The 144179-nt window shown below is 44.7% G+C and overlaps 1 protein-coding gene across 3 annotated transcripts; it reads left to right on the top strand.

Annotated features, from left to right (window-relative positions):
* The first annotated feature begins 41298 nt into the window (after nucleotides 1-41298).
* Nucleotides 41299-124347, top strand: NTNG2 (netrin G2). Of its 3 annotated transcripts, XM_077284718.1 has the most exons (13): nucleotides 41386-41528; nucleotides 41826-42274; nucleotides 50924-51776; nucleotides 66830-67473; nucleotides 82099-82271; nucleotides 84801-84824; nucleotides 87835-87894; nucleotides 93506-93580; nucleotides 96564-96620; nucleotides 96751-96822; nucleotides 98848-99015; nucleotides 103040-103174; nucleotides 123094-124347. In XM_077284718.1, the coding sequence occupies exons 3-13, from the start codon at nucleotides 51564-51566 to the stop codon at nucleotides 123306-123308; spliced, it is 1836 nt and encodes a 611-aa protein (XP_077140833.1). In that variant the 5' UTR covers nucleotides 41386-41528; nucleotides 41826-42274; nucleotides 50924-51563; the 3' UTR covers nucleotides 123309-124347. The 3 variants fall into 3 exon arrangements, with proteins under 3 accessions (XP_077140835.1, XP_077140833.1, XP_077140834.1); XM_077284720.1 differs by lacking the exons at nucleotides 87835-87894; nucleotides 93506-93580; nucleotides 96564-96620; nucleotides 96751-96822 and having other exon boundaries at nucleotides 41299-41528; XM_077284719.1 differs by lacking the exons at nucleotides 41386-41528; nucleotides 87835-87894; nucleotides 93506-93580; nucleotides 96564-96620; nucleotides 96751-96822 and having other exon boundaries at nucleotides 41701-42274.
* The last annotated feature ends 19832 nt before the right edge of the window (nucleotides 124348-144179 follow it).

The following is a 144179-nucleotide window of genomic DNA, read 5'->3' as shown; positions in this document are numbered from 1 at the left end:
AGTACATTTGCCACAAAATAGTGCAACCTTTTAGCCGCTGACATGTTAATTACAAACCAAACCAAACAACAAACCATGATACAATGGCGAACAGAGAGAATGACAAATAAGTAAAAACGGTGCACAGTAATAGAATTTGGCACCCAACAAAAAATGGCCTTAAACCAGTAAAACTTTGACAAAAATACTAATAAATAATGTATGGGACCCTGATAGTTGCTGTTTTTCCTGCTTTCTGTATAAACAAGTTCAATGTTGCTCTGATTTCCTGTAACATTCTGGCCCGGAATCCGCATTCCTTTCCCGCACTCCGTGTCCGCCAGACGCCATCTTGCACTGAATACACAGATTTGAGCAGGATGTGTGATATATTGTCACTAATTCATTTATCCTCCTGCTCTTTCCATTTTGTAATCATAATTTCACCAACCTTTTTCCCCAAATTTCCATATTCTTTGCTCGCGGATCTTCCACAGATGTGACATTTGTAGGACGATCAGATTTAGCTCTGCATTGGAAATTTCAGGTTTTGGTTTGCAGCAAAGACACAAGAAAAGATTCTAGAAATAGAGATATTGAAATAACTGATGACGCCGATCCTCAGGACCTGCCCCCTTTATTGTGACTCCTCTCCTTAATTGCTGGGGATTTTGTTGCTTGCATGATACAATCATTCCCCCATTATTATATTTGAGATCAGCTCTCCATGCACTGCCTTCCTACTGCTGATCTGAGCAAGAAGATCTGCAGTGCAAAGCATGAGGGACAGAGGAAAAATCTGAACCCTTAAAGATTATAGCTATCAGATTATTTCAGCTTTCATTTGGCCAGATAATTGTCATCAGGTATTGCTCAGTTTTAGCAATGGATAAGGATCTTTCACCTGAAATTTAAGGTACAATGGTAACCAAAAATGGGCCAAATCAGTCATTTTGGCTGATCATTATCTAAGGCGTATGCCAGATATACATGGCAGGAGGTAGATTTCAGACTACTGTAAACTTCAACAGACAATGTAACAAAAGCTGCAATTCAAGACATATTCTGGATTAATAAAGTTGAGCTGTAGTGTAAAGCATGGACACAACGACAATTTAAAACCATCAATGGGAAGCTTATAAATGTAAGATGTGACTAGAAATGCACTCACTCAATAGACTACCAACAAAAGAACAATGTGGTGCATTAAAGTCTCATAAAACATACCGTATATACTCGAGTATAAGCCGACCCCCCTAATTTTGCCACAAAAACTGGGAAAACTTAATGACTCGAGTATAAGCCTAGGGTGGGAAATGCAGCAGCTACCGGTAAATGTCAAAAGTAAAAATAGATACCAATAAAAGTAAAATTAATTGAGACATCAGTAGGTTAAGTGTTTTTGAATATTGATATTGAATCAAGAGCCCCATATAATGCTCCATAAAGTTTATGATGGGCCCCATAAGATGCTCCATATTAAAATAGCCCCATATAATCCTGCTGTCATGCCGTTATCGGCGATAAAGGGGCAGGATGGCATACTGGGACCCGCACCTGTCCCTGCCGCTATAAAGGGGCCCTGGCTTACCCTTATCTCAGGGGTACCTATAATGGTTAGGAGGCCTGAGCCGACAGCGTATCCCTGTCTCCTGTGCAGGCCCTATCAGTGGCCCCCTCTCCACCCCAGGGAGGAGGACTGCACCAGTGTATTAATATGACAAGTAAACAGGGTATGCAGACAAGGTAACTAAAATCTCAAACTCACCAAATGCTCACACAGACACAGAGGAAACACAGAGAAGGGAAGAGGGGGGGAAAAACTAGGAAGGAAAACAGGTTTAACATGAACCAAAACAGCAGACAACAATCTCTGTAGATAAACCTGTGTGACCCCTCTGGTTTTAGAATTAAGGGGATAGATCGATTGATCACCAATTTACGGGGGGGGTAATTTGACTAGACAACTGGCACAGAGAGAATCGAGGTGGATTTGGAGGCTTCAGACACTACAACCTCGTGGCTTAAATGAAATTTTGAGCTTTGCTCCCTTCCTGTGATTTTTGTTCCCATGCTTTTTAATGGCATTGTTTTAATGTTTTATCATTATTGTTTATCATGATGTGTTGTTGGTACTTATTTGTATGTCTTTTCCAGCATTTGGCGCTCATACTGTGCGGGTTCCTTTGACTATGGGGAGGCTTCCCATTCCGGGGATAACTATGGATCCTCTATGAAGACTAAATGCATTGGTTGCACATTCATTGGACACTTTTGGACATTTTTATGCAGTATTGATTATATTTAATGCACTAGTTTTGTGTTATCGTTGCCATGTTTTTATGGTTTTTCACCTATGTATTATTTGCACATATATGCATATATATGGCCCACTTCTTAAGTATATTTGCATTTAATCATTGCCCTTTGGTATGTTATTATTGCAATGTTCACATTTTTTACTTATATTTAGGTATTTTTATAAGTATATGTATTTTTCTACATGGACAGCACATATTAGCGTCACCTTACACTATGCATTGATTGCGTCATCCTTCTTAGTTAGGTTTTTTCTTCTTCAATTTTTGAAATGGGTTACTCTGTGTCTGTTGGATTATACGTACATCACTGCTACGCCATTAGATCTCTGCTGGATTGTTTTTATGATTGTACCTTATGCCGATCCCTTTGACATTTATGTTCACCATGTGCGCATGCGCGTCGGCGCGCTGTTGCCGGGCAACGTTGGCGGTGTCTTTTCGGGCTCGGGGGTTCCTGGCTTCGATCGCCTGATCCCGGTCACGTGTTTTCATGTGGGCGGGCCCTGGTGACGAGGACTTCCTCCTGGCTCTGACGCCCTCGGCGTTGCCCTGGCTCCAGGTGCGGTCCGACGGCGCATGCGCCGCATTGTGGTTTGCATTTTGTTAAACGCTAGGTGATTGGCTCTATCATTCCATAAATGACTCACTATATCCCATGATGCCATACCCCCGGAAGAAGGCACGGCGCCGAAACGCGCGTTGGGGTGAGTGGCATCGTGGTCCCCCAGGTAATTATATACATTATTCCCACTTGGGTTATGCTGCTATGGATGGATCTTGCTGTTGCAACCGTCTGATATGATTTTTCTGGTGTCTTATGCATCCCATACATATGGGTTATATTTAGACTTTCATGCATATTTGCACAATGCACTGACACTTTCTCCAGAGCTACCAATCTAATTAGTACTTGCCTGGTGGGTACTGCTTTGCCACTCCAATCGGTGAGTTCCTTGTCACCTCCCTGTTATCTCTCTTTTACTATTTGTGTATTTTGGATGTCAATAAAGTTGTTACTTTTATATGATTCATGTTCTCTTGGTGCTTTTTTCTATTTGGTTGACTCATGTGCATGCACTGAACCCTTTTCCTTTGATCCTGGCACTTTATAATTTGGTGTTTTAGTGCTGTTTTTTGGTTTGGTTTATATGATTTCAGTGTATTAATATGACAAGTAAACAGGGTATGCAGACAAGGTAACTAAAATCTCAAACTCACCAAATGCTCACACAGACACAGAGGAAACACAGAGAAGGGAAGAGGGGGGAAAAACTAGGAAGGAAAACAGGTTTAACATGAACCAAAACAGCAGACAACAATCTCTGTAGATAAACCTCCAAGCTCCTAACACCACGCTCCTTCCCACTTCAAGCCAGGCAGCAGAACTGATCACTGACAACAGTTGTAGTCAAAGCTGAGTCTATATAGGAGAGGCGATTACAAAAACCAATTCAGCTGAGAGACCAAGCTCTCAGCAACTTCAGCAACAAGGTTTAACTCCTGCCCTGCTGGCACAAGACCGCCAGGTCAGAATAATTCAGGAGAATAGCTTCTGTTCACCGTGTGTGAACGAGGCCCAGAGCGCTGCGGTTCTCTGGAACCTCTCTGTCATGGTAGCCCCGTGACACCTGCACTATAAGATGCTCCATAGACACATTTGCCCCATATAGTGCTGCACAAACGTTGATTATGGCCCCATAAGATGCTCCATACAGACACTTGCCCCATACAATGCTCCACAAACGTTAATTATGGCCCCATAAGATGCTCCATAAAGATACTTGCCCCATACAGTGCTGCACAAACGTTGATTATGGCCCCATAAGATGCTCCATACAGACATTTGCCCCATATAGTGCTCCACAAATGTTAATTATGGCCCCATAAGATGCTCCATAAAGATATTTGCCCCATACAGTGCTGCACAAACGTTAATTATGGCCCCATAAGATACTCCATATAGACACTTGCCCCATACAGTGCTGCACAAACGTTAATTATGGCCCGATAAGATGCTCCATATAGACACTTGCCCCATACAGTGCTGCACAAACATTGATTATGGCCCCATCAGATGCTCCATATAGACACTTGCCCCATATAATGCTGCACAAATGTTAATTATGGCCCCATAAGAAACTCCATATAGACACTTGCCCCATATAATGCTGCACAAACGTTAATTATGGCCCCATAAGATGCTCCATATAGACACTTGCCCCATATAATGCTGCAGAAACGTTAATTATGGCCCCATAAGATACTCTGTATAGACACTTGCCCCATATAATGCTGCACAAACGTTAATTATGGCCCCATAAGATACTCCGTATAGACACTTGCCCCATATAACGCTGCACAAACGTTAATTATGGCCCCATAAGATGCTCCATATAGACACTTGCCCCATACAGTGCTGCACAAACGTTGAATATGGCCCCATAAGATGCTCCATACAGACACTTGCCCCATTTGCTGTTGCTGCGATAAAAAAAATAAATAAATTACATACTCACCTCTCCGTCGCTCAGGCCCACGGCACTTGCTATATTCACCTGCTCCAAGTTCTGGTGCAGCTCCGTCTTCAGCGTCTTCTGCACTGACATTCAGGCAGAGGGCGAGCACTAACCACTAAAGCACGTCATCGCGCCCTCTGACCTGAGCGTCACTGCAGAAGACGCTGAAGATGGAGCGGCACCGGAACGAGGAAAGGTGACTATCGCTCAGCCCTCCCCCACCCCATTATACTCACCTGCTCCTGGCACGGTCCCTGCAGGTCCCTGGTTCCCCGACGCCGCAGCTTCTTCCTGTATTGAGCGGTCACCGTTACCGCTCATTACAGTAATGAATATGCGGCTCCACCCCTATGGGAGGAGGAGCCACATATTCATTACTTTAATGAGCGGTACCATGTGACCGCTCAGTACAGGAAAAAGTTGCGGCGCTGGGGAACCAGGGACCTGCAGGGACCGCGCCAGGAGAAGGTGAGTATAATTAGACAGCTGCCGCTTCCCCTCCCCTGCTGACTCCTGGGTATGACTCGAGTATAAGCTGAGAGGGGGACTTTCAGCCCAAGAAAATGGGCTGAAAATCTCGGCTTATATTCGTGTATATACGGTAACTTTTGTTGAGATTTAAAATATACATTAAAATCAATAATAAAACAACAGAGTAACCCGATGGAGGACCACATGCATATGATCTGAAATATATTTCAGTAGGTTAACCCCTTCCTGACATCAGACGTACTATCCCGTCGAGGTGGGGTGGGCCCGTATGACCACCGACGGGATAGTACGTCATACGTGATCGGCCGCGCTCACGGGGGGAGCGCGGCCGATCGCGGCCGGGTGTCAGCTGCATATCGCAGCTGACATCCGGCACTATGTGCCAGGAGCGGTCACGGACCGCCCCCGGCACATTAACCCCCGGTACACCGCGATCATGTTTGATCAAACATGATCGCGGTGTACCGGCGGTATAGGGAAGCATCGCGCAGGGAGGGGGCTCCCTGCGGGCTTCCCTGAGACCCCCGGAGCAACGCGATGTGATCGTGTTGCTCCGAGGGTCTCCTACCTCCCTCCTCGCCGCAGGTCCCGGATCCAAGATGGCCGCGGCATCCGGGTCCTGCAGGGAGGGAGGTGGCTTACCGAGTGCCTGCTCAGAGCAGACACTTGGTAAGCCTGCAGCCCTGCACAGCAGATCGTCGATCTGACAGAGTGCTGTGCACACTGTCAGATCAATGATCTGTAATGTCCCCCCCTGGGACAAAGTAAAAAAGTAAAAAAAAAATTCCCCACATGTGTGTAAAAAAAATAAATAAAAAAAATATCCTAAATAAAGAAAAAAAAAAATTATTCCCATAAATACATTTCTTTAGCTAAATAAAATAAAAAAAACAATAAAAGTACACATATTTAGTATCACCGCGTCCGTAATGACCCAACCTATAATACTGCCCCACTAGTTAACCCCTTCAGTAAACACCGTAAGAAAAAAAAAAAAAAAAACGAGGCAAAAAACAACGCTTTATTATCATACCGCCGAACAAAAAGTGGAATAACACGCGATCAAAAAGACGCATATAAATAACCATGGTACCGCTGAAAACGTCATCTTGTCCCGCAAAAAACGAGCCGCAATACAGCATCATCAGCAAAAAAATAAAAAAGTTATAGTCCTGAGAATAAAGCGATACCAAAATAATTATTTTTTCTATAAAATAATTTTTATCGTATAAAAGCGCCAAAACATAAAAAAAATGATATAAATGAGATATCGCTGTAATCGTACTGACTTGACGAATAAAACTGCTTTATGAATTTTACCAAACGCGGAACGGTATAAACGCCTCCCCCAAAAGAAATTAAGGAATAGCTGGTTTTTGATCACTCTGCCTCACAAAAATCGGAATAAAAAGCGATCAAAAAATGCCACGTGTCCAAAAATGTTACCAATAAAAACGTCCCGCAAAAAACAAGATCTCACATGACTCTGTGGACTCAAATATTGAAAAATTACAGCTCTCAAAATGTGGTAACGCAAAAAATATTTTTTGCAATGAAAAGCGTCTTTCAGTGTGTGACGGCTGCCAATCATAAAAATCCGCTAAAAAACCCGCTATAAAAGTAAATCAAACCCCCCTTCATCACCCCCTTAGTTTGGGAAAAATAAAAAAATAAAAAATGTATTTATTTCCATTTTCCCATTAGGGTTAGGGTTAGGGTTAGGGCTAGAGTTAGGACTAGAGTTAGGGCTAGGGTTAGGGCAAGGGTTGGGGCTAGGGTTGGGGCTAGGGTTAGGGCTAGGGCTAGAGTTGGGGCTAGGGTTAGGGTTGGGGCTAGGGTTAGGGTTAGGGCTAGGGCTAGAGTTGGGGCTAGGGTTAGGGCTAGGGTTAGGGTTAGTGTTACGGCTAGTGTTAGGGCTAGTGATAGGGCTAGGGTTATTGCTAGGGTTAGGGTTAGGGCTAGTGATAGGGCTAGGGTTATTGCTAGGGTTAGGGCTAGGGTTAGGGTTGGGGCTAGGGTTGGGGCTACAGTTAGGGTTGGGGCTAAAGATAGGGTTAGGGTTTGGATTACATTTACGGTTGGGAATAGGGTTGGGTGTGTCTGGGTTAGAGGAGTGGTTAGGGTTACTGTTGGGATTAGGGTAAGGGGTGTGTTTGGATTAGGGTTTCAGTTATAATTGGGGGGTTTCCACTGTTTAGGCACATCAGGGGCTCTCCAAACGGGACATGGCATTCGATCTGAATTCCAGCCAATTCTGCGTTGAAAAAGGAAAACAGTGCTCCTTCCCTTCAGAGCTCTCCCGTGTGCCCAAACAGGGGTTTACCCCAACATATGGGGTATCAGCGTACTCAGGACAAATTGGACATCATCTTTTGGGATCCAATTTCTCCTGCTACCCTTGGGAAAATACAAAACTGGGGGCCAAAAAATAAGTTTTGTGGGAAAAAAAGGATTTTTTATTTTCACGGCTCTGCGTTGTAAACTGTAGTGAAACACTTGGGGGTTCAAAGTTCTCACAACACATCTAGATAAGTTCCTTGGGGGGTCTAGTTTCCGATATGGGGTCACTTGTGGGGGGTTTGTACTGTTTGGGTACATCAGGGGCTCTGCAAATGCAACGTGACGCCTGCAGACCAATCCATTTAAGTCTGCATTCCAAATGGAGCTCCTTCCCTTCCAAGCTCTGTCATGCGCCCAAACAGTGGTTCCCCCCCACATATGGGGTATCAGCGTACTCAGGACAAATTGGACAACAATGTTTGGGGTCCAATTTATCCTGATACCCTTGTGAAAATACAAAACTGGGGGCTAAAAAATCATTTTTGTGAAAAAAAAAAGAATTTTTATTTTCACGACTCTGCGTTATAAACTGTAGTGAAACACTTGGGGGTTCAAAGCTCTCAAAACACATCTAGATAAGTTCCATAGGGGGTCTACTTTCCAAAATGGTGTCACTTGTGGGGGGTTTTAATGTTTAGACACATCAGGGGCTCTCCAAACGCAACATGGCATCCCATCTTAATTCCAGTCAATTTTGCATTGAAAAGTAAAATAGCGCTCCTTCCCTTCCGAGCTCTGCCCTGCGCCCAAACAATGGTTTACACCCACATATGGGGTATCAGCGTACTCAGGACAAATTGCACAACAATTTTTGGGGTCCAATTTCTTCTCTTACCCTTGGGAAAATAAAAAATTGGGGGCGAAAAGATCATTTTTGTGAAAAAATATGATTTTTTTCTTTTACGGCTCTGCATTATAAACTTCTGTGAAGCACTTGTTGGGTCAAAGTGCTCAACACACATCTAGATAAGTTCCTTAAGGGGTCTACGTTCCAAAATGGTGTCACTTGTGGGGGGTTTCAATGTTTAGGCACATCAGGGGCTCTCCAAATGCAACATGGCGTCCCATCTCAATTCCAGTCAATTTTGCATTGAAAAGTCAAATGGCGCTCCTTCCCTTCCGAGCTCTGCCCTGCACCCAAACAATGGTTTACACCCACATATGGGGTATCAGCGTACTCAGGACAAATTGCACAACAAATTTTGGGATCCAATTTCTTCTCTTACCCTTGGGAAAATAAAAAATTGGGGGCGAAAATATCATTTTTGTGAAAAAATATTATTTTTTATTTTTACGGCTCTGCATTATAAACTTCTGTGAAGCACTTGTTGGGTCAAAGTGCTCACCACACATCTAGATAAGATCCTTAGGGGGTCTACTTTCCAAAATAGTGTCACTTGTGGGGGATTTCAATGTTTAGGCACATCAGGGGCTCTCCAAATGCAACATGGCGTCCCATCTCAATTCCAGTCAATTTTGCATTGAAAAGTCAAATGGCGCTCCTTTCCTTCCGAGCTCTGCCATGCGCCCAAACAGTGGTTTACCCCCACATATGGGGTATCAGCGTACTCAGGACGAATTGTACAACAAATTTTGGGGTCTATTTTCTCCTGTTACCCTTGGTAAAATAAAACAAATTGGAGCTGAAATAAATTTTGTGTGAAAAAAAGTTAAATGTTCATTTTTATTTAAACATTCCAAAAATTCCTGTGAAACACCTAAAGGGTTAATAAACTTCTTGAAAGTGGTTTTGAGTACCTTGAGGGGTGCAGTTTTTAGAATGGTGTCACACTTGGGTATTTTCTATCATATAGACCCCTCAAAATGACTTCAAATGAGATGTGGTCCCTAAAAAAAAAATGGTGTTGTAAAAATGAGAAATTGCTGGTCAACTTTTAACCCTTATAACTCCGTCACAAAAAAAAAATTTGGTTCCAAAATTGTGCTGATGTAAAGTAGACATGTGGGAAATGTTACTTATTAAGTATTTTGTGTGACATATGTCTGTGATTTAAGGGCATAAAAATTCAAAGTTGGAAAATTGCGAAATTTTCAAAATTTTCGCCAAATATTCGTTTTTTTCACAAATAAACGCAAGTTATATCGAAGAAATTTTACCACTATCATGAAGTACAATATGTCATGAGAAAACAATGTCAGAATCGCCAAGATCCGTTGAAGCGTTCCAGAGTTATAACCTCATAAAGGGACAGTGGTCAGAATTGTAAAAATTGGCCCGGTCATTAACGAGCAAACCACCCTTGGGGGTGAAGGGGTTAAATAACCTTCCTGGAGCCAATGATGATGATATGTGAGGTAAACACTATATACTCTACCAAATAGAAAAACAGGCTTATCAAAAATATAATATTTATGACCAGCTAACAGGGGTGGGCAATTAATTTTCCCGAGGGCCCACCTGAGAGACTCTGACTGTTGTTGAGGGCCGAACAAATAGGCTGAAATTAATTCTACTCAATATTGATATATAATTACATTATTGCTAACTATATTAATATTAATTGTATCACTTAATATTCAGCCGAATTAAGTATGCTGACATCCCTCTATATATTGTTTGAACCCGAGTACAGCCCCTACTGTACATCGTATGAGCCCCTCACAGCCCCTTATATACAGCTCTGGCAAAAATTAAGAGACCACTGCAAAATGTTCAGTTTGTCTGATTTTTCTCTTTATAGGGATATTTTTGAGTATAATGTAAATTGTTCATTTATTCTATAAACTACTGACAACATGTCTCCGAAGTTCCAAGCAATAAATTTTGTATTTTTTTTCCTGAAAAGGAGAAATGGTCAAAATAAAAAAAAAACAAACAAACAAACAAACAGTGCTTTCAGACCTCAAATAATGCAAAGAAAACAAGTTCATCATCATTTAGAAACAACAATGCTAATGTGTTAACTCCGGAAGAGTTCAGAAATCAATATTTTGTGGAATAACTATGATTTTTAATCACAGCTTTCATGCGTCTTGGCATGCTTTCCACCAGTCTTTCACACTGCTTCTGGCACAATAATTTAAGCAGTTCTTTTTTGTTTGATACTTGTGACTATCCATCATCCATCATAACTTGATGTTAAATTCATCCATTGGTTGTATAAATTATTCTTTTGAAAGCTGAAACCCTCCGAAATGTGGTTTAGGTTAAGAAAATAAATTGGTATCAATGCAGAAATATTGATCAGTTAATGGACACAGAATGGTCAGATTTTGTCAAGACAAAAGTTTTGTCGCCCACAGAAAGTAATGTGATATTCAAACAAATAATTAACTTAAAATACAAATATATGTTGCATAACATTGGTGAATGAAGTTGTTGTGCTATTAGAGTCATATTTAATATTTTGTGTGACTTCCATGAGCTTGAAGGACTGCATCCATGCGGTTCAAGAATGATTCATACAATTTATTAATGAAGTCATCAGGTATAGCAAAGAATGCAGTCTTACATGCCTCCCAGAGTTCATCTAGATTCTTTGGTTTTGTCTTCCAAGCTTCCTCTTTCATCCTACCCCAAACATACTCAATGATGTTCATGTCTGGTGACTGAGCTGGCCAGTCCTTGAGCACCTTCATCTTTTTTTGCCTGGAGGAACTTTGTTGTAGAGATGGATGTATTAGATGGAGCACCATCCTGCTGCAGAATTTCACCCTTTTATGATTTGGAATATAAGAGGTAGCTAATACTTCTTGATATTTTAGGCTATTGATATTGCCTTCCACCTTGCAAATGTTTTGCACACCCCCATACTGAATGTAACCCCAGACCATGATCTTTCCACCACCAAATGTACCTGTTTTCTGGGTGTATTTTGGATCCATACGGGCTCCAGTAGGTCTCCTGCAGTATTTGCGGCGGCTGTAATGTAATTCTACTGAAGATTCATCAGAGAAATCCACCTTCTGCCACTTTTCCAGCATTTAGCAGGCTGTGGGACTTTGCAAATGCCACACGTTTTTTTATTTGCCTTTTGTTTATTGCTGGCTTCTGGGCACTGATTCGACTATGGAGGCCATTTCCAGACAGAATCCTACAAACTGTTCTAGCTGACACAGGGACTTAAGGTGACCAGGCCTGTTGGAGCTCTGCTGCAGTGGAAGAGGGGCTTGCTTTGGATTTCCTAACCAACAAACATTCCTCCTGAGCAGTTGTCTTGCAGGGTCTGCCGGACCTGGGTTTGTCAAACACATCTCCAGTCTCTTCAAATCTTTTTTTAAATATTTGTACTTGACGCTGAGACACATTTAAGGTGCCAGCCACCTCTGCAGTGGATCTGGTCTTCAACCTCTTGATAATCCAGGCTTTGGTCACAGGGTGGATTTTTGGCATGTTGTCAGAGCTCAAGTTGCAGTTGAAGTGAAGGTCTGGGGTGCTGGGTTTCTTTTTATACACACACACTAATTAACAGATCATTTACTGAGCACAGGTGAGGATGTAAACTAGGATTGGGTGCATTATATGACCAGGCGACAAAACTTCTGTCTTGCCAAAATCTGACCATTGTGTGTCCATTAACTGATCAATATTTCGGCATTGATGCCAATTTATTTTCTTAACCTAAACCACATTTCGGAGGGTTTCAGCTTTCAAAAGAATAATTTATACAACCAATAGATGAATTTAACATCAGGTTATAAGCTTTTATGTACATAACATGAATAAGCGACATAACTTCTGTCAGGGAGTGTAAGAGACCCCATATACAGCATGAGCCCTACACAGTCTCCCTGTATACAGCATGAACCCTACACAGTCTCCCTGTATACAGCATGAACCCTACACAGTCTCCCTGTATACAGCATGAGCCCTACAGTATATATATACTGCATGAGCCCTACAGTCCCTCCCTATATATGGCATAAGCCCTACACAGCCTCCCCATATATGACATGAGCCCCACACAGCCTCTTCAATATGCGGCATGAGCCCTACAAAGCCTCCCCATATGCGGCATGAGCCCCAGACAGCCTCCTCCATATCTGGCTTGAGCCCCAGACAGCCTCCCCCATATCCGGCATGAGCCCCACACAACCTCCCCCATATGCGGCATGAGCCCTACACAGTCTCCCTGCATACAGCATGAGCGCTACACAGCCTCCCCCATATCCGGCATGAGCCCCACACAACCTCCCCCATATGCGGCATGAGCCCTACACAGTCTCCCTGCATAGAGCATGAGCCCCACACAGCCTCCCTATATATGACATGAGCCCCACACAGCCTCCCCATATACGACATGAGCCCCATGCAGCCTCCCCAATATGTGGCATGAGCCCTACAAAGCCTCCCCATATGCGGCATGAGCCCCAGACAGCCTCCCCATATCTGGCATGAGCCCCACACAGCCTCCCCCATATCCGGCATGAGTCCCAGACAGCCTCCCCCATATCCGGCATGAGCCCCACACAACCTCCCCCATATGCGGCATGAGCCCTACACAGTCTCCCTGTTTACATCATGAGCCCCACACAGCCTCCCCTATATGCAGCATGAGCCTTACAGTCCCTCCCTATATACAGCATGAGCCCCACACAGCCTCCCCATATACGATATGAGCCCTACACAGCCTCGCCCATATGTGGCATGAACCCTACACAGCCTCCCCATGTGCGGTATGAGCCCCAGACAGCCTCCCCCATATCTGGCATGAGCCCCACACAGCCTCCCCCATATGCGACATGAGCCCCACACAGCCTCCCCCATATGCGACATGAGCCCCACACAACCTCCCCAATATGCGGCATGAGCCCTACACAGTCTCCCTGTATACAGCATGAGCCCTACACAGCCTCCCCCATATGCAGCATGAGCCCTAAAGTCCCTCCCTATATATGGCATGAGCCACACACAGCCTCCCCATATATGACATGAGCCCCACACAGCCTCCCCCATATGCGGCATGAGCCCCAGAAAGCCTCCCCCATATGCGGCATGAGCCCCACACAGCCTCCCCTATATACAACATGAGCCCCACACAGCCTCCCCTATATACAACATGAGCCCCACACAGCCTCCCCTATATACAACATGAGCCACACACAGTCTCCCCGTATTCAGCTTGAACCTTACAGAGCCTTCCCATATACTGCATGAGGCCTCCAAAGCCTCCCCTTGTCCTGAATGATGCCCCCTTAGCTTCCCCATGTGCAGCATGATGCCCCCATAGCCTCCCTATGTGCAGCATGTCGCCCCACAGCCTCCCATGTGCAGCATGACACCCCCATAGCCTCCTCATGTGCAGTATGACACCCCCATAGCCTCCCCTGTGCAGCATGACACCCCCATAGCCTCCCCTGTGCAGCATGACACCCCCATAGATTTCCCATGTGCAGCATGTCACCCCCATAGCCTCCCCATGTGCAACATGACACCCCCATAGCCTCCCCATGTGCAGCATGACACCCCTATAGCCTTTCCATGTGCAGCATGACCCCCCCATAGCCTTCTCATGTGTGGCATGACACTCCCATAGCCTCCCCATCTGCAGCATTACATCTCCATAGCTTCCCCGTGTGCAGCATGACACCCCCATAGCCTCCCCATGTGCAGCATGACACCCCCATAGTCTTCCCATCTGCAGCATTACATCTCCATAGCTTCCCCATGTGCAGCATGACACCCCATAGCCTCCCCATGTGCAGCATGACACTCCCATAGCCTCTCCATCTGCAGCATTACATCTCCATATTTTCCCCATGTGCAGCATGACACCCCCATAGCCTCCCCATGTGCAAAATGACACTCCCATAGCCTCCCCATGTGCAGCATGACTCTCCCATAGCCTCCCCATGGGCATCATGACACTCCCATAGCCTCCCCATGTTCAAAATGACACTCCCATAGCCTCCCCATGTGCAGCATGACACCCCCATAGCCTCCCCATGTGCAAAATGACACTCCCATAGCCTCCCCATGTGCAGCATGACACCCCCATAGCCTCCCCATGTGCAGCATGACACCCCCATAGCCTCCCCATGTGCAGCATGACTCTCCCATAGCCTCCCCATGTGCAGCATGACACTCCCATAGCTTCCCCATGTGCAGCATGACACTCCCATAGCCTCCCCATGTGCAGCATGACACACCCATAGCCTCCCCATGTGCAGCATGACACTCCCATAGCTTCCCCATGTGCAGCATGACACCCCCATAGCCTCCCCATGTGCAGCACGACACTCCCATAGCCTCTGTACGTCCACACAAACATCCCATATACATGAAAAAAACCACGTTCTCCCCTCGGTCATGTTCTCCGGCGCTCCGCTTCTGTCTCGTCTCCGGTGCGCTGACTGTCCACAGTGCACAGCTGACTTGATGAAATTATGTCATTGCGTCAGCTGTTTCACTCGCTGATTGGTGGAGGAAGTGTCCGGAGACCCCTCTTCCACCAATGAAGTCAGAGCAGATGGAGACAGGGAGCGGGTGGGCAATGAGTGGCCCGTGGCCTCTGTTTTCCAGCCCCTCGACTGTCTCGGTCCATGGGCTGGACTGAGACAGCCAGAGGGCCGGTGGTCCGCAGGGCCGCACTTTTCCCAGGTCTGAGAGAACATATTATAGTATATCTAATATATAAAACTGAATGTGTTTGTGTATGTATGTATGTGTGTATGTCCGGGATTGGCATCTGCACCGTCGCAGCTACAGCCACAAAATTTTGCACAGTCACACGTCTGGACCCCGAGAGCGTCATAGGCTGTGTTGTGAGGCAAAATTTTTACCCCATGCTTTCCAATTCACCAAACAATTTTGCCCCTCTCTACATAATGGGGAAAAAGTGAAAGGAAAAGTGTTGGAGGCAAATTGACAGCTGCCAGATGTGAACAAGGGGGACTTAGAATGAGCGCGATGGCGCCAAAGAGTATATACCGTACAGTTGCTAAGGTGGGGCCCCGACATGGGATACTCACCACACACGGGGATATGAACACACACAAAAAATGCGCCACACACTACCACGTGCTAGAACACATATACCAACCTCAGCACACATTTCACCACACATACACCAACCTCACCACATAAAAGTCGAAACACAAAAGTCATACAGGAGGAGATGACACACACACATATATACTACATACAGGAGGAGATGACATACAGGTACATACTATATACAGGGGAGATGACACACAGGTATATACTATATACAGGAGCAGATGACACACGTATATACTATATACAGGAGGAGATGACTTACAGGTATATACTATATACAGGAGGAGAGGACATACATGTATATACTATACACAGGAGCATATGACACATGTATATACTATATACAGGAGGAGATGACTTACAGGTATATACTATATACAGGAGGAGAGGACATACAGGTATATACTATATACAGGAGGAGATGACATACAGGTATATACTATATAAAAGAGATGACAGGTATATAGAGGAGGAGATGACATACAGGTATATACTATATACAGGAGGAGATGACAGGTATATACAATATACAGGAGGAGATGACATACAGCAGGTATATACTATTTACAGGGGAGATGACATACAGGTATATACTATATACAGGAGATGACATACAGGTGTTTACTATATATAAGGGAGATGACAAACATGTATATACTGAGGGGAAAATGAGAGGTGTGAGGTGAAAATGAGAGGTGTGAGGTGAAAATGAAAAGGTGTGAGTGCAAAATGAGAGGAGTGAGGGAAAATAGGGGCATGATCGGAAAATGACAGATGTGAGGTCGAAATGACAAGTGTTAGGGGGGAATGGGAGGAGTGAGGGGGAAAATGAGAGGTGTGAGGGGGAAAATGAGAGGCGTGATGGGAAAACAAGAAAAGTGAGGTGCTATAACTAACCACAGTTATTTACTATGCCCAGGCAACGCCGGGCTCTTCAGCTAGTCAGATAATAAAAACCTTCCTTGAGACAAGAAAAAATCAAGTGTAACACTGTACATTTTACCCCTAGTGGGAGGATAAGCCTGTCAAAATGTGATGGTAATAACACAGATGTCATATGGCAGGTACTGCTAGCATGTGGTCCTTGTGCCCCAACGTGCGTTTCACTCTTGGTTTGTCAGGGGGCATCAAACCCTCAGACGAAGCAATGGTGAAATGCATGTTGAGGCTCCTCCTCTTTGCACATGCTCCTCCCCTTTACACAGGCGCCTCACCTTTACTTAGGCCCCTCCACTGTGCAGAGGCTCCTCCCTCAGTGTATGACAGGCAGTTTCCTCACTGAGGTTTAAACTCTTGTAGTTTGTAGCCTTCTATTCTTCCTCTGGTGGAGATCATCTCTCCAGACACTAATTCCTGCAGAGCTTGTGCTTCTATACAGCTGCCAAGCAGAACAAGCCAAGCTGCAGTGTGTGGACCTTTGATGAGACAGGAGGTGATTCCAATGCAGATAAGGTGGAGTCACTGATCATAGCTGTGTTCTGAAGGCGCAAAGCTGCAGTGTAAAGTATGTTGAAACAACTAAATAATTGCAAGCATTTAACCTTGACTTGTCATTGATACCTTCGTTCCTATCTGTTATGCCTTGACCCTCCCGGTGCGGTAGATTGCCCATGGTATACACACTGAGCCAGAACTCTCTACTAGGATGCACGGGCTTATAAACGTATAGTAGAAGCATTGGTCACTCCGCATGTAGCCTGCGCCCCCTCCCCCACTGCATAACAAGCCACATGGCAAAGCTTTTAAAAAATTGGGTCATTGTGTCTTTAAATAACACTGATATTAGTGCAGTCCTAGCTAAGGTCCCTGTGTCTCCCAGCAAACAACAGGCTGCCAGCGAATGGTTAATGCTTTGCTTCCAGCACCGGCTCACCCACACAAGTCTCTGTATTAGCGAACTACTCTGGAAGCCAAAAGAAGCATTTGGAGATGTAGACCCTGAAAAACAGATCCATCAATACAGAATGATCCCCGGCACTGAGCGCAGCATCATTTATACTGCCCCTCACTAATCACCTAATGCTATATACAGGGGAGGCAGGGTACAGAGCTGACATAGGGGCTCCCCAATAGACACCCTCTGGGCACAGCACGTGGCAGGGGCTTGTGATCTGCCCTCTAGTATCAGTTCTCAGGACCTTGGTTAGTATGGTGTGACAACAGACGAGGGCAGGTGGGGTCTGTATGGCGCTATTATATATGTTACATACTTTCATAGGTTGAAAAGAGACCTAGGTCCATCACTTTCAACCTTTCTGCACCAATTTTACATTTTGTCACTAAATTAACTACCGTATATCCCACAATGTTATGTGTATAGAGGAAACAATCCAGCCCTTGTATAAAAGCTGTTATACAACCCCTGGCAAAAATTATGGAATCACCGGCCTTGGAGGATGTTCATTCAGTTGTTTAATTTTGTAGAAAAAAAGCAGATCACAGACATGGCAAAAAACTAAAGTCATTTCAAATGGCAACTTTCTGGCTTTAAGAAACACTAAAAGAAATCAAGATTTAAAAATGTGGGAGTCAGTAATGGTTACTTTTTTTTTTAACCAAGCATAGGGGAAAAATTATGTAATCACTCAATTCTGTGGAAAAAATTATGGAATCATCCTGTAAATTGTCATAACCAAAAATAACACCTGCATCAAATTAGATCTGTTCGTTAGTCTGCATCTAAAAATGAGTGATCACACCTTGGAGAGCTATTGCACGAAGTGGACTGACATGAATTATGGCTCCAACATGAGAGATGTCAATTGAAACAAAAGAGAGGATTAACAAACTCTTAAAAGAGGGTAAATCATCACGCAATGTTACAAAAGATGTTGGTTGTTCACAGTCAGCTGTGCCTAAAATCTGGACCAAATACAAACAACATGGGAAGGTTGTTAACCCCTTCCCGACCCATGACGCCACGTAGGCGTCATGAAAACCCGTGCCAATCCGACCCATGACGCCTATGTGGCGTCATGGAATGATCGCGTCCCTGCAGATCGGGTGAAGGGGTTAACTCCTATTTTACCCGATCTGCAGGGAGAGGGGGAGTGGTACTTCAGCCCAGGGGGGGTGGCTTCACCCCCCCGTGGCTACGATCGCTCTGATTGGCTGTTGAAAGTGAAACTGCCAATCAGAGCGATTTGTAATATTTCACCTAAAAAAATGGTGAAATATTACAATCCAGCCATGGCCGATGCTGCAATATCATCGGCCATGGCTGGAAATACTGAAGTACCCCCCCCCACGCCCACCGATCGCCCCCCCCGTCCTCTGTTATGGGGTCCGGTCCCCTCCGTCCGCCTGCCGGCTCCCCCGTCCTCCTGTCCGCTCCCTCCTTGCCCAGACCCACCCCCCCTGTGCTCCGTTCCCCCCCCCCGTGCTCCGATCCACCCCCCCACCACCCCTTCATACTTACCGATCCTCCCGGTGTCCGTCCGTCTCCTCGCTGGGCGCCGCCATGTTGGAAAATGGCGGGCGCATGCTCAGTGCGCCCGCCGAATCTGCCAGTCGGCAGATTCCTTACAAGTACATTTTGATCGCTGTGGTAGGTTCTATCACAGCGATCAAAATAAAAAAATAATAAATAACCCCCCCCCCCCTTTATCACCCCCATAGGGACAATAATAAAATAAAGAATTTTTTTTTTTTTTTTTTTTTTTCCTCTAGGGTTAGGATTAGAACTAGGGTTAGAACTAGGGGTAGGGTTAGGGGTAGGGTTAGGGTTACGGGTAGGGTAATTAGGGGTAGGGTTATGGCATGTGCACACAGAGCGGATCGGCCGTGGATCCGCAGCGGATCGGCCGCGGATCCGCAGCGGATCGGCAGCGGATCGGACGCGGATCCGCAGCGGATCGGCAGCGGATCCGCAGCGGATTGGCAGCGGATCCGCAGCGGATGGGCCGCGGATCCGCAGCGGATCCGCAGCGGATTGGCAGCGGATCCGCAGCGGATCGGCAGCGGATCGGCAGCGGATCCGCAGCGGATCGGCCGCGGATCCGCAGCGGATCGGCAGCGGATCGGCCGCGGATCCGCAGCGGATCGGCAGCGGATCCGCAGCGGATCCGCAGCGGATTGGCAGCGGATCCGCAGCGGATGGGCCGCGGATCGGCAGCGGATCCGCAGCTGATTGGCAGCGGATCCGCAGCGGATTGGCAGCGGATCCGCAGCGGATTGGCCGCGGATCCGCAGCGGATTGGCCGCGGATCCGCAGCGGATTGGCCGCGGATCCGCAGCGGATTGGCCGCTGCGAATTCGAAGCAGTTTTCCATCAGGTTTACAGTACCATGTACACCTAAGGAAAACCAAATCCGCTGTGCCCATGGTGCGGAAAATTCCGTGCAGAAACGCTGCGTTGTATTTTCCGCAGCATGTCAATTCTTTGTGCGGATTCCGCAACGTTTTACACCTGTTCCTCAATAGGAATCCGCAGGTGAAATCCGCACAAAAAAACACTGGAAATCTGCTGTAAATCCGCAGGTAAAACGCAGTGCCTTTTACCTGCAGATTTTTCAAAAATCGTGCGGAAAAATCTCACACGAATTCGCAACGTGGGCACATAGCCTTAGGGTTAGGGTTGGAATTAGAGTTAGGGTTGGAATTAGGGCTAGGGTTTGAAATAGGGTTAAGATTAGGCTTGTGGTTAGGGTTACGGATAGGGTTAGGGGTGTGTTGGGGTTACAGTTGTGGTTAGGGTTGGGATTAGGGCTACGGTTGGGATTAGGGTTAGGATTAGGGTTGGAATTAGGGTTACGGGTGTGTTGCGGTTAGGGTTGTGGTTAGGGGTGTGTTGGGGTTAGGTTTGTGATTAGGGTTATGGCTACAGTTGGGATTAGGATTAGGGGTGTGTTGGGGTTAGTGTTGAAGTTAGAATTGAGGGGTTTCCACTGTTTAGGCACATCAGGGGTCTCCAAACGCAACATGGCGCCACCATTGATTCCAGCCAATCTTGCATTCAAAAAGTCAAATGGTGCTCCCTCCCTTCCAAGCCCTGACGTGCGCCCAAACAGTGGTTTACCCCCACATTTGGGGTACCAGCGTACTCAGGACAAACTGGGCAACAACTGTTGGGGTCCAATTTCTCCTGTTACCCTTGCAAAAATAAAAAATTACTTGCTAAAACATAATTTTTGAGGAAAGAACAATAATTTTTTATTTTCACGGCTCTGCGTTATAAACTTCTGTGAAGCACTTGGGGGTTGAAAGTGCTCACCACACATCTAGATAAGTTCCTTCGGGGGTCTAGTTTCCAAAATGGGGTCACTTGTGGGGTGTTTCTACTGTTTAGGCACATCAGGGGCTCTGCAAATGCAATGTGACGCCCGCAGACCATTCCATCAAAGTCTGCATTTCAAATGTCACTACTTCCCTTCCGAGCCCTGACGTGCGCCCAAACAGTGGTTTACCCCCACATATGGGGTATCAGCATACTCACAACAAACTGGGCAACAAATATTGGGGTCCAAATTCTCCTGTTACCCTTGTGAAAATAAAAAATTGCTTGCTAAAACATCTTTTTTGAGGAAAGAAAAATGATTTTTTATTTTCACGGCTCTGCGTTGTAAACTTCTGTGAAGCACTTGGGGGTTGAACGTGCTCACCACACATCTAGATAAGTTCCTTCGGGGGTCTAGTTTCCAAAATGGGGTCACTTGTGGGGTGTTTCTACTGTTTAGGCACATCAGGGGCTCTGCAAATGCAATGTGACGCCCGCAGACCATTCCATCAAAGTCTGCATTTCAAATGTCACTACTTCCCTTCCGAGCCCTGACGTGCGCCCAAACAGTGGTTTACCCCCACATATGGGGTATCAGCATACTCACAACAAACTGGGCAACAAATATTGGGGTCCAAATTCTCCTGTTACCCTTGTGAAAATAAAAAATTGCTTGCTAAAACATCTTTTTTGAGGAAAGAAAAATGATTTTTTATTTTCACGGCTCTGCGTTGTAAACTTCTGTGAAGCACTTGGGGGTTGAACGTGCTCACCACACATCTAGATAAGTTCCTTGGGGCGTCTAGTTTCCAAAATGGGGTCACTTGTGGGGGGTTTCTACTGTTTAGGCATATCAGGGGCTCTGCAAACGTAACATGATGCCCGCAGACCATTCCATCAAAGTCTGCATTCCAAAACGTCACTACTTCCCTTCCGAGCCCCGGCATGTGCCCAAACAGTGGTTTACCCCCACATATGGGGTATCAGCGTACTCAGGAGAAACTGGACAACAACTTTTGGGGTCCAATTTCTCCTGTTAGTCTTGCAAAAATAAAAAATTCTGGGCTAAAAAAATATTTTTGAGGAAAGGAAACACATTTATTATTTTCACGGCTCTGCGTTATAAACTTCTGTGAAGCATTTGGGGGTTCAAAGTGCTCACCACACATCTAGATAAGTTCCCTTGGGGGTCTAGTTTCCAAAATGGAGTCACTTGTGGGGAGTTCCTACTGTTTAGGCACATCAGGGGCTCTGCAAACGCAACCTGATGCCCGCAGAGCATTCCATCAAAGTCTGCATTTCAAAACGTCACTACTTCCCTTCCGAACCCCGACGTGTGCCAAAACAGTGGTTTACCCCCACATATGGGGTATCAGCGTACTCAGGAGAAACTGGTCAACAACTTTTGGGGTCCAATTTCTCCTGTTACTCTTGCAAAAATAAAAAAATTCTGGGCTAAAAAATATTTTTGAGGAAAGGAAACACATTTTTTATTTTCACGGCTCTGCGTTATAAACTTCTGTGAAGCACTTGGGGGTTCAAAGTGCTCACCACACATGTAGATTAGTTCCTTGGGAGGTCTAGTTTCCAAAATGGGGTCACTTGTGCGGGAGCTCCAATGTTTAGGCACACAGGGGCTCTCCAAACGCGACATGGTGTCCGCTAATGATTGGAGCTAATTTTCCATTCAAAAAGCCAAATGGCGTGCCTTCCCTTCCGAGCCCTGCCGTGCGCCCAAACAGTGGTTTACCCCCACATATGGGGTATCACCGTACTCAGGACAAACTGGACAACAAAATTTGGGGTCCAATTTCTCCTATTACCCTTGGGAAAATAAAAAATTCTGGGCTAAAAATCATTTTTGAGGAAAGAAAAATTATTTTTTTATTTTCACGGCTCTGCGTTATAAACTTCTGTGAAGCACCTGGGGGTTCTAAGTGCTCACTATGCATCTAGATAAGTTCCTTGGGGGGTCTAGTTTCCAAAATGGGGTCACTTGTAGGGGAGCTCCAATGTTTAGGCACACAGGGGCTCTCCAAACGCGACATGGTGTCCGCTAACGATTGGAGCTAATTTTCCATTCAAAAAGTCAAATGGCACGCCTCCCCTTCCGAGCCTTGCCATGCACCCAAACAGTGGTTTACCCCCACATATGAGGTATCGGCATACTCAGGAGAAATTGCCCAACAAATTTTAGGATCCATTTTATCCTGTTGCCCATGTGAAAATGAAAGAATTGAGGCTAAAAGAAATTTTGTGTGAAAAAAAAGTACTTTTTCATTTTTGCGGATCAATTTGTGAAGCACCTGGGGGTTTAAAGTGCTCACTATGCCTCTAGATGAGTTCCTTGGGGGGTCTAGTTTCCAAAATGGGGTCACTTGTGGAGGAGCTCCAATGTTTAGGCACACAGGGGCTTTCCAAACGCGACATGGTGTCCGCTAACGATGGAGATAATTTTTCATTCAAAAAGTCAAATGGCGCTCCTTCCCTTCCGAGCCTTACCATGTGCCCAAACAGTGGTTTACCCCCACATGTGAGGTATTTGTGTACTCAGGAGAAATTGCCCAACAAAATTTAGGATCCATTTTATCCTGTTGCCCATGTGAAAATGAAAAAATTGAGGCTAAAATAATTTTTTTGTGAAAAAAAAGTACTTTTTCATTTTTACGGATCAATTTGTGAAGCACCTGGGGGTTTAAAGTGCTCACTATGCTTCTAGATAAGTTCCTTGGGGGGTCTAGTTTCCAAAATGGGGTCACTTGTGGGGGAGCTCCAATGTTTAGGCACACGGGGGCTCTCCAAACATGACATGGTGTCCGCTAAAGATTGGAGCCAATTTTTCATTCAAAAAGTCAAATGGCGCTCCTTCCCTTCCAAGCCCTGCCGTGCGCCCAAACAGTGGTTTACCCCCACATATGAGGTATCAGCGTACTCAGGACAAATTGGACAACAACGTTTGTGGTCCAGTTTCTCCTTTTACCGCTGGGAAAATAAAAAAATTGTTGCTAAAAGATCATTTTTGTGACTAAAAAGTTAAATGTTCATTTTTTACTTCCATGTTGCTTCTGCTGCTGTGAAACACCTGAAGGGTTAATAAACTTCTTGAATGTGGTTTTGAGCACCTTGAGGGGTGCAGTTTTTAGAATGGTGTCACTTTTGGGTATTTTCAGCCATATAGAACCCTCAAAATGACTTCAAATGTGAGGTGGTCCCTAAAAAAAATGGTTTTGTAAATTTTGTTGTAAAAATGAGAAATCACTGGTCAAATTTTAACCCTTATAACTTCCTAGCAAAAAAAAAAATTGTTTCCAAAATTGTGCTGATGTAAAGTAGACATGTGGGAAACGTTATTTATTAACTATTTTGTGTCACATAACTCTCTGGTTTAACAGAATAAAAATTCAAAATGTGAAAATTGCGAAATTTTCAAATTTTTTGCCAAATTTCCGTTTTTTTCACAAATAAACTCAGAAATTATCGACCTAAATTTACCACTAACATGAAGCCCAATATGTCACGAAAAAACAATCTCAGAATCGCTAGGATCCGTTGAAGCGTTCCTGAGTTATTACCTCATAAAGGGACACTGGTCAGAATTTCAAAAAACGGCAAGGTCATTAAGGCCAAAATAGGCTGGGTCATGAAGGGGTTAAAGGCAAACATACTGGTAGACCAAGGAAGACATCAAAGCGTCAAGACCAGAAACTTAAATCAATATGTCTCCAAAACAGGAAATGCACAACAAAACAAATGGGGAACGAATGGGTGGAAACTGGAGTCTATGTCTGTGACCGAACTGTAAGAAACCGCCTAAAGGAAATGGGATTTACATACAGAAAAGCTAAACGAAAGCCATCATTAACACCTAAACAGAAAAAAACAAGGTTGCAATGGGCTAAGGAATAGCAATCGTGGACTGTGGATGACTGGATGAAAGTCATATTCAGTGATGAATCGCGAATCTGCATTGGGCAAGGTGATGATGCTGGGACTTTTGTTTGGTGCCGTTCCAATGAGATTTATAAAGATGACTGCCTGAAGAGAACATGCAAATTTTCACAGTCATTGATGATATGGGGCTGCATGTCAGGTAAAGGCACTGGGAGATGGCTGTCATTACATCTTCAATAAATGTGCACAAGTTTATGTTTATATTTTGGACACTTTTCTTATCCCATCAATTGAAAGGATGTTTGGGGATGATAATGCATCCTGCCATAGAGCAAAAACTGTGAAAACATTCCTTGAAAAAAAGACACATAGGGTCAGTGTCATGGCCTGGAAATATTCCGGATGTCAATCCAATTGAAAATCTTTGGTGGAAGTTGAAGAAAATGGTCCACGAGAAGGCTCCAACCTGCAAAGCTGATCTGGCAACAGCCATCAGAGAAAGTTGGAGCCAGAGTGATGAAGAGTACTGTTTGACACTCATTAAGTCCATGCGTCACAGACTGCAAGCTGTTATAAAAGCCAGAGGTAGTGCAACAAAATACTAGCGATGTGTTGGAGTGTTTTTTTGTTTGTTTGTTTTTCATGATTCCATAATTTTTTCCTCAGAATTAAGTGATTCCATAATTTTTCCCCTATGCTTGGTTAAAAAAAGTTGTTCTTGATTTCTTTTAGTGCTTCTTAAAGCCAGAAAGTTGCCAGTTGAAATGACTTTACTTTTGTGCCATGTCTGTGATCTGTGTTTTTTTCTAAAAAATTAAACAACTGAATGAACATCCTCCAAGGCTGGTGATTTCATAATTTTTGCCAGGGGTTGTAGTGTCTGCCATTATTGCCTCTTGTGGTCGGCATTCCACAGTCTCACTGCTCTAACTGTAAAGAACCCTTTCCTTTTTAGCTGTCAGAATCGCCTTTCTTCCACCCGTAATGAGTGCTCTCTGGTCCTCAGTATGGTCTTTGGAAGGAACAAGTCTTGTGCCAGTGTTTTGTACTGACCATACATATATTTATACATATAAATGAGATCCCCTCTGAGGCATTTTATTTTCTAAGCTAAACAAGCCCAAATTTTGCAACCTCTCCTCATGTTTGAGGCCTCCATCCCTTGTAATAATCTAGTTGCCCGTCGTTGAACTGACTCTAACTTGTGAATATCCTTTTTAAAATGTGGAGCCCAAAACTGGATTCAATATTCTAGATATGGCCTCACCAGTTATTTATAAAGGGGTAACAATACAGTGAGATCACAGGATTTTATCTTTTAATACATCCTAAAACTTTGTTTGCTTTTGCGGCTGCTGCTTGACATTGAGTACTGCTGCTCAGCTTACTTGCAAGCAGAATTCCCCGTCCTTCTCCTGTTCTATAGCACCGAGTATGGTCCCATCTAATGTATATGCAGCCATAGGATTACTCGGTCCTAGGTGCATTACTCTACATTTATCTACTTTAAACCTCATTTGCCTAGTGTTTGCCCATTCAGACATCTTATCCAGATCATTTTGTAATATTGTAATGTCAAGGTCAGATTTTAGTATCCTACATAGTTTGGCGTTGTCAGAAAAGACTGATGCTTTACTCTCAATCCCATCCACTAGGTCATTAATAAAGAGGTTAATATGTTATATGTTAGTATAATATATTTACTATTAATGGTGACTGTGTAGGGCACTGAGCAGAGGTGTCTCTGTGGCACTGTATGGGACCATTATTTTTGGCCACTGCATAATACTGTTACTTTTGAGCACTGTGGTGCAGTATTGCTTTGTCACATTGTTTGATATGTTGCTGTGTTTCCACAGGAGACATTAGGAAACATTTGCCATTCTTTCACGCAGACTCGGAAGGTTGGAGGTCACAATGCTACACCAGAGGAAGTGATTAGATGCGATGTCACAATACGACAACACGATCTCAATGTCGCATGTCACAGATAGGAGTTAGATTCAAATATTTTACCTGCACTGATACATAGAGGCAAACACCCAGAGCTACAAAGCGATATGTGCAGCACAAACCTTCAGAATTAGGTGAGCAATGTACTGACACCATGGAAACATCTTTAAAACTGTAATCCGTAGTTTTCCGGATCCAATGTTGCTTTATTTCCATGAGTGTTAATGTATGTGAAGCGCTGCGGAACATGATAGCATTATATAAGTAAAGCCTAAATAATAATAAATAATGAGTGCCCCTGTAATAATCAAATGACTCCATTCACTGTCAGATCTCCCCTTTATGCCTGGTGAAGAGGTGCCCATTGTGGCTGTCTTGTGATTCGGTGGCAACAGCCCCTTTAACATCCGGATTCACAAGGCGAAATACACGCTAAAAACAACACATCCTTGAAAAGATCAAAATGTTTAAAAAAAAAAAGAGTTTTCCGCTTGTCAACCTTCAGCTGAAGTGACTATTATGTATGGTTTGGCGAATGTATCAGGAGTCATTTCCATTCATCCTTTGTGTCTAGCTCCTTCTGGCTGATTCCCCTTCACTCTCTATTGCAACCTCTTATTTTAGGTTCATTTTAGAAGCTGCAAGGAAAATGAGAGGCAGCAGATCGAGGGAAGAAACATGCATAATCTGGCTGACCAGCTATTATATTCCCATAACTCTCAACTTTCGAGGAAGGGAAAGAGGGACAAAGTTAGAGGCGCGTCAAATTTTAGGCCACACCTCTGACCACACCCATTTCACAACTAGTCACGCCCAACCACACCCATTTAGCACTTCTGATCACAATGTTTCGTAAACAATAATTATAAACAGAAAAAAATATGGCCACACATGATGCTCCATACTGTATAATGGCCACACATGATGCTCCATACTGTATAATGACCCCAAATGTTGCTGCGTACAGTGTACTGGCCCCACGTGATGCTCCATCTACTATATAATTGTCTAAGGGTCACTTCCGTCTGTCTGTCCTTCTTTCTGTCTTTCTTTCTGTCACGGATATTCATTGGTCACGGCCTCTGTCTGTCATGGAATTCAAGTCGCTGATTGGTCGTGGCAAAACAGCCATGACCAATCAGTGATGGGCACAGTCCGGCGGAAAAATGGCCGCTCCTTCCTCCCCACAGTCAGTGCCCGCTCCGTACTCCCCTCCAGTCTGCCCTCACACAGGGTTAATCGCAGCGGTAACGGACCGCGTTATGCCACGGTGTAATGCACTCCGTTACCGCTGCTATTAACCCTGTGTGACCTACTTTTTACTATTCATGCTGCCTATGCAGCATGAATAGTAAAATGATCTAATTTTAAAAATAATAAAAAAAATAAAAAATCATAATATACTTACCGTCCGTCGGCCCCCGGATCGACAACAGGCCTTTCCCGCTCGCGATGCTCCGGTAACCGGTCCATGCTGCGATCTCGGGAGATGATGACGTAGCAGGCTCGCGAGACCGCTACGTCATCATCTCGCGACACCGCAATGCACTCTTCATACCGGAACTACAAAATATAACTATTTTTTATTTTATTTCTTTATTTTAACAGGGATATGTGTCATGATTCTCAATGGCGAGAGAACATAGCCCAGCATATATGAGAACTAGCTCTTGGAAGATGGAAACTATACTGACCATGAACTAAACCTGCCGCACAACTAGAAGTGGCCGGGTAGCATGCCTACGTTTTTTAACCCTAGATGCCCAGCGCCAGCCGGAGAACTACCTAATCCTAGCAGAGGAAAAGACAGTCCTGGCTCACCTCTAGAGAAATTTTCCCAAAAGGCAGACAGAGGCCCCCACATATATTGGCGGTGATTTTAGATGAAATGACAAACGTAGTATGAAAATAGGTTTAGCAAAATCGAGGTCCGCTTTCTAGATAGCAGGAAGACAGAAAGGACACTTTCATGGTCAGCAGAAAACCCTATCAAAACACCATCCAGAAATTCCTTTAAGACTCTAGCATTAACTCATAACACCAGAGTGGCAATTTCCGATCACAAGAGCTTTCCAGACACAGTAACGAAACAGCAGCTGTGAACAGGAACAAAATGCAAAAACACAAAAGGACAAAAGTCCAACTTAGCTGGGAGTTGTCTAGTAGCAGGAACAAGCACAGAAGGCTTCTGATTACATTGTTGACCGGCAAGAAACTGACAGAGGAGCAAGGTTATATAGCGACTCCCACATCCTGATAGGAGCAGGTGAACAGAGGGGATGATGCACACAAGTTCAATTCCACAAGTGGCCACCGGGGGAGCCCAGAATCCAATTTCACAACAGTACCCCCCCCTCAAGGAGGGGGCACCGAACCCTCACCAGAACCACCAGGGCGATCAGGATGAGCCCTATGAAAGGCACGGACAAGATCGGAGGCATGAACATCAGAGGCAGTGACCCAAGAATTATCCTCCTGACCGTATCCCTTCCATTTGACCAGATACTGGAGTCTCCGTCTGGAAACACGAGAGTCTAAGATCTTTTCCACAACGTACTCCAACTCACCCTCAACCAACACCGGAGCAGGAGGCTCAACGGAAGGCACAACCGGTACCTCATACCTGCGCAACAATGACCGATGAAAAACATTATGAATCGAAAAGGATGCAGGGAGGTCCAAACGGAAGGACACAGGGTTAAGAATCTCCAATATCTTGTACGGGCCGATGAACCGAGGCTTAAACTTAGGAGAAGAAACCCTCATAGGGACAAAACGAGAAGACAACCACACCAAGTCCCCAACACAAAGCCGAGGACCAACACGACGACGGCGGTTGGCAAAAAGCTGAGTCTTCTCCTGGGACAACTTCAAATTGTCCACCACCTGCCCCCAAATCTGATGCAACCTCTCCACCACAGCATCCACTCCAGGACAATCCGAAGATTCCACTTGACCGGAGGAAAATCGAGGATGAAACCCCAAATTACAGAAAAACGGGGACACCAAGGTGGCAGAGCTGGCCCGATTATTGAGGGCGAACTCCGCCAAAGGCAAAAAAGCAACCCAATCATCCTGATCCGCAGACACAAAACACCTCAAATATGTCTCCAAGGTCTGATTAGTCCGCTCGGTCTGGCCATTAGTCTGAGGATGGAAAGCAGACGAAAAAGACAAATCTATGCCCATCCTAGCACAGAATGCCCGCCAAAATCTAGACACGAATTGGGTCCCTCTGTCAGAAACGATATTCTCAGGAATACCATGCAAACGAACAACATTTTGAAAAAACAGAGGAACCAACTCGGAAGAAGAAGGCAACTTAGGCAAGGGAACCAGATGGACCATCTTAGAGAAACGGTCACACACCACCCAGATGACAGACATCTTCTGAGAAACAGGCAGATCCGAAATAAAATCCATCGAGATGTGCGTCCAAGGCCTCTTCGGGATAGGCAAGGGCAACAACAATCCACTAGCCCGAGAACAACAAGGCTTGGCCCGAGCACAAACGTCACAAGACTGCACAAAGCCTCGCACATCTCGTGACAGGGAAGGCCACCAGAAGGACCTTGCCACCAAATCCCTGGTACCAAAGATTCCAGGATGACCTGCCAACGCAGAAGAATGAACCTCAGAGATGACTCTACTGGTCCAATCATCAGGAACAAACAGTCTACCAGGTGGGCAACGATCAGGTCTATCCGCCTGAAACTCCTGCAAGGCCCGCCGCAGGTCTGGAGAAACGGCAGACAATATCACTCCATCTTTAAGGATACCTGTGGGCTCAGAATTACCAGGGGAGTCAGGCTCAAAACTCCTAGAAAGGGCATCCGCCTTAACATTCTTAGAACCCGGTAGGTACGACACCACAAAATTAAACCGAGAGAAAAACAACGACCAGCGCGCCTGTCTAGGATTCAGGCGCCTGGCAGACTCAAGGTAAATTAAATTTTTGTGGTCAGTCAATACCACCACCTGATGTCTGGCCCCCTCAAGCCAGTGACGCCACTCCTCAAAAGCCCACTTCATGGCCAAAAGCTCCCGATTCCCAATATCATAATTCCGCTCGGCGGGCGAAAATTTACGGGAAAAAAAAGCACAAGGTCTCATCACGGAGCAGTCGGAACTTCTCTGCGACAACACCGCCCCAGCTCCGATTTCAGAAGCGTCGACCTCAACCTGAAAAGGAAGAGCAACATCAGGCTGACGCAACACTGGGGCGGAAGAAAAGCGGCGCTTGAGCTCCCGAAAGGCCTCCACAGCATCAGGGGACCAATCAGCAACATCAGCACCCTTCTTAGTCAAATCAGTCAATGGTTTTACAACATCAGAAAAACCAGCAATAAATCGACGATAAAAGTTAGCAAAGCCCAAAAATTTCTGAAGACTCTTAAGAGAAGAGGGTTGCGTCCAATCACCAATAGCCTGAACCTTGACAGGATCCATCTCGATGGAAGAGGGGGAAAAAATGTATCCCAAGAAAGAAATCTTTTGAACCCCAAAAACACACTTAGAACCCTTCACACACAAGGAATTAGACCGCAAAACCTGAAAAACCCTCCTGACCTGCTGGACATGAGAGTCCCAGTCATCCGAAAAAATCAGAATATCATCCAGATACACAATCATAAATTTATCCAAATAATCGCGGAAAATGTCATGCATAAAGGACTGGAAGACTGAAGGGGCATTTGAAAGACCAAAAGGCATCACCAAATACTCAAAATGGCCCTCGGGCGTATTAAATGCGGTTTTCCACTCATCCCCCTGCTTGATTCGCACCAAATTATACGCACCACGGAGATCAATCTTAGAGAACCACTTGGCCCCCTTTATACGAGCAAACAAATCAGTAAGCAGTGGTAACGGATATTGATATTTAACCGTGATTTTATTCAAAAGTCGATAATCAATACACGGCCTCAAAGAGCCGTCTTTCTTAGACACAAAGAAAAAACCGGCTCCTAAGGGAGATGACGAAGGACGAATATGTCCCTTTTCCAAGGACTCCTTTATATATTCTCGCATAGCAGCGTGTTCAGGCACAGACAGATTAAATAAACGACCCTTAGGGTATTTACTACCCGGAATCAAGTCTATGGCACAATCGCACTCCCAGTGCGGAGGTAGTGAACCAACCTTGGGTTCTTCAAAAACGTCACGAAAGTCAGACAAGAATTCAGGAATCTCAGAGGGAATAGATGATGAAATGGAAACCAAAGGTACGTCCCCATGAGTTCCTTTACATCCCCAGCTTAACACAGACATAGCTCTCCAGTCGAGGACTGGGTTATGAGATTGCAGCCATGGCAATCCCAGCACCAAAACATCATGTAGATTATACAGCACCAGAAAGCGAATAACCTCCTGGTGATCCGGATTAACACGCATAGTCACTTGTGTCCAGTATTGTGGTTTATTACTAGCCAATGGGGTGGAGTCAATCCCTTTCAGAGGTATCGGAGCCTCCAGTGGCTCCAAATCATACCCACAGCGTTTGGCAAAGGACCAATCCATAAGACTCAAAGCAGCGCCAGAGTCGACATAGGCGTCCGCGGTAATAGATGACAAAGAACAAATCAGGGTCACAGATAGAATAAACTTAGACTGTAAAGTGCTAATTGAAACAGACTTGTCAGGCTTCTTAGTACGCTTAAAGCATGCTGATATAACATGAGTTGAATCACCACAATAGAAGCACAACCCATTTTTTCGTCTAAAATTCTGCCGCTCGCTTCTGGACAGAATTCTATCACATTGCATATTTTCTGGTGTTTTCTCAGTAGACACCGCCAAATGGTGCACAGGTTTGCGCTCCCGCAGACGCCTATCGATCTGAATAGCCATCGTCATGGACTCATTCAGACTCGCAGGCACAGGGAACCCCACCATAACATCCTTAATGGCATCAGAGAGACCTTCTCTGAAAATCGCCGCCAGGGCGCACTCATTCCACTGAGTAAGCACAGACCATTTGCGGAATTTTTGGCAGTATATTTCAGCTTCATCTTGCCCCTGAGACAAGGACATCAAGGCCTTTTCCGCCTGAAGCTCTAAATGAGGTTCCTCATAAAGCAACCCCAAGGCCAGAAAAAACGCATCCACATTGAGCAACGCAGGATCCCCTGGTGCCAATGCAAAAGCCCAGTCTTGAGGGTCGCCCCGGAGCAAGGAAATTACAATCCTGACCTGCTGTGCAGGGTCTCCGGCAGAGCGAGACTTCAGGGACAAAAACAATTTGCAATTATTTTTAAAATTTTGAAAGTGAGATCTATTCCCCGAGAAGAATTCAGGCAAAGGAATTCTAGGCTCAGACATAGGTGCATGAACAACAAAATCTTGCAAATTTTGTACCTTTGTGGCGAGATTATTCAAACCTGTAGCTACACTCTGAAGATCCATTTGAAACAGGTGAACACAGAGCCATTCAAGGATTAGAAGGAGAGAAAGAGAGGAAGGCTGCAGTATAGGCAGACTAGCAAGTGATTCAATTAAGAGCACACTCAGAACTAGAGGAAAAAATAAATAAAAATTGTAGCAGACTTCTTTTTTCTCTCCTTTCTCAGCCAGTAATTTAACCCTTTTTTGGGCCGGTCAAACTGTCATGATTCTCAATGGCGAGAGAACATAGCCCAGCATATATGAGAACTAGCTCTTGGAAGATGGAAACTATACTGACCATGAACTAAACCTGCCGCACAACTAGAAGTGGCCGGGTAGCATGCCTACGTTTTTTAACCCTAGATGCCCAGCGCCAGCCGGAGAACTACCTAATCCTAGCAGAGGAAAAGACAGTCCTGGCTCACCTCTAGAGAAATTTTCCCAAAAGGCAGACAGAGGCCCCCACATATATTGGCGGTGATTTTAGATGAAATGACAAACGTAGTATGAAAATAGGTTTAGCAAAATCGAGGTCCGCTTTCTAGATAGCAGGAAGACAGAAAGGACACTTTCATGGTCAGCAGAAAACCCTATCAAAACACCATCCAGAAATTCCTTTAAGACTCTAGCATTAACTCATAACACCAGAGTGGCAATTTCCGATCACAAGAGCTTTCCAGACACAGTAACGAAACAGCAGCTGTGAACAGGAACAAAATGCAAAAACACAAAAGGACAAAAGTCCAACTTAGCTGGGAGTTGTCTAGTAGCAGGAACAAGCACAGAAGGCTTCTGATTACATTGTTGACCGGCAAGAAACTGACAGAGGAGCAAGGTTATATAGCGACTCCCACATCCTGATAGGAGCAGGTGAACAGAGGGGATGATGCACACAAGTTCAATTCCACAAGTGGCCACCGGGGGAGCCCAGAATCCAATTTCACAACAGATATGATGCCCACATTGCTATATACTACGTGGGCTTGGCAATATACTACATGGGCTGGGCAATATACTACGTGGCTGGGCAATATACTACATGGGCTGTGCTATATACTACGTGGCTGGGCAATATACTACATGGGCTGTGCTATATACTACGTGGACTGCGCAATATACAACGTGGGCTGCGTAATATACAACGTAGGCTGCGCAATATACAACGTGGGCTGCGCAATATACAATGTGGGCTGCGCAATATACAATGTGGGCTGTGCAATATACTACGTGGGCTGCGCAATGTACAATGTGGGCTGCGCAATGTACTGCGTGGGCTGCGCAATGTACTGCGTGGGCTGCGCAATGTACGGCGTGGCTGTGCAATATACTACGTGGGCTGTGCTATACACTACGCATACATATTGTAGAACACCCGATGCGTTAGAATCGGGCCACCATCTAGTACTGTATAATGGCCACACATGACGCTCCATACTGTATAATGGACACACATGATGCTCCATACTGTATAATGGCCACACATGATGCTCCATACTGTATAATGGCCCCAAATGATGCTGCGTACAGTGTACTGGCCCCACATGATGCTCCATACAGTATAATGGGCCCACATGATGCTGCATACTGTATAATGGCCACACATGATGCTCCATACTGTATAATGGCCTCACATGATGCTGCGTACAGTATACTTGCCCCACATGATGGTCCATACAGTATAATAGCCCCACATGATGCTTTGTACAGTATAATGGCCCCACACGATGCTGGGTACAGTATAATGGCCACACATAATGCTGGGTACAGTATATTGGCCCCACACGATGCTGGGTACAGTATAATGGCCACACATGGTTACCCCACCCCCATCATTGCCTTCTCCATCACTACACACACACCTTTCACCGTGCACCCTCGCAGCAGCCGGCAGCTTCCACTCCCACGGCGCTGAATGGTGTCATCCATCTGCGCCGCTGACTGCTCACGTCGCTGCAGCTGTGATACGCCATTGATAAAGACCTCTCCGTGTCTCCTGTGCCAATCAGTGTCAAAGCGAGGAGCAATATCTGCTCCGATCCAACACAGCCAGCGTCCGCTCCGTACACCTCGTGCACACACGGCTCCACTCCGTACACCTAATACACGGCTCCGCTCCGTACACCTCATACACACACGGCTCCACTCCGTACACCTCGTACACACACGGCTCCGCTCCGTACACCTCGTACACACATGGCTCCGCTCCATACACCTCGTACACACACGGCTCCACTCCGTACACCTCGTACACACACGGCTCCGCTCCGTATACCTCGTACACACACGGCTCTACTCCGTACACCTCGTACACACACGGGTCCACTCCGTACACCTCGTACACACACGGCTCCACTCCATACACATTGCACACGCTGCTCCGCTCCATATACCTTGTACACACATGGCTCTGCTCACCTCGTACACATGTGGCTCTGCTCTGTACACCTCGTACACATGTGGCTCTGCTCTGTACACCTCTTACACACGTGGCTCCGCTCCATACACCTCGTACACACACGACTCTGCTCCATACACCTTTCACACTCTGCTCCGATCCGCATACCTCTTACACACATGGCTCCGCTCCGTACACGTTTTACACACACGACTCTGCTCCATACACCTTTCACACGCTGCTCCGCTCCGTCCACCTCGTACACACACGGCTGTGCTCCGTACACCTCATACACACGGCTCCGTACACCTCTTACACACACGACTCCGCTCCATACACCTTTCACACGCTGCTCTGATCCATACACCTCATACACACACAGCTATGCTACATCCACACTGTAAACACCTCCTGACCTCACACATACGCTTACCCTCATCCAGCGCCATGACAACCAGCAGAGTCCTGTACACGGAGGTCCTCCCGATCATGTGACCCCCTGACTCCTCCCATCCTGTGACTTCATCACAGGTCCTGTGTGCACAGAGCAGCCAATATGTGGTGTGCTGCTCTGCGGGTGCAGGGGCTCAGGGAGCTGACCGGGTGATATTACACACCTCCCAACCAGTGCGGGACAACTAATGTCCCGCCCGGGATCGCAGGGCTGACTGATAAAATCGGGACAGTCCCGCTGGATCTGGGACGGTTGGGAGGTATGTTTCCATCCTGGCAATTGTCAGGGGAGAAGAAAGTGTTGGACATGTTGGATTTCTACATGCCCAGTCCTTTTGGTTTCAAGTGATAGCAGCAAACACCAGAGGAATGTGTCAGCAGCTTTCTCCCCTTTCCCCATTGAGAACACCTGCGGGAGTCCAGTGTGGATGTCTATGGAGGGTCAGAAGTAATGACTGTTTGACCAGCTATGGAAGGTGTCTGGCCTGCTGAACAATTAATATGTCTTCCATGGTCAGCTGCTAAGGCAGGGAACAGGTTTACAAATGTTGTACCTCCAGCTAATATAATTGTCCCTCAGTTAAGTTTGTGCTTCAGAGCTGCGCTTCCTACTGAAGACAGAGTGCTGCATCCATTGTAAAGGCCATGAAGAGCTGTCTGCAGCCCCCCAGCACAGGGGTACGTAGGTCATCTCTTCCTGATCGCTTGTGTTGGTGACTCCTACTATTCTAGGAGAAAGAAATGACCACATGGAGCCCAGGAGACTGTCTTCTCTTAAGGCTCTCAAACATTTTAATAAACGGAGGGTGCTGTAATGGGAAGGAAAGCGAGATTTACATGAAAATATATTATTCTTTCTCCAACTGTTTTTCTTTTTTTTTAAAGTTCATTGTGGTGTCTCCTGTCCTTGTACTGGGGTTGACTCCTGACAGTCATCACCTATATATTGGACACCATTATGGCAGTGGTAGTTTGAGACAATTACATTATTACGTTTCTAAAAACAGTGCCACCCATGTCCATGGCTGTTACTGCAGGCAGGTAATTGGGGCTGATGCAAAGTAACAGCCATGGATGAGGGTTGCGCCTTTTCTTGGGGTGCTAGTACTTTTACACCTCTTTGGAGAAGTTATTTTTTTATATACAGGGTGGTCCAAAAGTAGGTGGACAGAAAATAATAACATTTATTTTGATTTATTATTTATTTAGAATTTTTATTCTGTTAAACCAGAGAGTTATGTGACACAAAATAGTTAATAAATAACATTTCCCACATGTCTACTTTACATCAGCACAATTTTGGAAACAAATTTTTTTTTGTTAGGAAGTTATAAGGGTTAAAAGTTGACCAGCGATTTCTCATTTTTACAACAAAATTTACAAAACCATATTTTTAGGGACCACCTCACATTTGAAGTCAGTTTGAGGGGTCTATATGGCTGTAAATACCCAAAAGTGACACCATTCTAAAAACTGCACCCCTCAAGGTGCTCAAAACCCCATTCAAGACGTTTATTAACCCTTCAGGTGTTTCACAGCAGCAGAAGCAACATGGAAGAAAAAAATGAACACTTAACTTTTTAGTCACAAAAATGATCTTTTAGCAACAATTTTATTTATTTTCCCAAGGGTAAGAGGAGAAACTGGACCACGAACGTTGTTGTCCAATTTGTCCTGAGTACGCCGATACCCCATATGTGGGGGGGGGGGGGAACCACTGTTTGGGCGCATGGCAGAGCTTGGAAGAGAAGCAGTGACGTTTTGGAATGCTGCCCCTGGTGTACCTAAACAGTAGAAACCCCCCACAAGTGATCCCATTTTGGAAACTAGACCCCCCAAGAAACGTATCTAGATGTGTGGTGGGAACTTTGAACCCCAAAAACCATGTTTGATAAATCTCCCCCTTCATAACCCTATTACACATACTGTCCACCTACTTTTGGACCACCCTGTATATAACTTTTTGTAACTTTGTTACTTCTTCCTCTATATTCCTGACTGCAGCCTTGCTGTCTACTGCAGGGGCTGACTGATAAATAAGCCAGGCTCTTCCCTGCGCTCCCCAGTGGGTTGTGATGAGATCCTTGTGCACAAACATCCTTGGCAGATGAAGGAAGACAGAATTAATAGCTGCTTCTCCTCTCCCACATTAATTAAACAGCAGAGGTCATGTAGAGACAACGCCCTGAAGAGTCAAAGGAGCGCAGGACTGGTCAGAGTGCTGATCGGAGAGACTGGTCCATACAGGGTGGTGCTCAATCCCATCAGGCAGTGAGTTATTTACTGCCTGTGGTGGTTCCCCAATACAGCTTGTCTATACATGGTGGTGCCGAATACTGAGCGTGCAGGGACTGCCCATACAGGGGTGTTCTTAACTAGAGTTGAGCTAATTTGTTTGGAATCTGAATTTGCCATATTCGTGTCATATTGGTGCCTCATTTGTGCCGAATTTATGTTTGATGATCGGTTCGGAACATGTTCAGTAATTTCTACTCTCATTGACTCTAATGACGTTTGGCTGTGTTCAACAAATATTGCACAAACAATATTCACTGCCGATCATAATCGGAACCGAATTTTGAAAAATTCACTCAACTCTATTCTTAACCCAAGTGTGCAAGAAATATCCATGCAGAGGAGTGCTCAACTGTTCAGAGACTGTCCATGTTGGGTAGTACTAGTGCTCAACCCAAGTGTTCAGAAACAGTCCAAGTTGGGTAGTACTAGTGCTCAACCCAAGTGTCCAGAGACTGTCCATGTTGGGTAGTACTAGTGCTCAACCCAAGTGTTCAGAGACTGTCCATGTTGTGTAGTACTAGTGCTCAACCCAAGTGTTCAGAGACTGTCCATGTTGGGTAGTACTAGTGCTCAACCCAAGTGTCCAGAGACTGTCCATGTTGGGTAGTACTAGTGCTCAACCCAAGTGTTCAGAAACAGTCCAAGTTGGGTAGTACTAGTGCTCAACCCAAGTGTCCAGAGACTGTCCATGTTGGGTAGTACTAGTGCTCAACCCAAGTGTCCAGAGACTGTCCATGTTGGGTAGTACTAGTGCTCAACCCAAGTGTTCAGAGACTGTCCATGTTGTGTAGTACTAGTGCTCAACCCAAGTGTTCAGAGACTGTCCATGTTGTGTAGTACTAGTGCTCAACCCAAGTGTCCAGACACTGTCCATGTTGTGTAGTACTAGTGCTCAACCCAAGTGTTCAGAGACTGTCCATGTTGTGTAGTACTAGTGCTCAACCCAAGTGTTCACAGACTGTCCATGTTGTGTAGTACTAGTGCTCAACTCAACTGTTCAGAGACTGCCCATTTTGGATAGTACTAGTGCTCAACTCAACTGTTCAGAGACTGTCCATGTTGGATAGTACTAGTGCTCAACTCAACTGTTCAGAGACTGTCCATGTTGGGTAGTACTAGTGCTCAACCCAAGTGTTCAGAGACTGTCCATGTTGTTTAGTACTAGTGCTCAACTCAACTGTTCAGAGACTGCCCATGTTGGATAGTACTAGTGCTCAACTCAACTGTTCAGAGACTGCCCATGTTGAGTAGTACTAGTGCTCAACTCAACTGGTCAGAGACTGTCCATGTTGGGTAGTACTAGTGCTCAACCCAAGTGTGCAGAGACTGTCCATGTTGTGTAGTACTCGTGCTCAACTCAACTGTTCAGAGACTGTCCATGTTGGGTAGTACTAGTGCTCAACCCAAGTGTGCAGAGACTGTCCATGTTGGGTAGTGCTTATCCCAAGTGTGCAGAGATTGTCCATGTTGGGTAGTGTTTATCCCAAGTGTGCACAGACTGTCCATGCAAAGAAGTGCTTATCCCAAGTGTGCAGAGACTGTCCATGTTGGGTAGTGCTTATCCCAAGTGTGCAGAGATTGTCCATGTTGGGTAGTGCTTATCCCAAGTGTGCAGAGACTGTCCATGCAGAGGAGTGCTTATCCCAAGTGTGCAGAGACTGTCCATGAGCCTGTCCTGAACCTGTCATCAGAATTTTGCTTCGTTAACCACAGGCAGTGTCAGGTCGGCGCCGTTATACTGATTAAAATGATACCTTGACGAAATCTGTCTTGTTGTCGCTTAGTCTGTGTTTGCAGTTTTGCGTTGATGAGATTCTCGTGTTTCGGGTCGGCCTGGGGGGCTGTGGGCGGGGCTTTTTTTGGTTTTGTGGCCTCATCATCATTCTGGGCTTAAATGACAGGTCACTGAACCTTCAGTGACCTGACTCATATTTTAAATACTGCACTTTTGCAATTAATACTCTGGTCTCACAAAATACTTTGCTTCAACAAAATGCTGCAAGCGGCGGAAGATTAAGAGTATCGCTTGCCGATAGATGCTACTGCACATGCGCCGGCACAGTTTTGTTAAAGCAATTTTTTTGAAGACCTGAATATTAAATGCGCAGGCACAGTATTTAAAATAGGAGGCAGCTAATTGAAGGTTCAGTGACCTGTCATTTAAGACCAGAATGATGATGATAAGGCCAGAGCCCCAAAAAACCCTCCGATATTCCCGCTCCAGAGCATGAGCATCTCATTAACTCAAAACTACAAACACATATTAAACAACAACCACAAGATGGATTTCTTCAACCCAGGTATCATTTCAATCAGTGTAACCGTGCCAACTTGACAATGCCTGTAGTTTACGCAGCAAAATCCTGATGACAGGTTTGTTTTAACATAAGGGTGCGCAGACTGCCTATGTAGGAGAGTATTTAACCTAAGTGTGCAGAGACTATCCATGCAGGAGAGTGCTGAACCCAAGTATTCAGGGACTTTCCATGTAGGGGAGGGCTGAACCCAAGTATTCAGGGACTTTCCATGTAGGGGAGGGCTGAACCCAAGTATTCAGGGACTTTCCATGTAGGGGAGGGCTGAACCCAAGTATTCAGGGACTTTCCATGTAGGGAAGGGCTGAACCCAAGTATTCAGGGACTTTCCATGTAGGGGAGTGCTGAACCCAAGTATTCAGGGACTTTCCATGTAGGGGAGAGAATAACCCAAGTATTCAGGGACTTTCCATGTAGGGGAGAGAATAACCCAAGTATTCAGGGACTTTCCATGTAGGGGAGAGATTAACCCAAGTATTCAGGGACTTTCCATGTAGGGGAGTGCTGAACCCAAGTATTCAGGGACTTTCCATGTAGGGGAGAGATTAACCCAAGTATTCAGGGACTTTCCATGTAGGGGAGAGATTAACCCAAGTATTCAGGGACTTTCCACATAGGGGAGAGATTAACCTAAGTGTGCAGAGACTGTCCATCCAATAATTGCTAATTTCTTGCAAAGGGTGCTTAATTCTAGCATGCGAGGAGCTGTATATAGGATGATCCTGAGTAGTGAGCGTGCAGGAACTATCCATACAGGGTGGTGCTGATCAGATGAAGATCTCCATTCAGGGTGGTGCTGAATTGTCGGAGTTCAGGGAGTTGTTCTTGCAGGGTGGTGCTGAATCGATGGAGCTTTCTATACAGAGTGCTGCTGATTAGCAGGAAGAGTTCATACAGGGTGGTGCCGATCAGATCAGGCTCTCCATACAGGGTGGTGCCGATCAGATCAGGCTCTCCATACAGGGTGGTGCCGATCAGATCAGGCTCTCCATACAGGGTGGTGCCGATCAGATCAGGCTCTCCATACAGGGTGGTGCCGATCAGATCAGGCTCTCTATACAGGGTGGTGCCGATCAGATCAGGCTCTCCATACAGGGTGGTGCCGATCAGATCAGGCTCTCCATACAGGGTGGTGCCGATCAGATCAGGCTCTCCATACAGGGTGGTGCCGATCAGATCAGGCTCTCTATACAGGGTGGTGCCGATCAGATCAGGCTCTCCATACAGGGTGGTGCCGATCAGATCAGGCTCTCCATACAGGGTGGTGCCGATCAGATCAGGCTCTCCATACAGGGTGGTGCCGATCAGATCAGGCTATAGATACCGAGCTGTGTGAGGACCTGTCCACAGAGCTGGAGCTGCGCGCTGTGGTCCCTGCACACACAGTGAGGCGCCTTTAAGAAACACATTGCTCTGTGGTGGGATGGTGCACGGAGCTCTGGAGGAAGTTACGCAGCCTGGATCGTGCCCTGAGATAAAAAGCTGCGATTGAAAGTGATGGCTCAAGGATTTAGCCTCAGTAATAACTTGGAGAGGTAGGAAGCGGAGGGAGATTTCCTAAGCCGCTGCCATCTGCCTGTGTCTGGAAGGAGCGGAGCGTCCTGCGCCGGGGGCTGCAGACTGGACGGAGACCCGGGATAGAAAAAAGTTTGCAGGTGGTTTGTGCACCGGAATCTGGGGAGCGGCGACTGATCGCTGGATCATTACCGGAATGTAAAACTCGCGGAAATCTGGAAGTGGAAAGTGCGCGGACTGCGCAGCGGTAAGGAGAGCAGCCCTCAGCGGTACCGGGGGCAGCACACAGCTAAGGGGTCAGCGGGGGCTCATGCGGGACCACAAGCCTCAGAGGTACCGGGAGGGCGGAGGGGGTCGACAACCACCTGGACTGGGGGGCAGCACACACATCTATCTATGTATCTGTCACATGTATATCAATCTATCTCCTATCTGTCTCTCTTTCTACAGATCTATCTATCTATCATCTCATTCTATCTATCTATCTATCTATCTATCTATCATCTCATTCCTTCTATCTATCTATCTATCTATCTATCTATCTATCTATCTATCTATCTCATTCTATCTATCTATCTATCTATCTATCTATCTATCTCATTCCTTCTGTCTGTCTAACACATACAGTGTGTACTTAGTATTTCACAGTCTGTGGGAAGTTTATTAGTTACAAAGTTCCTTTCCTTCCTCTCGCCCGTCACCCAGTGGGTCCAGGGCTGTGAGTTACCTGGAGGGGCCCTTCTCCCAGCTGTGGATATGTATATATGTATACTCTTACTGGGCTGTGTGGAGGGCAGTGAGGTTTCCACATTAGTGCTTCAGGAGGATGTGATTGGAATAGAAGTTTGGCTATGAGCCCCCTCTCCTCGCCCCCTGGGTTGTTGGGTTTGCAGTCAGCACAATGGAGCTGTAATGTCACATTAGTTTGTGTGTGAGGCTCCTGCCTCTCTCTCTCATAGTTAGTGGATCAGTTCATGGAAACATTTGCAGTGCAAGCAGATTCTCCCCAGATTGACAAATAAACAGCAGCCCTGATACTTGATCTGCATATTAAGCCATTTTATGACATATTCAGATCTGCATTCATCACTCTATAGTACCCGCATTTCTGCTGCTCTCGGGGAGTTTTCTTAACTGTTAGCACACTCTGCACATAGAGAGAAACTACTCCAATTACTGGGCAGGCAATCTGTGTGTGTGCTGTGGAATACTGGGATAGATGGGTTTATTTATGTATTATTCTAGATAGATAGGAAAGCTACATTGATATACATAGATCATTCATAGATATGAGGGATAACTATAGCTAGGTAATGGGTAGTTTGGAGATAGATGGATATATATGTATATATATATATATATATATATATATATACATAACATAGATATGAGCAATAGATATATAGGAGAGCTACATAGAGATAGATACGAGAGATAACTTGATATAGATAATACATACATGTGAGCAATAACTGCAGCTGCATAGTTATACTAAGAAATATAGATATATATGTCTATATATATAATATACATAGATATGAGAGATAAATAACTGAGATAAATAGATACATTTGCAGTAAATTTCTAGATGGATAAATATGAGATAGATAATGTGAGATAGATTGACAGCTACATTCTGGATAAATATGGGATGGATACAAGATGAGTAGATAGTTCAGACATCAGCAGGACAGTCGGACATTATATCACATGACACCATAGATGATAAATCTCTTAGACACATGATCTCTTATCCGAAGGTTTCTTCCAGCCCTCGCACTTCGTCCTCCAGGACAGGAGTAAATGGCTTCTCTGAGAATGAACCTGTTTTTTTAGAATAATGATATGATGTTTCCCCTCCGGTGGTCCTATACTCCGTTTACACCTATAGTGCACCTAGTGTAGGGGTCCGGGATTAGTCCGACATGACCCTATATAAGCACAATCACTAATATCATTTATGTATGAAGCCTCGGCGCTCCCTGGTACAGGCTGCTGCAGAACATCCCATCTGTCGTTGCTTCTATGCCATGTCTGTGCGCTTCATTAACTCATTGGGGCACATGCATGGTGGCCGTGGTGAGCGCTGCTTTTTAGCCCTGTACCTAAGTACCATGGCCTATAGTTCCTTGTGGCACCTGCCTGTCCTTCCCTTTGGATGTATATGGACATCTGCTATGCCCTTATGCTGGGTGCTCATCCTAAAATTACCAGCAGAGGTTAATATAGCAATGATTGGCATCACAAGTCCCCCCGCTATCACTTTCTGCTCATCTCGGGCTCCAGGACCTGGGTGTGACTGCAGCCTCTGCCCTCCCTTTAATAACTGTTCTGAATTGTGATTAAGGGGATGGTTATGGGGTGCAATTAGTGGGGTCCAGTCCCAACAATAAGGTCCTGGAGTCTCAGTGTGTCCCTGCCAGGCTGCCCGCGCCATACACGGAAATAATGACACAATGGCGCTGATGATATTATAGCCAGGGCAAGATACACTGAAATGGGACACTAGTAATTGGAAAGTTAGCGCCATCCCATGACCCCATACTTGGCTTGTAGGCCTTGTTATTGGAAATGGCAAGAACGAGTAGAATGACAAAGCAAACAAAGGAGTCCGGATATAAAACTTCACCAATTTATTAGTGCAGCGAAAAAGGTTCCAGGTACATTAAAAATATTGCATCAAGGTAAAAGAAAGAAAGGGTTAATGTATCTCGCAAAATGTCGACTCAATAGAAAGAAAAAAAATAACAGAGAGAAAAGGGAAACTCAGGTTTATGTATCCAGCGACAATCTAATTTCATGTTCACAATACTCGGCTTATCAGTCCCCAGTGGTGAGTAAGTTCTTCTAAAAGGAGGGAAGAGTCATCGATCCTCAGCTCCGAGCCTGGATGTAATAATGTCTGCTGCTGTACAGGCCCGCCACATCCCGGGAACAAACTTCTATGGGGTCGTATTGACACCATGCCCCAGCGACCTTGGGGACGACTTGGAAGGTCGCCTTCACACACAGCGGCCGTGGCGCGGTTAGTACAAGGGCGGCTGAGGTTGTAGGGTGTAAATATCTACAGCCGGAAGGTGTAAATGTGAACGAGTGCGAGAATGTCCATTATTCCTGTAGAGTGGAAGTAATGAGAGCAAATATATTTCACAATTAAAGAAGTCTTCAAAGGATTAGTCTGTAAAATTAACTGGTAGCGTGCCAGCGGAGAGGATGGATCGATGAGAGATAGAAAAACATAGCGGGTAGATAGATAAATTGAAAGGTAAAATAAAATATATTTAATAATTTTTAAAAAGTCCTTAAAACCTCAGACTGCAATATGATTGTGCCAGAGGGGGGATAGATGGATGTGAGACAGACGCAGTTTAAAATAATATATTCAATTTTTTGCATATTTCTTTGCATACGGTGGCTGCTGTATTCTGTAGATGATATAAAGCAGTCACAGCAGCTTGTACCTGTTCACATTTGATTCATTCTGTAAAAAGATATTGGTCATGTTTTTAGACACTTAAATAGCTGATAGATAATAGATAAATAAATAGGACATAGATAACAGATAGATGATAGATAGGAGATATATAGTAGAGAAAGGTAATAGATATTAGATAGATAGATAATCGATATTAGATTCATAGATAGATATGGGATAGATGGATAATACAGAGAGATAATAGATGTTAGATAGATAATAGAGAGATAATAGATATTAGATATGTAGATAGATAATAGAGAGAGAGAGAAAGATAATAGATGTTAGATAGATGGATAAAGACAAGGCAAAATAGGAACACTCCAAACACACAAAATAAAAGTTTGTGCGGACTCTGGACCTGTGCAGCGGTTTCTACCTGTGATCACCCTGGATCGCGGCACATTATGTGCTAGAACGTATTATGGCTATTTCTCATTCAGCGCTGACACTTTGTAGCAATCTGTTGTACATAACGATGTTAATGAATGGATGATGTGTCCACACTTTGCACACAACTTTCCCATGCTTCTGAAAAGCTGATTGTATTTTTGGGAGCCGAAATCTTACCCAAGATATAGGTCAGTGGTGTTCTCCGCTGCGTTGCACACTTGGCACGCTGCCTAATTTGTCTTCTCTGTTATGTCATCACCCAGGCTTTACACCCCCGTTATACCAGGGTGATGCTTTTACTTTTCTCTCTTGATAGATACATAGATGTGAAATAAATAGGAGAGATTTTAGATAGATGTGAGATAGAATACCATATCTGTCTAATATCTCTAACACCACATTATCTGTGTTTTACATGGGACTGCACTGAGCCCAATTGTTTTATGTGTAGCCAGCTGTCAGGGGGCTAGTTCTAGCCTTTGGTCTCCTGTGCCCCTGTGGATGTAGTGGATGTCTCGCACATAGCCCTTTCTGTCTGTATAGTGAATGTAGCGGCGGTGGTATATCGGAGATACCAGATGCTTCACTTTGGTCGCCAATATATGGAAACACTTTAAATTACAGATTGTGCTCTGCTACATCACCGTACACACATATATACATGTCAAACGCGTGCGTATTTAATGAATGGGACACAGATGTAGCGGCACTATTAGTGGATGATTTCAGCACCTTGACTGCAGATAAATAATACATCGCCCATTCTGTTACCTTACAGATATCTACAGGCTCATTACATCAAATCCCCTCATTAAGGAGCCTGGTGGCTGGTGCATCTGCTCACCAACTCACTTTAAAGAGCCCAGCTGGGAGGGGGGCACAAAGTTTCCAGATTATCATCTCCCAGTTATGACTTTATTTCAGAAAATGTGCAGATGTAGCAGAGTGGAATCCATCGTACACACTTGTTAGGGCTGTATTGCTTGCAAATTGTAATTATTCACTGGGTTTTCATATTATGGTAGGCTTTACTGCAGTCCTATGTAAAACAGCATGTATCTGATCAATCTAGCGGCCAATGAATTGAGGATTGCTGCTCAGTTTCTTTTTTACAATGTTATACTATATGGCTCCAGCTTTGCTACATTTTCAGAGGCTGAAAACCACACCTGCCTTGATGGTTGCCTGCCCCTTTAAATCCTGGATTTTTCTGTATTCTGTGCATGGAAATTAGGGAACACGATTGTTCTCCATGTAACTTACAGTGTAATACTCTCCCTATCTAACAATATCTCTATTTAAAATGACACAAAACTCATATCTGTCCTCTCCCCATCTGCTGAGCAGGCGAATAAAATCTCTTGTACTCTGTTATCACCCTAGGGTGAAAATGTAGTTTCTTTTAATACGTTGAATGATAGGAGAGACAGAAAACCCCCTGTTCCCCATGACAGCTATTTTATGTCACATATCTCCGCCAGAGACATTTACATCCCTGCTTGTGACTGAAGTCAGCCGCTGCTCTTATAACGCTCCAGACTGTGGGCTTATCGGACCTTTGATCACTGACTGCACTCAGGTTCTCAAAAGTAAACCCTGACATCCTACATAAACCTGTTATCATCTTTTATTCATGATTTCTATCATAACACGTACTCATGGAAAAGTCTGGAACTACTATAATATCGCACAACATGTTCTGTATATTATAAAACACTACTGTTGTTGCATCCAAGAATATATTACTGTAACACTGACCCTGTATAAGAACATAACTACTATAATACTGCCCCTATGTGCAAGAATATAACTACTATAATACTGCTCCTATGTACAAAAATATAACTACTATAATACTTCCCCTATGTACAAGAATGTAACTACTATAATACTGCTCCAGTGTACAAGAATATACTATAATACTGCTCCTATGTACAAGAATATAACTACTATAATACTTCCCCTATATACAAGAATATAACTACTATAATACTGCTCTTATGTACAAGAATATAACTACTGTAATACTGCTGCTATATACAAGAACATAACTATAATACTGCCCCCTATGTACAAGAATATAACTACTATAATACTTCCCCTATGTACAAGAATATAACTGCTATAATACTGACCCTATGTACAAGAATATAACTACTATAATACTGCTCCTATGTAGAAGAATATAACTACTATAATACTTCCCCTATGTACAAGAATATAACTACTATAATACTGCTCCTATGTACAAGAATATAACTACTATAATACTGCCCCCTATGTACAAGAATATTACTGCTCCAATACCAGTTCAGTCGTTTAAATGATGATTTTCCGTCATAACCTCTTTTGCGCGCTCAGCACTGATTACAGACAGTATACTGTATATGCTGCCTCTTTGCTCCCACCTCCTTTTACTAAACCTAAAACTCCTAATATAATCATCCCTGGTCACCATCTTGGGTGTCTATAAAGTTCCGAATTTGTCATATATTTCTTTTAACCTTTAATAATCGGATCGTTATTAATTATCCCCAAAGCTTTTGTGCAATGTTCAAGTGTCTTAGAATAATATTGGCTCCAATAATAAGCGCTGTCTCTTTAATGCATTCCATCCCTATTTGTTCCCTTTTAAGGGTTAATTATTCTATTATCGGAGATTTAATGAGGTTTTTTTTTTTTTGGGCCGCACAGTTTCCCTCCTGCACTAGTAACACTTGTGGCTGAAAAGTCTCTGGCATTAATTGGGAACCGCATGAGACGTGAGGTTGTGTAGTTGAGATGGCGGACAGGAGCCGCCATGTAATAATCCTCCGCAGGCATTAATGGCGGGGCGGGGGTGAAGATGAGGTGCCCTGCTCCGTGCAATCTCAATAACGTTCGGATCTGGGGGATGAGAGATGGATTTTTGGCCGCTCTAGTCATTTGTCTCAATCAGGTGGTCTTCACATTTGGGAGGGGGACGAAAGAGACCTTAACGCAGATATATGAATGCTATAACTCAGATCAATGTGTGCATACTATTCCCGCAGCACCCGGCCTGCAAAACCTAATATTTGCTCTTGATTTTCTCCCAGATTTCATCTCTGACCCTTACTGCATGAGCATGCTTGGTCACTGTGTCATAATAAAGTCCTAAATCCTCTTAAAGGGGCAGGACGCCATTTTCTGTGAACACTGCGAATATGCAGACAAGAGAAAAACTCATTTAATTAGTAAAATCCCTTCAATCTGGTCTACAAATTCCTTTAATGTGTCATCTGATGGTCTATAAAGTCTGATAATCCAGGAGTAAACCAAAGAAAATTGAATCAAAGGCTACAGTTTTTTCTTAGAATTTTGATTTTCTGCATGTTTTTGTTTAAATAAAAAATATCAGTTTGATACTCAATGTTCTAATCTGACACATCCCTTTAATTTCAGAATAAAGGAATTTACTTCAAATGATGGTTTTGAAATTCTGATAATCCAGGAGTGGACTGAACATAATACACTCGGCAATTTTTATTATTAGCATTTTGATTTGGGGCTTTTTTAAATGTTTGAGTTACCCCTGTAGATACAATGTGGCCCTTGGAGAGACTGGGCCCAGCCCCGGGAGCTGCCATCTCTGACTGATGGAAACATGTGCAGAACTCTGTGCAGAGCAGAAGGAAGTGGGAAGGGTCTCATGCTGGGGGCGCTGTGTCATTTTTGCCGGTACGCCCCCTTTTTCCGCGTCTGCCTTAGGCCACGCCTCCCCTTCCCGTCGCCCTCGTTACACTGTAATCTCCACTGTTTTTTAATATACACATTTAATATATACGGAAGTGAAATTTTAATTTTTAATTCACTTCTGTTACGACCTAAATTGCTTTTCTCTTGTAAAATATTTAAACCCTGTTCGCGGATGCGGCTCCGGTCGGCGGACACAAACACGATTTCTCTATTAGTTTTATGGGATTTAATTGCTGCATCTCCCACGTTGCCCTTTGTCGCTTTGTTTAGTGGTTAATATAGGTTTCCCAATTAAATGCCGTCCGTTTGTTCATCCTAATAATCCCCCCTCGGGATGAAAACATTTTTCTAAATACCTTATTCCTTTTGATAAGAGCCCCACTGGCTGTGTCCTCATGACAACACTTCCTGTCCCTGTGATTTTATTAGAGCAGTGGACCTCATGGCTACTGATCGGGTCATGCTTTGCTCAATTCTGATTGGTTAGTATGGTGCCGAGCGTCCATATGATAAAACAGAATACGCAGAGCCCAAGGCCAAGAAGTGTTGTCAGAGAGATGCATACATCTGCATTTACTGACACATTGCAAAGAACTTCTGGGCTTTTTACTTCAAATGGATCTGTCCTTGTAGTAATGGGAATCTGCTTTCAGTGTACTCACTCCGGGTTGGTCTTATGCCTAAGCCCTGTAACCAGTCTAAAGAAGCAAAGCTGCAGTGTAAAGCAAGGAGAGTCAACAACCTGATCCTCCAATGAGACGCTAGGCTCCAAACGAGTACAGCCAGTGATTATAGCTGTATTCTAATAGAGCAAAGATGTAGTATAAAGCATAGAGGAGGAGCAATCTGAATGCTGAGACAGGAGAGGATAATTCAGACTACCACTGACTCCAGCAGGCAATGCCGCTAAGCTGGAGTCATGGGTTTTAGCCATATTCTAATAGAGCAGAGATGTAGTATAAAGCATGGATGAGCTCCAGTTTAGTGCTGAGACAGGAGAGGTGAATCCAGACTACCACTGACTCCAGCAGACAATGCCGCTCAGCTGGAGTCACCCAATGGAGCAGAGCTAAATAGAAGCTAATGCAGTATCACCCACAGGTAGTGTCTTCTGTGTGGACATTTAGCTTATTTTTTCCCTTGTGTTATGAAATAAATGCAGTAATTCTGCAAGGAAAGCGATGTCTCCATAGAAAAGACAAAGCATCTGTTGTGTGGATGTGGTTGGCAGATAAAATAGCTGAAGATCGCGTTCCAAGGCACGTTGTTGTTTTTTTTCCCCATGTAAACATGTCCGCTATATCCTTGCAGGCGCTGCTGGTGGATAACATCCCTCAGTTCCTGGACTGGAGATGAACACGAGGACGTCTCACAAAGAAGACCGCAACGGTCCCTGATCACACAGGCAAGCTCTCCTCCCAAGGTTTGGTTCCGATGTCAGTGGGTGACACCTACAGAGTCTTGGGTCTAATGATCCTGGAGTTTAGAGTTCTTACATGACCAAGCTTGGATCCAGCAAGAGTGTGGAAGGTCAGTGGACACTTTGTGTGGACCTCCGAGCCTAAAGATGAAAAGATGTCCACCCTCTAGACCTGTGAAGAGTAAAATGAGTCCATGCTCTCGTCCTGATCTGTGCACCAGAGTTGGCTGTCTAAGTCTTCCCTAACACCTTTATGAGTCAATGCAGAGACAAAGAGACCCAGATAGTTGGGAAATATCTATGCATCACCTAGAACGTCTTCTAGATGTTCTGTCCAAGATTTCTAGATCTTTGAATGTACCACACATGACTATCCTCCCGTAGCCGCACAGCCCAATTGCATCGGTATTAGAGCCAATGAGGTGTTTCCATGCTGATCCTGACAGTAGCAGATAAGCCCCCTGAAGTTTCCCCTCTACATAACTTGGTCATCTCCACTCCAGGAGGACACCACTGTCCGCTCCAGCTGCCATGCTGCCTTTGGCTGTCTTCATCTTACACTGCTTGCCTATGGCATTGGGACACTATGACATTTGTAAATCCTGGGTGACATCTGATGATGGCCCATCCTGGGAATATTATGCCTGTCAACCAAAGCCTATGGTGATGAAAGAGTATGCTATCCTCAAGGTGGACCCTCCTGGAATTACCTGTGGTGACCCCGCGGAGTACTTCTGTACACACGTAAGTACTGTCTTGCCTAATGGTGAGGAATAGATACAAAACTGGTCCCTGAATGTCTCATTTCATGACCTCATATCAAATCTTGAAGATAGGATTTGTCTAAAGGCCCCGTCTCACATAGCGATTTACCAACGATCACGACCAGCGATACGACCTGGCCGTGATCGTTGGTAAGTCGCTGTGTGGTCGCTGGGGAGCTGTCACACAGACAGCTCTCTCCAGCGACCAACGATCAGGGGAACCTCTTCGGCATCGTTGAAACTGTCTTCAACGATGCCAAAGTCCCCCTGCAGCACCCGGGTAACCAGGGTAAACATCGGGTTACTAAGCGCAGGGCCGCGCTTAGTAACCCGATGTTTACCCTGGCTACCAAAAAAAACAAACAGTACATACTCACCATCTGATGTCCGTCAGGTCCCTTGCCGCCTGCTTCCTGCTCTGACTGAGCCGCCGTACAGTGAGAGCAGAGCGCAGCGGTGACGTCACTGCTGTGCTGTGCTCTCACTGTACGGCGGCACTCAGAGCAGGAAGCAGACGGCAAGGGACCTGACGGACACCGAAAGGTGAGTATGTACTGTTTGTTTTTTTTGGTAACCAGGGTAAACATCGGGTTACTAAGCGCGGCCCTGCGCTTAGTAACCCGATGTTTACCATGGTTACCAGTGAAGACATCGCTGGATCGGTGTCACACACACCGATTCAGCGATGTCAGCGGGACCTCAACGACCAAAAAAAGGTACAGGCCATTCCGACACGACCAGCGATCTCACAGCAGGGGCCTGATCGCTGGTACGTGTCACACATAGCGAGATCGCTACTGAGGTCGCTGTTGCGTCACAAAACTAGTGACTCAGCAGCGATCTCGCTAGCGATCTCGCTATGTGAGACGGGGCCTTAAGACTTAAAACCAAGGACATGCATCCCAATTACACAGAAAAAGCTGATGCCAAGGGGCCCAATGGGTGCAGGTGCAGAACTCTGGTTGGCTCAACTCTGCTTTTAATCGGGTGCTCTGCCCAAAACCTTTAGTAGCACTAGTTAATTAGCAAACATAGAAGGGGTTAACTACTGTATCTCAGGAGTACCATCCCCTGCTAGCTCCAGATGCCCCTCAAGCCCATTAGAACTGGCATCTGCCCTTTTGCCTGGCAGTGACTCCAGCCCTTGGACCATATGTCCTATTTACTGGGGGGCTGGTCAAGCAAATCCGCACCAGCAAAGAGATGTCATTTAAAACTTTTTTTTGCTACTTAATCTGACAATTTATTACTATTTTCTATAACTAATTTGCAAATTGAATCCACAACAAATGTAAATAAAAATCAGAATCTAAGTTTCCAAACATTACAAATAAAAAAAAAGATTTGCACACAGATAATGTGTTTTTGAAGGTTTAAAAAAAAAGTTCTATCAGATCGGATGACGTATTGAGACGTGCCATCATAAACATTCCACAATTATCCTGGGTGATCAGTATTCCTCTTCAATAATCTGTCTTTCAAATGAGCTGATTTTTATTTTCCGTGATGAAATATTGATGTGTTTGCTGCAAGGTCCTCTCAGAAGTCTCTCTGTATCCAGCGTTCATCCCGCATAAGCTTTTAAACATCACTACCCTTTTCCTACTTTGTAGGCATTTCTGAGTCTTCCAATCAATAATGCACTTAGGGCCGATGGTAGTTTATGTTGAGCACAAGGCCTGGACCACTATCCTGGGGCCACTGCTCCGGAAAAGAGAAAGACACAGCCCCAGAATTTCCTTCTATCTAATTACATGTTGTACAAGAATATAACTACTATCATACTGCCCCCAATGTACAAAAATATAAGGACTATAATACTGCTCCTATGTACAAGAATATAACTACTATAATACTGCCCCTATGTACAAGAATATAACTACTATAATACTGCCCCTATGTACAAGAATATAACTACTATAATACTGCTCCTATGTGCAAAAATATAATGACTATAATACTGCCCCCTATGTACAAGAATATAACTACTATAATACTGCCCTTATATACAAGAATATAACTACTATAATACTGCCTCCTATGTACAAGAATATAACTACGGTACTATAATACTGCCCCATGTACAAAAATATAACTACTATAATACTGCTCCCTATATACAAGAATATAACTACTATAATACTGCCTCCTATGTACAAGAATATAACTACTATAATACTGCCCCCATGTACAAAAATATAACTACTATAATACTGCTCCCTATATACAAGAATATAACTACTATAATACTGCCTCCTATGTACAAGAATATAACTACTATTATACTGCCCCTATGTACAAAAATCTAACTACTATAATACTGCCCCTATGTAGAAGAATATAACTACTATAATACTGCCTCCTATATACAAGAATATAACTACTATAATACTGCCCCCTATATACAAGAATATAACTACTATAATACTGTCCCCTATGTACAAGAATATAACTACTATAATACTGCTCCTATGTACAAGAATATAACTACTATAATACTGCTCCCTATGTACAGGAATATAACTACTATAATACTGCTCCTATGTACAAGAATATAACTACTATAATACTGCTCCTATGTACAAGAATATAACTACTATAATACTGACCCTATGTACAAGAATATAACTACTATAATACTGCTCCCTATGTACAGGAATATAACTACTATAATACTGCTCCTATGTACAAGAATATAACTACTATAATACTGCTCCTATGTACAGGAATATAGCTACTATGATAGCAGAAAATGCACATAAGGGGGTGTCCATCCCTAGAATGTTATTGGCCATGTGTGGTTTTGGGGGAGACGTGTTGTGCAGATGTCATATAATGACCGTTCCTTAGACTTCTGCCCAGGTGGGCTCCTTTCCTTCCCTTTCTTGCCATACATGTTGTTAATTAGCAGTGTAGGGTCCCTATGGGCAGTGATCAGATTGTGGCAGCGGAGAGGTGAGAGCTCTTTAGCGCTTCTCTTGGAGCTGACTGTGGTGTCAGGCGGGTGACAAAACGTGTGATGCCATGTCTGCCTTGTGTGATGTTCCTGTGGTTGGATTTACACCCTTCTTGTGCTGTTACTGTAATGTGCAGGTGTTAAGGGCCAGTTGACTTGTTAGGTTTTGTTGCATATAGGGGTGGGCAACGCTTGTCACTGTGTGGCCCTTTAAATTGTCTTTGGCATGCTCGGCCATCTTTGTGCAGAGCTGATCTGTGCTGTACCCAAGGGCTGTACATGTAGAGCAGCTCTGAGAGGAGCACTTGGTCCCCACAATGGCAGAGATTGGAAGAAGTAGCGCAGCAGTGTGGGCTGTCATGCGTCCGACGCGGCTTTTGTAGTCTGGCCAAACCTCCTGGATCCTGTGTAGCGTAAATCATACATTATGTAAATGAGACGTCTTTTGGAGGATGCAATTGCGTTAATGGAAGAAGCATAAGGAAGCTGCAAGGATAAAGACGTTCTCCTAATCCCGGGCGGCGGATGTCTCCTTGTGTCGCAGGGCTTTGCTATGTATTGTAGCTAATCACTAACATTTTAAGGGACTGTCCAGATGTATGTAATTTGAGCCTGTGGTACTACAACTCTCAACATGGCTAAGACTTACTGCCTAATATAAAAGTTGTTTGAGGTCTGATACTTCTGGATATAAGCAATGAATGTCCCCAATCACTGACAGCAAGAAGAGCCTCGAGAAAGGGAAGGAATCAAAATGTAAAGTGTTGAGATAACCAGCGCCCCCACAGGATGCTTGTGATAGTGCAGCTCAGCTCCATCACTGCACTACAATGCCGGTTACCTACAATACCAGACACAACCTGTGGATAAGGGAGGAGCTGGTTAAGTAATGATAACATGTTGCTTCTATTTCTGGATCACCTCTTTAAGATTTGATTACAGAAGACAAGTTAACCACTTAAAGGTACAGTACATTGCTCCATGAGTAGCAAGAATCCCATTTTCAGGATAGAGAAGTGGAGGCACTGGTGACCCCGACTCTGGTGGCTGAGATAGCCCGTCCCCGACTGCATTACTGCGGACCACCATTGCCTGCCATGAGGCCGCTGTGTCCTAGCGATATGATATCAGGGAGTCCAGGGGGCAGCGCGGGGATCACTGCGCAGGAATAAGACACCTTATTTCCCATGTCCCTCTGTAAGAGATGAGGTCTGACAACCACTATGAAGGCTGCAGCCTGAGAAGTTGTCACTTGGGAGTTGCTAGGTTCTTGTGCTCTTGATACGTTGTAGGGGACGCATTACTGATTTTTCAGTTTAGTGGCCGGGAAGGGTCGGTCCGTAATTCCTTTCGTGCCACGGGTTTTTAAATTGCACAGTCCCCCGGCCCGACCCTGTCAGCCCCCCACGTGTATGTGTGGCTTACTGCCCAGCAGATGGGTGCGGAGGCCTCTGCGTAGATCAGGACGGTCGGAGTACAGATGGCGGGGAGGGAAGGATGGGGGACGGGTGACCCTGCCCGATCCTGCCGCTCTCAGCCCAAGCAGGCACATATTATCCTCTTATCCCTGGTACAGGCGATTAACCCCCAGCATACCAGGCTTCTCCCTCCTGTAGGGACCTTGCCTGTTTCACCTCCATTGACCACCTGCCCCTCTCGGCTCTGGCACCGCTGTATTGGGGCTCGGCAGACAAATCCTCGCTGTCACATCTCATCCAAGGCTAATTAATGTGAATTATCGCCATCGTGCCACTTGTACATTGACCTGAAAGTGTTAGGCCTCGTCCACACATTAAGTATTTGGTCAGTATTTTACCTCACTATGTATAAGCCAAAACCAGGAGGGAACAATCAGAGGAAAAGTATAATAGAAACACGTCACCACTTCTGGATTATCACCCACTCCTGGTTTACAAATACTGAGGCAAAATACTGACCAAATACTGAGCGTGTGAGCGTGGCCGTATGCAGTGTGACCTGCAGCAGGTGCGGTGTACTCTTGGCATTATATTCTCCGAACACCATATATAACCTTCGTCCTGTGCAGCGAGTGGCGGCAGATCTGGTGCCGTCGTGTTCAGGGAGGTCTTGGAGTTTGTTGTGGTGCAGAGCGTCCTCGTATGCAGGATTAGTGATAAAATCGTAATAACCTTGTAAGAAGATCACAAATCCCCCCGAGGCCTTATTAAGGGGCTCTACCATGTATAAGTACAGCACCGGGGTGGTCCTAGAGCACGGCAGTCCAAAATCCTCAGCCCCGGGACACCCTGGATAGTGAGAGGCCATTATAGTGGCCACTACACAGCTCATCAGATTGTACCACACAGGATAGGTTTAGATACACAGCTCAGCAGACAGTATCACACAGGATAGGATTAGATACACAGCTCAGCAGACAGTATCACATGACAGGATTAGATACACGGCTCATCAGACAGTACCACAGAGGATCAGAGTAGATACACGGATCAGCAGACAGTATCACACAGGATAGGATTAGATACACAGCTCAGCAGTCAGTATCACACAGGATGGGATTAGATACACAGCTCAGCAGACAGTATCACATGACAGGATTAGATACACGGCTCATCAGACAGTACCACAGAGGATCAGAGTAGATACACGGATCAGCAGACAGTATCACACAGGATAGGATTAGATACACAGCTCAGCAGTCAGTATCACACAGGATGGGATTAGATACACAGCTCAGCAGACAGTATCACATGACAGGATTAGATACACGGCTCATCAGACAGTACCACAGAGGATCAGAGTAGATACACGGATCAGCAGACAGTATCACACAGGATAGGATTAGATACACAGCTCAGCAGTCAGTATCACACAGGATGGGATTAGATACACAGCTCAGCAGACAGTATCACATGACAGGATTAGATACACAGCTCATCAGACAGTACCGCAGAGGATCAGAGTAGATACACAGATCAGCAGACAGTATCACACAGGATAGGATTAGATACACAGCTCAGCAGACAGTATCACATGACAAGATTAGATACACAGCTCAGCAGACAGTATCACACGATCAGATTAGATACAGGAGCCTAGGGTGCGATCACTCTTCCAGTCAGACATTAGGTTTTAGGCACAAATGAAATCAATGTCCAGAAGGAATACATTACATAACGGATACCGTGAGTGGGCGAGGGGCACTGGTATTTTGGGGTCCGTTATGTGCCTGCCCTTTAGGGGGGTTCTGCCCCCTCATCAGTCCCAGGCCCCTCTGCCTCCAGCAGTACCAGTTATGTATTGAATCGGTTTTGGAAATTGATTTCGCTTGTGCCTAAACCTAACGTGAGAAGGGTTGTGTGAACGCAGCGTAGTATCCTCCAGCCCCTGTGATCGGTATATATTCAGCAGAGGGGGCAGAGCCACGTAGTAGTGCGGCCGCTCACGCCTTAGTTCACACTGCGCTGCTTTCTGCCCTCACATCTGTTGTAGTCAATGAGGAGGGAGGTGACGGATCAGACGAGAAGCTTCAGAAACTGCCAAGTACAAAGATCATCTCATCCTCTATCCAACAGACTAAAACCTGCAGACTGTGGCCCCGGGCCCTGCCCCGTCACACTCCAGGGGGCCATCTATGTCTATGGTTGGTTATTGTTCTAGTAACATGACTCTCAGGTGCCAGGCATGTATGTAATAAGCCATGAGAGGAGTAGACACTGCTGAAGTCCAGTGCAGGCTAGTGCTCTCTGTTATCAGTCACTTCAGTGTCTGCCTACTGCGGCCTCCAGAGAATCCTGTGTGTTGTAGAGGCCTCCATCCTCCACAGTAGTGTGCAGATAATGTGGCCCCCGCAGACCTCCATCTGCTGACGTTATATCCAAGTGCATGTGTAACAATCTATGATAGTTATGGGTCCATACTTCCCAACTCCGAGGGACTGATACTGTGTCACGTGTAGTGCACTGCAGCAAAGTCAGACTCCAAAACCCACCTCAGTCCTTCTACAGTGCCCCCACAGAAATAGTGGTCCTAGTGAAGCCCATCCATGTCTTCACACAGTTTAATACACCATTTCTGGCCTCTTTGCAGTATGATGACCCAACACAATATGATGTTCCACAGATGACCCCCACACACATTGATGCAAACACGTCGCCCCTTTACCATCACAGTATAAAACCCCCAGACAGTATAATTCCCTTACTGTGACCCCCCACAGTTTATTGCACTTACAGTGCCCATACACATTATGATGCCATCACAGAACATCTCACACTTTATAATGCCTCAACAGTGCCCTCACACAGTGTGATACCTCCAAAGTACCTGCACACAGTATGATGACCCCACAATACCCTCCACACAATATGATGACCCTACAGTACCCCCCACACAGTATGATGCCCCACAGTAACCTGCACACAATATGATGACCCCACAGTACCCCCACACAATATGATGCCACCACAGTACCCTCCTCACAGTGTGATGGCCACACGGTACCTCCACACAGTATGATGCCCCCACAGTACCCTCCACACAGTATGATGACCCCACAATACCCCCACACACAGTATGATGCCCCCACAGTATCAAACACACAGTATGGTGCCCACACAGTACCCCCACAAAATGTGATGCCCCCACAGTACCCTCCTCACAGTGTGATGGCCCTATGGTACCCCCACATAGTATGTCTTGGAGGCACTGTGGAAGCATCAAACAGTTAAAAGCATGATTTGTTGCCCGCCTCCCAGGATAAATTGCCAAATCCAGTATGGCCTGCTGGATCTGGGACAATTGGGAGGCAGAGCTCTGCATCATCAACTAGCAAAAGGAGTAGAATAATCCCGAGGGTCATAGAAATTGTGTGGAAAACAAAGCTCCTAATGAGGGACATTACTTTTTTCTGTATACACCACCAGTCAGACCCTCTAAGGCTTAATTCCCACTTACTCACTGTGCTTATTTTTTTTACAGTGTAAACCGACCTTTTTGAAATCTGCAACATGTCAGATTCTATTTGCGGTAAATCTGCGTTTATTTGATGATTTTACACATAAACTTGAATGATATGAGGAAAATCTGCAGGTAAAAAGTCACCAAAAACGCACATAAATCATGACTTTATCACTACGGTTTCATCAAAGCTACGTAGCGGGACATTACCAACCCAAGCCGCTTTATTTCACACATTTCTCACAAAAAAGAGAGATAGAAAACCGCTGTAAAAATGCACACTCAGTACACAGTGACTAAGACAACACGATAACCGCTTGGAATCCTGATCGTGAGCACGCAGCCTCACCAGCCTGTGCCTCTCCTACAGTTCCCAGCATGACAGAACAGGCCCGATGAGAGTAGTAGTTAATGACAGCTGGAGACCAGTGATCGCACCAGGATGCTGGTGTGAGAGAGAGATTTTTTTCTTTTAATTAACGACTATACAATTTTTAAATAGATTGGAAATAGTTTGCCACTGCGCCAATTACTCTGCGCTGCCGGCAGATGAGCGACTGCTTCATCTAATGCATTAGGTGAGTGCCATCAAGGGGAAGCCATAGGTACTGCAGCACCCGCTTCATGGGGCCCAATGTGCAGAAGGATCTCCACATTCCTATTTGTTCCCCAGATTCTTTATATTTTCTCATACTTTGTATCCTCCTTTTCATAGGTAATTGTGTTCATTCTCTGCAGGCATTTTTCACTAGTATGTTGCCTGTGGTCGCTCCCACCGGGCCCAGGGCTGAGCGCCCCCTCTAGCAGGTGTCACCCTGGTAAGAGGGCACCATCGCTGACCTTGCAGTCCAGTCACTTATGGATTGTACACGGAAGATGCCAGCAAAATGCAGCAATCGATAAAATCCTCAACGTGAGAGCGAGTGAGCGCATTCAGGAGCCAGATTTAGAAACTCTGCGAAACAAGGGCCCCATTTCCGCCCCGTGAATAATTTATCTCGGCTCAGAGTTGTCTTACCAGTAGGCAGGAAATAGCTTCTTTGCAAAGAAGGCTTTTTTTTTCCGCATGTCCCTTTATTTTTTTGCTTACAGAGCAGATGGAGTTGCTGTGCAAGCGCTTTTAACCCCTTTATAGCCAGTAGAGATCACATGATTATTTTGGGGAGGAGGAGGAGCACCTGGATGTGATGGGTTAAAGGCGTATTATGGTTTTTGCATGAATATGATTTTCTACATAAGAGAATGTTTTGCAATTTTCCAGTTTACTTTTTTTATTTGTATTTTTCCCACATCTCTGCTTGCTGCCATTTAATAGCAATTCAAAAGCCGGTTTGGCAGCTGCCACCAATTTCCTGAGTCTGTCCTGAATGTCTTGTTGGGGGCTCTCGTGCTTGGGTCTTATACCCCCAACACAAATGGTGATAAGTGTGCCCCTGTTTAGGCTTTGGGGGTATTAAGCCGTCCTGGGCATGTGATGGGCACAAGGTTCTGATGCCCCCTGTGATCATCATGTGACCCCACGTAAAGCTGCAGGCCTCCCATCTAGTCTCAGCAAGCAGTGGTCTTGAAAGCCAAGCGGAATTCCTGCACAAATTGCATTAGTGAATTGTAGACATTTTATTTAGCTACCTAGGTAATATCCCTTTGCAGTAAAGGAAATTTTCTTCTTAACCCTTTAATGTCTGGTCTGGGATTTGAGGTTTCTCACGGCCTTCTAGGGTAGGAGAGGGGGGCTTACTGTGAGGGCTGGGGCAGGACTTAAAACCCCCCAGCAATGGTAGGGCTTTCTGATTATGATAATTACATCCAGGGCCATTTATATATTTATTGTGTTTAACTATTAAAGATAAACACAATTACACAGATCCCTTTATCGCCGCCACAATGAAAACCCCCATGCTTTACACTGCATGCTGCAGAATTATGTGATCTAGGGGCCAGCTCTCTATTACAAAGGGACTGGTTGGTACCAGATAATTTGGGGTCCCTTTAAGTATGGGTACAGTACAGTGTAGGACATGTGGCGGCCCAGCGGGGGATGGGTCGGTGATGAATCTGCTGCGCTGTCCTGACACCTGTTCTGCAGCTGTGGAATATGTTAACCAAAGCATCTCCATCCCGGGGGCAGAAAGTGCAGACAGTGGCGTTCCTCCAGATGACAAGTCAGAGTAATGGCCCCAGGGAGCGAGCGGTGAATGGCGCCCCCGACCGCGCCATGTCATCCCAGGATCCTACAAATAACGGCAAGGTTTGGGGCCTGATAGGCTTGGAGAGCTTTATCCTCCTTACTTGCACCTTTTCCTTGCCTTCTTTCCTGTCCGGCTTCTTTCCAGTTGCTTTACTTTCTGTGCGTTCTCCATCATTCTGGGACTTTACTGGGTATCGGGCGCAGTCTTCATGGCGTGTGTTCGGCTCCTTTATTCGATGTTTGCAGCCATAGAACCTGTTATGCCGCAATGTCTAAATTATCCAGGTGGAAATAGCGTCTGATATTTGCGTGAAAAGGTGCCAGTTTTATCAATTTGGGGCAAATTATTCCTGCGGTCAAAAAGGCACAACGGAAAAGTGGCTGAAGTATGGTCACAAATGATTCATTCTTGCCTTTGGTGTCCTTTTTTTACTTTTCACCATGTTTAGGATTTCTGCTTCCTGTCAGTGAATGGAGAACAGGCCGATTGACACACAGAATGCTTTCCTCAGCAGGAGCGCAGTGGAGGGGGGATTTAGGCCATGGACCACCAGACTTAAAGGGGTTTTCTCATCATTCATAAAAGGGGGCAATTACAAACTGCTAATAAACACAAGCAACTTTGCAATTTACCTAATGAAAAATCATCTGTGGAAGAATGTTTAGTTCTACACGTGTCCTAGGTTACCAGCCACCTCTGCCATCTATCAGTGGTGGCCTGTCTACAAGACGTGGGGCGCAGCACTTACAAGCCCTTTGCTGTGGAGCTCGTAAGCGCTGCTCTGTAGCTGGCAGGATCGCTGGTTCCCTGCGCTGCTCTTATGTCTGTGCTAGTGGCATCGGAGAGGTGCCTTTTGCCACTGGTCCGAACTGTCAATCTTCAGGACCGCACCACCCCACAGCAAGTAGGAAGAAAGGGGACCGGTGAGAACCTCTTTGAGCGCCATGCATGGTGCCAGGAGCGAGAGCATTCGGACCCAGGCTTGCCATGCACTTGTCACAATTGTATCCATCCTAGACCACCCTCTGTGGCTCCACACCGATACATTGCAGCAAACTAACAGCACAGGAGAGAGATTTGTGCTGCTGCTTGGTCTAGCTCACAGAGGACTGTAAACATTGTAACAAACCCTCAGCTGCAAGAGATATTAGTGTGTTTCCCCTGTAGTTGTATTCATGAGCCAGGGTGAGCAGAGCCGTAGATGCTACTCCGTATACTCGGCCTGCGGCGCTGTGCGTTTGTTTGCTTCGCCGTCATTATCACTTAGTATTCACGCCCCATTGCACATCATTTCACAATCATTATATGGAGTTTTTGCTTGATCCTTTAAACCTCGTCTCTCAGGATCCACAAGAAATCCCGGCAAACGCAGCGCAGCTTTTATATGACCTTTACTCCATTACCAGGGGAAATGTTCTGCTAAGTAGCATCCAGAAGAATCCTGCCGATGGATCAGGTCGGGGTTTTTTGGAAGTCTATACAGAAGTGATGGTATCGGACATTTAAAGGGGAAGTATCTTCGTAGTGGGGGGTTTGTGAAAACAGGGGGTGATGTTTGATCTGTTCGCTCCTTGCAGTGGTGCGCTCTATATTGCCCATTTGTCTGCACTGTGAAGAATGGACTTCAGGTTCTCATGGATTTCAATAGAAAACAAAGTTGGGAACCAGTTGCAAAGATCTTGGCACCTGGACACCTAACCTTCAGGGAAAGCGCAGCAATAGAATTTCTTGCAGTTTCTTCATTGACCGGACAGAGAGTTGTTCTGGCTGTGGATCCAGATAGTGGCGTGGGCAAAAGGGCAATTACCACGGACTATACACAATGTAGGGTCTTAGGCTATGTGCACACATAGGAAAAGAGGTGCAGAATTTTCTGCACAAAATCTGCATCTCCTGGCAGAATCCACAGCCGCGGATTTGCCGCGGTTTTTATGCGGAATTGATGCGGATTTTCTGCAGATTTTGCCACTGCGGATTTTTAACATGGAGGGGTGCAGAAATGCTGCAGATCCGCACAAAAGAAGTGACATGCACTTCTTTGAAATCCGCAGCAATTCCGCTCTGATTTTTCCGCACCATGTGCACAACTATTTTTTTATCCCATTGATTAACATTGTACTGTAAATCACAGTGCGGATCTGCAGCATTTCTGCGCGGAAAAATCCGCTGCGGATCCGCAGCAAATCCGCATCGTGTGCACATAGCCTAACACTGTGTGGTCCGGCCATGTGCAGCTTATTGGGGCAAATTACATTCTGATCATTATGGCTGCCTTTTGTGGTGATGTATAGCAGTATTATATGGCACTGTTTAGTGGTATACTGTAGTATGTGCACTAATTGACGGTGTTAGGTCGTAGTGTTGTGTGGACACTGTGGTGGTATGCTGTATTATGTGGGAATGTCATAGTGTTATGAGGGTACTATATGGTGACGGTATGTTGTGGTATTGTGTACCGTATGGTGGCGGTATGTTGTGGTATTGTGTACTGTATGTTGTGGTATTGTGTACTGTATGGTGGCGGTATGTTGTGGTATTGTGTACTGTATGGTGGCGGTATGTTGTGGTATTGTGTACTGTATGTTGTGGTATTGTGTACTGTATGGTGGCGGTATGTTGTGGTATTGTGTACTGTATGTTGTGGTATTGTGTACTGTATGGTGGCGGTATGTTGTGGTATTGTGTACTGTATGGTGGCGGTATGTTGTGGTATTGTGTACTGTATGGTGGCGGTATGTTGTATTGTGTACTTTATGGTGGCGGTATGTTGTGGTATTTTGTGCTTTATGGTGGCAGTATGTTGTGGTATTGTATACTGTATGGTGGCGGTATGTTGTAGTATTGTGTACTTATGGTGGCGGTATGTTGTGGTATTGTGTACTGTATGGTGGCGGTATGTTGTAGTATTGTGTACTTATGGTGGCGGTATGTTGTGGTATTTTGTACTTTATGGTGGCAGTATGTTGTGGTATTGTATACTGTATGGTGGCGGTATGTTGTAGTATTGTGTACTTATGGTGGCGGTATGTTGTGGTATTGTGTACTGTATGGTGGCGGTATGTTGTAGTATTGTGTACTTATGGTGGCGGTATGTTGTGGTATTTTGTACTTTATGGTGGCAGTATGTTGTGGTATTGTATACTGTATGGTGGCGGTATGTTGTAGTATTGTGTACTTATGGTGGCGGTATGTTGTGGTATTGTGTACTGTATGGTGGCGGTATGTTGTAGTATTGTGTACTTATGGTGGCGGTATGTTGTGGTATTTTGTACTTTATGGTGGCAGTATGTTGTGGTATTGTGTACTGTATGGTGGCGGTATGTTGTAGTATTGTGTACTTATGGTGGCGGTATGTTGTGGTATTGTGTACTTATGGTGGTGGTATGTTGTGATATTGTGTACTATATGGTGACGGTATGTTGTGGTATTGTGTACTGTATGGTGGCAGAATGTTGTGGTATTGTGTACTTTATGGTGGCAGTATGTTGTGGTATTGTGTACTGTATGGTGGCGGTATGTTGTAGTATTGTGTACTTATGGTGGCGGTATGTTGTGGTATTTTGTACTTTATGGTGGCGGTATGTTGTAGTATTGTGTACTTATGGTGGCGGTATGTTGTGGTATTCTGTACTTTATGGTGGCAGTATGTTGTGGTATTGTATACTGTATGGTGGCGGTATGTTGTAGTATTGTGTACTTATGGTGGCGGTATGTTGTGGTATTGTGTACTGTATGGTGGCGGTATGTTGTAGTATTGTGTACTTATGGTGGCGGTATGTTGTGGTATTGTGTACTTATGGTGGTGGTATGTTGTGATATTGTGTACTATATGGTGACGGTATGTTGTGGTATTGTGTACTGTATGGTGGCAGAATGTTGTGGTATTGTGTACTTTATGGTGGCAGTATGTTGTGGTATTGTGTACTTATGGTGGCAGTATGTTGAGGTATTGTGTACTGTATGGTGTCGGTATGTTGTAGTATTGTGTACTATATGGTGACAGTATGTTTTGGTATTGTGTACTGTATGGTGGCACTCTGTTGTGGTTTTGTGTGCTGTATTTTCAAACTGTGTTGTGGTATTGTGTACTGTATGGTGGTGTTGTATTGTGATTTGTGTGGACACTATGGTGGTATGCTGTATTATGTTGGAATGTAATGGTATTACGGGGGCACTGTATGGCTTTTTATATAAGCATCGGTTGATGGTATTTTGTGCTGTGTACACTGTACTGAGGTGCGATGTGTTATAATGTGGGAATATCATGGTGTTATGTGAGCACTATATGGCAGTTTTATGTTTTGTTATGTGGGCACTGAATGGTGGTATCATATTGGGACATCTTGGTATTATGTGAGCACTGGTGGTATGTGTGTACTATATGGTGGCAGTATGTTGTGGTATGTGTTTATTGTATGGTGGTGGTATGTTGTAGTGTTGCATACTGTATGGCGGTGGAATGTGTGTACTGTATGGTGTTGCTATGTTGTGGTGTTGAGTAAGCGCTGTATGGCAGTGGTATGTGGATACTCTATGTAGGTGGTTTGTTGTGGTATTATGTGGGCACTGTATAGTGACGATAAGTTGAGTGTGATATGTGGACACTATATTTTGGTATTATGCAAGTACTGATGGATGGTATGTTGTCTTATATGGGCACTGTATGGTGGGGCTATATCATGGTGATAATAGTGTAATCCATGTTGGACCTTTGGCTCCAGGGCTACATGACTATGGTGCCAATGGTAATTAATTGACTATAAGATCATGGGACTGGGCATTCTAGTCACTGGATACTTTCTGCAGATGGACGTTCTCCATGTGTAGATGTCTTGACACTGAACCAGTTGAGCCTATGTTGTTGGAAAGGTTAGCTAAGTAATGTAATGTAGCCCCATGGACTATGTGTTAGTTATCAGTCACCAATCCTTTGTTTGTCGCCCTTTGTAGGAGAACCCATATCTTTGCAGCGATGAATGCGATGCCTCCACGCCTGACCTGGCCCATCCCCCCAGTCTCATGGTCGACAAGGACGAGGAAGGTCTAGCCACTTACTGGCAAAGCGTCACATGGAAACGATACCCGGAGCCGCTGGTTGCCAACATCACCATGTCTTGGAACAAAACCATAGAGTTAACCGATGACATTATGGTGACCTTTGAATATGGACGTCCTACCGCCATGATGTTGGAGAAGTCTTTGGACTATGGAAGGACTTGGCACCCATACCAATACTATGCCGATGACTGTATCGAAGCATTTGGCATGACACCCAAGAAGGTGGTGAACCTTATAGCCAGCAACGTTAGCCGTGTGCTGTGCACCGAGGAATATTCCCGCTGGGCTGGCTCCAAGAAGGAGAAAAACGTGGTCTTCGAGGTTCGAGAACGCTTCTCCATCTTTGCTGGTCCTGACTTAAGAAAGATGGAGAACCTGTTCACAAGGATGGAGAGCGCCAAGGGTCTGAAGGACTTCTTCACTTTCACCGACCTGCGGCTACGGCTCCTGAGGCCAGCGCTCGGTGGGACCTACGTGCAGCGAGACAACCTGAGAAAGTATTTCTATGCTATCTCCAACATAGAGGTGTCAGCGAGGTGAGTCTCCCAAGATGAGCGATACTCCGTTCACAGCCAGAGTGACAGAGAATTGTGAATACAGCCTTGGATGTGACAAGAGTAGAAGGAGTAAGGCCCAGCCAGGGCGTCAGGGAGGTTGTGATTGGCAAAGATTGTGCCTGCCAAGGGTCCTGGAGGCCTTCACAAGCCATTCTAGGTGTCTATTAGCCCATACTTAGTACTTTCCTTCAAACTAAACAGCTTTGTGCATGTGGCCATGAGCCTCCTCTGGTAGTGGGTTCTCGGGCACTGCCTGAATAAGCAGCCCACCCTTGGCTAGTAGCTGTGACACATAAGTCCGACTCCGTGTACTGTGCATATACACTCACTGGCCACTTTATTAGGTACACCATGCTAGTAACGGGTTGGACCCCCTTTTGCCTTCAGAACTGCCTCAATTCTTCGTGGCATAGATTCAACAAGGTGCTGGAAACATTCCTCAGAGATTTTGGTCCATATTGACATGATGGCATCACACAGTTGCCGCAGATTTGTCGGCTGCACATCCCAAAGATGCTCCATACAAGGCAGGATGGATCCATGCTTTCATGTTGTTTACGCCAAATTCTGACCCTACCATCCGAATGTCGCAGCAGAAATCGAGACTCATCAGACCAAGCAACGTTTTTCCAATCTTCTACTGTCCAATTTCGATGAGCTTGTACAAATTGTAGCCTCCGTTTCCTGTTCTTAGCTGAAAGGAGTGGTACCCGGTGCGGTCTTCTGCTGCTGTAGCCCATCTGCCTCAAAGTTCGACGCACTGTGCATTCAGAGATGCTCTTAGGCCTACCTTGGTTGTAACGGGTGGCGATTTGAGTCACTGTTGCCTTTCTATCAGCTCGAACCAGTCTGCCCATTCTCCTCTGACCTCTGGCATCAACAAGGCATTTCCGCCCACAGAACTGCCCCTCACTGGATTTTTTTTCTTTTTCGGACCATTCTCTGTAAACCCTAGAGATGGTTGTGCGTGAAAATCCCAGTAGATCAGCAGTTTCTGAAATACTCAGACCAGCCCTTCTGGCACCAACAACCATGCCACGTTCATAGGCACTCAAATCACCTTTCTTCCCCATACTAATGCTCGGTTTGAACTGCAGGAGATTGTCTTGACCATGTCTACATGCCTAAATGCACTGAGTTGCCGCCATGTGATTGGCTGATTAGAAATTAAGTGTTAACAAGAAGTTGGACAGGTGTACCTAATAAAGTGGCCGGTGAGTGTATAGTTAATATGCAGGGAACCTTCTGATCTCCCCCAGACCCCGTGCATCATCACAAGGCCGGCAAACGTCTAATTAAGTCATGAGAAGTGCAGAGCTAGTTGTATCTCCAGCATATGCACTGCAAAAAGAATCCCATCTGCTGTTCCCAAGACGAGCACGGACCCCCCAAGGAATTCCCGAAACAGACCTTGGCCATGGGTCGTGTCTGACTGCAGCAGGACTCTGTGCACTCGCTGCTAATATTGCAGATTATGGATATTTTTAGCAAAAAGGTCCAATGTTGGTAAAGTGTAAGTTAAGTGTCGGTGTATCCAGACACATGTCCTCATCACAGCTCTGCATGGAGGAGAGGAAACCAGGAGACTCCAATCCTAGCCTGTGCTAAGGGCTCCTCTCATTGTACGTTGTCCTGATAATGGCACCAGGCTGTGCCCATATTACCAAGTTCACAAGTATAGCGGTACAGCTGAGATCTAGGTAAGCCCCTTCTGCAAGTGGTCCTTCTCTGGGATAGTGGGGACCCCATGTCCATTAGACTCTGGCTGGATCTTTTATTATCTGACTAGGCTACAGACAGAAGGTACAAATTGCACAATGATCATCATAAATAATAGCACACTACTTGCAGGCTCCCATGTATGCAGACACGACTCAGGCTCAGTCACCCCATTCTGCACACAGGGGCCCCAAATTCATAGGACTCTGGAAGAATCTTATATTAACTAACTAGTTTGGACCATTGTGTAATATTGATCTTCTATCGTTAATAATTGTTCCACAGAGCGCCGAAAAACAAGGAATTTTGCAGAAAATGCAAATTAACCCAAGGTGGTTGCTACTGGGCATTTGCCCCTTCTCTCTCTCCTTATATTCCTCTAGGGCATTTGCCCCTTTTATTTTTCCTGCAACCCATCCCTGGCCCTTTAGACCTATGATGCATCTCCCTGTGCCGGGGGGGTTGACACACAGTGGTCCGCACAGCTCCCAGGGCAGCAGTAACCAGAGGGATAATCCTAAGTAAATTGCTCGGCACTCCGTTCCAATTGTCAGCTCTTTGTCCAGGACTCGTCAATATCAGAAGACTAATGAAAGGCAGTAAAAATAGAGAGATGTCAGCACACGGCCAAATTGGAGTAAGCTTATTGTTAGCCCTGGATCGATAGCGGACAAATGCTTAACGCAACACTGAGACGACTAACGCGTTAGAAGCCCCCGGGGGCGCTGGAGTGACATCATAAAATGTTGAAGGCACCCTTTAATGGCCAGAAGGGGTAGACACATATAACAATGACTTCCTGGGGTCCATCATCATCCTGACCCTTACCCCCATCCTCCTTCTGTTGGGGAAATCGTTCCCTGTCTCTACATTATAAGATAATCGGAGCTCCCTGTGCCCGCACCCCCCTCGCTCTGCCTCCGACAGCCCTAATAGGGTCTAATTGGAGTTAATCAGGCATGGGGTGATATTTAGATCCAGTCACTTAAACAGAGCACGGTGTCACAAGTGAGTACAGCTCGAGGGGGAGACGCTGTCAGCAGAGCGGTGATATTTATCCCAGCAGAGGCATTTGCTGAGCCGAGCCCCAATTACACAGTATATATCACGGGCCCCAAACCTTTGATAATATGCTTATAATAGGGGCCCGCCTTTATCTCTAGGGCCACAATGCTACTGCTTGCTCGGCACCCCTTATACCTTCGCCACTGTATCTGAGTATCACCTAATGGACTGCAAGTCATAAGGTGCCCATGTTATAGTTAAGACTGCTCGGAAATCAGCTAAAATCAGGCCGGGACCCACAAAGATATCTGTTAAATGGGCTTCACATGTCAACTCTTCCTATTTGATAAATTGTATGATTATTGCTGCTTGCATCTACTAGAGGGAGTTCATTACATACAGATATACAGCCACCACTAGAGGGCGCTCATTAGATACAGATATACAACCAGCACTAGAGGAAGTTCACCACATATAGTTATACAGCCACCACTAGAGGGCGTTCACTACTTACATATTTATATAGCCATCACTAGAAGGAGCTCACTACATACAGATTTATATGGTCACCGCTAGGAGGAACTCGCTACATACAGATTTATACAGCCACCGCTAGGAGGAGTTCACTGCATACAGATATTCAGTATTCAGCCACCACTAGGGGACGCTCACTACATACAGATTTATACAGCCACCACTAGGATCAGCTCACGACATACGGATTTATACAGCCACCACTAGGAGGAGCTCACTACATATAGATTTATACAGCCATCACTACAGGTGGTCTCACTGCATACAGATTTATACAGCCAGCACTAGAGGGAGGTCACTGCATACAGCTTTATACAGCCAGCACTAGAGGCAGCTCATGACATACAGATTTATACAGCCACCACTAGAAGGAGTTTACTACATACAAATTTATACAGCCACCACTAATAGGAGTTCACTGAATACAGATATTCAGCCACCACTAGGGGACGCTCACTACATACAGATTTATACAGCCATCACTACAGATGGTCTCACTGCATACAGATTTATACAGTCACCACTAGAGGCCGCTCATGACATACAGATTTATACAGCCAGCACTAGGAGGAGCTCACTACATACAGATTTCTACTGTTACCACTAAGAGGAACTCACTACATACAGATTTATACAGCCACCACTAGAGGGAGGCCACTACATACAGATTCATACAGCCATCATTAGGAGAGATCACTACATATAGATTTATATAGTCACCGCTTGGGGAAGATCACTACATACAGATTTCTACAGCCACCACTAGGAGGAATTCACTACATACATATTTATACAGCCACTACTAGGAGGAACTCACTACATACAGATTTATACAGCCACCACTAGGAGGAATTCACTACATACATATTTATACAGTCACCACTAGGAGGAACTCACTACATACAGATTTATACAGTCGCCACTAGGAGGAATTCGCTACATACATATTTATACAGTCACCATTAGGAGGAATTCACTACATACAGATTTCTACTGTTACCACTAGAGGGAGGTCACTGCATACAGATTCATACAGCCATCATTAGGGGAGATCACTACATATAGATTTATATAGTCACCACTAGTGGGAGATCACTACATACATATTTATACAGTCACCATTAGGAGGAATTCGCTACATACATATTTATACAGTCGCCACTAGGAGGAACTCACTACATACATATTTATACAGTCACCATTAGGAGGAATTCGCTACATACATATTTATACAGTCACCATTAGGAGGAATTCGCTACATACATATTTATACAGTCACCATTAGGAGGAATTCGCTACATACATATTTATACAGTCGCCACTAGGAGGAACTCACTACATACATATTTATACAGTCACCATTAGGAGGAATTCGCTACATACATATTTATACAGTCACCATTAGGAGGAATTCACTACATACAGATTTATACAGTCACCACTTGGGTAAAGGTACCTTCACACATAACGATTTCGTTAACGATATCGTTGCAACGTCACGCTTTTTTGTGACGTAGCAACGATCCCGCTAACGATCTCGTTATGTGTGACAGCGACCAACGATCAGGCCCCTGCTGGGAGATCGTTGGTCGTAGGGAATGATCAGGACCTTTATTTGGTCGCTGATCACCTGCTGTCATCGCTGGATCGGCGTGTGTGACGCCTATCCAGCGATGTGTTCACTTGTAACCAGTGAAGTTGACGTCACCGCTGTGCTCTGCTTTACGGCCGGCACTGACAGTCAGTGCGGGAAGCTGATGGCGGGGGACGTGACAGACATCGGAATGTGAGTATGTAGTGTTTTTTTGTTTGTTTTTTTACTTTTACAATGGTAACCAGGGTAAATATTGCGTTACTAAGCGCAGCCCTGCACTTAGTAACGCGATGTTTACCCTGGTTACCCGGGTGCTGCAGGGGGACTTCGGCATCGTTGAAGACAGTTTCAACGATGCCGAAGTCGTTCCCCTGATCGTTGGTCGCTGGAGAGAGCTGTCTGTGTGACAGCTCCCCAGCGACCACACAACGACTTACCAACGATCACGGCCAGGTCGTATCGCTGGTCGTGATAGTTGGTAAATCGTTTAGTGTAACGGTACCTTAAGCTCACTACATACATATTTATACAGCGACCACTAGGAGGAGCTCACTACATTCAGATTTATACAGCCATCACTACAGGTGGTCTCACTGCATACAGATTTATACAGCTAACACTAGAGGGAGGTCACTGCATACATATTTATATACAGGTCCTTCTAAAAAAATTAGCATATAGTGTTAAATTTCATTATTTACCATAATGTAATGATTACAATTAAACTTTCATATATTATAGATTCATTATCCACCAACTGAAATTTGTCAGGTCTTTTATTGTTTTAATACTGATGATTTTGGCATACAACTCCTGATAACCCAAAAATCCTGTCTCAATAAATTAGCATATCAAGAAAAAGGTTCTCTAAACGACCTATTACCCTAATCTTCTGAATCAACTAATTAACTCTAAACACATGCAAAAGATACCTGAGGCTTTTAAAAACTCCCTGCCTGGTTCATTACTCAAAACCCCCATCATGGGTAAGACTAGCGACCTGACAGATGTCAAGAAGGCCATCATTGACACCCTCAAGCAAGAGGGTAAGACCCAGAAAGAAATTTCTCAACAAATAGGCTGTTCCCAGAGTGCTGTATCAAGGCACCTCAATGGTAAGTCTGTTGGAAGGCAAAAATGTGGCAGAAAACGCTGTACAACGAGAAGAGGTGACCGGACCCTGAGGAAGATTGTGGAGAAGGACCGATTCCAGACCTTGGGGAACCTGAAGAAGCAGTGGACTGAGTCTGGTGTGGAAACATCCAGAGCCACCGTGCACAGGCGTGTGCAGGAAATGGGCTACAGGTGCCGCATTCCCCAGGTAAAGCCACTTTTTTTCTACAGAGAAGCAGCACTGGACTGTTGCTAAGTGGTCCCAAGTACTTTTTTCTGATGAAAGCAAATTTTGCATGTCATTCGGAAATCAAGGTGCCAGAGTCTGGAGGAAGACTGGGGAGAAGGAAATGCCAAAATGCCTGAAGTCCAGTGTCAAGTACCCACAGTCAGTGATGGTGTGGGGTGCCATGTCAGCTGCTGGTGTTGGTCCACTGTGTTTCATCAAGGGCAGGGTCAATGCAGCTAGCTATCAGGAGATTTTGGAGCACTTCATGCTTCCATCGGCTGAAATGCTTTATGGAGATGAAGATTTCATTTTTCAGCACGACCTGGCACCTGCTCACAGTGCCAAAACCACTGGTAAATGGTTTACTGACCATGGTATTACTGTGCTCAATTGGCCTGCCAACTCTCCTGACCTGAACCCCAAAGAGAATCTGTGGGATATTGTGAAGAGAAAGTTGAGAGACGCAAGACCCAACACTCTGGATGAGCTTAAGGCCGCTATTGAAGCATCCTGGGCCTCCATAACATCTCAGCAGTGTCACAGGCTGATTGCCTCCATGCCACGCCGCATTGAAGCAGTCATTTCTGCCAAAGGATTCCCGACCAAGTATTGAGTGCATAACTGAACATTATTATTTGATGGTTTTTTTGTTTGGTATTAAAAAACACTTTTATTTGATTGGACGGGTGAAATATGCTAATTTATTGAGACAGGTTTTTTGGGTTATCAGGAGTTGTATGCCAAAATCATCAGTATTAAAACAATAGAAGACCTGACAAATTTCAGTTGGTGGATAATGAATCTATAATATATGAAAGTTTAATTGTAATCATTACATTATGGTAAATAATGAAATTTAACACTATATGCTAATTTTTTGAGAAGGACCTGTATGCCACCAGTAGTAGGATCTCACTGCATACAGATTTATACAGCCATCACTAGGGGGAGATCACTACAAACAGATTTATACAGTCACCACTAGGGGGAGATAACTACATACAGATTTCTACAGCCACAATTAGAAGGAGCTCACTAAATACAATTTTATACAGTCACCACTATACAGTCACCACTAGGAGGATCTCACTACATACAGATTTATACAGTCACCACTAGGGAGAGCCCACTACATATGGATTTATATAGTCGCCACTAGGGGGAGATCACTGCATACAGATTTATACAGTCACCACTATAGCCAAACTCTTGTCTTGTCAAGGCCAAATATTACTCAACATTTCCACAAACAAGGATGTCATGGAGACACAGATAATAACCACAAGAATATGTTCAAAATTCAGTTTTAAACCTAAGAAAGTAATTTAACTGTTTATTTCACACTCTTCATCTAAAAAACCCCAGATGATCCATGACGTAATGCCCTTTGAAGTCTCATTTTCATGCACATGGTGAAGTCATCCTTGCGCATCCCGTCCATGATTGTGGAGAGTGATGGAAGCTCCTGAGGCATTTCTGTGTATCGAATGGTGAACATGGCCTGTGCTCGCTCATGTGTGCCTGCACCAGGCAGGGTGTGTATACATATGTGCCCATCTTACAGTAACCTCACTGATTAAAGTGGCAGGTGCCGGATGCAGCCGGCCGTGGACATTAAATAATTCACATCCTCATTGTTTCCTTATGCAAGTGGACAGGGCAGAAATGCAGATTGTGCTCCATTGAATCAGGGCTTTCTCTATAAACTGCTGAATAATGTTCACCTGTCACCTCATATCAAGAAAAGGGGAAAATGACTGATGGATCGAGGAATTCTCCTCTATTAGCCTGTGCAGTGACATAAGTGAGCAGGTCACTACCAACATAGGTGCCATACTCTGATCTGCTGAAATACTCTGTGCTGCTGGGACCCTGTTCTTTCCTCTATGTAATCTTCAGTTTCTAACCCTCCAAAAGATCACCACACACCTCTCCTGAAACACTCTGCTGTTAGTTGACCCCACTTCTTCATCTGTGTCCTCGCCATTACATCCTCATATTAGAGCACTACCCCCATCATTCTCTTACCCTGGCGAGTTCTTCACCAGCAGTGACGACCTCTCAATGTCACATTAGTCGGTGCATTTAACCAATTCACGATCTGTCCTTCCAGAAAAGCTTATAAAATTTACATCTAAGCTGTGGGGCCTCTCATTGCAGATCAAACACTGAAAAAATTACTAATTCCTGCGCCGTCTCCCCAACTCCTCGTTAATATATAATCTGGATGATATATCAAAGGATCCTTGGTGGAGATGGGCTGCTCGGAGCACGCAGGACTGGAGACTGAGCACCTTGTCAGAGTCACCACTCCTGGGACCTCCACCAAAGTGATGTCATGTGCCACCGCCTGCTGCTGGGAGTTGTATACACCATGGAAAGGGGATACAAATATATGTGTGTGAGGGTGTTACATTATGAGGACTGCATGCATTGCCTATAGCACCTCAGCGGAGGCATAAGTAGAGGCTGATGGGCCCAGGTGCAAGATTTGGACTGGAGCACCCCCATCCTGAATGCATTATATATATATATATATACAGTGCCTACAAGTAGTATTCAACCCCCTGCAGATTTAGCAGGTTTAATAAGATGCAAATAAGTTAGAGCCTTCAAACTTCAAACAAGAGCAGGATTTATTAACAGATGCATAAATCTTACAAACCAAAAAGTTTTGTTGCTCAGTTACATTTTTATAAATTTTAAACATAAAAGTGTGGGTCAATTATTATTCAACCCCTAGGTTTAATGTTTTGTGGAATAACCTTTGTTTGCAATTACAGCTAATAATCGTGTTTTATAAGACCCGATCAGGCCGGCACAGGTCTCTGGAGTTATCTTGGCCCACTCCTCCATGCAGATCTTCTCCAAGTTATCTAGGTTCTTTGGGTGTCTCATGTGGACTTTAATCTTGAGCTCCTTCCACAAGTTTTCAATTGGGTTAAGGACAGGAGACTGACTAGGCCACTGCAACACCTTGATTTTTTGCCTCTTGAACCAGGCCTTGGTTTTCTTGGCTGTGTGCTTTGGGTCGTTGTCTTGTTGGAAGATGAAATGACGACCCATCTTAAGATCCTTGATGGAGGAGCGGAGGTTCTTGGCCAAAATCTCCAGGTAGGCCGTGCTATCCATCTTCCCATGGATGCGGACCAGATGGCCAGGCCCCTTGGCTGAGAAATAGCCCCACAGCATGATGCTGCCACCACCATGCTTGACTGTAGGGATGGTATTCTTGGGGTCGTATGCAGTGCCATCCAGTCTCCAAACGTCACGTGTGTGGTTGGCACCAAAGATCTCGATCATGGTCTCATCAGACCAGAGAATCTTGAACCAGTCAGTCTCAGAGTCCTCCAAGTGATCATGAGCAAACTGTAGACGAGCCTTGACATGACGCTTTGAAAGTAAAGGTACCTTACGGGCTCGTCTGGAACGGAGACCATTGCGGTGGAGTACGTTACTTATGGTATTGACTGAAACCAATGTCCCCACTGCCATGAGATCTTCCCGGAGCTCCTTCCTTGTTGTCCTTGGGTTAGCCTTGACTCTTCGGACAAGCCTGGCCTCGGCATGGGAGGAAACTTTCAAAGGCTGTCCAGGCCGTGGAAGGCTAAAAGTAGTTCCATAAGCCTTCCACTTCCGGATGATGCTCCCAACAGTGGAGACAGGTAGGTCCAACTCCTTGGAAAGGGTTTTGTACCCCTTGCCAGCCTTGTGACCCTCCACGATCTCGTCTCTGATGGCCTTGGAATGCTCCTTTGTCTTTCCCATGTTGACCATGTATGAGTGCTGTTCACAAGTTTGGGGAGGGTCTTAAATAGTCAGAAAAGGCTGGAAAAAGAGATAATTAATCCAAACATGTGAAACTCATTGTTCTTTGTGCCTGAACTACTTCTTAATACTTTAGGTAGGGGAACCAAACAGAATTCTGGTGGGTCGAGGGGTTGAATAATAAATGACCCTCTGAAAAGACTTTTCACAATTTAAAAAAAAAATAAACAAAGAAATAACATTATTTTTTGCTGCAGTGCATTTCACACTTCCAGGCTGATCTACAGTCCAAATGTCACAATGCCAAGTTAATTCCAAATGTGTAAACCTGCTAAATCTGCAGGGGGTTGAATACTACTTGTAGGCACTGTATATAATTATATGCGCCCTCCATCCTAGTATATATGTGCCTCATCCTGGTATATACAGGTGCTTCTCACTCAATTAGAATATCATCAAAAAGTTTATTTATTTCAGTTCTTCAATACAAGAGTGAAACTCATATATAGAGTCATTACAAACAGAGTGATCTATTTCACGTGTTTATTTCTGTTAATGTTGATTATTACGGCTTACAGCCAATGAAAACCCAAAAGTTATTATCCAAGTAAATTAGAATAATTAACAAAAAACACCTGCAAAGGCTTCCTAAGCATTTTTTTAAAAAAGGTTTCTTAGTCTGTTTCAGTAGCTCCACAATCATGGGGAAGACTGCTGACTTGACAGATGACCAGAAGGCAGTCATTGACACATTCCACAAGGAGGGTAAGCCACAAAATGTCATTGCTACAGCAGCTGGCTGTTCACACAGTGCTGTTTCCAAGTATATTAATGGAAGGTTGAGTGGAAGGAAAAAGTGTGATAGAAAAAGGTGCACAAGCAACCGGGATAACCGCAGCCTTGAAAGGATTGTTAAGAAAGGCCATTCAAAAATTTGGGGGAGATTCACAAGGAGTGGACTGCTGCTGGGGTAATTGCTTCAAGAGCCACCACACACAGACTTATCCAGAACATGGGCTACAAGTGTCGCATTACTTGTGCCAAGCCACTCAGGACCAATAGACAACACCAGAAGCGTCTTCCTGAGCCAAGGAGAAAAAGAACTGGACTGTTGCTCAGTGGTCCAAGGTGTTGTTTTCAGATGAAAGTAAATTTTGTATTTCATTTGGAAATGAAGGTCCCAGAGTCTGGAGGAAGAGTGGAGAGGCCACAATTCAAGCTGCTTGAGGTCTAGTGTGAAGTTTCCACAATCAGTGATGGTTTGGGGAGCCATGTCATCTGCTGGTGTAGGTCCACTGTGTTTTATCAAGACCAAAGTCAGCGCAGCCGTCTACCAGGAAATTTTAGAGCACTTCATGCTTCCCTCTGCCGACAAGCTTTTTGGAGATGGAAATGTCATTCTCCAGCAGGACTTGGCACCTGTCCACACTGCCAAAAGTACCAATACCTGGTTTACAAACAACAGTATCACTGTGCTTGATTGGCCAACAAACTCACCTGACCTTAACCCTATAGAGAATCTGTGGGGTATTGTCAAGAGGAAGGTGAGACACCAGACCCAACAATGCAGAAGAGCTGAAGGCAGCTATCAAAGCAACCTGGTCTTCCATAACACCTCAGTAGTGCCACAGGCTGATCGCCTCCATGCCAAGCCACATTAATGCAGTAATTGATGCAAAAGGAGCCCCGACCAAGTATTGAGTGCATTTACTGAACAAACATTTCGGTAGGCCAACAATTCGGATTTTAAAATAATTTTTAAAGCTGTGTTATAAAGTATTCTAATTTACTGAGATACTGACTTTTGGGTTTTCATTGACTGTAAGCCATAATCAGGGCTGCCAGTAGGAATTTAGGGGCTCCATACTGGCAAAATTTTCGGGGCCCCCTTGAGACCCCACCCAGGCTCCGCCCCAGCCCTGCCTCCACCCCTCGAACCTTCCACGGTTCCCATCACCAGATCACATACATAGCCAGCAGCTTTTGTTTTGGCCAAAAGACTTTTTAAGCCGCCACCACAACAAGGTAGACTCTTTTGGCCAGGCCCTACTCTACTCTAACCTATTAAACATTTGTTAAAATATGCAATACAATTTAGGTATATTTTTATTTATTTTTCAATTTTTAAAATGACCAATAATATCACATACAAGGGACAAATACCATCGCACCATGACCAGATCACATATTACCACCACAGTGGCCAGATAATATCACATACAAGGGACAAATACCACCGCACCATGACCACACCACATATTACCACCACATAGTGACCAAATAATAGCACATACAAGGGACAAATACCGGCACACCATGGCCAGACAACATATTACGACCACATAGTGACTGAATACTACAATACTGACCATGAATAAAAAACACAATACTAATATCACCATTAGTGCCATTATACACAGGAGATCTGTGCATAGTATGCAGTGTCTTGGTACAGGTAATACAGTGATTACTAGTAACATTATACACAGAAGCTCTGTATACAGTATCAGTGTACAGGTTATACAGTGATCAATTACATTATACACAGGAACTCTGATATAGTGTCAGTGTAAAGGTAATACAGTGATCACCAGTGACATTGTACACAGGACCTCTGTATATATTATACAGTGTATAGTATCAGTGTACAGGTAACACACTAACTCACCAGTGACATCTCTAGGTGAAGTCCTTCATCTTCACTTTTCATCTTCATCCAGCACAGACCGCCATCACTTCTTTCAGCCAGGGCTCGTCTCTGCAGGAAATAACAGTTATCTAGAGCACCGCTTGCAGAACACATTACTTTTTTTTTTCTCAACTTCTACACTACACCAGATGAAGAAAAAAAGTCGACATAGGGTTTCAGTATCCTAAAAAAAAAATACATCACTGCAGTAATAATATCCCTTAATTAGCCCCTGTGATAATATTATCCTCTATCCTGGCCCCCATGTATCTCATTCCTGGCTCTAGCCATATGTTCTCCCATCCTGCCCTCATGAGTATCCATTCTTCCCCCATGTGATGTCCCATCCTGCCCCATCTGTGCCATGTCTCCATCCTGCCCCCTGGGTCTCCATCCTGCCCCCTGGGTCTCCATTCTGCCCCATGTCTCCATTCTGCCCCGGGCTTGCCGCTTTCAATAAAAATAAAACAAAATACTTTCTCCTTACCTGGTTGTGGTCCAGTGCTGATGTTTCACCCTAGGCATTTCAAGCGCATTCTTTTCGGCGAATGACAATGACTTTATACGCTGGCGATGTGCGCGCTGATGTCAGCTGTCAGGTTCCGATTATCTGGCAGCTTTTAACTATTGCCATGCGGGCCAGGGCCCGCACGGCAATAGAGTTTAACTGAACCTGCATCTCGGACGCAGGTTCAGTTTCTGCCCCAGCAGAATCCTGCCACTGGGGCCTGATGAGCGGAAGAGACCGGACCCAATGCTTGCCCCCTCTTCTCATCTGGCCCCATACGCCAGTCAGGGTAGTAATGCCCTGATGACGGTCCTGGCCATAATCATCAACATTAACAGAAACACTGGAAATAGATCACTCTGTTTGTAATGACTCTAGTGAGAAGCACTTGTATGTCCCCAGTTCTGCTGCTGTGCTTTAAGGTATATATATAAAAAAAAAAAAATGATTATACTCACGAAGGGCTCCACAGCAGAAGTATAATGCACTCCCCATAGTCCTCATGTAATATACTACACAGCCCATTGTCATTCATGTACTAGTGTGGCCACTGATTTATATATATATATTCACCTTCCCTTCGCTCACCCGCGTCCTCTCCTGAAGCCGACAGCTAAGTTTAAGTGTGCAACGGGAGCACATGATGTCACTGCTATGTGCTCCTGGTCACGTGCACGCCTACGATAACTGCTGCCTTCTGATTGGCCAGCAGTGAGTATTGTGTTGCACGGACCAATGGGTCTGTGCGGGGCAATACACTTCAGTTGCATGTGCAAGGACTCGCACCTAATTGAAGTTTCTGCTGGAGTCGGTGGGCTCCTGACCCTGCAATTGTGGTCATTACGCCACTGCACCTCAGTATACAGCTCCGTGCATGCAGACATACATAATGAGATTCTGCCTGCAGGAACCACTAGGGGGAGCTCCCTGTACACAGAGATATGTTATAAAGTTCTGTCTCTCTGCAGCCACCACTAGGGGGAGCTCCCTGTATACAGAGAGTCATGATAAGGTTCTGTCTGCAGTCACCACTAGGGGGAGCTCCCTGTATACAGAGATACATGATAAGGTTCTGTCTGCAGTCACCACTAGGGGGAGCTCCCTGTATACAGAGATACATGATAAGATCCTGTCTGCAGTCACCACTAGGGGGAGCTCCCTGTACACAGAGATATGTTACAAAGTTCTGTCTGTCTGCAGCCACCACTAGGGGGAGCTCCCTGAATATAGAAGATATCTAAGCCTGTGATTGTCCTATGAAGTTTTGGGCCCAAAACACAGTAATCTTAAAGGACACTGGGGAGGGATGGAACATGTTGGTTGGTGCCATGTTTAGTTTTTTGCCTGGAGCATTTATTCGCCATCTGTTACCTGACCAGATGATATTGCAGCATCTTGCTTGATGGCCGCCTGTCAATATTCACATGACTGTTCCCTGTTCACAGGTGTAAATGTAACTTACACGCCAACGCATGTAACTTCCGAGAGGGGGCATTGCAGTGTGAATGTGAGCATAACACCACCGGGCAGGACTGCGGCAGGTGCAAGAAAAGCTTCCGCAACCGATCGTGGCGAGCAGGGTCCTACACACCGCTGCCTCATGGGTCTCCAAACTCATGTAAGTAACAGAGCCAGAGTTATCTTTCATTACTGTTGTGCAGGATTAGAGAAACATGGCTGCTCTAGTCCAGGAAAGGCGCCACCCTTGTCCACAGGCTGTGTGTGGTATTGCATCTCGGCACTCCTTACTTCCATATAGTTGCATTACGAGTCACAACTTATAGAGAAACCTAAGGATGCCTCCCTGTGCTTATAATATAGGGAATCCCCTTTAAAAATGCATGGCAGAAATGCTGATATTGTGGTCACTTCAGCTAAAAAGAAAACAAAAAACGAAAGTGGATAAAAAGAGCTCAGAAAGTCATGTGGACCCCAAATGGTAGCAGTGCCGAAAAGTAAAGCCAGTTCTCGCGATAGATGAGGCCCCGCTCTGCTGTCCGTGCCCGCTTCGTGCGATCCCCCACAAGGCTGCTGTAAGAAACAGGGCACCAGACCGCCTCCTTTATGTATGTTTATTAATGCAGAAAAATCACAACGTTTTACTGCGCAGAGCCTTTATAAAGCCATAAAAAATGCATGTCTCTTTCTCTGAAAATAGTTTTTAGTCATGGAAGGCAAGGAGCCATAGTGGAAAGTGAAGAGGGGCCCCTGGGACTTTGTCACCCAAGGGTCTGTGTAAACCTGGCATCGGCCCTGGATCTGAGAGACCGCCATTGGCACCAAGCAAGTGGTATAGGGCCACAACCGCTGGACTCCACCTATCGGAGCACCCCATATACGTGACTTGGCCTGGCGTCCTCTGCAGATGGCGGATTCTGTGGACGTTCGGGGTCGGTTCTGGGGGTCTTCCAAGTAGACAGCCCCCCCTTCCCTCTTATAAACATCTGCATTTTCAGTGATCACAGACCCGAGTGCGGCGCAGAGACTCGGGGGTCACCGCAGTGGAGGATTTCAAAGAGAACAAGCTTGTCAGCAGCCGCATCCCTTCACAGGACCTGACAAGCCCCGGCCGCTGCAGCCGATGAGCCTTGTTCTTCTCCGGATTCCTTGTTTTGTAAGTTTTCTTCTCCGTCCTCCGCTTTGCCCTTTCTCTGGGTGAGATGGAACCCCTGACTGGCCGGAGTGCTGGCGTACATCACACGGTCATGGATAGAAAACGATAGGCGGGCATATACGGATCCCTACACAAGGCTTTGTGTTTCCATTCCTAAGCTTGCTGGCACAGAATGGGAATCATTTTCTTTACATCCAACTTGATCCGATTGTAACAAACCCTCAGCTGTGGGAAGTGTCCGGCCTGGACTATAATGTCTGCAGTGATCCACTGTAGCGGCCTGGTGGATTTTCTGGATCCATGCTTGTTGAAGGGCTGTATTAGATCAGGAGTGAAGAAGAGATTTCACATTCACTGGCAGCAAGCAGAGATATTGAAAGTGGTGAAGAATGGAAACACAAAGCAGCCGCAGGTAGGAAGCATTATCTGCAGATTACAAGTGCAGCGAGGGGAAGCCGCCACTAATCGCAGCTCGCACGGAGGGAACGAGGCTGCAGCGCCTGCCCATCTGCCGCGGGATCATGTGCCGCAGGACGGTACTGTAATGGGGGAGGGTATGATCCCCTCTACTGGATCCTGGAGGGAGGAGTCAGGGGTGTGGCTCTGATTTGCCCATCCATCGGCTCCTCACATGTCAGTAGATCACCAGGTGACAACCTGGGCTCTGGGTGCAGAAGTTGTCAAGTCCCTGCATGATACATTGGAGCCGATCTTCTATTGTTGGATCTGTTTATTGTGCCTTATTCAACAAGGGGCATGGCTTACATGAAATGGGGCCGGGTTTAAAATGTCGCAACATGCGCTAACATTTTTGGGGACCAAAAAGTGGTGCCAACTAATTTGACGTCTAAAGTTTGACAAAAGTGTCTACAGATCAAATTTACCCCTCATGACAGGGCCGGACTGGCCATCCGGCAATTCTGGCTAATGCCAGAAGGGCCTGTCTGGTCGTGGGCCGCCTTGTCTTCTACGTTGTTAACAGAATCGGTGTTCTCAAGACACCCATATTATTAAGAGTTGTGATGGAGCACAAAGTTGCTGACTCCGTCACTTACCCCAGCAGGCCACGGATATCATTAGAAATATTGGTCTTGTAGATAATCTTCCTTTCCTCCATCCAGGGTAATATTAGTAATATATCCCATCTGGTTCCTGGGGACGGGGACAGCATGGGCCTGTGTGATTCCAAATGCCAGGACTTTTTCACCCCAGTCCGTACCTGCCTCATGAGACAGGTTCAGGCTGGGCGGGCCTTAGTGCAGGGGCGGAGCCTGCACCGCCAACCTCCCTGGTCTGTTTTGCTCCGCCCCCCACAGCCCCTGCGCCAGGTGTGATACAATGGAGAATGGGGGGCTATTTTCTAATATGCTTTGTTTCAATTCTTTACCATTTTCAAGACCTCGGCATGCTGTCATTGAATGGACACGTTACAATTAACAATCGCTCTGTTCCAGTGTTGCATCGATATGGGGAGGTTGGCCCCGTTGAATTCAGTCTGCAGCCTCCTGATTAATCACGTGTTTTTCCTTCTAGGTGCAGCGTCGGGGTCCTTGGGCAGTGAGTAGACCCCTTGTATTCCTCAGTCCTGTCCCCACCATATGCGCCCCCATCTCATCTCTCCTCCCCGCATCCTGGTAGCACGTTGCCTGGCTTCAGTGACCCGTTACGTTGTGGTGTGCGCCCTGGACGAGGATGTGTGTGCCGCCCCGTACAGGTCTCTATATAGCACTGCTGTGTCCATGCAATTGCTCACTGTTATCAGCCACCAGTACGTCTCCTGGTGTACACAGAGGGTGATCCCACGGAAGGGGGCGCAGGTGCTGTACATTTACCCCCTCTCAGTTTTTTATGATTTTTTTTTACATTTGCAGCACAATGTGTCTGAACTGTTATGTAGCCGCAGCGCCACCTGAGGGCGTGATGAAGTAACTGCAAGTGCCTAATGCTAGACAGGTCCGGGGTGCACTTAGCCGACATGTCCTCACTAACGCCCGTCTTCTCTCCGTTTTGCTGTGCAGTTGAAAACAATTCATTGATCTCTGTAATCAGCCGTTTCACGTCGGGGAGATTCTAAGACCATTTAAAATTAAGACTGTGGGTTATGATATTCGGATGAACGCTGTGACCACCAGTGTTCCAACAATTGTGGGGGTCACTGTGCACAGACCCTGAATAACAATGTCAGATGTGTACAGGTGCACCGTCCCTTTCAGTGTCCAGTGGGTTTGTCTCCTTTTTTTTAAAAGGGTTAATCTGCATTTTAGTTTCATCCTGTCTACTCCTCTCTACTACTGAGAGTTTTTGCTTTAAAAAAAGGAAAATCAGAGGGAAAAAATAGGTACAAATGTTAAATGAACCGAGCCGCACATGCTCCACAATACAGCATGCACCAGCAGATCTTGGGGAACGAGCAGAATTTTGCTTGCAGCTCTCGATGTGATTGGAGTGTGAGTCCAGACTTTAGCTGCCACCAGACATTGAGAGCACGTGGTGAATAGACCTATCTTGTCTTTGTGTCTCACTAGTGTCAGACACTGCAAGGCCTGAGGTCACCACGGCCAGACAAGTCCGCACATCTGACCCCAAAACTTCCTACACGACCCTTGTTTCCATCACTACGGCAGGTTTGTGACTTACAGTAAAGCAAGTGCCACAACCCCCTTCCGCTGCATAGCTCCTCTCCGCTCACTTAGAAATGGCTCCAACCCCCTTCTGCTATATTCCTGGGTGACCGAGGCCAAGGCTCCCTCCTCCTCCTGCCTTTACCCAGTACAGACTATGAGCCACATTATTATATATCTAAACTGTCACAACAAGTCATAAATTAAAAAAAACAAACAAACTGGAAACCATCAACAAGTAGATTAGCTTATGGATATATTTGTATTTCCAATATAGTAGGAATTCACGGGAAAGCTCAGCTCAAAACCCACAGTACTCAGTGATAGCACCTGTGATTCTGAGATCTCATGCTGCTTGGAAACTGTCAGCAAGCTGCTGCTGATATATAAGGGCTTTAGGGCTTGTTCACACGATGCGGTTTTCGCTGCGGATCCGCATCCTTTTTCCAGGCAGGGTACAGTACAATGTTACCCTATGGAAAAAGAAAACCGCTGTTCCCACGTTCCTTTTTTCCGCTGGAAAATCCACGCTGATTTTCTGCGGAAAAAAAGAAGTACCATGTCAATTCTTTCTGCGGATTCCGCTGCGGGTTTCCACCTGCACCAATAGGAAAATGCAGCTGGAAACCCGCAGTGGAATCTGCAGTAGAAAAAGGACTGAAAACCGCAGTGAAAACCACCGCAGGTTTTGCACTGCGGTTTTCCCAAATCAGGACCTGAAAATTCCACAGCGAAAAAAGGATCGTGTGAACATAGCCTTAGTGTTTTCCAGGCATGGTCTCCGTACCCGCATTAATACTTGAGCTGACGATCATCTGAGTAGACTGATTTTGAGCTCTCCGACTCCTAACTGGAAACTGTCAGCAAGCTGCTGATGGCAGATAGCACAAGTCTTTGTGACCGTACCATTTTCTGCGCTGTGACTCACTGACACTTGTATTTAGTTGCGATCAAACTTTGCACTTTTTCTCAGTATTCTCCGGTAGTTTTGGAAAATCGCAGCAAAATAAACCAAGACGGCTGCAGTGAGGTCACAGCCAATTAAAGGATTTGGATGTCCGTGCATTAAGAAGCTGAGCTCCAGGATTTACTAAGGAACACAAGCCATAAATAGAAACCCATGGCCTACTTACTGATGGTTTTCATGGTCACTACTGGATGGTGAAATGGGGCTTCAATGTGATATTTCATCACTACCACCCCATCCCTGGAGCAACTTTATAATAAGCGGCTTTCCCGGTACGCGATGGCACCTTCTCTGCGCCTTCATTTAAACATTGCCTGTTAGGGAATTGTCCACTAAGCGATTTTCCAACAGAATCTGTAATATTTCTCTACTTTTAGTACTTATCTAAGAGGCTTTCCCGGGTATTAAAATGCTATAAATTTGCGGCCGGTGGTAGCGCCTCTTTTCTATTACACGTCCTGTCTGTGCATAAGTAAATTACAGAGCAATTCATCAGCTTGTGAAGGGAGCTGGCATCGGCAGCGGCACAAATCCTCAGCTCATTTTCCGTGGCAGAAAGCAGTCAATGCTTAAAGATTGTGTAATTCAATGAGATTGGCTTCCCCTTCTCTTGGCTGAAGGTTACGCAGCCGGTGCGAGAATTTAAAGGGGAAATCCATCAACCATCCAAACGTTTCCGCCCTGTTGGGAAGTTGTGCAGCACTTGTATCTGCCAATCCTGCCAGTTGTTTGCATAAAATCTGCATAATCTCCACTCCCTGCACAAGCTGCATCTATAATTTCTAAGAATGTCACCAAAACTGCATTTTCCAAGATTGTGACGTACAGATGACACATTGATATATACTGATTGCTGCTGTAGATGATGGGAGTAGTAGTATGCTGTATGTAGCTCTTAGATGCCAAAGTAGGTGCTTCCCCTTTAAGTAGTTTGGACTGACTTTTTTTTTCAATTTTTTGCAATCTATGATGATCTCAGGGGATCTGGTCTTTCAGACGTCAGATGTCGCTCGTACTGAGGAAACCGAGGAGAAAGCAGGTATCATCCAGTAGACGAGATGTAGAGTAGAATCCCGACCTTCTCTGTAAAGGGAATTGTTAGGTTAGCGATGGACTTTGCATTTCAGTTTATTTCCATTTTTAAAAATCTCTGCTTGCCGTTAGTGAATGGGAACATTAATTATGCCGATTAACCTTTTTGACTCTGTCAGCGGCCCAGGTTGTTAAAATGGATGGCTATGTTCACACGTTGCGTTTTTTATGGTTTTTTTCTGCAGTCGAAACTTGCTCTCTTGGCAGAAAGGGTATGTGCACACGTTGCAGATTTGGCTGCAGATCCGCAGCTGATTTGGCCCTGCGAGTCCGCAGCAGTTTTCCATGCTGTGTACAGTACCATGTAAACCTATGGAAAACCAAATCCGCAGTGCACATGCTGCGGAAAATTTTGCTCAGAAATGCAGCAGTTTATTTTCCGCAGCATGTCAATTCTTTGTGCGGATTCCGCAGCGTTTTACACCTATTCCATAATAGGAATTCGCAGGTGTAAAAACGCAGGCGAAATCCACAGTAAATACGCGGGGAATCAGCATGTAAAACACAAGACATTTTACTTGCGGATTCTGCAGAATTTGCGCGGAAATATTCACAATGGAATCCGCAATGTGTGCACATACTCTAAAGAAACTGCTTACAAAAAGCAGGTTTTGCTGTGTTTTTGTTGTTTCTTGTGCATGCTGATGAAGTTTAGTGCCCCCCCCAAAAAAAAAACATGATGCAACTTCCTTAAGGTTTCTACTCCAAAAACGCAGCAAAACCTAATGCCTGGGTTTTTTTGTTGTTTTTTTTTTTTTTTGCTGCGTTTTTGCACTTACTCATTGCTTTCTGTGGGTGAAAAACACTGCAAAAACGGAAAGAAGTGACATGCTGCAGTTTTCCAATTCAGTCAGGAAAAAACCCAGTGTGTGTTCATGTGTCAGCTTTTGCTGGTATTGTAAAACACAGCTGAAAATTGCATAAAAGAAAGTAGCAAATGCAACATGTGAGCATAGTATCAGTTTAGGCAAGGGCTGTTTTCTGCTGTTGTATTCAGTTTAGAAGTTTCCCTACATGGATACATTGGAACAAACCATAAGCTGTGCAGACAGGACTTGGTCAGGGTGGGTCAATTTTCTGTTTACCTACAGTAAGCAGAGATATTGGACAATCTATTAAAACTGATGTTATTTCAAGACCCCTGTGGACATAAAGCAATAATATGTACACCCCTGATAGAACGCCTGATGCCTGCTGAAAACTCAGAAACACATTGCACCTTACTGATGGTTTCCCTGCGTGCATTGCATCTGTGGAAGGTCAGCAGCAGTGTTTTTCAGAGTCTGTTTCAGGTCTCCTTTACACTAGTTCAATTCAGTGGGATCTATCTAGTAAAATTAAAGTGGATGTTCTCAGAGATCAGTGCTAAACTGAGATTCTACTTTGTCAGCTTCGAGGTCAGTGCACTCCTGTGCAATAATCATGTGTCTGATCAGCAACTGGATCTGCCACAGGTGTGCAATAATCATGTGTCTGATCAGCATCTGGATCCGCCACACCTGTGCAATAATCATGACTGATCAGCATCTGGATCTGCCACAGGTGTGCAATAATCATGTGTCTGATCAGCATCTGGATCTGCCACACCTGTGCAATAATCATGTGTCTGATCAGCAACTGGATCTGCCACACCTGTACAATAACCATGTGCCTGATCAGCAACTGGATCTGCCACAGCTGTCCAATAATCATGTCTGATCAGCATCTCGATCTGTCACACCTGTGCAATAATCATGTGTCTGATCAGCAACTGTATCTGCCACACCTGTGCAATAATCATGTGCCTGATCAGCAACTGAATCTGCCAAAGCTGTGCAATAATCATGTGCCTGATCAGCAACTGGATCTGCCACAGCTGTGCAATAATCATGTGGCTGATCAGCATCTGGATCTGCCACATCTGTGCAATAATCATGTCTCATCGGCATCTGGATTAATCATGTCTCATCAGCATCTGGATCTGCCACACCTGTGCAATAATCATGTGTCTGATCAGCAACTGGATCTGCCACACCTGTGCAATAATCATGTGTCAGATCAGCATCTGGATTTGCCACACCTGTGCAATAATCATGTGTCTGATCAGCATCTGGATCTGCCACACCTGTGCAATAATCATGTGTCAGATCAGCATCTGGATTTGCCACACCTGTGCAATAATCATGTGTCTGATCAGCATCTGGATCTGCCACACCTGTGGGGAGGATGGATTATCTTGGCACTGTTGGCAGAGAGTTAGTGCTCACTAAGGCCGAGTGCACACGATCTGGAAATAGCAGCGCTTTGAACGCAGCATATGTGAGTTACGTCCAAAGCGCTGCCATCTATTGAACGCAGGTAAATCCGCTTGTGTTCACTGAACCGTGTGTATTCACTGCATTTAAAACATTCAGGGCCGGCGTTAGGGCCAGGCAGACTAGGCAGCTGCCTGGGGCCCCCACTCCCTTGGGGGCCCCCAGCATCTACAGCAGAAGCTTCACTGATAATAGCATTATCAGTGAAGCTTCCGAGTAGAGACTGGTTAAGGACCTGTAGTGACATCACGATCAGGTGACCTGCCATGTGACCGTGATGTCACCACAGGCCATGTACTCTGGGAATGTTTGTAGCAGTAAAATAGGAGCCTGCAGTGAAGCACAGGAGCAGCGGCCACTGAACCTCCCCCATCAGAGTGATAGAAGTGCTCATTGGCCAGCGCCCTGTCCTGCTGAACGGAGCCTCTGAGGGGAAGGGAGAGAGACCCAGCACCAGTAACAACCTGAGCCGGCAGATAAGTAAAGAGCACCGTCCCACTGTGTGTGCTGCTCCTGGTGACGATGGCTCCTGTCCTGCTGTCAGCAACTCCTGCTCTTGTCGGCAGTCCCAGCAGAGGAGAGGGCAGAAAGGTGTCTGCTGGGAGCAGGAGGAGCTGCATCTGATAGTGTGCATCATCTCATTCCCTCCAGCATAAAGGTGTGTGTGTGTGTGTGTGGTGTGTGGTGTGTATAGCGTGTGTCATGTGTAGTAGTGTGTGCTTATGTGAATCACATGTATCAAATGAGCATTTGTTGTGCTGCATGTGTGTGCCGTGTATGTGTGTGTGTATAAGTGTGTCTTTGCTTGCCGTGTGTGTGTGTGTGTGTGTGTATATATATATATATATATATATATATATATATATATGTGTGCATGTGTATATATGTATGTGTGTAAAAATGCGTGCCATGTATGTGTATAAATGCGTGCCATGTATATATGTGTGTATAAGTACGTGCCATGTGTGTGTAAAATATATATCTATATATATACTATGTATGTGTGTATGTATAAGAATGCTATGTATGTGTCTGTGTATAAGTGCATGCCATATATATGTGTGTGTGTATATAAGTGTGTGCCGTGTATGTGTGTATACGTGCGTGCCATGTACATGTATGAATGTGTGTATAAGTGTGTGTGTGTATAAGCATGTGTCATGTGCGTGTGTGTGTTTAATTGTGTGTGTTTGTATATATATATATATATATATATATATATATATATATATATATATATATATATATATATAATTTTTTGCATTATTCTATATAAACATACAGTGATAGTGTGTGTGTTCCATGCACATTTTAAAATAATGGTTGAACAGACTAGAGTATGTATGTGTGTATATATATATATATATATATATATATATATATATATATATATATACACACACACACAGCCCTGCTGCTTATAGCATGATACTATATGGGGACAGATTGATCTACTAGTGTTCTGTCCCCATCATTCGATTCGTCCTCAGACGATGTAAAGAGGCCGAGAAACAAGAGTCAAACGACTTCAATGTTGTCAATCGCACGCATCGAACGGTCTGAACTCAACGCATGTAAATGCAACCAAAATGTTTGAGCGTCATGGTGCAATATGTATGTGAGCATTGGGGGCCTCATTTTAAACTTTTGCCTAGGGCCCCACTTTGTCTAAAACCGGCCCTGAAAACATTCTATGGGTGAAAAATCTCTTGCAGGGACTCGCATCTCCGCAAGAGAAACTCACTTGTTGTGGTCCTGAAAGACGTGCCACATATCCATCTCCGCAGGCATCTTGTGGATGCATAGTGGACATGGGATTCCTTGAAATCCCATCCACTATGCTGTAACATCTAGACGCTGCTGGTTGACACTGCATAAGTATGCATTGTCAAACCCACAGCAACCTTGGATCGTATGCACATACCCTAATCACTTTTTCACACCACCTGATATTTCTGGTAATGGAAAAAACAGTACCGGAGATATCCTTGTCCATGTGTGTGTGTGTGTTTAACACGTGTGGCAACCGTGTGCCGCATCAGTATCACACATACCGGCGCCTGAGACGAGAATCAACCGTACTATTCTCGCTGTTCCTCGCCACTGGGTACTGAAGACAGCTCACATCATTGTCCGCTGCTCACTCTGCGATCAGCGCTAGCAGGGAAGAATGTTGAGTTGTATTCAATTGGTGACAGCAGGCGGTGGCTGATGGGAGTATTCATCAGCAGCCACCTGCGCTATAAATAAATAAAAAAAAAAAAAATTGACGTCGGGTTCTCCTGTATTTTTGATAACCAGCCAGGCAAAACTGACAGCTACGGGCTGCAACCCTCAGCTGTCACCATTAGCAAGGCTAGTTATCAAGAATAGAGGGGTCCCCATGCCGTATTGGTTAATTAAATAAATAATTTTAAAAAATAGGCTTGGGGTCCTCTCCATTTTTGCCAGCCAGCCAAGCTAAAGCTGACAGCCGAGGGTACTGTGCTGAATATTCCCATCAGCCGCTGCCTGATCTCGCTGTTATAAGTTGAATACAACTCCGCATTCTCCCCTGCTAGCTCTGATCACAGTACAAGCAGGGGACAATGATGTGAGTGGTCTTCAGCACCTGGTACTGGGGAACAGCGTGAACAGTACTGCCGATTCCCAGGCATCGGTACATGTCACACTGATGACACATGGCTATCATTTATACAGTCACCTCCTACTGGTGACTGTATAACTTTGTATGTAGTGATTACCCCCTAGTGATTACTGTATAAATCTGTATGTAGTGAGCTCCCACTAGTGTTGACTGTATAAATCTGTATGTAGTGGGCTCCCCCATAGGGGTCACTGTATACATCTGAATATAGTGAGATCCCCTTAGTGGTGGCTGTATAAATCTGTATGAAGTGGGCTCCCCTAGTGGTTACTATATAAATCTATATGAAGTGGGCTCCCCTAGTGGTTACTATATAAATCCGTATGTATTGTGCTCCCCCTAGTGGTTACTGTGTAAATCCGTATGTAGTGAGCTCCCCCTAGTGGTGATTTTATAAATCTATGCACTGAGCAGGTATTTAGAGATCTAAGAAAATAATTAATCATTTGGGGTTCTAATATTTGCGGTGAATCTTTTTTGTCTGCATTAGCTCCGTCTTTAATTGTGCCAAACGCCTTCCTTATTTTGCACTACTGCTGTCTACAAGTGCTAGGAGACAATGTCGCTCCCTGTTCTTGACACCTATAGATCTCATCCTGTAATCTGTTTGTTTGAAGCACCCTGGATTTCACCAGCTCCTCCATTGCTAGAACCTAAGCTTCAGCGTCAGGAACTTCCAGAGAGAATAAGAGGTACGTCCATGATTAATACACACTGTCACCCCCCTACATGACCCCTATGTCAGCACAGACCAGTGGATACATTGTGTCACTTGGAACTTTTCCAATACTGTAGCAAATGCCAATTAGATGTTACCCAGAAGATTGGTGCTGCCATGACATCGCGCGGCAAGGAAATAGTTCTATAAAATGCTCAAGCCTTGAAGTTTATATTTAGACAGAAGTTTTGAGTAAATCCTGGAGTGAAGGAAAGCAGTAATGTCGCTGCAGACAAGAGTCTCCACAAAGCAGGGGCTGTCAAGCATTAAAGCCAAGCTCAAGTCTAAGTATTAGGAAACTGCATGCATAGCATTTCCCTAATTAACTTCTATGAATCGGTTTGCGCATATCAGAAGTTATAGTACAGCAGGAAAGGAGAGATCAATCCCCTGCAACCTGTGAGCAGACACATTAAAATTACCCCCACACACACACACACACACCCATAAAGACTTCATTATGGAAGCAAGCACGTTTTTTTCCCACTATTTAAGATTTGATGATAATTAGCATATATTTTACTAGATGGTGGCCCGATTCTAACACATCGGGTATTCTAGAATATGTATGTAGTTTATTTATGAAGATTTCAGAATAATGCAATGAATACACAGGATTCGGCCGGCCGCGACCAATTAGCGAAGCGTGGTTCAAATCCCCCGCCAATTCGCAGCCAGACTGCGCCTGTCGCTGATTGTTCGCGGCCGGCCGGGCGTGACCAATCAGTTTTTGAGGGCCCCGGGCAAAAGAGTCTCACAGCCCATGTAGCATATAACACAGCCCACGTAGTATATGGCACAGCCACGTAGTATATGGCACAGCCACGTAGTATATGGCACAGCCACGTAGTATATGGCACAGCTACGTAGTATATGGCACAGCTACGTAGTATATAGCACAGCCCACGTAGTATATAGCACAGCCCACGTAGTATATAGCACAGCCCACGTAGTATATAGCACAGCCCACGTAGTATATAGCACAGCCACGTAGTATACAGCAAAGCCCACGTAGTATATAGCACAGCCACGTAGTATATAGCACAGCCACGTAGTATATAGCACAGCCACGTAGTATATAGCAAAGCCCACGTAGTATATAGCAAAGCCCACGTAGTGTATAACAGCCCACGCCGTATATAGCAGGAGCCCACGCAGTATACAACGCAGTTCACGTAGTATATAACACAGCCCACGTAGTATATAGCAATGTGGGCACCATGTCCTTGTTAAAAAAATAATTAAAATAAAAAATAGTTATATACTCACCTTCCGGCGGCCCCCGGATGCAGCCCAGGCCTTTAGCGATGCTCATCACGACAGTCCATTCCCAGTAATGCCTTGCGGCAATAACCCGTGATGATGTAGACCCGCTACGTCATCTGGGGTCATTGCCGCAATGCATTCTTGGGACCGGAGCATCACGAGGAGCAGGAAAGGCTGCCGCGGACGCCGGAAGGTGAGAATTTAATGATTTTTTTAAATTTATCATAGCTTCTCTTAGTGGTGGCTGCAGACAAAATCTTATCATGTATCTCTGTATACAGGGATCTCCCCCTAGTGGTGACTGCAGACAGGATCTTATCATGTATCTCTGTATACAGGGAGCTCCCCCTAGTGGTGGCTGCAGACAGAATCTTATCATGTATCTCTATATACAGGGAGCTCTCCCTAGTGGTGGCTGCAGACAGAATCTTATCATGTATCTCTATATACAGGGACCTCCCCCTAGTGGTGGCTGCAGACAGAATCTTATCATGTATCTCTGTATACAGGGAGCTCCCCCTAGTGGTGGCTGCAGGCTGAATCTTATCATGTATCTCTGTATATAGGGAGCTCCCCCTAGTGGTGGCTGCAGATAGAATCTTATCATGTATCTCTGTATACAGGGAGCTCCCCCTAGTGGTAGCAGCAGACAGGATCTTATGTATCTCTGTATACAGGGAGCTCCCCCTAGTGTTGGCTGCAGACAGAATCTTATGCATCTCTGTATACAGGGAGCTCCCCCTAGTGTTGGCTGCACGCAGAATTTTACTCCTTGCCTATGCAGAAGATTTGTTGCTCTTTTCAGGGTGCATATTGAATGTAGGCTAAGTTCCTATAATAAGTTTTTCGTGAGTTTTTAACTCTGCATATCTTTAAAAAAAAATGCAAGTAACCTGTTTATCCTTAATGTGCAGAAAATCTCCAACATCATAAACTCACCAACATCTCATTGTGGGAACATAGCCTAGGAGTATCATACTGCCCAGTTTTTTATGGGAAGGCAAAGAAGGTGAAACATTTTCCATCCGTGTTTTTGGCCTGTTAACCCATTTGCTGTCATAACAATGATGGTGCCCGGTACCCCAATTTATGAGCGATTATTAATCTATCGCATAGGAGGAAAATAGTTGTTTCTACTTTGGATATTAGTAAAATTATTTTACGCGGGAGACAATTATTATTCAACCCTGTTGGTAAAAAGAGAATTATTGCTGATCATCTCTCATTCTCTCTCATCACAACTGATCAAGCACTATCCCAGACAGTATTTGGGGTGCAGTCCCATGCCTTCTCCCCGCAGCTTGGCCTTCTGTCACATTTGCATGCATTTTAACGTAGCAGGTGGTCTACAGCCTTTGGCTCTCCAGATGTTGTGAAACAGCCAAGCGTCAGTGCAACTACTACTCCCAGCATGCTCTGACAGTTGCAGAGTTCTTTAAGGGGAGAGGTTGGAGATTGTGGATGCAGCCAAGCATCAGTGCAGCCTCCGGCGATGTCCAGCGCACATCTCGGGCAGAGGAGTGGCCACAGAGAACTCGCGCCAATATAAATTGTATCAAAATGAGTTTGATACATTGCAACAAAATGTTACTATTTGAATGTATCTACATTGGTTATTTATTACCTGGAGTTGCTCCTTGAGGTTCCTCCTTGACCTTGTCTCTTATACCCTTCACATTTATAACACACAGCCAACCCACCGATGCAAAGGGAGCCCCCGCCACCCACCGAGAAATATCCTAAAACAGGTATCGTGACCCCCACGGCCCCCAGTAGACGTGTGGTAGCCTAGATGCCTGTGGTACATTGCACGGTGTGGACGTACTCGTATTGATTAGCCTAGACTCAATAATCATATCTGATTTCTCCAAATTCAAGAATCCTCCAAGGTTTTCATTCGTCCTGATCCCACTCCGGCCTATGTCACCGATACGATCAAGAGTCCGAAAGGTACTAATGACACTGGAGGTTTGTCTGTCCTGCTGGGACTTATTTATTGGGGCACATCGAGGTCTTAGAGAGGTCCTGTAAATGGGGCCAAGTGTGTCTGTTTGTGGCTGTTGTGGGGGACGTGCACATATTGTAGCCACTTTGGTGGCCACAGTTGATCACTCGGGGTCTCGGCAATCATTGGATTTGACTGGTATGCCCTTCCTGGTATCTTCACCACAAGCACATGCCACAATTAGGTGGCCACACACATGGATTTGCTCATCGGAGAGTTTTTACTAATTCCCATGTTATACTTATATGCTGCCCAAGTTTTGAAAAACAATATTAAATCTTCCCTACAGTTAGCGGACTAGTCCGCGACACCATCAATCATTGCTTTAGTCCACTGATTGACAGACCAATGTGTGCTGGGGGGTGCAGGGAGGAAAAGAGGGACTTCTCCTCCTCCCTGCTCATACTATAATGTCAGTCACGTGGCTGTGGGCATTATCCCAGTGATTGACAGTGGTCCCGGACCAGTCCGCTAATCGCAGGCAGAGAGGATTTAACATAATTTTTGGAAACACACACATGTAAAGTTTAAATATAACACAGGTATCACTAAAAACAAAGAGGCTGATAAAGCTCCTAATATCCCCTAGTGGTATATCCTGTGAACAGGTTCCCTTCAATTTCTGTTGTTGGACTGATACGGATTACTCCTGACCCCTAATCACATGAATGCTCATTATATAGGGCGTGCACATGTTCTGAATGGGAAGAGGTGAGCATGCCAGTGTCAGACACCTGAAGAGCAGAGGATGGGACATGTTGAAATTAGATATGCCCAATCTTTTTTATCTATCATAGTCCAGACATCACGCACATTAGATTGTTGGCCAATCCCACCAAAGTCGTCAGGTTGGACCAGCGATAGTCTTATGTGCTAAGACTACCTTTGCGGTGTCTGGCAGCTGTGACCGAAAGTCCTAATGGGGCATGTTTACCGGACGGCAGCTCCTCTTTATTACATACATTATCTGGGATCACCTGCAGGTGAGATTGGCTTGAGTGTCATCTTCATGTGGATTAATCTCTTGGATCCAGGCCTTGGAGCAGCCTCAAGAGTGGGTTGTGCACCTACCTCCGCCCCTGAGACTCGGACAAGGGGGATACATCAGGAGTCGATTTCTGGACATGTGACTGTTTTACCTGGGTTGATAATAAATGCTGAGATATTGGGAGACCCTATAAAATGTCTTGTATGATTTATGATGCTGGTGGGTTTTTGGGGATGTTCTTCTATGAATGGCAGCGTGAATGTGACTGAAGACTTTCTATATCTTCATCCCGTGTCACCCCTCTCCCATCAGCATGACTTGTCATCACCGTGCATGTGAATGACCCCCCAGCTTTGATGTTCACGCCGACTCCTCATGACTTTGGGATGTCCGAGATTTTGATCAGCATCACCCTTGTGAAGTAGTCGCTGCCCTTGGCTCCTGCCCTGAGGCCGAGCTGCAGGGAGAGAGACACTTACATGTGAGGTTCATTTGATTGAATCTGGTAGCGACGTCCGTAGCCCTCGGCAAGGTCATGGATCCGGCACTGTTCTCCCTGCGCACAATGAAGCTTAATTGAAACATCCATAAGCTCAGAGGATTGTGATTGATGGGGGACTGCAATGACTTTAGTTGTCACTGACCTGGTGGAAGAGTCAAGATTAAGAATTTAAAGGGCAACGCTAAATCCGGCTAGAAACAAATCAGATTTGCTTGGCAGCTCACGGCCTGGTCCATGGAGGGGAAGAGGCCCATATTTTTCGGAGTTATATCAACTCCTTCAGTCAGCCATGTTTCTGTAGAATTAAGGCTTTTAGTAATGGATAATTATGAGATCCTTGTGATCAGCCATGAGGTCCCGATGACTTTCAGGCTTGGACAGAGAAGATCTATGCTCTGGATTAGGTGATGGGACATCCCAGGTGCTTGAGGAGTCGGGTCCTTCTGTGCTTGTTCTCATTGGGTTTTCCTCCTTTTTCAGACTGTGAATGTTATGGACATTCCAGCAGATGCAGCTTCATCGACTTCCTGAATGTGGTCACTTGTGTCAGCTGCAAGCACAATACTCGGGGTCAGCACTGCCAGCATTGCCGCCTCGGCTTCTACCGCAACGTGTCTGCCGAGCTGGAGGATGAGAATGTCTGCATACGTGAGTGATCTGTCAGCTGTAAGATCAGACCTACATGTCCCCAGGGTGATGGTGCGGACGTTCTAGTACGGCCGCCGTCACCTGCTATCAGCCGCGTCACTCTGCATATGATGCACCTAATTAATGCCAAAAGTACCCAGCAGGTGTCAGGAATGGCTGAGGATCCATAGCAAATTTACAGGGGGCAAATAATGATGCAAAATGTTCTCACTTAAATAAAATGCAGATTAAACACAAGACACACACACACACACACACACACACTCACTTAAATAAAATGCAGATTAAACACAAGACACACACACACACACAAAAAGACACAAACGCCAGGCCAGAGCCCATAAATAAAGATTTAAAGCCCTGGCTAAACCCTCCTAATTAAAGACATCAACTGCAAGCCATATCCCCTAAATAGAGACATCAACCCCAAGTTAGATCATCTAAATAAAGACATCAACCCCATGACACACCCCTAAATAAAGACACCAACCCCATGACACACCCCAATAGACATCAACCCCATGACACACCCCTAAATAAAGACCTCAACCCCATGACACACCCCTAAATAAAGACCTCAGTCGCATGACACACCCCTAAATAAAGACACCAACCCCATGACACACCCCAATAGACATCAACCCCATGACACACCCCTAAATAAAGACCTCAACCCCATGACACACCCCTAAATAAAGACATCAGTCGCATGACACACCCCTAAATAAAGACATCAGTCCCATGACACACCCCTAAATAAAGACATCAGTCGCATGACACACCCCTAAATAAAGACATCAGTCCCGTGACACACCCCTAAATAAAGACATCAGTCGCATGACACACCCCTAAATAAAGACATCAACCCCATGGCAAACCCCAATAGACATCAACCCCATGACACACCACTAAATAAAGACATCAGTCCCATGACACACTCCTAAATAAAGACATCAGTCCCATGACACACCCCTAAATAAAATATATAAACATAAGGATGAATGACCTCGGGGAGATCAAAACATCCAACACCGCGGAGACACCATCACGTGTTTCTCAACGCAGTGATCCAGAACACTGCCCCCATCCCTAAAGGGAAATATGCAAATGCATGTAGAAAAGCCGCGGAGACACCATCACGTGTTTCTCAACGCAAGCAATGAATAGCCAGGTCTTTCACCGGGAAGGAACAACCACGGGAAGGGCAGCATCCAATAAAGGAAAACCACCTATGCCAAAACATGGTATCCATCCACAGACAGCTGTTTCTGGGTATTTGCCCCTCATCAGTGTGGAGTAGGAAACACCCCTAAATAAAGACATCAGTCCCGTGACACCCCACTAAATAAAGACATCAACCCCATGACAAATCCCAATAAACATCAACCCTATGACACACCCCTAAATAAAGACATCAACCCCATGACACACCCCAATAGACATCAACCCCATGACACACCACTAAATAAAGACATCAACCCCATGACACACCACTAAATAAAGACATCAACCCCATGACACACCACTAAATAAAGACATCAACCCCATGACACACCACTAAATAAAGACATCAACCCCATGACACACCACTAAATAAAGACATCAACCCCATGACACACCACTAAATAAAGACATCAGTCCCATGACACACCACTAAATAAAGACATCAGTCCCATGACACACCACTAAATAAAGACATCAGTCCCATGACACACCCCTAAATAAAGACATCAACCCCATGACACACCACTAAATAAAGACATCAACCCCATGACACACCACTAAATAAAGACATCAACCTAAATGACACACCACTAAAGACATCAACCTAAATGACACACCACTAAATAAAGACATCAGTCCCATGACACACCTTCTAAATAGTCATCAACCCCAGGCCAGTTGCCCTTCCTTTATACAGTCCCCAGACCTTTATACAAGCTCAAGGCCAGACCCCTGCTGCAAACCAGACCCCCTCCTTTATCCAGACACCAGTACAGCCCAAAATTTGTACATAGCTCAGGCCAAACCCCTCCTTTATATACACCCAGTATAGAACAAATCTTTTTACAGACCTCAGGCGATGCCCCTCCTTTATACAGACCCCATTATAGCCCAGACCTTTATAGAGACCCCAGGCCATTTCCACGCCCCTCTACACAGTCCACAGGCCAGTTTCCAATTTATACCGACCCAGGCCAGCCCAGACATTTACATAGATATTTGCTTAGTCCAGCCATTAATACAGACCAGTCCTCTCTAAACTAAGGCCACAGGCCATTCCCACACCCTGTATACAGGCCTCAGCACAATCCTTTATGGGGACCCCAGACTGAACTACCCCTGTATACAACCGCAGGTCTGACTGTCCTTAATTACGAAGGCCTCAGACTGGACTACCCCTATATAGAGACCACCGATCTGATTGTCCCCAATTATACAGAGCCCAGACTGGACTACCCCTATATACAACCACTGGTCTGACTGTCCCCAATTATGACCCCAGACCAGACAGCCCGATCGTTGCTGGGTATCTGTGTGATCTTGGCGACTTTGAGAGTGAAGATCATTGAAGGAATGGGTTTTGGTGACTTTGCCATCTCCTGACATCGCTATATGAAAATATTTTGCCCCTTCCATAGCGTCATATTGGGCAGGAGCTAGTTTTCCTTGAAGATTCTTCCAGCCTCTTCTGTAGATGAGTAGAAGTTGTATTGGGGTGAGACGTCAGACGGTCCTGTGCCCCCCTTCCCGAGTCTCTTCATGTTCTGCGTCCCGTCACTTACAATTAATGTCCCTTCTGCAGCAGGAGAGAATAATTCAGTCATTTCTGTATAAGGACAAGCCATAAACACATTAGAGACCCTGCACCGAGCTGGTGACTGCAGCTGAGTAATGGCCAGGGAGGCTGCGGTAATATGATTATAGTGAACAGTGGAGCGTCTGAGCGGAGGAGACACTGGAGTGGATCACAGTATTCCCGCTATAGATTATCCTGACTCTTAACAAACTAATAACAGCAGAAGTGGCTGCAAACCCATCCAAGAGTAACCCAATTACCTATAATAAAGTGCCGCTCCACACGGTCATCTGCTGCCTGCATTGACCAGTACACTACCACTAGGTGGCGACATGCTGCTTCACAATGAAGGTGACAAAAACGTAAGAGAAGACCGAAATGTAACAAGAACATAAATAACAGAACAGTGTCTGACTAGCACAAATACAAGCAAGAAACATAAAAGATTTACATAAAACCCATTATTTTTTTTCTTGTGAATGTCCCTCACATCACAAGACACGAGATTTCAGGTTCTCGTTAACCCACAGTAGTAGCTACTGTCATATTATCCCAAATATGCAAGAATATAACTACTATAATACTGCTCCTATGTACAAGAATATAACTACTATAATACTGCTCCTATATACAAGAATATAACTACTATAATACTGCTCCTATGTACAAGAATATAACTACTATAATACTGCTCCTATGTACAAGAATATAACTGCTATAATACTGCCCTTACCTACAAGAATATAACTACTATAATACTGCCCTTACCTACAAGAATATACCTACTATAACACTGCTCCTATGTACAAGAATGTAACTATTGGAATACTGCCCTTATGTACAAGAATATAACTACTATAATACTGCCCCGTGTACAAGGATATAACTACTATAATACTGCCCCGTGTACAAGAATATAACTACTGGAATACTGCTCCTATGTACAAGAATATAACTACTATAATACTGTCCCCTATGTACAAGAATATAACTACTATAATACTGCCCCTATGTACAAGAATATAACTACTATAATACTGCACCTATGTACAAGAATATAACTACTATAATACTGCCCCCTATGTACAAGAATATAACTACTATAATACTGCCCCCTATGTAGAAGAATATAACTACTATAATATTGCTCCTATGTACAAGAATATAACTACTATAATACTGCTTTTTTATTGTTGTTAATTTTCCATGTTTTCTGGCTTGTAGAATGTAACTGTAACCAGCATGGCTCTGAACATGAACGCTGCAATGAAACTGGTGATTGTGTTTGTCGGCCAGGAGCTACCGGAACAAAATGTGACGAGTGCCTACTTGGCTACCACTGGAGACAGGGTTGCCAACGTAAGTTGTATTGTACATCACGGTCTAATTATTATTTGCTGTAGGTGAATAATTTGCATTCATGACTGTGACAAATGACGCAGATTAGGAGGACAAGCCGATCTAGTGTTCTGTACCTGCTCCCCACAGTATGAGCCCTACACCTTTACTGGCAGGAGATTAACTGACCATACACTATATCTACATGCTGCCGTTTGTTCTGATGCATTACAAGATTTGTGTCTTTACTTAAATTAACACCTAAAACACAATCCTGTGATACAAAAGAATACACCAGCGCTACCTCACCAGAATCACTGAGCCGCAGGAACCAGGACAGATAGGAGCTGCTACTGTCGAATAAAAGAAACAATGAATATAAAAGCAACTGGATCCGCGCTACAGTGACAGTGAGACATCTAGGAATCTACACTGAGTAGGAAACAAAATGAATTCAGAGTACTCTGCTCAAATCATGCACAACGTACCAGTAAATATAGGTAGATACTGTACTCCCCAGCACAACACCGGACCACAGCAGGCCGCCCTCCGCTGCCTGCACGCCCACCCGACGGATCCCACCATCTGAACCGGACCACAACCATCACTCCACACCGAGCCACAATGTCATCACGGTGAGTCCGTAATCTATATACTGTCATCGGCTCACTAGACACATTTGCATCCCTGGCCTTAGGTCCAGGTCTGTATCAGCGGAGGGCGGCCTGCTGTGGTCCGGTGTTGTGCTGGGGAGTACAGTATCTACCTATATTTACTGGTACGTTGTGCATGATTTGAGCAGAGTACTCTGAATTCATTTTGTTTCCTACTCAGTGTAGATTCCTACATGTTTCACTGTCACTGTAGCGCGGATCCAGTTGCTTTTATAAAACACAATCCTTGTAAATAAGCCAAACAGAATAGTAGTATGTATACCAAATAAAAAGCTTTATACATAGGCCAAGTAACATATGTTGTAGGGATTCACTATCTCTGCTAGGAATTAGGTAGCGTTCACACAGGTAATGCAGCTTTGGTACAAACACATGCAGTATTTATTGCTTTTTAGAGGTTGCACAGCACCAAACAAGCTTATAAACTTAAATCCCTAGCCTTGCCTAGACACTAGCCTTGCCTCATACACGGCTGAGCTAGCCTAGGCTTGGTCAAATAAGAAGCTATTGCCCATTGATATAGTTCTCTGCACACCGCCACTGCAGATTCTGTCTTGTCTCTCTTCAGTTCAAAGACGCATCCACTCTGGTCAGCTTCCCTGAGCTGACTGACTAAGGAAAACAGCTCGCCTAGTTATATACAGGGCTAGCCAGGTGATATAATCAGAATCTGTGTAGCTAGGATTTAACCTCTTTACCCCCAAGGGTGGTTTGCACTTTAGTGACCCGGCCAATTTTTACAATTCTGACCACTGTCCCTTTATGAGGTTATAAGTCTGGAACGCTTCAATGGATCTTGACGATTCTGACATTGTTTTCTCATGACATATTGTACTTCATGATAGTGGTAAAATTTCTTTGATATTATCTGCGTTTATTTGTGGAAAAAAAAAAAAGAAATTTGGTAAAAATTTTTAAAATTTTGCAATTTTCCAAATTTGAATTTTTATGCCCTTAAATCAGAGATATGTCACATTATGTCACAGAGATATGTCACATTACTTAATAAGTAATAAGTAACATTTCCCACATGTCTACTTTACATCAGCACAATTTTGGAACCAATATTTTTTTTTTGTTAAGGAGTTATAAAGGTTAAAAGTTGACCAGCAATTTCTCGTTTTTACAACACCATTTTTTTAGGGACCGCAATACATTTGAAGTCATTTTGAGGGGTCTATATGATAGAAAATAACCAAGTGTTACACCATTCTAAAAACTTTTATTCTACCAAGGATAACAGGAGAAAATGGACACCAAAAGTTGTTGTACAATTTGTCCTGAGTACGCCGATACCCCATATGTGGGGGTAAACCACTGTTTGGGCGCATGGCAGAGCTCGGAAGGGAAGGAGCGCCGTTTGACTTTTCAATGCAAAATTGACTGAAATTGAGATGGGACGCGTTGCTTTTGGAGAGCCCCTGATGTGCCTAAACATTGAAACCCCCCACAAGTGACACCATTTTGGAAAGTAGACCCCCTAAGGAACTTATCTAGATGTGTGGTGAGCACTTTGACCCACCAAGTGCTTCACAGCAGTTTATAATGCATTTTTTCACAAAAATTATCTTTTCGCCCCAATTTTTTATTTCCCCAAGGGTAACAGAAGAAATTGGACCCCGAAAGTTATTGTGCAATTTGTCCTGAGTACGCTGATTTCTGATATGTGGGGGTAAACCACTGTTTGGGCGCATGGCAGAGCTCGGAAGGGAAGGAGCGCCGTTTGGAATGCAGACTTAGATGGAATGGTCTGCAGGCGTCACATTGCATTTGCAGAGCCCCTAATGTACCTAAACAGTAGAAACCTGCCACAAGTGACCCCATATTAGAAACTAGACCCCCCAAGGAACTTATCTAGATGTGTTGTGAGAACTTTGAACCCCCAAGTGTTTCACTACAGTTTATAACTCAGAGCCGTGAAAATAAAAAATCATTTTTTTCCCCACAAAAAGGGTTTTTTAGCCCCCCAAATTTTTATTTTCCCAGGGGTAACAAGAGAAATTGGACCCCAAAAGTTGTTGTCCAATTTGTCCTGAGTACGCTGATACTTCATATGTTGGGGTAAAACCCTGATTGGGCGCACGGGAGAGCTCGGAAGGGAAGGAGCACTGTTTTTTTTTTCAACGCAGAATTGGTTGGAATTGAGATCGGACGCCATGTCGTGTTTGGAGAGCCCTTGATGTGCCCAAACAGTGGAAACCCCCAATTCTAACTTAAACCCTAACCCAAACACACCCCTAACCCAAACACAATCCTAATCGCAACTCTAACCATAACCCTAATCCCAACCACACCCCTAATCCCAACCACACCCCTAACCCCAACCACACCCCTAACTCCAACACACCCCTAATCCCAACCCTAACAACACCCCTAAATCCAACACATCCCTAACATTAATCCCAACCAAAACCCTAACCACACCCATAACCCTGACACACTCCTAACCCTAATCCCAACCGTAAATGTAACCCAAACCCTAACTTTAGCCCCAACCCTAACTTTAGCCCCAACCCTAACCCTAACTTTAGCCCCAACCCTAGTCCTAACCCTAGCCCCAACACTAGTCCTATCCCTAGCCCCAACCCTAGCCCTATCCCTAGCCCCAACCCTAACCCTAATGGGAAAATGGAAATATATAAAATTTTTTAAATTTTATTATTTTTCCCTAACTAAGGGGGTGATGAAGGGGGGTTTGATTTACTTTTATAGTGGGTTTTTTAGTGGATTTTTATGATTGGCAGCTGTCACACAAACAAAAGACGTTTTTTATTGCAAAAAAATAGTTTTTGTGTCTCCACATTTTGAAAGCTATAATTTTTCCATACTTTGGTCCACAGACCACAGAGTCATGTGAGGTCTTGTTTTTTGCGGGACGAGTTTACGTTTTTATTGGTACCATTTTTGGGCTTGTGACATTTTTTGATCGCTTTTTATTCCGATTTTTGTGGGGCAGAATGAGCAAACACTAGCTATTCAAGAATTTCTTTTTTTTTTGGGGGGGGGGGCGTTTATACCGTTCCGCATTTGGTAAAATTGATTAAGCAGCTTTATTCTTCGGGTTAGTGCGATTACAGCGATACCTCATTTATATCATTTTTTTGTGTTTTGGCGCTTTTATACGCTAAAAACTATTTTATATAAAAAAATACTTATTTTTGTATCCCTTTATTCTGAGGACTATAACATTTTTATTTTTTTGCTGATTCTGTATGGCAGCTCATTTTTTGCAGGACAAGATGACGTTTTCAGCGGTACCATGGTTATTTATATCCGTTTTTTTATCGCGTGTTATTCCACTTTTGTTTGGCGGTATGATAATAAAGCGTTGTTTTCTACCTTGTGTTTTTTTACGGTGTTTACTGAAGGGGTTAACTAGTGGGACAGTTTTATAGGTCAGGTCGTTACGGACGCGGCGATGCTAAATATGTGTACTTTTATTGTTTTTTTTTTTATTTAGATAAAGAAATGTATTTATGGGAACCCCCAACCTACTGTCTCCTTCCCCATAATCCTGCAGAATGTAAGCCCCCAAGGGCAGGGTCCTCGCCCCTCTATCAGTCTGTCATTGTAAGTTTGTCTACTGTAAGTGATATCTGTAACTTGTATGTAACCCCTTCTCATGTACAGCACCATGGAATCAATGGTGCTTTATAAATAAATAATAATAATAATAATAATAAAATGGGAACGATATTTTTTTTTTCTTTATTTAGGAATTTTTTTTTTTTTTACACATCTGAATATTCTTTTTGTTTACACTACAACATTGCCCCAGGGGGGGACATCATGTTATAGGGTCAGATCGCTGATCTGACACTTTGCACAGCACTGTGTCAGATCAGCGATCTGACAGGCAGGGCTGCAGGCCCGTGACCGCTCCTGGCACGTTGTGCCGGATGTCAGCTGCGATAGTCAGCTGACACCCGGCCGCGATCGGCCGCGCTCCCCCCGTGAGCGCGGCTGATCGCATATGATGTACTATCCCGTCGGTGGTCATACAGGCCCACCCCACCTCGATGGGATAGTACGTCATATGTCAGAAAGGGGTTAACCATAGCCTACCTGGCTTTGGTACAATATATACATATATGTACATACACATAATCTACAAACACAGCAATAAAATACCTTGACATAAGGTAATAGAATGAGATATATGGCAGAAAACAATCAAGTATCCCTCACATTAAGCACCTCTATCATCCACGTAAGGTTATAAATACATAAATATAGTGCAAAATGCACTTTGGGCGTGGTGGCCCCTGGACATCTATCCCAAAGGTAATAACCTGCTTCTCATGTATATGTATATATAAATACTATACCTTCTCAGGTGCTTTGTGTGGCATACAGTCATGGCCAAAAGTGTTGGCACCCTTGAAATTGTTTCAGAAAATGAAGTATTTCTCCTAGAAAATTATTATTATTATTATTCATTTGTATAGCACCATTTATTCCATGGCGCTTTACAATTACGCATGTTTTGTTATACACATGTTTACTTCAATCTGTGTATTGGAACAGCACAAACAAAAAACTGAGGGAAAAAAAGGCAAATTGGACAAATTGGACATAATTTTATACAAAACCCCAAAAGTGGGCCAGAGAAAATTGTTGGCACCCTTTCAAAATTATGGCTAAACAAATTTGTTTTAAGCATGTGATTCTCATTCAAACTCACCTATGGCAAGTAACCAGTGTGAGCAATATGAAAATCACACCTGCAACTAGATAACAAAAAAGGGGAGAATTTGACTTAGTATTTGCATTGTGTGTCTGTGCGTGCCACACTAAGCATGGGAAACAGAAAGAGGAGAAGAGAACTGTCTGAGGACTTGAGAACCAACATTTTTTAAAAATATTAACAATCTCAAGGTTACAAGTCCATCTCCAGAGTTCTTGATGTTCCTTTGTTCACGGTGTGCAATATAATCAAAGCATTTACAACCCCATATCACTGTAGCTTATCTCCCTGGACGTGGACAGCAGAGACAAATTGATGAAAGGTTGCAACAGAGAATAGTCCAGATGGTGGATAAGCAGCCCCAATCATGTTCCACAGAAATTCAAGCTGTCCTGCAGGCTCAGAGTGCATCAGTGTCAGATCGAACTATTTATCTTTGATTTAAATGAAATGCTATGGCAGGAGACCCAGGAAGACACCACTGCTGTCACAGAGACACAAAAAAAGCCAGATGTACACAAAAATGTACACGAGTAAGCCAAAGTAGTTCTGGTAAAGCGTCTTGTGGACAGATGAGACCAAGATAAAGCTTTTTGGTAAAGCACATCATTCAACTGTTTACCGAATACAGAATGAGACCTACAAAGAAAGCACACAATACCTACAGTCAAATATAGTGGAGGTTTAAAGTTATTTTGGGGTTGTTTTGTGGTCTCTGGCACTGGGTGCCTTGGCTGTGTGCAACGCATCATGAAATCTGAAGCTTACCAATAGATTTTGGGTCACCATGTAGTGCCCAGTGTCAGAAAGCTGGGTTTGCATCCTAGTTCATGGGTCTTAAAGCAAGGTAATGATACCGAACATACTTCAAGAAGCCCTCGGAAATGAATGGAAACAAAGCCGTGAAGAGTTCTGAAGTGGCAGCAAGGAGCCCGGATCTAAATCCCATTGAACACCTGAGATCTTATAATTGCTGTTGGTAGAAGGCGCCTTCACATATGAGAGACCTGGAGCAGTTTGCAAAGAAAAAAGAAAAAATGGTCTTAAATTCCAGCTGAGAGGTGGAAGAAGCTTGTAGATGATTATAGGAAGCGATTGATTGCAGTTATTTATTCCAAAGGATGTGCAGCCAAATATTAAGTTCAGGGTGCCAACAATTTTCTTTGTCCCATTTTTGGGGTTTAGTGTGAAATTATGTCCAATTTGCCTTCTTTCTTTGTTTTTTTTTTTTGTGTTGTTCCAATACACACAAAAGAAATAAACATGTGGTTAACAAAACTTGTATTTGCAATAATTTTCTGGGAGAAATACTTAATTTTGTCAAACAATTTCAAGGCAGCCAACACTTTCGGCCATGACTATGCCTGATTGCTTTCTGCCATATATCCAGAGCTGGCGATAGGGGCAGGCAGACTAGGCATCTGTCTTGGGCCCCCACTACCTCAGGGGCCCCAGCCAGTAGCGTGACTCACACGGCTGCTATTGCCAGTGCCCCCCACCCTCCCCCGCATAGAGCATTCCACTATATCGACATCATAGATGCTGATACAGATGAACCCAAAGAACATAGGAGAGTGCGTTACATGACGCCTGTGCCCCTATCGTGTCCCCCCCCCCTGCCTTTACTAAGGATGGCGCTGGGAATGTAGATTGTCTCCTACACATGCGCTGGATGGCACTCACTTCCTTGCATACAAACTTTTTTCTTTGTCATGCACAGTGAGACGAGTTTCTTTTGCCTACATTTAAGATGGCTCTGGGAGTGTGGAGGGTCTCCAGCGCATGCTTGAGATGGTGCTCACTTCCTGGGACACAGTCTGTTCCCTTTTTCTCTTGCTATGCGCAGTGTGACTAATAGGACGCTGATATCGGTATGTTTCTACATGAAGTAAATGGGGCGAATTAGTGATGAGCGAGTATACTCGTTGCTCGGGTGGTCTCCGAGTATTTGTGACTCCTCGGAGATTTAGTTTTTGTTGATTCAGCTGCATGATTTACAGCTGCTAGACAGCTTGAATACAGCAACCAGGCAACCCCCACATGTACTCAGGCTGGCTAGCAGCCGTAAATCATACAACTTTGTTGACAAAAAATAAATCTCCGAGCACTCACAAATACTCAGAGGCCACCCGAGCAACGAGTATACTCGCTCATCACTAGGGCGAATCATTAAGGTGATCAATAATATACAGCTGCTATTTAATCACCATTTAACATTTATAAAGGCTTGATAATGTTTTATCTATAAGTGCATCACAGCACCGCACTTTACTAGCAATATATATATACCGTAATATGAATTGTAAATGCACTTTGTTGTTTTCAGTGAAAATTATAAACTTTCTTATGAAATTGTTAATCACTAGAATTATCTGTAAGCATAAATATCATATGTGTGCAGCTATGTAATGCTTGAGAGAGGATCATGCTAATGAACCGAAACGTCGCCATGTTGGGCCATTAAACAGAAGGTTTTTTTTTTTTTTACTCTGAATGGTGTGTTGCCTCCAATCTCTGAAAGAAAAAAAATATATATATATACACTACCGTTCAAAAGTTTAGGGTCTCTTAGAAATGTCCTTATTTTTTAACCCCTTAAGCCCCGAGGGTGGTTTGCACATTAATGACCGGGCCAATTGTTACAATTCTGACCACAGTCCCTTTATGAGGTTATAACTCTGGAACGCTTCAACGGATCTTGGCGATTCTGACATTGTTTTCTCGGAACATATTATACTTCATGATAGTGGTAAAATTTCTTTGATATTACCTGCGTTTATTTGTGAAAAAAATGGAAATTTGGTGAAAATTTTGAAAATTTCGCAATTTTCCAACTTTGAATTTTTATGCAATTAAATCACAGAGATATGTCACACAAAATACTTAATAAGTAACATTTCCCACATGTCTACTTTACATCAGCACAATTTTGGAACCAAAATTTTTTTTTTTGTTAGGGAGTTATAAGGGTTAAAAGTTGACCAGCAATTTCTCATTTTTACAACACCATTTTTTTTTTTAGGGACCACATCTCATTTAAAGTAATTTTGAGGGGTCTATATGATAGAAAATAACCAAGTGTGACACCATTCTAAAAACTGCACCCCTCAAGGTGCTAAAAACCACATTCAAGAAGTTTATTAACCCTTCAGGTGTTTCACAGGAATTTTTGGAATGTTTAAATAAAAATGAACATTTAACTTTTTTTCACAAAAAATTTACTTCAGCTCCAATTTGTTTTTTTTTACCAAGGGTAACAGGAGAAAATGGACACCAAAAGTTGTTGTACAATTTGTCCTGAGTACGCGGATACCCCATATGTGGGGGTAAACCACTGTTTGGGCGCATGGCAGAGATCGGAAGCGAAGGAGCGCCATTTGACTTTTCAATGAAAAATTGACAGGAATTGAGATGGGACGCCATGTTGCGTTTGGAGAGCCACTGATGTGCCTAAACATTGAAACCCCCCACAAGTGACACCATTTTGAAAAGTAGACCCCCTAAGGAACTCATCTAGATGTGTTGTGAGAGTTTTGAACCCCCAAGTGTTTCACTACAGTTTATAACGCAGAGCCATGAAAATAATTTTTTTTTTTTTTCACACAAATTATTTTTTAGCCCCCAGTTTTGTATTTTTCCAAGGCTATCAGTTGAAATTGGACCCCAAAAGTTGTTGTCTAATTTGTCCTGAGTACGCTGATACCCCATATGTGGGGGGGAACCACCGTTTGAGCGCATGGCAGAGCTTGGAAGGGAAGGCACATCATTTGGAATGCAGACTTAGATGGATTGGTCTGCAGGCGTCACACTGCGTTTGCAGAGCCCCTAATGTACCTAAACAGTAGAAACCCCCCCACAAGTGACCCCATAATGGAAACTAGACCCCCCAAGGAACTTATCTAGTTGTGTTGTGAGAACTTTGAACCCCCAAGTGTTTCACTACAGTTTATAACGCAGAGCCGTGAAAAATATTTTTTTTCCACAAAAATTATTTTTTAGCCCCCAGTTTTGTATTTTCCCAAGGGTAACAGGAGAAATTGGACCCCAAAAGTTGTTGTCCAATGTGTCCTGAGTATGCTGATACCCCATATGTTGGGGTAAACCCCTGTTTGGGCCCACGGGAGAGCTCGGAAAGGAAGGAGCACTGTTTTACTTTTTCAACGCAGAATTGGCTGGAATTGAGATCGGATGCCATGTCGTGTTTGGAGAGCCCTTGATGTGCCTAAACAGTGGAAATCCCCAATTCTAACTTAAACCCTAACTCAAACACACCCCTAACCCAAACACAATCCTAATCCCAACTCTAACCATAACCCTAATCACACCCCTAACCCGAACATTCCCCTAACCCTAATCCCAACCACACCCCTAACCCCAACTACACCCCTAACTCCAACACACCCCTAAATACAAAATCCAAACAAAATCCAAACACATCCCTAACCCTAATCCCAACCCTAACCCTAATTCCAACCTTATTCCCCACCGTAAATGTAATCCAAACCCTAACTTTAGCCCCAACCCTAACCCTAACTTTAGCCTCAACCCTAACTGTAGCCTTAACCCAAGCCCCAACCCTAACCATAGCCCTAACCCTAACTCTAGCCCTAAACCTAACTCTAACCCTAACCCTAGCCCTAACCTTAGCCCTAACCCTAGCCCTAACCCTAACCCTAATGGGAAAATGGAAATAAATACATTTTTTTAATTTATTAATTTTTCGCTAACTAAGGGGGTGATGAAGGGGGGTTTGATTTACTTTTATAACAGGTTTTTTAGCGGGTTTTTATGATTGGCAGCCGTCACACACTGAAATACGCTTTTTATTGCAAAAAATATTTTTTGCGTTACCACATTTTGAGAGCTATAATTTTTCCATATTTTGGTCCACAAAGTCATGTGAGGTCTTCTTTTTTGTGGGACGAGTTGACGTTTTTATTGGTAACATTTTCGGGCACGTGACATTTTTTGATCGCTTTTTATTCCGATTTTTGGAAGGCAGAATGACCAAAAATCAGCTATTCATGAATTTCTTTTGAGGGAGGCGTTTATACTGTTCTGCGTTTGGTAAAATGGATAAAGCAGTTTTATTCTTCGGGTCAGTACGATTACAGCGATACCTCATTTATATAATTTTTTAATGTTTTGGCGCTTTTATATGATAAAAACTATTTTATAGAAAAAATAATTATTTTTGCATCGCTTTATTCTGAGGACTATAACTTTTTTTTTTTTCTTTGACGCTGTATGGTGGCTCGTTTTTTGCAGGACAAGATGACGTTTTCCGCGTTACCATGGTTAATTAGATCTGTCTTTTTGATCGTATGTTATTCCACTTTTTGTTTGGCGGTATGATAATAAAGCGTTGTTTTTTTGCCTCGTTTTTTTTACGGTGTTCACTGAAGGGGATAACTAGTGGGACAGTTTTATAGGTCGGGTCGTTACGGACACTGCGATACTAAAGAAATGTAGAGAAAGAAATGTATTAAAGAAATAAAGAAATGGGGGGGGGCATCATGTTAGTGAAGATCGCTGATCTGACACTTTGCTGTGCACTGTGTCAGATCAGTGATCTGACTTGCACTCCTGGAGGCTTCCCGGCGCCTGCTCTGAGCAGGCGCTGTGAAGCCACCTCCCTGCAGGACCCGGATGCCGCGGCCATTTTTGATCTGGGCCTGCTGCAGGGAGGAGGAGGTATGAGACCCTCGGAGCAACGCGATCATATCGCGTTGCTCTGGGGGTCTCAGGGAAGCACGCAGGGAGCCCCCTCCCTGCGTGATGCTTCCCTATACCGCCGAAACACTGCGATCATGTTTGATTGCAGTGTGCCGGGGGTTAATGTGCCTGGGGTGGTCCGTGACCGCTCCTGGCACATAGTGTCGGATGTCAGCTGCAATAGTCAGCTGACACCTGGCCGCGATCGGCCGCACTCCCTCCGTGAGCGTGGCTGATCTGCATATGACGTACTATCCCGTCACTGGGAATTAAGTCCCAGGTCACCTTGATGGGATAGTATATCATATGGGATTAAGGGGTTAAAGAAAAGCTTAGTTTTTTCCAATAAAGCTAACATTAAATGATTCAGAAATACACTATTCATTGTTAACGTGGTAAATGGCTATTCTAGCTGCAAATGTCTGGTTTGTAAGTCAATATCTTCATAGGTGTATAGAGGCCTATTTCCAACAACCATCACTCCAGTGTTCTTATGGTACTTTGTGTTTGCTAACTGTGTAAGAAGGCTAATGGATGGTTAGAATACCCTTGAAAACCTTTGCACAAGTATGTTAGCACAGCTGAAAACAGTTTGGCTGATTAGAGAACCTACAAACCAGACCTTTCTTTGAGCTATTCTAAATGGCACCAGTAAATACAATGCTCCCATGTAAATGGGTGACTCATCAACAAATCAATTTTTTATAGGAGGACATAGAGTCAGAAATTACCAAAAATTAAATAGGATTTTATTTTTATTTAGTAATCAAAAATTACATAATCATATTGAATTACATGGGTCTCATACAATATATTGTGAATAACTCCAAAAAGTGTGAGAATTGACCGAGGGAAGAACATGTAGGACAGAAAACATGAGCGTCTATAATCCACATATCAAATTACAACAGGTGATGGTATGCCAGTTCAGATACTATATTGTGGGCTGCAGCTGCAATTCCTCATACCTGCATAACCACATCATACTGAGTGTTAAATCTTATGCTCATAATTCCCTTATATATATACAATTTAATGAAGGCAATAATTACCCATAGTAATGTCCAAATCACGTTCCAGCCATGGTCAGGGACCCTATGCAGGTATGAGGAATTGCAGCTGCAGCCTACAATATACAGGTCCTTCTCAAAAAATTAGCATATAGTGTTAAATTTCATTATTTACCATAATGTAATGATTACAATTAAACTTTCATATATTATAGATTCATTATCCACCAACTGAAATTTGTCAGGTCTTTTATTGTTTTAATACTGATGATTTTGGCATACAACTCCTGATAACCCAAAAAACCTGTCTCAATAAATTAGCATATCAAGAAAAGGTTCTCTAAACGACCTATTACCCTAATCTTCTGAATCAACTAATTAACTCTAAACACATGCAAAAGATACCTGAGGCTTTTAAAAACTCCCTGCCTGGTTCATTACTCAAAACCCCCATCATGGGTAAGACTAGCGACCTGACAGATGTCAAGAAGGCCATCATTGACACCCTCAAGCAAGAGGGTAAGACCCAGAAATACATTTCTCAACAAATAGGCTGTTCCCAGAGTGCTGTATCAAGGCACCTCAATGGTAAGTCTGTTGGAAGGAAACAATGTGGCAGAAAACGCTGTACAACGAGAAGAGGTGACCGGACCCTGAGGAAGATTGTGGAGAAGGACCGATTCCAGACCTTGGGGAACCTGAGGAAGCAGTGGACTGAGTCTGGTGTGGAAACATCCAGAGCCACCGTGTACAGGCGTGTGCAGGAAATGGGCTACAGGTGCCGCATTCCCCAGGTAAAGCCACTTTTGAACCATAAACAGCTGCAGAAGCGCCTGACCTGGGCTACAGAGAAGCAGCACTGGACTGTTGCTAAGTGGTCCCAAGTACTTTTTTCTGATGAAAGCAAATTTTGCATGTCATTCGGAAATCAAGGTGCCAGAGTCTGGAGGAAGACTGGGGAGAAGGAAATGCCAAAATGCCTGAAGTCCAGTGTCAAGTACCCACAGTCAGTGATGGTGTGGGGTGCCATGTCAGCTGCTGGTGTTGGTCCACTGCGTTTCATCAAGGGCAGGGTCAATGCAGCTAGCTATCAGGAGATTTTGGAGCACTTCATGCTTCCATCGGCTGAAATGCTTTATGGAGATGAAGATTTCATTTTTCAGCACGACCTGGCACCTGCTCACAGTGCCAAAACCACTGGTAAATGGTTTACTGACCATGGTATTACTGTGCTCAATTGGCCTGCCAACTCTCCTGACCTGAACCCCATAGAGAATCTGTGGGATATTGTGAAGAGAAAGTTGAGAGACGCAAGACCCAACACTCTGGATGAGCTTAAGGCCGCTATTGAAGCATCCTGGGCCTCCATAACATCTCAGCAGTGTCACAGGCTGATTGCCTCCATGCCACGCCGCATTGAAGCAGTCATTTCTGCCAAAGGATTCCCGACCAAGTATTGAGTGCATAACTGAACATTATTATTTGATGGTTTTTTGGTTTGTTATTAAAAAACACTTTTATTTGATTGGACGGGTGAAATATGCTAATTTATTGAGACAGGTTTTTTGGGTTATCAGGAGTTGTATGCCAAAATCATCAGTATTAAAACAATAAAAGACCTGACAAATTTCAGTTGGTGGATAATGAATCTATAATATATGAAAGTTTAATTGTAATCATTACATTATGGTAAATAATGAAATTTAACACTATATGCTAATTTTTTGAGAAGGACCTGTAGTATCTGAACTGGCATACCAGCACCTGTTGGTGGATTTGTGCAGTGCTATCCCCTCTCTTAGTCTGGTGGTTTCAAAGGGGGGGGGCCCTTTTGGTGTCTTTTTGTAAAATTTACTCTTATTTTAAAATATTTATAAATAAATACATCATTTTTTAATACTATTCCTTCTTCACTTCTTTTCTTATGTGGTGTTCCATATTTGAATATGTAATTGCTGTATTTTTGAAGTGACTGCAGCCTTTTCTAATTAGGACTATGAGAATAACATAGTGCCGGATGTCCGCTGCGATAGTCAGCTGACACCCGGCGGCGATCAGCCGTACTCCCCTCATGAGACTTTCCTCCAGGCCCTGGGAATCATATAATTGTTAAAAAAAAAAAAAAATAGAATTAAAATAAAAAATTCAGTCTTCCCGCTCCTCACGATGCTCGCGTTCCCAATAATGCTTTGCTGCAATGACCTGTGATGACGTAGCGGTCTCAATGACGTAGCTGTCTAATTTTGTGAGAAGCACCTGTGTATATATGTACATAATTTTTTTTTCTTTGAACGCAGGATTTAATTTATGTTACGTACACTGTATCTGATTAAGAATTGTATACCTTTGTCCGGGTATACCCACCATTAGCCTGATATGGGCCGTTTCATTAATATATATATATATATATCTAATATATAAAGCTGAATGTGTGTGTGTGTGTATGTATGTATGTATGTATGTATGTCCGGGATTGGCATCTGAACCGTAGCAGCTACAGCCACAAAATTTTGCACAGTCACACGTCTGGACCCCGAGAGCGTCATAGGCTATGTTGTGAGGTGAAATTTTAACCCCGCGCTTTCCAATTCACCAAACAATTTTGCCCCTATCTACATAATGGGGAAAAAGTGAAAGGAAAAGTGTTGGAGGCGTCGCAGCTACAGGCACAAAATTTTGCACAGTCACACGTCTGGACCCTGAGAGCGTCAAAGCTATATTGTGAGGTGAAATTTTAACCCCGCGCTTTCCAATTCACCAAACAATTTTGCCCCTATCTACATAATGGGGAAAAAATGAAAGGAAAAGTGTTGGAGGCAAATTAACAGCTGCCAGATGTGAACAAGGGGGACTTAAAGAATGACAGCGATGGCACCAAAGAGTATATACTGTACAGTTGCTAAGGTGGGGCCCCAACATGGGATAATCACACCACCACGGGGATATGAACACACACACAAAATGCGCCACACACTACCACGTGCTCGAACACATATACCACCCTCAGTGCACATTTCACCACACATACACCAACCTCGCCACATAAAAGTAGAAACACAAAAGTCGCCGCTCAAAACTCGCCACGCGCAAAACTCTCCACATGCAAAACTCGCCACACGTGCAAAACTCGCCACACGCAAAACTTGCACACGCAGAAAAATTGCCACACGCAGAAAAATTGCCACATGCACAAAAGTTGCAACACATGCAAAAGTTGCCTCACACAAAACTTGCACATACTCAAAAGGCACCACACATAAAACTCGCCACGCGCAAAACTCGCCATGCGCAAAACTTGCTGCACACAACTTGCTACACTAACCTGTCACATGCAACTCGACACACAAAAAGTTGCTACACGCATGTCGCCACACAAAACTCATCTCACAAAAGTCCCTACATGCATGTCAACACACACAACTTGACACACGAAACTCGCCCTAAAACACACACAAGTCTGGTATCCTTCAAAAATAAAAATCTGATTAATAAGCAGACAAACTACAAGAGCAACAAATGTACCATATAGGAATCCGGCAGCTGTCAGTCACATGACCAGTCTATTATGTGTATGTGTGAGCTAATATATACTGCCAGGGGGTGGGCTTACTGTTGGCTGGGGATTTATCAGGCTGCCATTTTAGCTTACAAATACTGAGGTAAAAATACTGACCAAATAACGTGTGAACGAGGGCTAATACAGGAGGAGATGACATACAGCTATATACTATATACAGGAGATGACACACAGGTATATACTATTTACAGGGGAGATGACACACAGGTATATACTATATACAGGAGGAGATGACACACAGATATATACTATATACAGGAGAGATGACACACAGGTATATACTATATAGAGGAGGAGATGACATACAGGTACATACTACATACAGGAGGAGATGACATACAGGTATATACTATATACAGGAGGAGATGACACACAGGTATATACTATATACAGGAGCAGATTACCTACAGGTATATAGTATATACAGGAGGAGATGACACAGGTATATGCTATGTATAGGAGGAGATGACATACAGGTATATACTATATACAGGAGATGACACACAGATATATACTATATATAGGTGAGATGACACACAGGTATATACTATATACAGGAGATTACATACAGGTATATCTAATATATAAAGCTGAATGTGTGTATGTATGTATGTGTGTATGTCCGGGATTGGCATCTGTACCGTCGCAGCTACAGCCACAACATTTTGCACAGTCACACGTCTGGACCCCGAGAGCGTCATAGGCTATGTTGTGAGGTGAAATTTTAACCCCGCGCGTTCCAATTCACCAAACAATTTTGCTCCTATCTACATAATGGGGAAAAAGTGAAGGGAAAAGTGTTGGAGGAAAATTGACAGCTGCCAGATGTGAACAATGAGGACTTAAAGAATGAGAGCGATGGCGACAAAGAGTATATACCGTACAGTTGCTAAGGTGGGGCCCCGACATGGGATACTCACCACACACGGGGATATGAACACAAACACAAAATGCGCCACACACTACCACGTGCTTGAACACATATACCACCCTCAGCACACATTTCACCACACACACACACCAACCTCGCCACATAAAAGTCGAAACACAAAAGTCACCACTCAAAACTCGCTACATGCAAAACTCGCCATATGCAAAACTAGGCTCACGCAAAACTCGCCACACGTGCAAAACTCACCTCATGGAAAACTCACCTCATGCAAAACTTGCACACACAGAAAAATTGCCACATGTACAAAAGTTGCACCACATGCAAAAGTTGCCTCACACAAAACTTGCACATACTCAAAATGCACCACACATAAAACTCGCCACGCGCAAAACTCGCCATGCACAAATCTTGCTGCACACAACTTGCTACACTAACCTGTCACATGCAACTCAACACACAAAATGTTGCTACACGCATGTCGCCACACAAAACTCATCTCACAAAAGTCGCTACATGCATGTCGCCACACGCAACTCAACACACACAACTTGACACATAAAACTCGCCCTAAAACACACACAAGTCTGGTATTGTCCTTCAAAAATAAAAATCTGATTAATAAGCAAACTACAAGAGCAACAAATGTACCATATAGGAAATACGGCAGCTGTCAGTCACATGACCTGTCTATTATGTGTATGTGTGAGCTAATATATACTGCCAGGGGGGAGGGCTTCCTGTTGGCTGGGGATTTATCAGGCTGCCAATAGCAACCAATCACAGCTCAGCTTCTATTTTGCTACAGTTAATTAACCTGAGCTCTGATTGGTTAATATAGGCAACAAAGACATTCTCAGTATAACAAAGCTAATATATGTTGTGAAATGCTTCTATTTGCTTAGTTTTTGCCTTTTAATAATTACATTTCTATCTATTTGTTTTGTGGTTTTTGTGTGCAGAATAAATTTTTGTTAACACATTCTATTTTGCTAACAGCAGTCATTAACCCGGGCGAAGCCGGGTAGTACAGCTAGTATATATATATATATATATATATATATATATATATATATATATATATATATATATATATATACAGTGCCTACAAGTAGTATTCAACCCCCTGCAGATTTAGCAGGTTTAATAAGATGCAAATAAGTTAGAGCCTTCAAACTTCAAACAAGAGCAGGATTTATTAACAGATGCATAAATCTTACAAACCAAAAAGTTTTGTTGCTCGGTTAAATTTTTATAAATTTTAAACATAAAAGTGTGGGTCAATTATTATTCAACCCCTAGGTTTAATATTTTGTGGAATAACCTTTGTTTGCAATTACAGCTAATAATCGTCTTTTATAAGACCTGATCAGGCCGGCACAGGTCTCTGGAGTTATCTTGGCCCACTCCTCCATGCAGATCTTCTCCAAGTTATCTAGGTTCTTTGGGTGTCTCATGTGGACTTTAATCTTGAGCTCCTTCCACAAGTTTTCAATTGGGTTAAGGTCAGGAGACTGACTAGGCCACTGCAACACCTTGATTTTTTGCCTCTTGAACCAGGCCTTGGTTTTCTTGGCTGTGTGCTTTGGGTCGTTGTCTTGTTGGAAGATGAAATGACGACCCATCTTAAGATCCTTGATGGAGGAGCGGAGGTTCTTGGCCAAAATCTCCAGGTAGGCCGTGCTATCCATCTTCCCATGGATGCGGACCAGATGGCCAGGCCCCTTGGCTGAGAAACAGCCCCACAGCATGATACTGCCACCACCATGCTTGACTGTAGGGATGGTATTCTTGGGGTCGTATGCAGTGCCATCCAGTCTCCAAACGTCACGTGTGTGGTTGGCACCAAAGATCTCGATCTTGGTCTCATCAGACCAGAGAACCTTGAACCAGTCAGAATCCAACCAAGAAAATGTCAGACCGCACCCATTACTGACGTTGTCTCCATGGACATCAGGGCGCACGTCCACACCAGGGGGTCCTCCCGGTCAAAGTCCACGATAAAAGTCAAGATAGAGGACAGCACCACACCAGGGAGTGTTAGGCAATAACACACTTTATTCTGCCTCCTGTGGCAACGTTTCGGTCCGAGGACCTTTATCAAGCTTGAACCAGTCAGTCTCAGAGTCCTCCAAGTGATCATGAGCAAACTGTAGACGAGCCTTGACATGACGCTTTGAAAGTAAAGGTACCTTACGGGCTCGTCTGGAACGGAGACCATTGCGGTGGAGTACGTTACTTATGGTATTGACTGAAACCAATGTCCCCACTGCCATGAGATCTTCCCGGAGCTCCTTCCTTGTTGTCCTTGGGTTAGCCTTGACTCTTCGGACAAGCCTGGCCTTGGCACGGGAGGAAACTTTCAAAGGCCGTCCAGGCCGTGGAAGACTAACAGTAGTTCCATAAGCCTTCCACTTCCGGATGATGCTCCCAACAGTGGAGACAGGTAGGCCCAACTCCTTGGAAAGGGTTTTGTACCCCTTGCCAGCCTTGTGACCCTCCACGATCTTGTCTCTGATGGCCTTGGAATGAGTGCTGTTCACAAGTTTGGGGAGGGTCTTAAATAGTCAGAAAAGGCTGGAAAAAGAGATAATTAATCCAAACATGTGAAGCTCATTGTTCTTTGTGCCTGAACTACTTCTTAATACTTTAGGGGAACCAAACAGAATTCTGGTGGGTTGAGGGGTTGAATAATAAGTGACCCTCTGAAAAAACTTTTCACAATTTAAAAAAAAAATAAACAAAGAAACAACATTCTTTTTTGCTGCAGTGCATTTCACACTTCCAGGCTGATCTACAGTCCAAATGTCACAATGCCAAGTTAATTCCAAATGTGTAAACCTGCTAAATCTGCAGGGGGTTGAATACTACTTGTAGGCACTGTGTGTGTATATATATATAAATATATATATATATATATATATATATATATATATATATATATATATATTGTGGTGGCTGCAGACCGAATCTTATCATGTATCTCTGTATAAAGGGAGCGCCACCTAGTGGTGGATGCAGGCAGAAACTTACTATACAGGGAGCTCCCCCTAGTGGTGGCTGCAGACAGAATCTTATCATGTATCTCTATACAGGGAGCTCCCCCTAGTGGTGGCTGCAGGCAGAAACTTATCATGTGTCTCTGTGTACAGTGAGCTCCCCCTAGTGGTGGCCACAGACAGGATCTTATCATGTTTCTCTGTATACAGGGAGATCCCCCTAGTGGTGGCTGCAGACAGAATCTTATTGGGTAACTCTATTTGCATGGAGCTTCCCCTAGTAGTGGCTGTAGACATGTAATTTTGTCATCTCTGTATACAGGGAACAGTAACCACTTATTGATCCATTATTCTATGCCCTAACCCTAATCTCTGTCTTTTTATTCCAGCAAATGTGTGTGATGACGAACTGTTAATTTGCCAGAATGGTGGTACTTGTCACCAGGGACAGCGATGCATCTGCCCCAGTGGCTTTAAAGGAGCCCTGTGCCAAGATGTTAAATGTGACTCCACCCACAGGAACTGTGACTCCGCCTCTGGCACGCTGATGGTTTCCTCTCTGCTTCTCGTCTGTGCACTGCTCCTGAGCATGGAAGGCATTTAACGACCCTGCACCACAGTTCTTCGCGTGGGCGCACAACTGCAGGAGGTGTCTACACATCATGCAATCCTCCTGTGAGGATGCACCATCCGACCTACGGGAGACGGTAACTCCACTTCTGCAGTGCCTTACTGTCGCGTGTCACATGGGATTTTAGAAGAACATGAAGAAGCCCATGTTCTAGCATCCAAGGTGGAGATAGATGCCACTGCGGCCCTCAGGTGGAAGAATCATATTCAGGCTTCTGTAGACTTGGTGGCAATATCTACCCACGCTTTAGATTCTGAGAGCTGGCATTTAGTCCATGCCCGGTTATACAAGATGGACGTCACTTTAAGCACCTCCTCCTTTCAGCATTAAATACGGGCAGAGACCTAGATCGATGATATATAACTTATCACTAAGCAGACATGGACCTTGTGCCAAAAACAAGACTGACACAAATCTGGAGGGTTGACGTCGTTCACCGCCACCAGGGGATTTTTTTTTGGGGGGGACGCAGAACCGGGTGAGGGGAGCATCTAAATTAAACCCATTTGGCTCCGACTGTTTGACGTTCTCTTTGTCTGTTAACCATTTGCTGCCTGTGTTACGCCCCCCTCTGCTTTATTTGGGGAGGGTGGGAGGAAATTTCTAATCCCATCTGCCCACTTTCCCTCTGAGATATCGAGATATTTTATTTTTTGAAATTCCAGTAAAAGTTAATTATCCATCGTCCTAGTGTATATGGAGCGATCACCTTCACTGTGACACACCGGGATCGGAAATTTTCCAGGTGGGTGGAGCCTCGGGAGGCGCCGGGGGGAAGAGAAGGGGCTGAGACGTATGGGAACAATGAATATATATGATATTGCGGGTGGAGCGAGAGAGATTCTATTCATATATTGTATATTATGGATTTTTTTTTGTAGAGAATTATTTTTGTTTCAATTTAAATGTTATATTAAAAAATTTTAAAAAAACAGAACGACGAGAAGGATTAATCCCGAGACCCAGACATGGCAAGAAATATCCAAAGTAAAGAAATTGTGTATTAACACTGCCCCGGTGTGTCGTCTCTTGTATCACGTCGTTACAGTGTCGCAGATTTAAAGAGACTAGATGGTGGCCCGATTCTAACACATCGGGTATTCTAGAGTATGTATGTAGTTTACAGCCACGTAGTATATAGCACAGCCACGTAGTATATAGCACAGCCACGTAGTATATAACACAGCCCATGCAGTATATAACACAGGCCACATAGTATAGAGCACAGCGATGTAGTATATTGCCCAGCCACGTAATATATACCACAGCCACGTAGTATATAGCACAGCCCATATAGTATAGAGCACAGAGATGTAGTATATAGCACAGCCCACGCAGTATATAACACAGCCCACGCAGTATATAGCAATGTGGGCATCATATCCCTGTTAAAAAAAAAAAAAAAAAAGAATTAAAATAAAAAATAGTGATATACTCACCTTCAGTTGGCCCCCCGGATCCAGCCGAAGCGTTTACCGATGCTCCTCGCGACGCTCCGGTCCCAAGAGTGCATTGCGGTCTCGCGAGACGATGACGTAGCGGTCTCGCGAGACCGCTATGTCATCATCTCCCGAGACTGCAATGCATGGACCGGTGACCGGAGAGTCACGAGGAGCTGGAAAGGCCTCGGCTGGATCCGGGGGCCCACGGAAGGTGAGTATATAATGATTTTTTATTATTTTTAACATTAGATCTTTTTACTATTGATGCTGCATAGGCAGCATCAATAGTAAAAAGTTGGCCACACAGGGTTAACGCTGCCATTAACCCTGTGAGCACGCTGACTGGGGGGGGTGGGAGGAGTAGGGAGCGGGCGCCGGGCACTGACGGCAGGGGAGTATGGAGCGGCCATTTTGCTGCCGGACTGTGCCTGTCGCTGATTGGTCGTGGCCATTTTGCCGCGACCAATCCGCGACTTGGGATTTCTGTGACAGAAAGAAAGACAGACAGAAAGACGGAAGTGACCCTTAGACAATTATATAGTAGATAAGCCAGGAAAATGCCGGGTGCAAGATCCTGCCGCATCCATTAGGCTATGTGCACAAGTCAGGATTTCATGCAGAAAATTCCTGAGAAAAACCTGAAATTTTCTGCAAGAAATCTGCACGAAATCTGCATGTGTTTTTGCCGCTTTTTTGACGCGTTTTTGGTGCGTTTTTTTCCGGACATTTCCCAATGCATTTTATAGTGGGAAATCCGCAAAAAAATGCAAAATTAATGAATATGCTGCGTTTTTTACCGCGATGCGTTTTTTTTGCGGAAAAAAACGCATCATATGCACAAAACATGCGGAATTCATTCTAAATGATGGGATGCATATTGTATGGTTTTTTTGCGGTTTTATAGCGTTTTTATCGCGAAAAAACGGGAAAAAACTCGAAAAATCAGCAACGTGTGCACACAGCCTTAGGCCGGCGTCACACATGCGAGTTTTATGGACGTAAGAGCGCAGAAACTACGTCCGTAAAACTTGCATAACATACGGCACAATTATTCTCAATGGGGCTGCTCCTATCAGCCGTATATTACGGTTCAGTATTATACGGCTTTCTACGGCCGTACAAAATCGCATCATGCTGCGTTTGTCAGCGTATTGCGCAAAAAAATCGCCAATGAAAGTCTATGAGGGCGAGAAAAATACGGATTCCACACGGACCAGCAGTGTGACTTGCGAGAAATACGCAGCGGTGTTAGTGAAAAGTCGGTAATTCAATTGCCGGCTTTTCATTTCTCCTGCACAAACCCGACAGGATATGAGACATGGTTTACATACAGTAAACCATCTCATATCCCCATTTTTTTTTTGCATATTCCACACTACTAATGTTAGTAGTGTGTATGTGCAAAATTTCAGTGCTGTAGCTGCTAAAATAAAGGGTTAAATGGCGGAAAAAATTTGCCTGGGCTCCCGCGCATTTTTCTCCGCCAGAATGGTAAAGCCAGTGACTGAGGGCAGATATTAATAGCCTAGAGAGGGTCCATGGTTACTGGCCCCCCCGTGGCTAAAAACATCTGCCCCCAGCCATCCCAGAAAAGGCACATCTGAAAGATGCGCCTATTCTGGCACTTGGCCACACTCTTCCCACTCCCTGTAGCGGTGGGATATGGGGTAATGAAGGGTTAATGCCACCTTGCTATTGTAAGGTGACATTAAGCCAGATTAATAATGGAGAGGCGTCAATTATGACACCTATCCATTATTAATCCAATTGTTTGAAAGGGTTAAAAAACACACACACATGATTTAAAAGTATTTTAATGAAATAAACACAGCGGTTGTTTTAATAATTTATTGCTCTCTCAATCCATTTGCAGGCCCCCGCTTGGCAAAATAATAAACGCACAAGATACATACCTTCAGATGACCTATCGCGTCCAACGAGGTAATCCATCTGAAGGGGTTAACTAATATTACAGGCACGAGCTGCGATAAACCACTCGCTCGTGCCTGTAATCCCCTGGGTGCTGAAAGGAAAGCTGGATCTGTACTTACATTGAGTCGCGGTGATGCGCCCCTGCTGGATGTTCTCATGAACTGCAGCCTGGGAACTTTTTCCCACGCTCCAGGTCATATGAGGACATCCACCAGGGGGCGCATCACCGCGACTGAAGGAAATGTAGGTCAATGACCTACATTTCCTTCATTCGCCGGGGAATTACAAGCACGAGCACACAGCTGCATTTGCAGGGCTCCTGCCTGTAAAATAATTAACCCCTTCAGATGGATTACCTCGTGGGACGTGACGGTTCAGCTGAGGGTATGTATCTTGTGCGTTTATTATTTTGCCAAGCGAGGGCCTGCAAATGGATTGAGAGAGCAATAAATTATTAAAACAACCGCTGTGTTTATTTCATTAAAATACTTTTAAATCGTGTGTGTGTGTTTTATTAACCATTTCATACAATTGGATTAATAATGGATAGGTGTCATAATTGACGCCTCTCCATTATTAATCTGGCTTAATGTCACCTTACAATAGCAAGGTGGCATTAACCCTTCATTACCCCATATCCCACCGCTACAGGGAGTGGGAAGAGTGTGGCCAAGTGCCAGAATAGGCGCATCTTCCAGATGTGCCTTTTCTGGGGTGGCTGGGGGCAGATGTTTTTAGCCAGGGGGGGCCAATAACCATGGACCCTCTCCTGGCTATTAATATCTGCCGTCAGTCACTGGCTTTACCATTCTGGCGGAGAAAATTGCGCGGGAGCCCACGCCAATTTTTTCCGCCATTTAACCCTTTATTTTAGCAGCTACAGCGCTGAAATTTTGCACATACACACTACTAACATTAGTAGTGTGGACTATGCAAAAAAAGAGGGGATATGAGATGGTTTACTGTATGTAAACCATGTCTCATATCCTGTCGGGTTTGTGCAGGAGAAATGAAAAGCCGGCAATTGAATTACCGGCTGTTCACAGATATCGCGCTGAATGAAATCTAAATACAGAATATATATATATATATGTGTCTCAATGACATATATATATATATATATATATATATATATATATATATATACTGTATATATGTTTTCCCGAACATTTGAGCACATAAATCCATTAGATGTCGGTTTTGCAAGCCTGCGCGAAAATCTCGCAGTACGGATGCCATACGGATTACATACGGAGGATGCCATGCGCAAAATACGCTGACACACCCTGACTACGGATCAATATTTTGGGAACATTTCTCCGTATTACGGCCGTAGTACGGACGTATAATACGTGGCGTATTGTCTTACGCCAAGTGTGACGCCGGCCTTACAGTGGATCATTTTCACCTGTTTCTTTAATAGGTTTATTCCCAAACTTGCAAGTTATCACAAGGAGAGGCGAGACCTTACTGAACTGATAGCGGGGACCCTCAACAATCCTGTTTGAATGGAGTGGTGCAGCTCTCCATCCTGATGGGGAACTTCAGTCTTAGGCCATGTGCACACGTTAAGTATTTTTCGCGTTTTTTTCGCGTTTTTTCGCTATAAAAACGTGATAAAAACGCGAAAAAAACGCTTACATATTCCTCCCATTATTTTAAGTGTATTCCGCATTTTTTGTGCAAATGTAGCCTTTTTTTCCGCGAAAAAATCGCATCGCGGAAAAAAAAGCAACATGTTCATTAAAATGCGGAATTGCAGGGGATTCTGCACACCTAGGGGTCCATTGATCTGCTTACTTCCCGCACGGGGCTGTGCACACCATGCGGGAAGTAAGCAGATTATGTGCGGTTGGTACCCAGGGTGGAGGAGAGGAGACTCTCCTCCACGGACTGGGCACCATGTAATTGGTCAAAAAATAAGAATTAAAATAAAAAATAGTCCTATACTCACCCTCGATGTCTTCCCGCCTCTCCGCTGCATGCTGTCGCTTCGGTTCCTGTAGCTGATGTGCGGCGAAGGACCTTGCCGATGACGTCACTGTCCTGTGATTGGTCGTGAGCGGTCATGTGACCGCTCACGTGACCGTGACGTCACGGAAGGTCCTGTGCGCACAGACCAGCTATAGGAAGAGGAGCCGACGCTGCTGAGGAGATGTCTGGGTGAGTATAAGCATTTTTTTTATTTTTTTTATTATTTTTAAACATTCTATCTTTTACTATAGATGCTGCATCTATAGTAAAAAGTTGGTCACACTTGTCAAACACTATGTTTGACAAGTGTGACCAACTTGTCAGTCAGTTTTCCAAGCGATGCTACAGATCGCTTGGAAAACTTTAGCATTCTGCAAGCTAAATACGCTTGCAGAATGCTAAAAAAACGCGAAAAAAATGGAAAAAAAACGCAAAAAAAAAATGCGGATTTCTTGCAGAAAATTTCCGGTTTTCTTCAGGAAATTTCTGCAAGAAATCCGCAACGTGTGCACATACCCTAATAATTGGTGGGGGTCCCAGAGGACCCCTGCAGATCAGATGGGTCTCCTCTATGGGGAAAAAAAAGCTGCAACTATAAAAATGCTTGATGCTCCGCTGCCAAAACTGTGTCTGTGCTGTCCTCTAGTGGTGGAAGCATTTCACAGCGCCATCGGAGGTATTTGTTGCAGCAGTTATTGCTGGGGGCTTACGTGTTTTACTTTTGCATTTATCACACATTTGCATGCGGAGGACAAGTAAACGCACATTAATTATTTTTAGCATTCATATCTAAGTGTAGTATTGAAAAGAGACTGGTTTAGTTTCTGACCTGATTTTTTTTTTGTTACATGTGCTATATCTGAACGTGTCAATCACTCGATGACAACATGCATTCTCCACCCTCAGTTATAGACAATATTAGATCACTAATATTAATCTATTAAATGTGTATTTGTAAAGATTCAGTTTGAATATTAATCATTAAAAGTATCCGCCAGCAGGTTTTTGCTATGTAATCTTGAGAGCTGCCTGACGTTGGGGCAGAGAGCCTGATTCCAGTGATGTGTCACTTACTGGGCTGTATTTTATGGTTCCATTACAATCATTGTTTTATAAGCAGGAGAATATAATTGCAGGACTAGGGTCCTGTGCCATGTTGTGCTCTTGCTCAGGTTAACCCCGCCGCTACCACTGATTGGCAGCTCTTTGCCTATGCACAGTGTACACAGGAAACTGCAATCAGTGGTGTGGGCGCTATAATACTGGGCTCTGCATTCAGAGAATTCGTAGATCTGCAGCAGATAAAACTGCAATTTTATCAAAACTGCAGCAAACATCCGAAAGTGACACATTGATGGAAGGTTATGGTCCCTATATCACACTGCTCTCAGATTGCACAGCAAAAACCTGCTGACAAACTCAGTTTAAAATAACAAAAGCAGCTATGTATAAAGTACAATGAACACGTCGTACTGTTGAGTGAGGAGCATCAAGAATGCAAGATGCAGCCCTAACATACAGTGGGTACGGAAAGTATTCAGACCCCTTTAAATTTCACACTTTGTTTCATTGCAGCTATTTGATAAATTCAAAAAAGTTCATTTTTTTCACATTAATGTACACTCTGCACCCCATTTTTTTTTTTAAATCAGATAATTTTTATTAACATTATTCAAATTGACAACTACACACAATTGTGTCAGCACAGGAGAATAAACATGTTTACAAACATTTTGAAACAATCCCCCAGTTCCCCAGCCTCCCTCCCTCCTTAAAGCCTTTATAAACAAGAATAGGACAATAGCATACATTGCTTACATAATAAAACAACATCCCACTGGAATCAGTTCCTCTCCATCCAAGGTTTCCAAAGTGTTTCAAAAGTTTTCATACTTTTCCTTTTTTCATAAATACCCTTTTCCATATTAATAACCATATCAGACTGTCTATAAAATCCCTGCAGAGTCAGCCGTACCTCACTCAGCCAGTGCCTGGCAATTAGCTTTCGCGCAGCATACAATAATCTAGCTATGGCCACTTTATGATGATTTGGAACTTGGATCTCTTCCACATATCCCAAAATATGTATCACAGGATCGCTTGCGATTGTACAGCCCTACGATTTCCCAATTGCTTCTCCTACCTCCAACCAATAGGAACTCAATCTCTCTGCACCCCATCTTGACTGAAAAACAAAAACAAAACAGAAATGTAGACATTTTTGCAAATTTAATAAAAAAGAAAAACTGAAATATCACATGGTCATAAGTATTCAGACCTTTTGCTCAGACACTCATATTTAACCCCTTCATGACCTTGGGATTTTCCGTTTTTCCGTGTTTGTTTTTCGCTCCCCTCCTTGCCAGAGCCATAACTATTTTTTGCAAAACAAGTTGTAGTTTTGAACAACATCATTGGTTTTAGCATGTCGTGTACTAGAAAACGGGAAAAAAATTCCAAGTGCGGTGAAATTGCAAAAAAAGTGCAATCCCACACTTGTTTTTTGTTTTGGCTTTTTTGCTAAAAAAAAAAAAAAAAAAAAAAAAAAATTGCCCCATTTTCCGATACCCGTAGCGTCTCCATTTTTCATGACCTGGGGCCGGTTGAGGGCTTATTTTTTGCGTGCCGAGCTGGCGTTTTTAATGATTCCATTTCGGTGCAGATACTTTCTTTTGATCGCCCGTTATTGCATTTTAATGCAATGTCGCAGTGACCAAAAAAACGTAATTGGGTCATTCCATATCAAGTGAACCAATGATTTTTACCACTATATTTTTAATTCTTTTGAGATTTTGTTATTTGGTAATAGTGTGTCAGAGAATGCAAAATGTGAAGAAGAAAAAATTCTAAATATTTTTTTTTTTTATTGATTTTCAAAGTTCAGAAAAAGTGCGAATTTTGGTGTTGCCTGCCCTTACATTTATCCCCATAACTCAGGCTAGAAAAGAGATAGAGAAACAAAATAAACACCATTCTGTTCAGAACAGTACAGGCTTTCACCAGATATGTCACAAGAGTATCTTTGATAATATTTTACTGATGCGAACGCAAGCGCAAAACTATAAAATGCATTTCCGAAAAAAAAACGTTTAATTTCAAAATTTCAAAAACTGCACATGTGCCTGCTATGCTCCTAGCCACATCTGTACCAAAACACAAGCTGGGATCGTGATGGCATCATATTTTAAAAAATAAAACTATTACAGTGTCAGTTCAAATCTTGATTTCAGATCTGCTCAGCTTGTGGTCTAACAGTGTGGGGTCTAGATTTATCAAATAATCCATGATTGTTAGATATTCCTGTATTATTTTATTATGTTACCACTTAGAAGCAGGAGACGACAGAGGAGAAAGCTTTGTTAGGGCTGAGGATGACCAGGGGTAGACAGTGAATGCAGAGCAGATGACCGGCCGGCAGCTCGGGCCTCCACAGGCCGTATTCACACCAAATCTTATCACCCAGGCAGCTCCTCAAATGGAGGGAGAAAAATATTCTTAACATCCAGTTCATGTATTGTACAAACCAGGACTAGGAAGAGGAGGAGAGATTGTTATAACATCGGTTACAGGAAGCAGAACCCATCTCAGGGACTCAGCAATACCAGACTGTCATCACATGTAGTGGAAATAAAGACAGTGACGTCCATGAAGTGGTAGAAGGCGGCACAAGATCGGCAATGGATGACACAACTGGCTATGTCACCTGTGAATATGATCGGCGCTGGCGGCTACTGGACTCTCCAAAGATTGTGAAAATGAAGACGTAGAAGTGACTTTTCTGCACCTTCTGGTCCAGCGCCGTCCTTTGTGTATCCAAGAAAATCAGACATTGTAAAAGTGAACAAAAATCAGATATAACTCAGGTGGAGCCGAGCACCATGACAGCCGCACATACTCTGACACAGAAGGAAACGGCCATTGCTAGTGAGCGCTTATGGGCAAGATGACATTTCACCCACTAGAAGGGACACATTGATGATAGAAGGCCAGTGTAAAAACCTACTACTAATTGTTTGATTAGTTCATATTTTATAGAACGAGGATTTAACTACTGGACTATTCTTCTTAAACACTTCAGAAATGACAGGTTTAGTGATATAGTAGAAAAAAAATTGTTCCATGTATAAATAGGTGGTAAAAAATATTGGTTCTTTTAATCTTGTTTTTATCATATAATTAGGACGAGACTGTATTTAGAAAATCACACTTGAGGATATGATCACCTTTTATCTTTTGGCTTGTTCAATGAATTAAGGTTGAAAATGCAGAGCAAGTTGTTATGATGATTAAGATGCATTTATTCTGGCACTTTGTTTTTTGTGTTTCTTTATTGTTACATATAAATGTTGAATGCAATAAGTTGTAATTTGAAAAGAAAAAAGGAAGAAACTCACACAAACATAAAATCACATGATTCAAGGCTTAAAAAAAAATACAAATTTGATAGGTCCCAAGTTTAATCCCTGTACAAATATAAACAAGGACACAAGTAACACACATGCATGTTTTCACAATTTTAAAACATGTTTTTTTCAGAATTGCGCATCAAAATTTTTAATTTGATTTCTCAAAAACAAAATACCGTATATACTCGAGTATAAGCCGAGATTTTCAGCCCAAATTTTTGGGCTGAAAGTGCCCCTCTCGGCTTATACTCGAGTCACGGTCGGCGGTGGGGTCGGCGGGTGAGGGGGAGAGGGCGCTGAGGCATACTTACCTGCTTCCGGGGCTCCTGGCGCTCCCCCTGCCCGTCCCACGGTCTCCGTGTGCCGCAGCTCTTCCCCTGTTCAGCGGTCACGTGGGACCGCTCATTAGAGAAATGACTATGGACTCCACTCCCATAGGGGCGGAGCCGCCTATTCATTTCTCTAATCAGCGGTGCCGGTGACCGCTGACAGAGGAAGAGGCTGCGGCACCGAAGACCAGCTGTCCGGGGGAAGGAGCGGGACGCCGGGAGCAGGTAAGTATGTCATATTTACCTGTCCGCGTTCCACACGCCGGGCGCCGCTCCATCTTCCGTCTCTCCGCTCTGACTGTGCAGGTCAGAAGGCGCGATGACGCATATAGTGTGCGCGCCGCCCTCTGCCTGATCAGTCAGTGCAGAGAGAGAGACGCCGGGACAGGACGCTGGGGAGCTGCAAGCAAGAGAGGTGAGTATGTGTTTTATTATTTTTATTGCAGCAGCAGCAGCAGCAATGGCACAGCTTTCTATGGCACAGCTATGGGGCAATTCTGAACGGTGCAGAGCACTATATGGCACAGCTATGGGGCAATAATGAACGGTGCAGAGCACTATATGGCACAGCTATGGGGCAATAATGAACGGTGCAGAGCACAATATGGCACAGCTTTCTATGGCACATCCTATGGGGCAATAATAAACGGTGCAGAGCACTATATGGCACAGCTATGGTGCAATTATGAACGGTGCAGAGCACTATATGGTACAGCTATGGCATGGGGCAATAATAAATGGTGCAGAGCACTATATGGCACAGCTATGGGGGCAATAATGAACGGTGCAGAGCACTATATGGTACAGCTATGGCATGGGGCAATAATAAACGATGCAGAGCACTATATGGCACAGCTATGGGGCAATAATAAACGGTGCAGAGCACTATATGGCACAGCTATGGGGAAATAATGAACGGTGCAGAGCACTATATGGCACAGCTATGGGGAAATAATGAACGGTGCAGAGCACTATATGGCACAGCTATGGGGAAATAATGAACGGTGCAGAGCACTATATGGCACAGCTATGGGGCAATAATGAACGGTGCAGAGCACTATATGGCACAGCTTTCTATGGCACATCCTATGGGGCAATAATAAACGGTGCAGAGCACTATATGGCACAGCTATGGCATGGGGCAATAATAAACGGTGCAGAGCACTATATGGCACAGCTATGGGGGCAATAATGAACGGTGCAGAGCACTATATGGTACAGCTATGGCATGGGGCAATAATAACCGATGCAGAGCACTATATGGCACAGCTATGGGGCAATAATAAACGGTGCAGAGCACTATATGGCACAGCTATGGGGAAATAATGAACGGTGCAGAGCACTATGTGGCACAGCTATGGGGAAATAATGAACGGCGCAGAGCACTATATGGCACAGCTATGGGGAAATAATGAACGGTGCAGAGCAGTATATGGCACAGCTATGGGGAAATAATGAACGGTGCAGAGCACTACATGGCACAGCTATGGGGAAATAATGAACGGCGCAGAGCACTATATGGCACAGCTATGGGGCAATTATGAACGGTGCAGAGCACTATATGGCACAGCTATGGGGCAATAATGAACGGTGCAGAGCACTATATGGCACAGCTTTCTATGGTACAGCTATGGGGCAATAATGAATGGTGCAGAGAACTATATGGCACAGCTATGGGGCCATAATGAACGGTATGGAGCATTTATTTTTATTTTTGAAATTCACCGGTAGCTGTTGCATTTTCCACCCTAGGCTTATACTCGAGTCAATAAGTTTTCCCAGTTTTTTGTGGCAAAATTAGGGGGGTCGGCTTATACTCGGGTCGGCTTATACTCGAGTATATACGGTATAAAGAAACATAGTCTTGTGACATATCAAATGAAAGCCGGTGCCGTTCTGAGAAAAATGATGCCTCTCCCACCTCTATATCTTAATTCTAGCCCGAGATATGATAAAAAATGTAAAGCCATACCAGGCCAAAATCTGCGCTTTTTTAAAACTTTAAAAATCTCTAAAAAATTAACTGATGAAGAAAAAAATTCTAAACTTTTAATTTGTAATTAACTTAAGTTTTACTTCATAAAAACAAAAAATAAAAAACATCTAAAGACGTAAGGTAAAAAAAATATTCATATTTGGATCACTTGATATGGAATGACCCAATTCTGGCGTTTCAAATTTTTTTCTCGCTACGCTGTTTAGCGATCAGGTTAATGCTTTTTTTTATTGATAGATCGGGCGATTCTGAATGCGGCAATACCAAATATGTGTAGGTTTGATTTATTTATTTTTTTTATTGATTTATATTGAATGGGGCGAAAGGGGCGAAAGGGGGGTGATTTAAACTTTTTTATTTTTTTTATTTTTTTCACATTTTTTTTAAACTTTTTTTTTTTTTAACTTTTGCCATGCTTCAATAGGCTCCATAGGAGGCTAGAAGCTGGCACAACGTGATCGGCTCTGCTACATAGCAGCGATCATCAGATCGCTGCTATGCAGCAGAAATGCAGGTGTAGATGCAGGTGCAGAAGCATCGCTGACCCCTGATCATGTGACGGGGGTCAGCGATGCGCTCATTTCCGGCCGCCCAGCCGGAAGCGCCGGTTAAATGCCGCTGTCAGCATTTGACAGCGGCATTTAACTAGTTAATAGCGGCAGGTGAATCACGATTTCACCCGCCGCTATTGCGGGCACATGTCAGCTGTTCAAAACAGCTGACATGTCCCGGCTTTGATGCGTGCTCACCGCCGGAGCCCTGCATCAAAGCGGGAGATCTGACCTCGGACATACAATCCCGTCCGAGGTCAGAAAGGGATTAAGTCACATGCTGTCCATTTCCTTGTGATCCACCTTGAGATGGTTCTACTTCTTCATTGGATGCCAGCTGTGTTTAATTAAACTGATAGGACCTCATTTGGAAAGGCACACACCTGTCTATGTAAGACCTCACAATGCATGGCAGAACAAATGAGAATCATGAGGTCAAAGGAACTGGCCAAGGAGCCAGAGACAGAATTGTGGAAAGGAACAGATATGGCCAAAGGTTACAACAGAATTTCTGCAGTACTCAAGGTTCCTAAGAGCTCAGTGGCCGCCATAATCCTTAGGTGGAAGTAGTTTGGGACCACCAGAAGTCTTCCTAGACCTGGCCGTCCAGCCAAACTGAGCAACCGTGGGAGAAGAGCCTTGGTGAGAGAGGTAAAGAAGAATCCCAAGATCACTGTGGCTGAGCTCCAGAGATGCAGTAGGGAGATGGGAGAAAGTTGCAAAAAGTCAACTATCACTGCAGCCTCCACCGGGTGAGCCTTTAAGGCAGAGTGGCCCGACGGAAGCCTCTCCTCAGTGCAAGACATATGAAAGCCTGCATAGAGTTTGCTAAAAAAAAACATGAAGGACTCCCAGACTATGAGAAATAAGATTCTCTGTTCTAATGAGACGAAGATAGACCTTTTTGGTGATAATTCTAAGCGGTATTTGTGGAGAAAACCAGGCACTGCTCATCACCTGCCCAATACAATCCCAACAGTGAAACGTGGTGGCAGCATCATGCTATGGGGGTGTTTTTCAGCTGCAGGGACAGGATGACTGGTTGCCATTGAAGGAAACATGAAAGCGGCCAAGTACAGAGAGATCCTGGCTGAAAACCTCTTCCAGAGTGCTCTGGACCTCAGACTTGGCTGAAGGTTCATCTTCCAACAAGACAATGACCTTAAGCACACAGCTAAAATAACAAAGGAGTGGCTTCAGAACAACTCTGTGACCATTCTTAACTGGCCCAGCCAGAGCCCTGACCTAAACCCAATTGAGCATCTCTGAAAAGACCTGAAAATGGCTGTCCACCAACGTTCACCATCCAACCTGACAGAACTGGATCTGCAAGGAAGAATAGCAGAGGATCCCCAAATCCAGGTGTGAAAAACTTGTTGCTTAATTCTAAGAAGACTCATGGCTGTACTAGCTCAAAAGGTGCTTCTACTCAATACTGAGCCAAGGGTCTGAATACTTATGAGCATGTGATATTTCAGTTTTTCTTTTTTAATAAATTTGTAAAAATTTCTACATTTCTGTTTTGTTTTTTTCAGTCAAGATAGGGTGCAGAGTGTACAATAATAAGAAAAAAAATGAACTTTTTTTTAATTTACTAAATGGCTGCAATGAAACAAAGAGTGATAAAAAGGGTATGATTACTTTCCGTACCCAGTGTATATCAAGCTTCTCCCTGAGCTGGATGTCCGCAACATGGCCTGTAAGTCACTAACCATTGTCATCAAGTTCCTCCATTCTGTTACAGCACATATTGCGTTCAATGCAGGTCGGTGTAGCATCAAAACGACGCATACGCAGGCATCCGCATACATCCGCATGACCTGCAAACTCAATTTTAAAGATAGGTACGCAGGATGCATCCCGACGTAGGTGGAGCTGAATGGAAGAGGTGCGGCAGTGGGCGGGGCTTAACATAGGAACTACGCAGCCCTCCGCAAAGCCCTCGTCCGCAAATGTGAAACCAGCCTATGAGAAGCTCTGTGATGCATTTTGATGTCACCCCTTCCCCCACGCCCCATGGTCAGCCATGATATGAGAGACCTGCAAGTTTCTTTTCTTTTAATCCCTTTTTATTTGTAATTGTCTTGTACATACTATGATTGTCTCATTTTGGTAATATCTTTCTATATACTTTTGTAAACACTGCCTAATCTTTTTTGGAGTAAAAGTTAGAATATTTACTAGCCTCGTTTTCCTTGCTCTAAAACGTACCCCAAGTTCTCCAACCTAAGCCAGTGCTACTGATTGGGTTGGCTCCTGACCCGCTATTAGTCATAGGAATAGGAGCTGGTGGTAGTAGATCGTACGGAGCTTGTTGGGTAACGCTGGTAGTGATGGAACGGGGCTTATAAGTGTATTACCTTGCTGCGGCTGGGAATAGTTATATCGCCCTCACTGCAGTGTGTGCCCAATAGTCAGTACACAGCAGGCAGCCTTTCTGGCGACTAATTATCCTAGGTGCAGTTCCCGAACTGACCTGAGGGTAAAGGGGGCGCCAGAGAGCTGCAAGTTCCAAACTGGAATTGGGAAGTGGGGTATAAATAAATCCTTGAAGAAAGAATTGGAGGCAACCAAACACCCCCGGTTCATGACATATTCGTGGCATCAGTGGGATAATCAAAAATATTCCCCCTGTGATTCATGACATATTGATGGCAGTAGTGGGATAATAGAGCATTAGCGATCGGGTTTGAGCAATCATTCCTCTCACTAAAAACTTGCACGGTTCTTGTGAGGACCCTGTGCAAAAGATTTGGAGAACGAGCTCAGTGTTTAATAGTCCTGAGACAATAGTGTGTATAGGTGGTTACCCCTCCCTTTTTCTGTTTTTATATCCTCTATCTTTTATTTGGCAATAATGGCTATGCTGGGAGAAGCAGCATAACAAGGACACTCTTATTGCCCTATGCGGGTTGAGACAGATTGACGCCACGGGCAAAAACAAAAGCCAACTGGTCGCAGCTCTGGTGCAACTGGAAATCGCTCAGAGCCTAGTGGACGCGGAAGCCAGCCCAAGTGGAAAGGGTGCTGCTGCAGAGGTCCAACCAAGGAATGCTGGCCCTACTTGCAACCAGGGCGGATTGCACCCACACCTGCAGATGGCCTTGGAACAACTCCCCGCCGATGACCGTGATGGAGGTCTGACACTGATCCAGCAATACCAAGAGAAAGTGGAGCAGCGGGAGATGGAGAGAGCCCAATGGGAAGCGGAGAGAGCCCAGTGGGAGGCCCAAGCTCGGAGGGCCCATGAAGTGTAGATGGCCCAACTTGGGGCAGTACCATCCACCACCAGGGGCAGCGAGTCCAGCAACGCTCAGTTCCCCAAACCCCGGCCAGAGCAGAGCACTTTCCTGTGATGGAAAAGAACGGGGACTTGGACACTTTTCTGAGGGCCTTTGAGAAAGCCTGCCTACAGTATCGGTTGCCTGAGAATCAATGGGCCCGATACCTGAACCCAGGGCTAAAAGGCAAAGCTCTGGAAGCGTTTGCTTCTCTCCCGCCAGACCATGATGAAGACTATGAGGTCATCAAGCAGGCCCTGATAAAGAAGTACCAACTGACCCCTGAGGTTTACCGTAAAAAGTTCCAGAACCTCCAACGTGGCCCACACGACAGTTATAGCGATGTGGTGCATGGACTCAGGACCCACTTTGACCAGTGGATCCAAAGACTGTCAGTGACCACCTTTGAGCAGCTGCGAGACCTGATGATCAAAGACCAGTTTCTACATCTTTGCCCAGCTGAGGTGCGACAGTTCGTGATGGACCGAGAGCCCAAAGACGCAGATAAAGTAGCACAGATTGCCGACGCCTATGAGGCCAACCGTAAATCGGAAGTGCGAAGCCAGTCACCGCCAGCTGGAGAGGTGGTAAGCCTGCAACTAACCCCAGTGCCCCTGCCAGCCGACTCACCAGAGGCCCTGTCCCCGTTGCCAGCACCAGACCTACCACCGACCTTCGCAAGTTTTTTGCCTGCAATAAGACTGGTCATATCAGTGCCAACTGTCTCTGGAGAAGCAGAAGAACCGCCCAGCCAGGGCCCCAGGGCCTAATGCTGCAGTTCTTTTGGTGTGTGGGGTGGTTGGGAGGGTCTATAACAACATGCAGCACGTCTTCGTAGGGGGCCATGTCGCTAGAGGCCTCAAGGAGACCGGGGTTGAACGAACCTTCATCCAACCAGAACTGGCGGCCCCTGAAGGGATTATTCCAGGGAAAACCCTGACTGCCACCGGGATTGGGGGCATCCACTGCCCTTTGACAATGGCCCGGGTGTTTATAGATTGGGGTGCTGGGAGCGGGGTGAAGGAAGTAGGGTTGTCCGATAACTTGCCCACCTTTGTTTTATTGGGGACGGATTTGGGGAGAAAGCTTGCATATTACGTCCCTGATCCCCCTACCCAATCTGATGCTAAGGGTGATGCTAATGCTGATGATAATGACGGGAAATTGCATGCGTTACCCGAGAGTGATTTATCTCATACTGATGATGATGATTAAAATATGCATGTTTTATCTGCTAACCATTTATTTCCTAAGGATGATGTGTCTACAGTTGCAGGAGTGCTCAGCCACATCACTCTGCAGGGTGGGATAGCTGAGGAACCCCTAACAGAAGCAAGCGATGGTGCTAAGAGAAATGGGGAGATGCATGGGAACCGTGAGGAAGGTGATGCCGTGCAACTGACCAGTGCCATAGAGAAAGATAACTACCCCATAGGGTGCACTGCTCCTGAGATGTTGGGGGTGGAGGGGGAGGTAGAATCCATAGTAGCGCCGGCTGATGGGTCTGTGAAAATCCCCGGGGAAACAGCCTATGTAGCTGCTGTCACCCGCAGTCAGAGTGCCCGGAACGCAGATAACATTCTGCCTTCTGGACCCTCCTCAGTCACAGGGGTGACTGGACCAGAGATGGATCCAGAGCAGGTCCCAGAGGGTTCCTGTGGGGAAGGGACCCTGACGTCACTTCTGGCTGCCCCCAGCCAGAAGTTCCAGGCTGCTCTGCACTCAGATGCGAGCCTGGAGAATTTGAGACACCTCGCCAAGACTCCCACCTCCGTGTCTGATAATGAGAGGGTGTTCTGGAAACGAGGGAGGTTATACCGGGACACAGTGCCCGGTCAATCCCAAAAAGAGTGGTTGAGAGAAAGACAGCTGGTCGTCCAGTACCAATTCATGGGTGAATTGTTGCGGATTGCCCATGACATCCCACTCTCTGGACACTTGGGGATCAGCAAAACTAAGACCCGGCTGTCTCAACACTTCTATTGGCCCAAGATGGGGACAGATTTGTCAAACTACTGCCGCTCCTGTATCACCTGCCAAAGAGTGGGGAAGGCAGGGCCTGCTCTTAAGGCTCCCCTGATCCCTTTACCAGTGATAGAGGAGACTTTCCAGAGGATCGCGGTGGACATTGTGGGCCCGCTGGCCGTCCCCAGCAGCTCTGAAAAGCAATATTTCCTCACTGTGGTAGACTACGCTACCCGGTACCCAGAGGCAGTGGCTCAGTCCTCAACTAGGATGAATAAGGTGGCGGATGAACTGTTGGCCATCTCTTCACGGGTAGGATTTCCCAAAGAGATGCTTACCGACCATGGGACCTAATTCATGTCTCACCTAATGGAGGCTCTCTGTAAGAAAATGCAGGTGAAGCATCTGGTATCAAGCGCGTATCACCCCCAGACCAATGGTTTGTGTGAGCGCTTCAACGGGACCCTCAAACAGATGCTATGCATGCTGGTTGAGACCCAGGGACGCGACTGGGAGCGGTACCTCCCACACCTACTATTCGCTTACCGAGAGGTTCTGCAGGCCTCAACGGGGTTCTTCCCCTTTCAAGCTCCTGTATGGCAGGCGAGTCCGGGGACCCCTTAGGTTGGTAAGGGAATCTTGGAAAGAAGAGCCAAACTCTTCAGACGTGTCCATCGTGAAGTATGTCATGCGCTTCCGTGACAAAATGCAGACTTTGATGCAGTTGGTGCATTTTTATTATTATTTATTTATATAGCACCATTGATTCCATGGTGCTGTACATGAGAAGGGGTTACATACAAATTACAGATATCACTTACAGTAAGCAAACTAACAATTACAGACTGATACAGAGGGGCGAGGACCCTGCCTTTGCGGGCTTACATTCTACAGGATGGTGGGGAAGGAGACAATAGGTTGAGGGTTGCAGGAGCTCCGGTGTTGGTGAGTCAGTAGCTTCGGTAGTGGTGAGGAGGCAGCGGGGTCAGAGCAGGCTGTAGGCTTTCCTGAAGAGGTGTGGTTTCAGGTTCCATCTGAAGGATCCGAATGTGGATGATAGTCGGACGTGTTGGGACAAAGAATTCCAGAGGATGGGGGATATTCGGTAGAAGTCTTGGAGGCGGTTGGGTGAGGAGCGAATAAGTATGGAGGAGAGAAGGAGGTCTTGGGAGGACCGGAGATTACGTGAGGGAAGATATTGGGATATTAGTTCAGAGATTTATGGAGGAGACAGGTTATGGATGGCTTTGTAGGTTAGTATTAGTAATTTGAACAGGATACGCTGAGAGAATTGGAGCCAGTGAAGAGATTTGCAAGGGGGAAGTGGAGGAGTAGCGAAGAGAGAGATGAATTAGTCGGGCAGCAGAGTTAAGGATTGACTGGAGAGGTTCAAGGGTGTTAGCAGGGAGGCCACAGAAAAGGATGTTGCAGTAGTCAAGGCGGGAAATGATGAGGGCATGCACAAGCATTTTAGTAAATTGACGGTTGAGGAAAGGACGGATTCTGGAGATATTTTTGAGCTGGAGGTGACAGGAGGTGGAAAGAGCTTGGATGTGCGGTTTGAAGGACAGGCAGAGTCAAGAGTTACTCCGAGGTAGCGGACTTCCAGTACGGGGGAAAGCGTGATGTCGTTAATTGCGATAGATAGGTCAGGTAAGGAAGATTTATGAGATGGAGGAAAGATGATGAGTTCAGATTTGTCCACATTGAGTTTGAGGAAGTGAGAGGAGAAGAAGGAGGATATGGCTGATACACTCCTGGATTCTGGACAGCAGAGAGGTGACATCTGGGCCAGAAAGTTGGAGCTGAGTGTCATCAGCATAAAGGTGGTACTGGAATCCATGGGACTTTATGAGTTGTCCCAGGCCAAGTGTATAGATTGAGAAGAGGAGGGGTCCTAGAACAGAGCCTTGGGAGACTCCAACAGAGAGAGGGTGAGATGAGGAGGTAATGTGGGAGTGGAAGATGCTGAATGTGCGGTTGGAAAGGTATGAGGAGATCCAGGATAGGGCGAGGTCTTTGATGCCAAAGGAGGAGAGGATCTGAAGTAGGAGGCAGTGGTCAACTGTGTTGAAAGCAGAGGACAGGTCTGGAAGGAGGAGTACAGAGTATTGTCCGTTAGCTTTAGCTGTAAGTAGGTAGTTAGTAATTTTGGTCAGACCTGTCTCAGTTGAGTGATGGGGGTGGAAACCAGATTGTAGATTGTCAAAGAGCAAGTTAAATGAGAGGTGGGAGGAAAGTTCAGCGTGGACGTGCTGCATGACAACATGGCGCAGGCCCAGGCTGATCAGAAGCACTGGTATGACCAGAACGTCCTGGAGCAGACCTACCAGGTGGGTCAGAAGGTGTGGGTGCTTGTCCCTGTACCAAGGGATAAGCTTCAGGCAGCCTGGGAAGGCCCATACATCGTCCACCAACAGCTCAACTAAGTCACCTATGTGGTCACGCTTGGCCACGCTCGGGGTAGGTGAAAGGCCTTTCATGTCAATATGATGAAGGTTCATCACGAGTCTGCAACCTGCCCGAAGACGGGGAGGAAGACACCCTCCTGGACATGCTGGCCCAAGCCAAGGCCGGTGGGTCCATTGAGGATTTGAAGGTAAGAACCTTGCTAACCGAACCCCAGCGGTCGCAGCTGCGAACAAGGCTGAAACCCTTCCGGGCTGTGTTCACCAACAGTCCTGGAAGGACTGAGTTAGCAATCCACGAGGTGGACACTGGGAACCCTGCCCCAATACGAGGAACACTCTGTCGGGTCACCGACGAGGTGCAGCAGGTTATGCGCCAGGAGGTCGATGAGATGGTACAGCTGGGGGTGATTCAATGGTCCAAAAGTGCGTGGGCCTCACCTGTAGTCCTCGTGCCAAAGAAGGATCGGACCACCCAGTTCTGTGTGGACAACAGGGGGCTCAACGCCATCACAGTCCCGGACGCACACCCGAGCCTGCACATCAGGTTTCTGCTAATA

The sequence above is a fragment of the Ranitomeya variabilis genome, chromosome 2 (genome assembly GCF_051348905.1).
Source record: "Ranitomeya variabilis isolate aRanVar5 chromosome 2, aRanVar5.hap1, whole genome shotgun sequence".
NCBI classification, from domain to species: domain Eukaryota; kingdom Metazoa; phylum Chordata; class Amphibia; order Anura; family Dendrobatidae; genus Ranitomeya; species Ranitomeya variabilis.
Note: the sequence above shows the minus strand (reverse complement) of the source record. Positions and strands in the feature narration are given on the sequence as shown.

What these genes read in the sequence shown, in the direction of transcription:
- NTNG2 (XM_077284718.1), top strand. Translation starts at nt 51,564, where the DNA reads ATGCTGCCTTTGGCTGTCTTCATCTTACACTGCTTGCCTATGGCATTG. An exon ending in TCATGGGTCTCCAAACTCAT is followed by an intron (nt 82,272 to 84,800) that starts GTAAGTAACAGA and finishes TTTTCCTTCTAG; the next exon opens with GTGCAGCGTCGGGGTCCTTG. An exon ending in GGAAACCGAGGAGAAAGCAG is followed by an intron (nt 87,895 to 93,505) that starts GTATCATCCAGT and finishes GTTTGTTTGAAG; the next exon opens with CACCCTGGATTTCACCAGCT.